Source organism: Phyllobates terribilis, unplaced genomic scaffold (genome assembly GCF_046119375.1).
Source record: "Phyllobates terribilis strain yellow unplaced genomic scaffold, ASM4611937v1 Scaffold_2__4_contigs__length_985480577, whole genome shotgun sequence".
NCBI classification, from domain to species: Eukaryota; Metazoa; Chordata; class Amphibia; order Anura; family Dendrobatidae; genus Phyllobates; species Phyllobates terribilis.
Window position 1 is genome coordinate 686,966,831 of NW_027362762.1, and position 144,179 is coordinate 687,111,009.

Below are 144,179 nucleotides of genomic sequence, written 5' to 3' on the forward strand. Positions count from 1 at the left end.
TGGCTAGTACACAACTCATGCTTCAGGGGGTGGGTTGCACACTTTGAGTATGGATATATCTTTATCCGTGATCTCTCCCCTTTTCTTTTCCCTAGTTAGGCTATTTTGGATCCAACACCTGATGGTATTTTGTTAACTCATTTTGTGATGGGCGGCCATTAAGGGATCTATCTCTTAAGAGGGACTGAGGACTGAAGATTTTATATGATGTATATTTAGTTCACCTCAGTCCTGCTTTTGTGCGGTCCCCAAGTTATGTGTGACTGCTTCTATCATAGCGCTGTTTCTTTGCGGTCCCCAAGTAGCATATGACCGCCTAGAACATAGAGCTACCTCTGAATGCACAAGTGCGTTCCACTGCTACAGTGGTGGCCAAAAGTATTGGCCCCCCTGAAATTCTGTCAGATAATACTCAGTTTCTTCCTGAAAATGATTGCAATCACAAATTCTTCGGTATTATTATCTTCATTTAATTTGCTTGCAAGGAAAAAACACAAAAGAGAATGAAGCAAAAATCAAATCATTGATCATTTCACACAAAACTCCAAAAATGGGCCAGACAAAAGTATTGGCACCCTCAGCCTAATACTTGGTTGCACAACCTTTAGCCAAAATAACTGCGAACAACCGCTTCCGGTAACCATCAATGAGTTTCTTACAATGCTCTGCTGGAATTGTAGACCATTCTTCTTTGGCAAACTGCTTCAGGTCCCTGATATTTGAAGGGTACCTTCTCCAAACTGCCATTTTGAGATCTCTCCACAGGTGTTCTATGGGATTCAGATCTGGACTCATTGCTGGCCACCTTAGAAGTCTCCAGTGCTTTCTCTCTAACCATTTTATAGTGCTTTTGGAAGTGTGTTTTGGGTCATTGTCCTGCTGGAAGACCCATGACCTCTGAGGGAGACCCAGCTTTCTCACACTGGGCCCTACATTATGCTGCAAAATTTGTTGGTAGTCTTCAGACTTCATAAAGCCATGCACACGGTCAAGCAGTCCAGTGCCAGAGGAAGCAAAGCAACCCCAAAACATCAGGGAACCTCCGCCATGTTTGACTGTAGGGACCGTGTTCTTTTCTTTGAATGCCTCTTTTTTTTTCCTGTACACTCTATGTTGATGCTTTTTCCCAAAAAGCTCTACTTTTGTCTCATCTGACCAGAGAACATTCTTCCAAAACGTTTTCGGCTTTCTCAGGTAAGTTTTGGCAAACTCCAGCCTGGCTTTTTTATGTCTCGGGGTAAGAAGTGGGGTCTTCCTGGGTATCCTACCATACAGTCCCTTTTCATTCAGACGCCGACGGATAGTACGGGTTGACACTGTTGTACCCTCGGACTGCAGGGCAGCTTGAACTTTTTTGGATGTTAGTCGAGGTTCTTTATCCACCATCCGCACAATCTTGCGTTGAAATCTCTCGTCAATTTTTCTTTTCCGTCCACATCTAGGGAGGTTAGCCAGAGTGCCATGGGCTTTAAACTTCTTTATGACACTGCTCACGGAAGACAGAGGAACATTCAGGTCTTTGGAGATGGACTTGTAGCTTTGAGATTGCTCATGCTTCCTCACAATTTGGTTTCTCAAGTCCTCAGACAGTTCTTTGGTCTTCTTTCTTTTCTCCATGCTCAATGTGGTACACACAAGGACACAGGACAGAGGTTGAGTCAACTTTAATCCATGTTAACTGGCTGCAAGTGTGATTTAGTTATTGCCAACACCTGTTAGGTGCCACAGGTAAGTTACAGGTGCTGTTAATTACATGAATTAGAGAAGCATCACATGATTTTTCAAACAGTGCCAATACTTTTGTCCACCCCCTTTTTTAGGTTTGGTGTAGAATTATATCCAATTTGGCTTTAGGACAATTCTTTTGTGTTTTTTCATTGAAGACAAATTAAATGAAGATCATAATACCAAAGAATTTGTGATTGCAATCATTTTCAGGAAGAAACTGAGTATTATCTGACAGAATTGCAGGGGTGCCAATACTTTTGGCCACCACTGTATATTATGCGTTCCGGTGACCAGCGGCAGCACTACGTCACCGGAAATGACGACCAGGCGGCTGTGGATGCGCTCCACGGTTCTGAAGTAGGTCAGACGCAACCGGAAATGACGCAGCCGTGAACTCTAAGGGCGGCTGGCATAAATAGCATCTCCATGGTGGGAGCTATTATGGCGCTCATAGTCAAATGTGACCACTTAGGAGGATAAGGACCGGATGGTCAGTAATGCTGGAGCATTCCCAGTCATGAAAGTCTCCCCTGATGAATCTGGATGAGAGGAAACACGTAGGGAGCACCACACCTCTATCTCTCTTTTAGGTGACCAGTTAGTGGGACTTATGAGATTGATGCCATACTGGCACTGAGCGAGCGATGCTGATTTGTAGGACTTGGTAAGACTGTTTCAGTTTTTTCTACAGTAGGAGTCCTTTGCATTCTTTGAGATGTTTCTTCTGACTTATGACAGACAGAGTTTGTCTTATTTGCCTTTTTGTACTATGTGTTTTCTGTGGTGATTTGTGTATTTAAGTGTTTGTCCTGTATGTTGTATCTAAAGGATAGGTGTGTAGCACAGTAGCACCTTTTTAATATACAGTACAGACCAAAAGTTTGTACACACCTTCTCATTTAAAGATTTTTCTGTATTTTCATGACTATGAAAATTGTACATTCACACTGAAGGCATCAAACCTAGGAATTAACACACGTGGAATTATATACTGAACAAAAAAGTGTGAAACAACTGAAAATATGTCTTATATTCTAGGTTCTTCAAAGTATCCACCTTTTGCTTTGATGACTGCTTTGCACACTCTTGGCATTCTCTTGATGAGCTTCAAGAGGTAGTCACCGGAAATGGTTTTCATTTCACAGGTGTGCCCTGTCAGGCTTAATAAGTGGGATTTCTTGCCTTATAAATGGGGTTGGGACCATCAGTTGTGTTGTGCAGAAGTCTGGTGAATACACAGCTGATAGTCTTACTGAACAGACTGTTAGAATTTGTATTATGGCAAGAAAAAAGCAGCTAAGTAAAGAAAAACGAGTGGCCATCATTACTTTAAGAAATGAAGGTCAGTCAGTGCGAAAAATTGGGAAAACTTTGAAAGTGTCTCCAAGTGCAGTTGCAAAAACCATCAAGCGCTACAAAGAAACTGGCTCACATGAGGACCACCCCAGGAAAGGAAGACCAAGAGTCACCTCTGCTTCTGAGGATAAGTTTATCCGAGTCACCAGCCTCAGAAATCGCTGGTTAACATCAGCTCTGATTAGAGACAAGGTCAATGCCACACAGAGTTCTAGCAGCAGACACATCTCTTCAACAACTGTTAAGAGGAAACTTTGTGCAGCAAGCCTTCATGGTAAAATAGCTGCTAGGAAACCACAGCTAAGGACAGGCAACAAGCAGAAGAGACTTGTTTGGGCTAAAGAACACAAGGAATGGACATTAGATCAGTGGAAATCTGTGCTTTGGTCTGATGAGTCCAAATTTGAGATCTTTGGTTCCAACCACCGTGTCTTTGTGCGACGCAGAAAAGGTAAACGGATGGACTCAGCATGCCTGGTTCCCACCGAGAAGCATAGAGGAGGAGGTGTGATGGTGTGGGGGTGCTTTGCTGGTGACACTGTTGGGGATTCATTCAAAATTGAAGGCATACTTGTAATGGGTCTGGGAGGTGGAACCTCTGTGCAACTATACAAGGGGGCAGTCCATGTAAGGAAGCGGGTGGCTCCCAGGGAAGACGGGCAGGTAGTCACGGCAAGTGACAGGGACAGTCTCTGGGTAGAGGGGCAGGTAGTCACGGCAAGTGACAGGGACAGTCTCTGGGTAAAAGGACAGCAGGCAGGTGACTGGTGAGCGCTCCCAGGTGAGCGGGCGAGAGTCTCTGGACGGGCAGGTGGTCACGGCAAGTGACGGCAGAGCCTCCAGGTAGGCTAGCAGACAGGTAGCAGGTGAGCGCTCCCAGGTGAGCAGGCAAGAGTCTCTGGACAGGCAGGTGGTCATGGCAAGTGACGGCAGAGCCTCCAGGTAGGCTAGCAGACAGGTAGCAGATGAGCGCTCCCAGGTGAGCAGGCGAGAGTCTCTGGACAGGCAGGTGGTCACGGCAAGTGACGGCGGAGCCTCCAGGTAGGCTAGCAGGCAGGTAGCAGATGAGCGCTCCCAGGTGAGCAAGCAGGCTGGTCCATAGACAGACTGACAGGTGTAGGAAAGCAGACCGTCGGACCGCAGGCTTGCAAGCAGGTAAACGGATATCAGGCAGGTATCAAGCAGGAATCAGGCAGGTAACTGGCAGGTAACAGGCAGGAATCCGGCAGGTGACTGGCAGGTAACAAGCAGGAATCTGGCAGGTGACTGGCTGGTAACTGGTAACGGGACCTGAGGGCTGAAGCAGAGTGAAGGCTTTGCAACAACATTGCTCGGGCACCTCCATTTTGGAGGAGGTGCCTTAAATATGGGAGGTCCTCCGGCAATTGGCCGGGGACTCCTTAGGACGGTGCGCGCGGTCCCTTTAAGAGAGGGGGAGCGCGCGCGCAAACGCCCTAAGCACACTGCCGGGGAAGGAGCGCGTGCCGGAAGCAGCGGGGAGAGAAGCGCTGGAGGACGCCGCGCCAGGAGCGGGGAGGTGAGAGGGACGGCGTCTCTGCCTAGTACGGGCCAGAGACGCCGATGCTACAGTACCCCCCCCTTTAGGCCCCCTCTTTTTTTGGCCAGAAAGAAATTTTTCAAGGAGAAGCGGGGCGTTGATGTTCTCCCTGGGTTCCCAAGTTCTCTCCTCAGGACCAAACCCCTTCCAATCTACCAGAAAAAAGGTATTTCCTCTTACCCTCTTGGAGGCCAGAATACTCTCTACCTCAAAGACGTCATCAGCGGAAACCGGAGCAGGAGGGGCACCTGGATTATTGGAAAAAGAGTTAAAGACAACGGGTTTGAGGAGAGATACGTGGAAGGAGTTGGGAATCCGTAGGGTGGCTGGAAGTTTTAATTTGTAGGCCACAGGGTTAATTTGCCTGAGGACTTCGAAGGGACCGATGAATCGAGGGCCCAACTTGAAGGAGGGTACTTTGAGCCGCACATGTTTGGACGAGAGCCAAACCTTGTCTCCCGGACGGAATTGAGGCGGATCCAGACGTCTCTTATCAGCATATCTCTTCATCCGCTCAGAGGACAGAAGAAGAGCGGACCTGTTACTCTCCCAAATAGTATAAAATTCGCTGACAAGAGACTCCGCAGCAGGGTTGTCCACAGAAACGGAGACAGGGAGCGGAATCCGGAGGTGCTGGCCATAGACAATAAAGAACGGGGACTTGGAAGAGGATTCGCTCTCGTGGTTATTATAAGAGAACTCGGCCCAAGGAAGGAGGTCCACCCAATCAGAATGGTGGGCATTAACAAAGTGCCGGAGATAGCTGGTAAGGATCTGATTGATCCGCTCCACTTGACCATTGGACTGAGGGTGGTAAGCGGAGAAGTCCAGGGTGACGTCCTGCAGTTTACATGTGGCTCTCCAGAAGCGTGAGGTAAACTGAACCCCTCGATCCGACACGATGTGGAGAGGTAGGCCATGGAGACGGAAGATATGGCGAATAAAGTCCTTAGCCAGCTCAGATGCAGACGGAAGACCAGGCAGGGGAATGAAGTGGGCCATTTTAGAGAAGCGGTCCGCGACCACCCAAATGACAGTACACCCGGCAGAGACAGGAAGATCGGTAATGAAGTCCATAGCGATGTGTTGCCACGGGGCAACAGGTATGGGAAGCGGCAGGAGATGACCAGCTGGTAAGTGTCTGGGAATTTTGTTGCGGCCACAAGATGAACAGGCAGAGACGAAGTCTACCACATCCTTACGCAGGGTAGACCACCAGTAATGCCGGGAAATGAGTAGGAAGGTCTTCTTTTGGCCGGCATGGCCAGCTAGTTTAGAAGAATGACCCCAGCGAAGAACCCTCTCATGGTCTGGAGGCGCCACGAACGTCTTGCCGGGTGGAAGACGAGTCAAATCCAAGGGGGCCACATTCATCACCTTGGAGGGGTCGATAATGTGCATAGGCTCCTCCTCTTGGTCGGAGGACAGGAAGGATCGGGACAAGGCATCAGCTTTGATATTTTTGTCCGCCGGGCGGAAATGAAGGATGAAATCGAAGCGGGCAAAGAACAAAGACCACCGGGCTTGACGTGGATTAAGTCTCTGGGCATTTTGGAGATATGCCAGGTTCTTGTGATCCGTATAGATGATCACCGGGTATAGAGCCCCTTCAAGCAGGTAACGCCACTCCTCCAGCGCCAATTTAACGGCAAGCAGTTCTCGGTCTCCTATGGAGTAATTGCGCTCAGAGGAGGAGAAGATTTTAGAGAAAAAGCCGCAGGTTACCATTCTCCCGGAGGAAGACTTCTGGGTGAGCACCGCTCCGGCTCCAGAGGAGGAGGCATCAACCTCCAGGTAGAACTGTTTGTTGCAGTCCGGACGGTGCAGCACAGGGGCAGAGGAGAAGGCTTGTTTCAGGGAAAGGAAGGCCTCCTCAGCTTCGGATGACCATACCTTGGGATTTGCTCCCTTACGGGTGAGCTCAGATATGGGCGCAGTCCGTGACGAGAAGTGAGGAATGAAGAGACGATAGTAATTAGCGAAGCCCAGGAATCGCTGTATCGCCTTCAAGCCCTCCGGACGGGGCCACTTTAGGACAGCAGAGAGCTTCTCGGGATCCATTCGCAAGCCTGTCTGGGAGATAACATAGCCCAAGAAAGGAAGAGAGGTCTGCTCAAAAAGGCACTTCTCGCATTTAGCATAGAGGTGGTTCTGCCTGAGCCTAAGCAGGATCTGACGAACATCCCTCCGGTGTGTGGGAAGATCCGGAGAGAAGACCAAGATGTCGTTCAGGTATACCACCACGCAGGAGTAAAGAAGGTCACGGAAGATGTCGTTGACCAGTTCTTGGAAGACGGCGGGAGCATTGCAGAGACCGAAGGGCATCACACGGTACTCATAGTGTCCATCCCGGGTATTAAATGCTGTTTTCCACTCGTCTCCCTGACGGATACGGACCAGGTTATAAGCTCCACGTAGATCCAGCTTGGAGAAGATCCTGGCGCCTTTAAGACGATCAAATAACTCAGAGATGAGCGGAAGGGGGTATTTATTTTTAACCGTGATCTGATTGAGTCCTCTATAGTCAATACAGGGGCGTAGCGAGCCGTCTTTCTTTTTGACAAAGAAGAATCCGGCTCCAGCCGGGGAGGTAGATTTCTGGATAAATCCCCTAGCCAGATTCTCTTCAATGTACTCAGACATGGCCCGGGTCTCGGCTGCAGACAACGGGTAGATACGCCCACGGGGAGGAGTGGTGCCAGGTACCAGGTCGATCGGGCAGTCATATGGCCTATGGGGTGGCAACGTCTCTGCTTCCTTCTTACCGAAGACATCCGCATAGGGCCAGTAAGGAGCCGGGAGACCTGGTAAATTAGCTGGAGTAGGCGGAGGGCGAACTGGGCGGACCGGAACCAGGCAGGTCCTATGGCAGTCTGGACCCCATCGGAGTACTTCACCGGATCGCCAGTTCAATACGGGTTCGTGTGTCTGGAGCCAAGGTAGACCTAGCAACAGGGAGTGAGAAAGTCCGGACAACACATGGAATGAGATTTCCTCAGAGTGCAGCATTCCCACCTGCAGGGTTATGGGTTCAGTGACGAGCAGGATGGTCTCCGAGAGAAGTCTTCCATCCACGGAGGCGACTGATAATGGTTCAGCCAGGGACTTGGTGGGAATACGGTATCTCTCTACCAGAGACTGGGAGATGAGGTTTCCAGCAGCTCCAGAATCCAGGTGGGCAAGTTCAAAGTGACGGTTTTCTCCCCAAGCAATAGAGACCGGTAAAGTCAGAGACGGAGAGGGCTTACTTTTGTCTAGGACGACCTCTCCGAGCGGTCCTAGACACTGGCGTTTCCCGGCTTCTCCGGGCAGGAACGGATGAAGTGCTCCATACTGCCACAATAGAAACAGCTTCCCTCGGCTCGGCGAGATTCTTGGCGAGATTTGACCATCTTGGTCTGGTCGATCTGCATAGGTTTAGGCGAGGGCGCCCGCGGAGTGACTGATTGAGAGGCAGGTCTCAGGGAAGTAGGAGCAGAGCAAGAAAAGTCTTTCTCCCAGGTAGTCTCTTTGGCACGTTCTTGGAACCGGAGTGGTAGGAATGTCCCGACCAGCTAACTCGTCCTTAATCCGACCGGAAAGACCCTCCCAGAAGACGGACACCAGAGCCTCATTTTCCCAGGCAAGCTCAGAAGCGAGGGTGCGGAACCGTATGGCATATTGGCCCACGGTGAGACTCCCTTGGCGGAGACGTAGCAGTGAGGAGGCAGAAGAGGTTTTCCGTCCAGGTTCATCGAAGACTTTCCGTAAAGCAGCGAGGAAAGACGGCAGGTCGGACACCAGGGGATCCCCTCTCTCCCACAGGGGATTTAGCCATGCCAGTGCCTCCCCAGTAAGATGGAACATGATGAAGGCCACCTTGGCTCGGTCGGAGATGAACTGGTATGCCAATAGCTCAAAGTGCAGGGTGCACTGGTTTATGAAACCCCGAGCTAAAGTAGGTTCGCCGGCAAAGCGTGGAGGTGCCAGAAGCCGAGGTCCATAGTCGGGTACCATGAAGGGACTGGATTGCGGTACCGCAGGAATGGGCACGGCTGGACCAGAGGTAGACATAGACAAGTCACACAATGCGCCTAGACGAGAGTTAACGGACCGTAGATAGGACAGTACTACCTCCTGCTGAGTTTTCTGATGTAAGACTTCCTGGTGCAGATCGGAGATCTGGGGGCCACCGGGTTCCATGGCCCGAGCAAACTGTAACGGGTCTGGGAGGTGGAACCTCTGTGCAACTATACAAGCGGGCAGTCCATGTAAGGAAGCGGGTGGCTCCCAGGGAAGACGGGCAGGTAGTCACGGCAAGTGACAGGGACAGTCTCTGGGTAAAAGGACAGCAGGCAGGTGACTGGTGAGCGCTCCCAGGTGAGCGGGCGAGAGTCTCTGGACGGGCAGGTGGTCACGGCAAGTGACGGCAGAGCCTCCAGGTAGGCTAGCAGACAGGTAGCAGGTGAGCGCTCCCAGGTGAGCAGGCAAGAGTCTCTGGACAGGCAGGTGGTCACGGCAAGTGACGGCGGAGCCTCCAGGTAGGCTAGCAGGCAGGTAGCAGATGAGCGCTCCCAGGTGAGCGAGCAGGCTGGTCCATAGACAGACTGACAGGTGTAGGAAAGCAGACCGTCGGACCGCAGGCTTGCAAGCAGGTAAACGGATATCAGGCAGGTATCAAGCAGGAATCAGGCAGGTAACTGGCAGGTAACAGGCAGGAATCTGGCAGGTGACTGGCAGGTAACAAGCAGGAATCTGGCAGGTGACTGGCTGGTAACTGGTAACGGGACCTGAGGGCTGAAGCAGAGTGAAGGCTTTGCAACAACATTGCTCGGGCACCTCCATTTTGGAGGAGGTGCCTTAAATATGGGAGGTCCTCTGGCAATTGCCCGGGGACTCCTTAGGACGGTGCGCACGGTCCCTTTAAGAGAGGGGGAGCGCGCGCGCGCCCTAAGCACACTGCCGGGGAAGGAGCGCGTGCCGGAAGCAGCGGGGAGAGAAGTGCTGAAGGACGCCGCGCCAGGAGCGGGGAGGTGAGAGGGACGGCGTCTCTGCCTAGTACGGGCCAGAGACGCCGATGCTACAATACTGAACCAGCATGGCTACCACAACATCTTGCAGCGGCTTGCTATTCCATCCGGTTTGCGTTTAGTTGGACCATCATTTATTTTTCAACAGGACAATGACCCCAAACACACCTCCAGGCTGTGTAAGGGCTATTTGACCAAGGAGAGTGATGGGGTGCTACACCAGATGACCTGGCCTCCACAGTCACCAGACCTGAACCCAATTGAGATGGTCTGGGGTGAGCTGGACCGCAGAGTGAAGGCAAAAGGGCCAACAAGTGCTAAGCATCTCTGGGAACTCTTTCAAGATCGTTGGAAGACCATTTCCAGTGTCTACCTCTTGAAGCTCATCAAGAGAATGTCAAGAGTGTGCAAAGCAGTCATCAAAGCAAAAGGTGGCTACTTTGAAGAACCTAGAATATAAGACATATTTTCAGTTGTTTCACACTTTTTTGTTAAGTATATAATTCCACATGTGTTAATTCATAGTTTTGATGCCTTCAGTGTGAATGTACAATTTTCATAGTCATGAAAATACAGAAAAATCTTTAAATGAGGTGTGTCCAAACTTTTGGTCTGTACTGTATATATTTCGGACTCTAAACAAATCAGTGTTCCTAAGTGCAAATTGCGTACACCTGGTCACCATTTGCTTAGGTTCTTAGGTAGGTGTATAACTCTATTTTCCTTACCGCAACATTATGGTTACTAATGGACTGATTTTCTGGGTATGCATTTAATCTGTATGGGTATATATTTTGGCTAAAGGTATACTCATATAAGTGGGTGTTATGTATACTTAGTAAAAATTTTCCGCTGTACAATTTTATATCTGTGTATGTACTTGTCTTTGTATTTAGGATCATGAGGACCTCGTGTATTTAATTTGTGATTTGAGTAGATACTCACTTTGGTCTATTTTTTATTGTATATCAATTAAAAGTTATATTTTAATATTACCACATATTGCTTCTACATCACTATTGATAGTGGGTATAATATTTCCCTATGGTGTACGTGCACTCTGTCAGTGACTTTGTCACAATATACAGTATACATACATACATAGATACTTATGGCAGAGGCGTATCTAGGGTGGGGCAGCCAGGGCGCCTAATGCAGTGGTCTGAAGTGTTTCCCTGGTGGCTGCTTTCTTCCACCCCCCGGACTGAGAGTAGGCCATTCTCTGAGCCTCATGTCAAGCTGACAGCCTGCTCACAGAACATGCAGCGCATCGGCTCCTAGTGATTGTACTTGCGTCTTTCAGACGCGAGTACAATTGAAGCTCTGACCGCAGGGTCAGAGTGACGCCAGCAACGTGATCACATCATGTGATCAAGCTGCTGACGTTATTCGTCGGCACTGCAGACAGGGGCGCGCATTGATGGTAAGTGCTCCACACTGGAGCTGAACACATCGGAAACTTAGTGTAACGTGGGGGGAATTTAATGTGTGTGGGGGGAAATTTGTAATGGGGGTATTTAGTGTGTGTGGGTGATTAATTTAGTGTAACGGAGAGGGGTTGGGGAGATTTGGTGTAACGGGGAGATTTGTTGACACTAGTTTGGGGAGCAAGCAAGGGAAAGGTGCAGATACAATATGGGGAGCGGGAGAAATTTGAAGACACAGTATGAGGAAGAAATGGGGAAATGGGGGGCATGTATGAGGAAACGGTATGGGGGGATGTGTGCAAACACAGTATGGTGTGTGGGGATGGTGCAGACACAGTATGAGGAGGGGGGATGTATAAGGGGAGGATGGGTGCAGACACAGTATGCTGAGTGGGTGGATTGGTGCAGACACAGAATGGGGAGGATGGGTGTGAACGCAGTATGGGGAGTGAAGGGGGAATGTATGTGGGCACAGTATAGAGAGCGAGTGCGGGCATGGGTGCATTCACAGTATGGGGAGCAAGGGTGATGGGATGTGTACGGACACAGTATGGGGATCGAGGGTGATGAGATGTGTACGGACACAGTATGGGGAGCGAGGGTGATGGGATGTGTACGGACACAGCATGGGGTGCGAGGGTGATGGGATGTGTGCGGACACAGTATCGGGAGTTGGAGGATGTGTGAGGAGGCAGTATGGAGAATGAGGGGGTAAATATGAGGAGATAGTATGGTTAGCAGGGGGAATGTGAGAGGAGACAGTATGAAGTGGGAGGGGGAATAGTGTGAGGAGACAGTATGGGGGGAAAAAAGTGTGAGTGGGCACAGAATAAAGACTGAGTAAAGTGGAGGGGGGGTAGCATGGGGGGGCAGTGTAAAGGCACAGCCAGGAGGGGTCAGTATGCCAAGGAGGGGGGGAGTGTGGTGAAGGGGCACAGTATAGAGACTGGGCCCTATATGGGGGACATAGTGTGAGAGGACAGTGTGAAGAGGGGGCCCAGTATGGAAAAGAGAGAGCAGTGTGGAGGGCATGTACTATAAGAGGGACTATGTGAGGTCATATTTTGTGGAGGGAATATAGTGAGGGGCAATAATTAATTCAGGGGCTCATCGTAGTGCAGTATTTTTTATTCAAGGGCATTATAATGTATTACGGATCCGGGTGGTGGAACCTCTGTGCTGCGGTGCAAGGAGGGGCCCAGTGGGGCGTAACTAAGTATCAACTCGGACCGACCCTGGTCGTACGACGGCTAACGACTCCGTGACCAGGGAGGGACCGAGCAGAGGGACCAGGTGCTACTCTGGGGACGACCTTGTAAGGGAGCAGGTGACTCCCACGGGTCAGGTGGCTAAGACTGACCGATACTGCAGATGGGCACAGCAGGCAGGCTGACGAGAGGTCCGGGTAGATGAACTGGCAGAGACAGCAGGCGACAGGCAGAAGTCTCTAGGTAGGCTGTCAGGTGGTCACGGCAAGTGACAGGCGGGAGCCTCTAGGTAGGCTGTCAGGTGGTCACGGCAAGTGACGGGCAGGAACCTCCGGGTAGGCAGACAGGTGGTCACGGCAAGTGACAGACGGAAGCCTCTAGGTAGGCTGTCAGGTGGTCACGGCAAGTGACGGGCAGGAGCCTCCGGGTAGGCAGACAGGTGGTCACGGCAAATGACGGGCAGGAGCCTCCGGGTAGGCAGACAGGTGGTCACGGCAAGTGACAGGCAGGAGCCTCCAGGTAGACTGACAGGAAACAGGCAGGTGCTTCCAGGTAAGCAGGTGGGTGAAGCCCATAGACAGACTGGCGGACTGAATGGAAGACAGACTGTCGGGCTGGAAAGTAGTCAGGCTGGGGGACTGGACTGATAGTCAGGCTGGCAGGCAGGACTAATAGTCAGGCTAGCAGCGGGACCTGAGGGCTGAATCAGAGGTTAGAACACTGTGCATCAACTGTTGCTCGGGCAACTCCATTTTGGAGGAGGTGCCATATATATGGGAGGACCTCCGGCAATTGGCCGGGGACTCCTTAGGGCGGTGCGCGCGACCCCTTTAAGAGGGAGGGAGCGCGCGCGCCCTAAGCACAGTGCCCGGGAAGCTGCGAGCGCCGGCAGCAGAAGCAGGGAGGAGCGCTGGAGGACGCCGGGCAGGGAGCGCGGCGGTGAGAGGGACGGCGTCTCTGCCTGGCAGGGGGCAGAGACACCGATGCTACAGTACCCCCCGCCCCTTTACGCCCCCTCTTCTTTAGGCCAGAAATACATTTTTCAAGAAGAAGCGGGGCATGAATGTTCTCCCTGGGTTCCCAAGTTCTCTCCTCTGGGCCAAACCCCTTCCAATCCACCAGAAAAAAGGTTTTTCCTCTTACCCTTTGGGTGGCCAGAATGTTCTCTACCTCAAAAACGTCCTCCACGGAAACTGGAGCAGGGGGAGTACCTGGATTGTTGGAAAAAGAATTAAACACAACAGACTTGAGGAGAGATATGTGGAAGGAGTTTGGAATCCGTAAAGTGGCCGGGAGTTTTAACTTGTAGGCCACTGGGTTGATTTGTTTTAGGACTTCAAATGGACCAATGAACCGAGGACCCAACTTGTAGGAGGGTATTTTGAGCCGAACATGTTTAGAGGAGAGCCAAACCTTGTCTCCCGGATGGAATTGAGGCAGATCCAGACGTCTCTTGTCAGCATATCTCTTCATCCGCTCGGAGGACTGAAGAAGTGCGGACCTAGTATTCTCCCAAATGGTGGAAAATTCGCTGACCAGAGACTCCGCGGCAGGGTTGTCCACAGAAGCGGAGACGGGAAACGGAATCCGGGGATGTTGGCCATAGACTACAAAGAACGGGGACTTGGAAGTCGATTCGCTCTCATGGTTGTTGTAGGAGAATTCGGCCCATGGTAGGAGGTCCACCCAATCAGTATGGTGAGCATTAACAAAGTGCCGGAGGTAGCTGGTAAGGATCTGGTTGATACGCTCCACTTGGCCATTGGACTGTGGATGGTAAGCGGAGGAGAAATCCAGGGTGACATCCAGCAGCTTACACGTAGCTCTCCAGAAGCGTGAGGTGAACTGAACTCCTCGATCCGACACAATGTGAAGGGGTAGGCCATGGAGACGGAAGATGTGAAGGATGAAGCCCTTAGCCAGCTCCGATGCAGACGGGAGACCAGGCAGGGGAATGAAGTGGGCCATTTTAGAAAAGCGGTCGGCGACCACCCAAATGACTGTACAACCGGCAGAAACAGGGAGATCTATAATAAAGTCCATAGCAACGTGCTGCCACGGGGCAGCAGGTATGGGAAGGGGCAAGAGGTGACCGGCTGGAAGATGTCTGGGAACTTTGTTGCGGCACGAGACGAACAGGCCGAGACGAAGTCTACCACATCCTTGCGCAGGGTAGGCCACCAGTAATGCCGGGAAATGAGCAGGACGGTCTTCTTCGGACCGGCGTGGCCGGCTAGTTTAGATGAATGACCCCAGTGAAGAATCTTCTCCCGATCTGGAACTGCTACAAATGTCTTACCGGGTGGGAGAAGAGTCAGATCTAAGGGGGCCATACTCATCACTTTGGAGGGGTCGATGATGTGCATAGGCTCCTCCTCTTGATCGGAGGACAGGAAGGATCGGGACAAGGCGTCAGCTTTAACTTTCTTGTCCGCCGGGCGGAAATGTAGGATAAAGTCGAAGCGAGCGAAGAACAAAGACCACCGAGCCTGACGTTGATTGAGTCTTTGGGCATTCTGGAGATATGCAAGGTTTTTGAGATCAGTATAGATAATCACTGGGTATAGAGCCCCCTAAAGCAGGTAACGCCACTCCTCCAGCGCCAATTTGATAGCTAGCAGTTCTCGGTCTCCTATGGAGTAATTGGGTTCAGACGAGGAGAAGAGTTTGGAGAAGCCGCAGGTTACCATTCTCCCGGATGAAGTTTTTTGGGTGAGCACTGCTCCGGCTCCGGAGGAGGAAGCATCAACCTCCAGGAAGAACTGTTTGTTGCAGTCCGGACGGTGCAGCACTGGGGCAGAGGAGAAGGCTTGCTTTAAGGAAAGGAAGGCCTCCTCAGCTTCGGGCGGCCATATCTTGGGATTTGGTCCCTTACGGGTGAGCGCAGAGATGGGAGCAGTCCGAGAAGAGAAGTGTGGGATGAAGAGACGGTAGTAATTGGCGAAGCCAAGGAATCGCTGAATCGCCTTCAACCCCTCCGGATGGGGCCATTTTAAGATGGCAGAGAGCTTCTCGGGGTTCATTCGTAGAGCTGTCTGGGAGATAATATAACCCAGGAATGGAAGGGAGGTCTGCTCGAAGAGGCACTTCTCAAATTTGGCATAGAGGTGATTCTGCCTGAGCCTAAACAGGACCTGACGAACATCCCTCCGGTGTGTGGGAAGGTCCGGAGAGAAGACCAAGATGTCGTCCAGATACACCACCACGCAGGAATATAGAAGATCACGGAAGATGTCATTGACTAATTCTTGGAAGACGGCGGGAGCATTGCAGAGACCGAAGGGCATTACACAGTATTCATAGTGACCGTCCCGGGTATTGAATGCAGTCTTCCACTCGTCTCCTTGACGGATCCGGACCAGGTTATATGCCCCACATAGATCCAGCTTGGAAAAGATCCTAGCGCCCTTGAGGCGGTCAAACAACTCGGAGATGAGTGGCACGGGGTATTTGTATTTGACCGTGATTTGGTTAAGTCCTCGATAGTCTATACAGGGATGTAGTGAACCATCCTTCTTCTTGACGAAGAAGAATCCGGCTCCTGTCGGGGAGGTAGATTTCCGGATGAATCCCCTAGCCAGATTCTCCTTAATGTATTCTGACATGGCCCGGGTTTCGGCCGACGACAACGGGTAAATACGCCCACGGGGTGGAATGGCCCCGGGTACCAGGTTGATCGGGCAATCATATGGCCTATGAGGTGGCAGTGTCTCTGCTTCCTTTTTGTTGAAGACATCAGCATAGGACCAGTAAGGTGCCGGTAAACCGGGTAGATTAGCCGGGGTGAGGGGCGGACGAACCGGGCCCAGGCAGGTCTCATGACAATCCTGCCCCCAACGGAGAACTTCACCGGATTGCCAGTTCAGCACGGGTTCATGCCTCTGAAGCCAGGGTAGACCTAGCAATAGGGAGTGAGAGAGACCGGAAAGCACATGGAAGGAGATTCTCTCAGAGTGCAGCATTCCCACCTGCAGGGTTATAGGTTCTGTGACGAGCAGGATGGTTACCGGAAGGAGTCTTCCATCCATGGAGGGAACTGCCAATGGTTCAGCCAGAGGTTTGGTGGGAATGTGATATTTCTCTACCAGGGACTGGGAAATGAGGTTCCCAGCAGCTCCGGAATCTAGGTGTGCAATTTCAAAGTAGCGGTTCTCTCCCCAGGAGATGGAGACAGACAAAGTCAAGGAAGGAGAGGGTTTACTTTTGCCTAGGATGACCTCTCCGAGCGGTCCTAGGTACTGGCGTTTCCCGGCTTCACCGGGCAGGAACAGATGAAGTGCTCCTTATTGCCACAATAGAAACAGCTCCCCTCAGCTCGGCATGACTCTTGGTGAGATTTGACCATCTTGGTCTGATCAACTTGCATAGGTTCGAGTGAGCGTGCCCGGGGAGTAGCTAATTGAGAGACAGGTCTCTGGAAAGTCGGAGCAAGGCAAGGAAATCTTCGCTCCCGGGTAGTCTCTTCAGCACGTTCCAGGAAACGGATGTCGATCTGGGTAGCTAGCGACACCAGGTCATCCAGGGTGCTAGGAATGTCCCGGCCGGCCAATTCATCCTTAAACCGGCCGGAAAGGCCCTCCCAGAAGATGGACACCAGGGCCTCGTTGTCCCAGGCAAGCTGAGAAGCGAGGGTACGGAACTGTATGGCATACTGGCCCACGGTGAGACTCCCTTGGCGGAGACGGAGCAAAGAGGAGGCAGTAGAGGATTTTCGTCCTGGTTCATTGAAGACTTTCTGGAAAGCAGCGAGTAAAGACGATAGATCGGACACCAGGGGATCCCCTCTCTCCCACAGGGGATTAAGCCATGCCAGTGCTTCCCCAGTGAGGTGAGACATGATGAACGCCACCTTGGCCCGGTCAGAGGGAAACTGATGTGCCAAAAGTTCAAAGTGCAGGGTGCACTGGTTTATGAAACCCCGAGCTAGAGCGGGGTCGCCTCCAAAACGAGGAGGTGCAGAAAGCCGGGGACCTTGGTTGGATGCCGTGGCATTGGTGGGCAGCGGCGCTGCCGGAGCGGGAGTCGCACGACTCGAGGCGGACACAGGTGGAACAGGCTGTGTGTCCAGGCAGGAGTTGACACTCCACAGGAAGTTCAGGATGGTTTCCTGTTGGGATCTCTGATGAGAAACCTCCTGGTACAGGTCAGAGAGCGAGGGGGCTTGGGGGCCACTGGGTTCCATGGCCCGAGCAAACTGTTACGGATCTGGGTGGTGGAACCTCTGTGCTGCGGTGCAAGGAGGGGCCCAGAGGGGCGTAACTAAGTATCAACTCGGACCGACCCTGGTCGTACGGCGGCTAACGACTCCGTGACCAGGGAGGGACCGAGCAGAGGAACCAGGTGCTACTCTGGGGACGACCTTGTAAGGGAGCAGGTGACTCCCACGGGTCAGGTGGCTGAGACTGACCGATACTGCAGATGGGCACAGCAGGCAGGCTGATGAGAGGTCCGGGTAGATGAACTGGCAGAGACAGCAGGCGACAGGCACAAGTCTCTAGGTAGGCTGTCAGGTGGTCACGGCAAGTGACAGACGGAAGCCTCTAGGTAGGCTGTCAGGTGGTCACGGCAAATGACGGGCAGGAGCCTCCGGGTAGGCAGACAGGTGGTCACGGCAAGTGACGGGCAGGAGCCTCCGGGTAGGCAGACAGGTGGTCACGGCAAGTGACAGGCAGGAGCCTCCAGGTAGGCTGACAGGTAACAGGCAGGTGCTTCCAGGTAAGCAGGCGGGTGAAGCCCATAGACAGACTGGCGGACTGAATGGAAGACAGACTGTCGAGCTGGAGAGTAGTCAGGCTGTCGGACTGGACTGATAGTCAGGCTGGCGGGCAGGACTAGTAGTCAGGCTAGCAGCGGGACCTGAGGGCTGAAGCAGAGGTTAGAACACTGTGCATCAACTGTTGCTCGGGCACCTCCATTTTGGAGGAGGTGCCTTAAATATGGGAGGACCTCTGGAAATTGGCAGGGGACTCCTTAGGGTGGTGCGCGCGGCCCCTTTAAGAGGGAGTGAGCGCGCGAGCCCTAAGCACAGTGCCCGGTGTAGCATCGGCGTCTCTGCCTCTTCCCAGGCAGAGACGCCGTCCCTCTCACCTCCTCTCTCCCCACTCTCCTTTTCATCCTGCTGTTGGTGCACGCGGTCCTGTAGCATCGGCGTCTCTGCCTCCAGCCAGGCAGAGACGCCGTCCCTCTCACCTCCCCTCTCCCCGCTCTCCTTCTCTTCCTGCTGTCGGCGCGCGCAGTTCCCCGGGCACTGTGCTTAGGGCGCACGTGCGCTCCCCCCCTCTTAAAGGGGCCACGCGCGTCGTCCTAAGGAGTCCCCGGCCAATAGCCGAGGTTCCTCCCATATATAGGGCACCTCCTCCAAAATGGAGGTGCCTGAGCAAAGTTGTTGCACAGTTACTTATCTCTGCTTCAGCCCTCAGGTTCTGCTGCTAGCCTGACTCCTCGTCCTGCCTGCCAGCCTGTTATCTGCCCGTTACCTGCCGAGTCTGCCAGCCCGCTCACCTGGAGCGCTCTCCTGTTACCTGCCTGTTACCTGCCTTGTCTGTCAGTCCGCTCACCTGGGAGAGCCCGCCTGTTACCTGCCGTGTCCGTCAGCCCGCTCACCTGGCAGCGCTCACCTGTTACCTGCCTGTTACCTGCCATATCTGTCTGCCCGCTCACCTGGGAGCACCCGCCTGTTACCTGCCGTGTCCGTCAGCCCGCTCACCTGGGAGCGCTCACCTGTTACCTGCCGTGTCTGTCAGCCTGCTCACCTGGGAGTACTCGCCTGTTACCTGCCTGTTACCGGACTGTCCATCTAGAGACTTCTGCCTGTCACTTGCCGTAACCACCTGACAGCCTACCCGGAGGCTCCCACCTGTCACCTGCCGTGTCTACCAGTCCATCCTCCAGTACCACTTGTCAGCCTGCCTGCTGTGTCATCTGCTATACCGGTCAGTCCCTGCCTTCTGACCCGTGGGAGTCACCTGCTCTCTTACAAGGTCGTCCCCAGAGTAGCACCTGGTCCCTCTGTTCGGTCCCTCCCTGGTCACGGAGTCGTTAGCCGCCGTACGACCAGGGTCGGTCCGGGTTGATACTTAGTCACGCCCCTCTGGGTCCCTCCTTGCACCACAGCACAGAGGTTCCACCACCCGGACCAGTAATAGTTTGCTCGGGCCATGGAACCCGGTGGCACCCAAGCTCCCTCGCTCTCTGACCTATTCCAGGAGGTTTCCCGTCAGAGATCCCAACAAGAAACCATCCTAAACTACCTGCGGAGTGTCAACTCCCGCCTTGACACACTGAGTGTTCCAAGTACGTATGCCGCGACTGGTACGACTCCCGCTCTGGCAGTGCCGCTGTCCACCATTGCCATGGCATCCAGCCCCAGTCCCTGGCTTTCTGCACCTCCTCGTTTCGGAGGCGACCCCGCGCTAGCTCGGGGTTTCATAAATCAGTGCACCCTGCACTTTGAACTTTTGGCACACCAGTTTCCCTCCGATCGTGCCAAGGTGGCCTTCATCATGTCCCACCTCTCTGGAGAAGCACTGGCATGGCTGAATTCCGTGGGAGAGATGGGATCCCCTGATGTCCGATCTGTCGTCTTTCCTCGCTGCTTTCCGGAGAGTCTTCGAGGAACCTGGACGAAAAACCTCTTCAGCCTTCTCTCTGCTTCGTATCCGCCAAGGGAGTCTCACCGTGGGCCAATATGCCATACGGTTCCGTACCCTCGCTTCTGAGCTCGCCTGGGACAACGAGGCCCTGGTGTCCATTTTCTGGGAGGGCTTTTCCGGTTGGATTAAGGACGAGTTAGCCGGACAGGACATACCTACCACCCTGGATGACCTGGTGTCGCTAGCTACCCGGATTGATATCCGTTTCTTGGAGCGTGCTAAAGAGACTACCCGGGAGCGAAGATTTCCTCGTCTGGCTCCTACCTTCCAGAGACCTGTCTCTCAATCAGCCACTTCCCGGGCACGCTCGCCCGAACCTATGCAGGTCGACCAGACCAAGATGGTCGAATCTCGCTAAGAGTCTCGCCGAGCCGTCCTAGGCAAAAGTAAACCCTCTCCTTCCTTGACTTTGTCTGTCTCCATCTCCTGGGGAGAGAACCGCTACTTTGAAATTGCACACCTAGATTCCGGAGCTGCTGGGAACCTCATTTCCCAGTCCCTGGTAGAGAGATATCACATCCCCACCAAACCTCTGGCTGAACCTTTGGCTGTCGCCGCCGTGGATGGAGGACTTCTTCCGTTATCCATCCTGCTCGTCACTGAGCCTATAACCCTGTAGGTGGGGATGCTGCTGCACTCTGAGAGGATCTCCTTCCATGTACTTTCCGGTCTCACTCCCTATTGCTGGGTCTACCCTGGCTGCAGAGACATGAACCCGTGCTGAACTGGAAATCCGGCGAGGTTCTCCATTGGGGGCAGGAGTGCCATGGGACCTGCCTGGTCCCTGTCCGTCCGGTTCGCCCTCCACTCACCCCGGCTAATCTCCCCAGTTTACCGGCACCTTACTGGTCCTATGCAGATGTCTTCAATAAAAAGGAAGCAGAGAAACTGCCACCTCATAGGCCATATGATTGCCCGATCGACCTGGTACCCGGAGCCACTCTGCCCCGTGGGCGTATTTACCTGTTGTCATCGGCCGAAACCCAGGCCATGTCGGAGTACATCGAGGAGAATCTGGCTAGGGGATTCATCCAGAAATCTACCTCCCCGGCCGGAGCAGGATTCTTCTTTGTCAAAAAGAAGGATGGCTCGCTACGTCCCTGTATAGACTATAGAGGACTCATTCAGATCACGGTCAAAAATAAATACCCCCTAACACTCATCTCCGAGTTGTTTGACCGCCTTAAGGGCGCTAGGATCTTTTTCAAGCTGGATCTACGTGGGGCGTATAACCTGGTCCGGATCCGTCAATGAGACGAGTGGAAGACGGCATTCAATACCCATGACGGTCACTACGAATACAGTGTGATGCCCTTCGGCCTCTGCAATGCTCCCACCGTCTTCCAAGAATTGGTCAACGACATCTTCCGTGATCTTCTTTACTCCTGCGTGGTGGTGTACCTTGACGATATCTTGGTCTTCTCTCCGGATCTTCCCACACACCGGAGGGATGTTCGTCAGGTCCTGCTTAGGCTCAGGCAGAACCACCTCTATGCAAAATACGAGAAGTGCCTCTTCGAGCAGACCTCTCTTCCATTCCTGGGCTATGTTATCTCCCAGGCAGGCTTGCAAATGGATCCCGAGAAACTCTCTGCTGTCTTAAAGTGGCCCCGTCCGGAGGGGTTGAAGGCGATTCAGCGATTCCTGGGCTTCGAAAAATTATTATCGTCTCTTCATCCCGCACTTCTCTTCCCGGACAGCTCCCATATCTGCGCTCACCCGTAAGGGAGCAAATCCCAAGGTATGGTCGCCCGAAGCTGAGGAGGCCTTCCTTTCCTTAAAGCAAGCCTTCTCCTCTGCCCCAGTACTGCGCCGTCCGGACTGCAACAAACAATTCTACCTGCAGGTTGATGCTTCCTCCTCCGGAGCCGGAGCGGCACTCACTCAAAAGTCTTCATCTGGGAGAATGGTAACCTGCGGTTTCTTCTCCAAACTCTTCTCCTCGTCTGAGCGCAACTACTCCATTGGAGATAGAGAACTGTTAGCAGTTAAATTGGCGCTGGAGGAGTGGCGCTATCTGCTTGAAGGGGCTCTATACCCGGTGATCATCTATACGGATCACAAAAATCTGGCATATCTCCAAAATGCCCAAAGACTCAATCCGCGTCAGGCCCGGTGGTCTTTGTTCCTCGCCCGCTTCGACTTCGTCCTACATTTCCGCCCGGCGGACAAGAATGTCAAAGCCGACGCCTTGTCCCGATACTTCCTGTCCTCCGATCAAGAGGAGGAGCCTATGCACATCATCGACCCCTCCAAAGTGATGCATGTGGCCCCCTTGGATCTTGCTCCTCTTCCGCCCGGTAAGACGTTTGTAGCAGTACCAGATCGTGAGAAGGTTCTTCACTGGGGTCATTCATCTAAACTAGCCGGTCATGCTGGCCAAAAGAAGACCTGCCTGCTCATTACCCGGCATTACTGGTGGCCTACCCTGCGCAAGGATGTGGTAGACTTCGTCTCGGCCTGTTCATCCTGTGCCCGCAACAAAGTTCCCATTCATCTTCCAGCCGGTCGCCTCCTGCCTCTTCCTGTACCTGCTGCCCCGTGGCAGCACATTGCCATGGACTTTATCACTGATCTCCCAGCTTTTGCCGGTTGTACAGTCATTTGGGTGTTCGCCGACCGCTTCTCTAAAATGGCCCACTTCATCCCTCTGCCTGGTCTCCTGTCTGCATCTCAGTTGGCCAAGGATTTCTTCTGTCATATCTTCTGTCTCCATGGTCTACCTCTCCACATTGTGTTGGATCGAGGGGTTCAGTTCACCTCACGTTTCTGGAGAGCCACCTGTAAGCTACTGGATGTCACCCTGGATTTCTCCTCCGCCTTCCATCCACAGTCCAATGGCCAAGTGGAGCGAATCAACCAAATCCTTACCAGCTACCTCCGGCACTTTGTTAACGCTCACCATACCGACTGGGTGGAGCTTCTACCTTGGGCCGAATTCTCCTACAACAACCATGAGAGCGAATCCACTTCAAAATCCCCGTTCTTCGTGGTCTACGGTCAACTTCCTCGGATTCCGTTTCCCATCTCCGCCTCGGTGGACAACCCTGCCGCGGAGGCTCTCGTCAGCGAATTCTCCACCATTTGGGAGAATACCGGGTCTGCACTTCTTCAGTCATCCGAGCGGATGAAGAAACATGCTGACAAGAGACGTCTGGAGCTGCCTCAATTCCAGAGATAAAGTCTGGCTCTCTTCCAAACATGTCCGACTCAAAATACCCTCCTATAAGTTGGGTCCTCGGTTTATCGGTCCATTCGAAATTCTCAAACAGATCAATCCAGTGGCCTACAAATTAAAACTCCCGGCCACCTTACAGATTCCCAACTCCTTCCATGTATCTCTCCTCAAACCAGTTGTGTTTAACTCTTTTTCCAACAATCCAGGTACTCCTCCTGCTCCGGTTTCTGCTGAGGACATTTTTGAGGTAGAGAACATTCTGGCCACTAAGAGGGTAAGAGGAAAGACCCTTTTTCTTGTGGATTGGAAGGGGTTTGGCCGAGAGGAGGGAACTTGGGAACTCAGGGAGAACATTCATGCCCCGCTTCTCCTTGAAAAATTCCTTTCTGGCCTAAAAAAGAGGGGGAATAAAGGGGGGGGGGGGTACTGTAGCATCGGCGTCTCTGCCTCTTCCCAGGCAGAGACGCCGTCCCTCTCACCTCCTCTCTCCCCGCACTCCCCACTCTCCTTTTCATCCTGCTGTCGGCGCGTGCGGTCCTGTAGCATCGGCGTCTCTGCCTCTTCCCAGGCAGAGACGCCGCCCCTTCACCTCCTCTCTCCCCGCTCTCCTTCTCTTCCTGCTGTCGGCGCGCGCAGTTCCCCGGGCACTGTGCTTAGGGCGCGCGCGCGCTCCCCCCCTTTTAAAGGGGCCGCGCGCGCCGTCCTAAGGAGTCCCCGGCCAATAGCCGAGGGTCCTCCCATATATAGGGCACCTCCTCCAAAATGGGGTTGCCCGAGCAAAGTTGTTGCACAGTTACTTATCTCTGCTTCAGCCCTCAGGTTCCGCTGCTAGCCTGACTCCTCGTCCTGCCTGCCAGCATGTTATCTGCCCGTTACCTGCCGAGTCTGCCAGCCCGCTCACCAAGAGCGCTCTCCTGTTACCTGCCTGTTACCTGCCTTGTCTGTCAGTCCGCTCACCTGGGAGCACCCACCTGTTACCTGCCGTGTCTGACAGCCAGCTCACCTGGGAGTGCTCGCCTGTTACCTGCCTGTTACAGGACTGTCCATCTAGAGACTTCTGCCTGTCACTTGTCGTAACCACCTGACAGCCTACCCGGAGGCTCCCACCTGTCACCTGCCGTGCCTACCAGTCCATCCTCCAGTACCACTTGTCAGCCTGCCTGCTGTGTCATCTGCTATACCGGTCAGTCCCTGCCTTCTGACCCGTGGGAGTCACCTGCTCTCTTACAAGGTCGTCCCCAGAGTAGCACCTGGTCCCTCAGCTCGGTCCCTCCCTGGTCACGGAGTCGTTAGCCGCCGTACGACCAGGGTCGGTCCGGGTTGATACTTAGTCACGCCCCTCTGGGTCCCTCCTTGCACCACAGCACAGAGGCTCCACCACCCGGACCCATAACACCAGGGAAGCTGCGCGCGCCGGCAGCAGAAGCAGGGAGGAGCGCTGGAGGACGCCGGGCAGGGAGCACGGCGGTGAGAGGGACGGCGTCTCTGCCTGGCAGGGGGCAGAGACGCCGATGCTACATAATGACACTGCTATCTTTAAGGGCATCATGTAGGGATGTACTGCAGAAGACCAGAGAAAATAGAAGTCTGCAGAAACTAGGTGTGGATGGGAAAAATCATCATTGTGTCTTGACAAGATGAAGAAGAAAAGAAAAAACGATTCCAGAGACAACGTCATCTATCAGGTACCTGGATGTAAATGTTATTTGTGACACTGACTACTTCACGTGTTTTTATTTGTTAGAAGCATTAAAGGGGTTGTCAAAGTTTGTGATGAGTCTTCAGTCATTCTATGTGACTGGACTGCAGGCTTCTGAATTCTCACAGTGCACACTGCACACTTGCAGGATTTTCTTGTGCCGGTGATTTACATACATGTGGTCACGCGCCGACTAGACATGCGTGGCCTTACTCAATGACAATGAATTGAGCAAGGCTGGACAGGTCTAGTCAGAATGGGGCCAGAAGTATACAAATCGCATACTTGTGCTCACATGACCGTCCACTCTTGCCACAGGTAAGGAAGAATCCTAAAAGTGTGCAGTGCATGCTCTGTGAGAATTCAGAAGCTTGCAGTCATCTAGAGTGACTGCAGACTTTCATCTCAAACTTGGACAAGCCCTTTAATTTGCATTGCCAAGCCCTTTAATTTGCATTGCACTGAATGGACTGGCCGAAGCCTCTCCTGACCTGAGCATGACAGCGTGATGTATTTATATGCAGCTGTCAAGCTCTGGTCAGGAGGGCAGAGAGCCAGTACGAGGTTTATGATGCAATCCTTGCACAAGTTATACAGACGTCTGTCTCTGCCCTTAGGACTCAGCTCTGCTTGCAGATTCCAGCAGTCATCACATGGCCCCTTCACTCATATGTAATTTTCATACTTATGGTCACGTGATAATGAGCTTTTCTTTTTGATTCTGTTAGTTTTTCACTGTACATTGAATTATGGAGAGCAGCTTGTCGGCATGTGACTAAGTGTGCAAATTGCATATGTGCTTGGGGGGCGGGGGGCATAAAATTTAATTCTTGCCCCAGGAGCCAGAAAACCTAGATACACCTCTGCATATGGAAAATGCATCCATACACATTGTGCAATAGTTTCACTCATTCCCACACCTGCACTTTTTTTCTGCACTCAAAAATTTTTCATTGTGCTCTATTTCAGCCATGCGCCAGTGTTCAAATCAATTCACTACTTATAGGGTAACGAGTGATGTGTGCTCCGTAAGGGGGACAGGTTCCGGTTCCCATGGTGTTGTTGCTCCGTGCCTTCTATCTGATGCATCAGGAGGGGGTAGTGACTGGTGACCTCGGACGCCGAACCCATACCAGCATGAGCGCCGCTTCATACCGCCCCATACACTCATTGGTGAGTGCTTATATAAATGGACCATCCACTAGTCATATGAATACACCTCCACGAAGAAGCTAACGAGAAACGCACATCGGGGTTTTGGTCCAACCCTTCCCAGGTTACCCTTTCTCGTTACTAACATGATTTGTTATTATACTTGATTTAATTTTCAGCCATGGTTCTGTTTATATGGTGATGTGACTCCACTGTGATGTGACTAGGTATTGTTTTATATATGTAAATAATGATTTATATATGTATTTATGCCACAATTTAGGGGCTATCATGCCTCTTAAGCACTGCTTATTTATGCTATATCCATGACAGCTATAAATAATTTATGAATTGCCTTTTGTCCTGGATATAAGTCCCCTATTCTCTTTCTATATTATTATATGCGTTTTATTTGATTATCAATACAATGTATAATATTTTACTTGGGCTTTAGCTTTCATTTTGCTATTGGATATATTGTTTATCAGGGAGTGCCCCTTCTACGTAGGTTTTGACAGCAGTGAAGTTGTACTGTAATGTGAACAGTCTCTAAAAAGCAGTACAGCAGATATTTTAAAATTGATGTTTTAAACCATCAGATATTTGGTAATTTTCATACTCCTATATCCCTCTTGTTATTTGTCAAAACCTGGAGTCTGAATGTTTTTATACATATCTTTCTTTTTAATTTCCTGTGACAGTTTCCTATTTTTCCCATATGCCCCTTGTGACGATACAGAGTAAAATCTTAATTATGCCAGATATACTTTCTGATGGCAAGAGCAGCATTCCTTTATTTTTATGTTGACTCTTTAATCTCTGTTCTTCTTTAGTTGATTAACACAGACTACTATTTGTATAACCCTGAATGTTATCTGCTCTTTGATTCTGAAACAATGATGTGTATTTACAAGAGCCCCTGTGATACCAAATATGTAAATAGATTTTCTAAAACAATGATAGGTGATCCATGTGAGGCTGCCCTCCAAAAACCCCTTGACCTGTGGATGTGTATTTAAAAAGATGTTCTTCTGTAGCAGTCAGTCTTGAGACAGAATCAGACTTGGGACAGAGATTCAGAAGGACTTTGGAAGGAGAATGAGAGACATCCTTCAGGAGAGTAGATGGATTGCATGGCATTATCCAAAGAGACACAGATTTGTATTCTACATTCTAGTCTAAGGGTACCGGCCCTGACTGGAAAGATTCGGATCTGCTCCATTAACCATCAGAGAGACCATGGATACATTTTGGGCCACGGAAGACCCCGGGTCTTCACATTTTGGTGGCAGCGGTGGGATACTTCTCAGCCCAGCAGAGGTGGGGGAGCTGCAGGGGACTGGTGTTAGCACACACCGTCAAAGGGCTCCACAACCAGGGAGGTATGTAGACAGACCCAGCAGACCATAGGTGAGGCATACACAGCGGGTTTCGGATGCTACCATGTCCAACCCCACCAGCCCGGCCCTGGAAAGACCGGAGAGGATAAACAGCAGCAAGAAACATCAACTTCAGGAGCTGTGCCAGCTTCAAGGGATTGAATACCAGGCCACCGACACTCATCGGATTTAATCCAGGTACCACAGGATGCTGAGGACGGCATGTGTGGACACAATGGTACCAGTCTGTTTTCTTCAATTACGCTTGGAGTTAATTTGCAAGAATGACATGGAATATGCTCTGTACAAACTAGATGATGCAAAGTTTTGTTCCCATGAAGGTGGAACATCTTACATTCATGTCTGTGCTTAAACAGATGCTGATGGACTGTCTCCAATAAGTGGAGAAGGATGATTGGGATCCTATCATGTCTGGCTAATTAAGATTGGGGGAGCAATGTGACGATACAGAGTAAAATCTTAATTATGCCCGACATACTTTCTGATGGCAAGAGTAGCATTCCTTTATTTTTATGTTGACTCTTTAATCTCTGTTCTTCTTTAGTTGATTAACACAGACTACTATTTGTATAACCCTGAATGTTATCTGCTCTTTGATTCAGAAACAATGATGTGTATTTGCAAGATCCCCTGTGATACCAAGTATGTAAATAGATTATCTCAAACAATGATAGGTGAGCCCTGCACCTTTACCTCTGACATGTGATACGCACACTTAGCTTTGGGGGAGGAGGCAGAGAGGAGTTTTGCCATTCTGGGGGCTAAGCCCAGAGAAGCAGAAGGAACATGTGTTTTTTTGTAAGAGTCAGACTTGAGCCCAGAGAAGCAGAAAGGAGATGTGTTTCTGAGACAGAGGGAGTCTTGGGACAGAGAGTCAGACTTGAGACAGAGTCAGAAGGACTTTGGAAGGAGAATGAGAGACATCCTTCAGGAAAGTAGATGGATTGCATGGCATCTAAAGAGACACAGATTTGTATTCTACATGATTCTAGCCTAAGGGTACAGGCCCTGACTGGAAAGATTCGGACCTGCTCCATTGACCATCAGAAAGACATAGATACATTTTGGGGAGTCCAGGAGAGGACGAAGAAGTCACCTGGCCCCATGGATATGTTGTTTTGGGGTTGCTAGGAGGGACCCACCGGTCGCCTAGAACCCATGGAAACTCTCAGAGAGGCCAGATTTGGATCCTTGGGTCTCCTGGTCTTGTACCTTGATGGACTGCTAGCTTCCTAAGCTTGCTGCTAACTCCTCTCTGTGGGGGCCCGCCAGAAGGGGGGGAGCCACTGGTTGAGGTAGTCGGCCCTGGAAGTCTCCAAAGTAACCGCTGTTTTATCCCAGGCGGACGAAACGGAAGGGTGAGACTGTGTAATGTTGTACCATCTTGGGCATTTGCTGGGACTGTTCTGTGTGTTTATTGGCAGCTTTGTGGTTCAATAAAGTATTGTCACGCTGTTTTACCCTCACGCTGTGTTGTCTGAGTAGCGTTACGCCCACAGAAGACCCCGGGTCTTCACACCCCTTTATATTCACAAATTTCTTTATGGAAAACAAAAAATATGCCAATTCCTTGGTATATCTGCAGTGCCAAGATTATACTCAAAATAACCTTCTATTTCCTTCTTCATCTTATCCCATGTGTCCAATAGCTCCAACTAAAAGAGATGAATTTTAAATATTTTGAGGCCGGGAAGAAAAACCATTCCATATACAACCAGGCTTGTCCTTTTGGAAGTCTGGTGAGGTCTGTTTCCTTACTGGGCTTTCCCGAAAATGGTCATATCTGTACTGTTCATGATTCAAATTAATCACTTAGGAATACATCCTATATAAATGGGTTGGATGTCACTTATTCTTACTCTCTGTGCACTGGCACCAAATGCCCTGCCACACAATAGGGACCAATAATACCAATGTCATATTTAATAATGGTATTTATAGAAGTACATGGTATCCACCATATTGATGGAAAGACATGTGGCATGCTGCATAATTTTTTCCACTGAATATGAGGGTACTACCAAAACAGGCTGGAAAAAGAGCCTCTAATGACAAATGTGTGCATAGACTTTTTTTTGGTTAACATTTATTTTTGTCTTTTGTTAACTAATTGGTGTATTAGGGATTCTAAGTTGGAGACAAATAGCACTCCCCTATCAGACACAATGTTAGGAGGAATTCCGTGCAATCTCACAACATGACAAATAAACAACCTGGAGAGTGTCTCTGCATTAGGTAAACTTGGCAAAATAATAAAATTAGCCTGTTTAATGAATCGGCGAACCACCACCCAAATAACAGTTTTCCCACCAGAGGCAAATCTGTGATGAAATTCATGAACAGGTGAGTCCACGGTCTTTCTGGAATTGGCAATGGAGCTAGTTCCCCGGACGGCCAGTTATGACAGACTTTAGCACGTGCGCAAACTTCACAAGTGGAAACAAAATCTTTAATATCATGATTCACAGACGGCCACCAAAAGAGCCAAGCAATAGCTTTCTACGTAGCTGTGACCGCAGGTTGACCACTCAAGATGGAATCATGAACCTCCTGCAACAGACGTAATCTTAGGTACACAGGTACAAATAATTTAGACCAAAACCAAACAGAGACTAGGAGTATAAATGGCTTATAAAAGAAGATTGTTTATTAATAGATAAATCTACAGTACAAAAATACATTTTAAATATCATAAATGTAGGAGAAGGGGAAAAAAGTACAAAGTGCCTAAACCAAGGTCCCCAAAAGTTCACTGCATCCCATCCCAAATGCTGAGGAAGTTGCAGCCATCAAAATTTCAAGCCACACTCACCACTGCAGTAGTGGCCCAAATGGATGTGGGAAAACCCCACTTGCCAGGAAGGAAACATATATACTTACCGCAAAGTGGATGGGAACGCAGGGAAGGGGGGAGCCTCAGGGTAGCAGGAGCACCTCGATGCACGTTTCGCTGCCACAGGACAGCTTTCTCAAGAGAAAGTGTGCATAATAGTTTGTAGGACCTTAATATATACACCCCAAATTGGTCACATGAGCAGTTTTCTTCTACATTTATGATATTTAAAATGTATTTTTGTACTGTATATTTATCTATTAATAAACAATCTTCTTTTATAAGCCATTTATACTCCTAGTCTCTGTTTGGTTTTATATATGCTGTGAGTAGGCTGTCTGGATAAGGTTCGTTTATCCGGGATTCTAACCCGTTTTTTTTGGTTATTTGACATGTTGGCTGCTGTTTATAAAGAAATAATTTAGACGCTGTAGTAGCAGAAGGGGCCAACGACTGGACTTTACGAATCTCTGCTTCTAGCTAATAGGATACCATAGACATCACATTGCCCTGTAAGAGAATGGAGGATGGGTGTTCTGGAGGGGAAACTGAATTAAGATTGCATGATAATGTGTCAGCCATCTCATTCTTGGACCCCAGCCTGAATGTGATAGAGAAATTGAATTTAGAGAAAAATAAGGACCATCTGCCCTGTCTAGGAGCTAGCCATTTAGCTGATGTAATGTAAGCTAAATTGTTATGGTCAGTGACTACAGTGACTTGATGAACTGCCCCCTCCAAAAAATGCCTCTATTCCTCAAGGGCTAATTTAACAGGGAGTAACTCAAGATTTTCAACATCATAATAAACTTTTCTTGAGAAAAATGAACACGGACGCAAATTGGTCAGAGTTTTGGAACCCTGAGATAAAACAGCTGCTACCCTAACCGCCGAAGCATCCACCTCCACAATGAATGGTTCCTGGAGATCGGGTTGGATTAAAACAGGAGCAGACATAAACCACTCTTTCAATTGTTCAAAATCCCTAATAGCCTCCTATGACCAAACCTTGAGATCTGCCCCCTTACGTGTGAGGTTAGTAAGAGTTTTAGCAATCTGAGAAAATCCCCTAATGAATTTCATATAATAGTTGGTGAATCCTAGAAATCGTTGCAACGTTTCAAGGTCCCTAGGTTTGAGCCCAATCTATTATGGCTTGCACCTTCCCAGGATTCATCTTAAACTCATCAGACAATAAGATGAACCTCAGAAATAAAATTTTCTATAAAAAATACATTTCTCAAATTTAGCAAACAAAGAATTTTCCCTCAACCTTTGGAACACCACACGGACATGTTCCTGGCGAGAATCCAAATTAGGCAAAAAAATGTAAATATCCGTTATTGGGCTTGTGGGTACAGTGAAAACACCCAGGTGTGAGGACCCCCTCGCAGAAGGGACATAATTATTCCCACCCTCTGGGGCTCATCCCCTGACGACCGAGGTCACTGGGTAAAATTAACTTACTGCTCTCCCGGAATACTCTAAACTGATTCTTCTCTCCTGAAAATTTATCAGGAAGCAGCACTTCAGGTTAGAAACAGGTCAACTGCATATCTGAAGGTACAGACATCACAGTCACTGTCGGCAGCCAAGAACTATAGGGGGCTTTCATAAAGCTAGACTGGCCCTGAAACTGGAACTGAGATGATTCAAGGTTCTGGTGCTCTTTAGCCAGATACTTTGGGTCAGATTCGCCACCTGATCACAAAGCATGTGAATATGATCCATTTTGGCAAAAAAAAAATAATATACGGCCGTATTGTGACGTTGAGTCACTTCTCATGGACAAGCCGTGAGACAAGGAATTCAAAGAGTTCGGGATCAGATAACAAGAGAGCACTCAAAGGCAAAACAGTAAGGCTAAATAATGCTCAAAAGGCAAAGTCTGAGGTCAGGCAACAACTAAAGTAGTAACATAGTTTTTAAGGTTGAAGGAAGACTAAGTCCATCTAGTTCAACCCATAGCCTAACATGTTGATCCAGAGGAAGGCAAAAAAAAAACATGTGGCAAACACTAAGCTCCACATTGGGGAAAAAAAATCCTTCCCGACTCCATACGACAATCAGACTAGTTCCCTGGATCAACGCCCTATCAAGGAATCTAATGTATATAACCTGTAATATTGTACTTTTCAAGAAAGGCATCCATGCCCTTCTTAAATTTTAATAGTGAATCACTCATTATTATTATTATTTATTATTATAGCGCCATTTATTCCATGGCGCTTTACATGTGAAAAAGGGGTATAATACAAGAACAATTACAATAATCTTGAGCACAATGTGACAGCGACTGGTACAGGAGGAGCGAGGACCCTGCCCGCGAGGGCTCACAATCTACTCATTTACAACATTATGTGGCAGAGAGTTCCATAGTCTCACTGCTCTTACAGTAAAGAATCCCCATCTGTGATTATGATTAAACCTTCTTTCCTCCAGACCTAGAAGATGCCCCCTTGTCCCCGTCTCTGGACTCAGAGTAAAAAGATCAGTAGAAAGGTCTTTGTACTGTCCCCTCATATACTTGTACATAGTAATAAGATCACCCCTAAGCCTTCTTTTTTCCACAGTAAATAACCCCAAGTGTAATAACCTGTCTTGGTATTGCCGACCCCCCAGTCCTCTAATAACCTTGGTTGCTCTTCTCTGCACCCTCTCTAGTTCAGCTATGTCTGTACACCGGAGACCAAAACTGTACACAGTATTCTAAGTGTGGTCGCACTAATGACTTGTATAGAGGTAAAATTATGTTCTCCTCATGAGCATCTCTGCCTCTTTTAATGCATCCCATTATTTTATTTGCCTTTGCAGCAGCTAACTGACACTGGCCACTAAACGTGAGCTTGTCGTCCACCAATACACCCAGGTCTTTTTCAGTTACAGTTTTGCCCAGTGTTTTACAATTAAGCATATAATTATACATTTTATTTCCTCTGCCCAAGTGCATTACCTTACATTTATCCCCATTAAAGCTCATTTGCCATTTATCAGCCCAAGCTTCTAGTTTACATAGATCCTCCTGTAATATAAAATTGTCCTCCTCTGTATTGATTACCCTGCAGAGTTTAGTGTCATCTGCAAATATTGAAATATTACTCTGTATGCCCCCTACAAGGTCATTAATAAATGTTAAAAAGAAGGGGGCCCAATACTGACCCCTGTGGTACCCCACTGTTAACTGAGACCCAGTCTGAGTGTTTTCCATTAATAACCACCCTTTGTTTCCTATCACTGAGCCAATTCTTAACCCACATACATATATTTTCCCCTATCCCCATTGTTCACATTTTATGTATCAATCTTTTGTGTGGAACCGTATCAAAAGCTTTTGAAAAGTCCATATACACAACATCCACTGCATTTCCTTGGTCCAGTCCAGAACTTGCCTCCTCATAAAAACTGATCAGATTAGTTTGACAGGAACGGTCCCTCGTAAACCCATGTTGATATTGGGTCATGAGGTTATTCTTCCTCAGATACTCTATTATAGCATCTCTTAGGAAACCCTCCAGGATTTTACCCACAGTAGAGGTTAAGCTTACTGGCCTATAATTTCCAAGTTCAGTTTTTGTCCCCTTTTTGAATATTGGCACCACATTTGCTATATGCCAGTCGTGTGGTACAGACCCTGTTATTATGGAATCTTTAAAGATTAAAAATAATGGTCTATCTATGACGTTACTTAATTCCTGCAGTACTCGCGGGTGTATCCCATCCGGGCCCGGGGATTTGTCAACTTTAGTGATTTTTAGACGCCGCCATACTTCCTGCTGGGTTAAGCAAGTGACATTTAATGGAGAATTTTTGTTATCACTGATCATGTTTTCTGTCATGCGATTTTCTTGTGTAAATAAAGTTGAAAAAAAAATCATTTAGTACATTGGCTTTTTCCTAGTAGAGACCAAAAATTTGGACACACCTCATTTAAAGATTTTTCTGTATTTTCATGACTATGAAAATTGTACATTCACACTGAAGGCATCAAAACTATGAATTAACACATGTGGAATTATATACTTAACAAAAAAGTGTGAAACAACTGAAAATATGTCTTATATTCTAGGTTCTTCAAAGTAGCCACCTTGTGCTTTGATGACTGCTTTGCACACTCTTGGCATTCTCTTTATGAGCTTCAAGAGGTAGTCACCGGAAATGGTTTTCACTTCACAGGTGTGCCCTGTCAGGTTTAATAAGTGGGATTTCTTGCCTTATAAATGGGGTTGGGACCATCAGTTGTGTTGTGCAGAAGTCTGGTGGATACACTGCTGATAGTCCTACTGAATAGACTGTTAGAATTTGTATTATGGCAAGAAAAAAGCAGCTAAGTAAAGAAAAACGAGTTACTTTAAGAAATGAAGGTCAGTCAGTGCGAAAAATTGGGAAAACTTTGAAAGTGTCCCCAAGTGCAGTTGCAAAAACCATCAAGCGCTACAAAGAAACTGGCTCACATGAGGACCGCCCCAGGAAAGGAAGACCAAGAGTCACCTCTGCTTCTGAGGATAAGTTTATCAGAGTCACCAGCCTCAGAAATCGCAGGTTAACAGCAGCTCAGATTAGAGACCAGGTCAATGCCACACAGAGTTCTAGCAGCAGACACATCTCTTCAACAACTGTTAAGAGGAGACATTCTGCAGCAGGCCTTCATGGTAAAATAGCTGCTAGGAAACCACTGCTAAGGACAGGCAACAAGCAGAAGAGACTTGTTTGGGCTAAAGAACACAAGGAATGGACATTAGACCAGTGGAAATCTGTGCTTTGGTCTGATGAGTCCAAATTTGAGATCTTTGGTTTCAACCACCGTGTCTTTGTGCGACGCAGAAAGGAGTGAACTGATGGACTCTACATGCCTGGTTCCCACCGTGAAGCATGGAGGAGGAGGTGTGATGGTGTGGGGGTGCTTTGCTGGTGACACTGTTGGGGATATATTCAAAATTGAAGGCATACTGAACCAGCATGGCTACCACAGCATCTTGCAGCGACATGCTATTCCATCCGGTTTGCGTTTAGTTGGACCAACATTTATTTTTCAACAGGACAATGACCCCAAACACACCTCCAGGTTGTGTAAGGGCTATGTGACCAAGAAGGAGAGTGATGGGGTGCTACGCCAGATGACCTGGCCTCCAAAGTCACCAGACCTGTACCCAATTGAGATGGTTTGCTGTGACATCATCCAGGGGGAAAATGGAGCTCACAGCATAGCTGTGGGCTTCAGAAAGATGGCGCCGATCTCCTCCCATAGGTGTGACCTGGACAGCCCAGTGGGCGTGCCCAGGTCACAGCTAAAGCTGTTTTAATGCAGCATATGCAGTCGGAGGCCGACTGCAGAGTCCTATGTACAGGGGCTGCCGTATTTGAGGTAACTGCTGTTACACACCAGAAAATGCAAAAGGCAGCCCCCAGCTGTTGACTAAAATAATAAGAATAAAAAAACGGTTCAAACAGTGAATTTAATTTTGTATTAAAAATAACTGATTATATAATCAATAATTATTAATACAAAAAAAAAAAACTGCGGCACCTTCCCTTTAACATAAAAACCACCTTCAGGGTAAAGGGGTTAATAACAGCTCACAGCTGCGTTCTTAGCCTTTACTGGTTAGTTTATGGGGGAACCCCAGAAAAAAAATTAAGTAGGGTCCCCCTATACTTTCTAACCGGCAAACTATAAACAGACAGCTGTTGGCAGATACTAATAGCTAGGGAAGGAGCCATAGATATTGGCCCCCCTCCCAAGCTAAGAACATCAGCCCTCAGCCGCCCCAGAAATGGCGCATCCATAAGATGCGCCAAATCTGGCGCTTCGCTTCGGCTCTTCCCACTTGCCCTGGTGCGGTGGCAAGTGGGGTAATAGTTGTGGGGTTGATGTTAGTTGTTTTATGGCCACTGACATCAAGCCCAGGGGTTAGTAATGTACAGGTGTCTATAAGACACCCCCATTACTAACCCCATAGTCAAATGTAATAAAGAATGAGTAAAGTCCTTTATTGGATATAAACACTCCCCACCCTCTGTTACCCATTTATTACTGTAAAGTAAAAACTAATAACACCATATCCCTCACCTGTTCGTCGATCATCCATTTGTCCCACGACGAGCCCAACTCAGTTACATCTGGATGCATAGCTGAGCGATGACATGATGCGACCGCTCAGCTGTGCATTCAGGAATCACTGAACTGAGCTTGGGACGCAGCTTGAGTAACGTCATTAAGGTTACCACTGGTCATAGCTAGCCGTGTTCTCAGGCTCAGCTCAGGATACACTGAGCTGAGCCTAAGAACGCAGCTTTGTGTGTCTGACCTTCATGATGTTACTGCTTGACACTGAAGCTGCGCCCGCCTCTCCATTATTAACCTCTTAACTATTACCCCACTTGCTACCGCACCAGGGCAAGTGGGAAGAGCGGAGGCTAAGTGCCATGTTACAGATGCACCATTTCTGGGGCGGCTGAGGGCTGATGCTGCTAGCCTGGCTGGGGGCCAATATCCATGGCCCCTTCCCTGGCTATTAATATGAGCTCACAGCTGTCTGTTTAGCCTTTGCTGGTCAGAAATTATAGGGGGACCCTACATCATTTTTTTTCTGAGGTACCCCCACAAACTAACCAGTAAAGGCTAAGCAAACAGCTGTGAGCTGTTATTAATAGCTAATAATTGTCTGTGGTAATAAGTCACAAGGGATGTACAGGCTCCATGTTCCAAATCACTGAGAAAAAATATGGGCGACTCTACAGGAAGCTGCATAATTTTTTTTCCACTGGGGTCACTACATTTTATCAGCATGCATAGAGACAAATGCATAAGAAAAATGCAGCAAAAAAAATGTGTTTTTGAAACTGCTTCTTTTCTGCCAAGAGAGCAGGTTTTGCCTGCGGAAAAAAAACAGCAAAAACGCACCTTGTGAACACAGCCTTAGGCTATGATCACTGTATTTTGGTCCAAATGCTGTCTGTAGAGAAAACTAACCACACTCGGACAAATGTTATTCAATAGGGCTGTTCAGATGGCCATTTTTCACACAAATCGAACATCCATGGGATAAAATCAGTATGCACTATTCTCTTTTGTACGTCAGATGAGACTTGCCCATACAAGTCTATGGGTGCACATTTTTTACAGACTCATTACCATTATTAAACCTAGGAAACTGAAATAGGTCTTGTAAATGTTATTCACTGTTGATGTGTAAAGCAGATGCTGTATAGAGGACAATGCTCATGGAAAAGCATCTTTTTCTGGATTAAAATTGGACATTTTTTTTAATAAGGTCCTTTGAATTTATCATAGAGATTACACAGAATTATCACTTCAGAGTTGTGGGACTTTGTTATGGCTTCTAATATTCCAATGTGCAGCAGAAGGGAGCTGCCTCCCCGCCATATCACAGACCGTACATTTATGATGTCCTCCATTTGCTGTGCACTGGGATTAAACACAACAGGGCAGTGTGATTCCTGACAGGAAGTTCAGAAACATGTCTTCCCCCACGAGTCCTGCGTTACCTCACATGTATGCAAACTCGCTTATTGACGAATCTGCATAAATCAATTCTTTGCATCTTAAGAAACTAAATAAACTTTACGCTTTATCCCGGCAGGGCACAATAGTAAGCCTATAGGCAGGCTAAACAGCATGGCCGCGTGTAACAGGCGACAGGACGCTGTCGCGAATCTGCCGTCTTTACAGTCTGAGGTAGAAACCATCTTCCATTTTCGTGTGAGGAGTGTCCTCTCAACCACACTCGCTTCCAGCTAGGCCGCCGCGCCACCTACTCAGACCTCCTCGTAGCAAATTATTTGCAAGAGTGATGTTTTGAATAATCCAATCAGATGTCTGTGTGTCGTAAACAAGCCAATAGCATTACGAGGCGTGCACCCAGCGCGTTAGGTTGCTTCCTTGGCTCAGGGGCTCGAGGCGGCGGTTGGGGAGGGGGGATTCACACACTGAGGCAGCGATAAATTTTGCATTTTAATTCGGATTAAGGATTGTGTAGCTGTATCTATAGGGGGTGGGCGTGACTGGGGAGCGTTACTCGGAGCATAGCGTGCGCATACTACGTCGCCTGGTGGTGGAGTAGCTGCTCAGCCCCGCCTCCACCGGTTTTCCCGCCTCTTTTCACTCCTTGCTTAGACGGCCATTAATGTAAGGTTTTCCCGGGGAAGAAGGGATAGCTGGGATTTTTCTCCCCCCTTCTTTAGTAGGAGAACACATAGGCTTAGGCCTCCTAGCTCCCAACCCTCCTCCTTTTAGCAACCCCCACCCTCCATAAAGCTGCCTCCCGGGGGTCTCATACAAAGGAAGCCGCTCGCCCCCCTCATCTCCCACCTCTTTCGACTGTTGTCGCTGGTTAGTGTCCGCAGGAGCCATGTCCAGGCCGGTGAGGTGAGTAGAAGGCCCGGGAACGCAGGCCGTGTGTGCACACGTGTGGGGGATATTCGGCTGTGACTACAAGTCTCATTGTGTCGTATGTATGGGGGGATCGTGTGAAGCTGAGGAGGCAGCCATGGCGCCTGCACAGCCCGCTCTGTGTGATACGTGCACAGGTGTGCTGCTCCTCCATTGTGAGCTCCGGGGGAGCACGCTAACGCTGCTGCCCTTCATTGTGATGCGAGCTGAGCAGCGGGGAGGGCTGGATGTGACTGCGCTGGTCTCCATGAGTCCTAACGGGGCGGCTGATACCGGGCGGTGTAGATGTACGTCCTGGCGGCTGATACCGGGCGGTGTAGATGTACGTCCTGGCGGCTGATACCGGGCGGTGTAGATGTACGTCCTGGCGGCTGTGCACTTTACTGCTAAGACTTTTGTGTTTATATGAGGAGCCGAGTAAATCTGCCATCATTTTGTATATTTCTACATTGTAATCTTTAGAAGTCCTTATACATGGAGGCTTGTAGAGTAGGTTGCAGAGGGTTGGGCTAGCAGCTGTTTTGGGGAGGGCAAAAAGTATACACATTGCTTTGCCTGAACAAAGGCTGTGGGGAATACAAGACCCTCTAGGCAGGATCCGACCACCAAGCACATTTCCCGGTACACCTGATGAGCTCCTCGCAGTTGCTTTATAAAGTCAAAATTGTTAGCAAAATATTTAGGTTTTTTTTTTTTTGTTGCTTTCTACACATTTGGGCAAAAAAAATACAATTCTTGAGAAGGCCAAGTTCACATGTGGATTCCACATTGCAAAATTTGCAGTACAGCACAAATAAATGGCGTTTTGAAAATGTCAGAGGCTGTGTGCCCACTATGCGTTTTTTAAGCGTTTCCGCAGCGGCAATTCCACCGCAGAAACGTTTGATAGTGGGTCTGCCATGTCCCCAATGATAACCCGCATGTGCTCTGCACATGCTGCGGAAATCTCCACTGTGGATTATCATTGTGGAAAAATCTGCAGCACTACCAATTATTTTGTGTAATTACCGCCATTGACTTGCATTTGAATCTCTTAATATTCGCATGACTACTTGTGCACATGTGAATATCACATGTTGTAGGGGGAAAAAAAATAGATTCTAATTTCCAGTGTGTAGCATGCTTGTCCTTGTGCAGCCTTTCCTTGTAGATTTCACCCTATTCAATGCTTTTGTAATGGAAGTGCGTAAAATCCACAAGTAACACATGCAGATTTGTTACAGAATCTTTCTATAATGTGTGAACAGAGTCTAAAGTTATTCCTGAGCTTATAGTGAGTGGTCTGCTTGCCATAGTTATCCGGTAAGTGACATTGATTCTACATGTCATGTTGGGGAAAGTAAGATGCAGACGTAATCAGGGATTCCTTTTTGAAACCACATGTCTAAGTCCTTTAGTTGTCCTTGTTAAGTCATTCTAGGATATCGTTTTTCTTTTATATCATGAAGACACCAGTTGCTATATGGGTTGTCATCTAACTTTTCCATACTCCTGCATGGGGGAAACATATATTGATCTATAAGTAGTTGTCTCAGACTTTTATGAAGGCTAGATGACAAATGTAACTTTGAAGTGAGGAAAAAATCCCCTTGAAATTTATTTTTTATATATGGTAATATAATTAATTTTAAACAAAGAAAATGGAGTGCAAAGCCTCCTACACAATTATTCAATTTTAAAATTGATAAAAAAGTAGGCATCACTTTAAAATTAGCAAAGAAAAAAAGGGACCTTTAACTCGTGTGCCTACGTTTTGGTTACACAGAACCTTGAGAGGTATGCCTGTATATGTATATATCTTTTCTCACTTTGTACACCTGTGCATGTGAACCTGCAAGTTATCTATAGTTCAATACTAAAGGACTGGGCATGTACAGTAGAGAAGAGATTTCGCATAAAATTTTAGTTCTGGGTAACTGTAGAACAGTGCTACAAGCAGGTTTAACTACTAGATCTGTAGGGGTCCAACCTCTTGAGACCCTAACCTAACAGGTGACTTGTTGAATAGACCAGGGGATATACATGTGTGCTACCACTCCGTTATCTCCTGTATTCCCAAATTTCTGCCCACATGCATAACCCTTCCTAATTCTAGTCCCTTGTTTGAGCTTTTGATGAGGGTCTCGGTGGTCAAACACTGATTGATCTAGTAGTTATCACCTGTACTGTGGTAACTTGTAACTAGAATACCCCTTGAAAGAGAAACTCATTAGGATCCACTGTTGTAAACCTGTCAAGTCAGTAAGCCAAAAGTCTGACTCCTCAATTTCCATGACAGACTCCGATTCCCTCATACATGTGTAAGTGATACATTTACTGTAGCACAGATTAATCTCAGCTAAAAGTCTAGACCCTTAGATCAGGAATAGGACAGACATTTATAGGACATTTCATAACTTTCCCAAATTCTTATGAAAAAAATATTCACACACTGCATTGAACCACTGTACCCAATTTATCATATATTTTAGAAGTTGAAGTCGGTCCATTTTATACAGACTCCACCAAAATGGACACCGACTTCAGTCCTGGTTCTTAGTATGGTCTTTGGAAGGAATAAGTCATGTGCTAGACCTTTGTACTGACCACATGTGTATTTATACATGTAAATGAGATCCCCTCTGAGGTGTCCTTTTTCTAAGCTAAACAAGCTCAACTTTTTCAATCTCTCATCATATGAGGCCTTCCATCGCTTGTAATAGTAACGCCTTTCATTTAAAATAGGCTCTGGAGGCAGATTTTCAGGGATATCCATGCCCGCCCTGTAGATCTTAACAGTTCACTTACATAAGGGAAAAAATGTGGATTTCTCTCCAATAAATATTTAATTGCACAAAACAAGATATAATTTTATTCACCTTTCTATGATCTGCTTGCCCATGAAGATGGCTTAGGAGGGTTGATTCTACTGATAGAATCCCTTTACAGGGGTTGTGCACTACTTTAGATTACCCCCCAATGTATCCCCCCCCCCCCCCCCCCCCCAGGCCTCTAAGACTTTTTGTATATACCTTCCGTTGCAGATAATGCCTGTGAGCGGCGCTATTGGTGACCGCTCACAGGCATCACGTAACCCTCTGCTGCAGCCGGCCCTGACATCCGCTGATGTCATGACAAGTGCTGGCAGCAGCCAGGGTTTTTTTTCTTCCTGGTTCCACGGTGAATGCCAGGCAGGAAATCCTGTCATAAAAAAACGCACTGTGTGCACATAGCCTAAGTGAAAAGTCAGATGGCCGTATAACTCGGATGAGGAGTGCAATGCTTTGATCGACTGTAAATTCGTTCAACCATTGTTAAAACTGATATAAATATTCATGTTAAGATTGTCGTAATCTAAAAAATGTTAATAAAGTTTGTTTGAAAATTTAAATATTTGCATGTTGTCCATGGAATATTGTAGTGTTCACATCTAATCTAACATAGTGGAAAGCCTTTCTATGGCCCCACTGAGGACTTAAAGCCAAATTGGATAGTACGGTGTTTATACAAACATCCACTGGGGATTATGCTGGGACCACTGAGAGCCAAAGTAAAATCTCCACCCACAATTTTTTTTTTTCTTACATAGACACTCAAGAATTGATGTAGGAAAGACACTCCCACTTCAAGTTTTAATTGTAAATGTTTTTATTTTTCAGGAACAGAAAAGTGGTTGATTATTCACAGTTTCAGGATTCTGATGGTATGTATATTGGCCTCATATTTTCAATGTGTATTTTTTTTTTTTTAGCATGTTAAATAATTTAACAATATTTATATTCATAATTAATTTGTGAGCTGCTTCGTGTATAATTTTTTTTTTTTTTTTTCCAGAACCTATGAGCACATGATGCCTGTTGGCTGATTGCAGTTTCACAAACTTTAAAGAGAACCTGTCGGCAGTATTTAGCCCTATAAACTAAAGGCATGGCTGTAATGGCACTGTGATGCTGATTAATCTGCTCCTGATGTGAAGGCATCTCGCCTTATGAAGTTTTCCAGAAATGACCGCTTGTGTATTTTGGGGTGGGATGTGGGGGCAAGGTGAATCATCTGTGACCTGCAGGAGAAACAGGAGGCTGGTGGGGGGAGGAGGAGGGGTGGGGGAGTTCAGAGAACCAGATGAACCTGCCCCAAAGCACACTGGAGCACAGAAGTTGCCATTTTCTGAAAACTTCATAAGGTGAGTATTCTGCAGATCACTTCACATCAGGTATCATATCAATCAGCGTCACAGTGCCATTATAGCCATGCCTTTTGTTTAATGGGCTAAATGCTGCTGAGGTTCTTTAACCCCTTAATAACTAAAGCATTTTGCGTTTTCGTGTTTTGCTCCCCTTCTTTCCAGAGCCATAACTTTTTTTTTTTTTGATCAATATGGCCATGTGAGGGCTTATTTTTTGCAGGACAAGTTGTACTTTTGAATGACATCACTGGTTTTACCATATTGTGTACTAGAAAACGGGAAAAATTATAAGCGCTGTGAAATTGCAAAACGTACAATTCTACAGTTTACTTTTTTTTCTTTTAACCACGTTCACTGAATGATAAAATTGACCTGCCATTATGATTCTCCAGGTCATTACGAGTCTGTAGATACCAAACATGTTTAGGTTCTTTTTTATTTAAGTAATGAAATTAAAATCTAAAGTTTGTTTAAAAAAAAGAAAAGAAGAAAAGTTGCCATTTTCCGACACCCGTAGCGCCTCCATTTTTTGGGGGGGGACTGGGGCCAGGAGATGGCTTGTGTTTTTTGTGTGCCCTGATGACGTTTTTATTGATATTATTTTGGGGTAGATGCTTTGATCGCCCGTTATTGCATTTTATTGCAATGTTGCAGCGACCAAAAAAAGTAATTCTGGTGTGTTTTTTTTTTTTTTTTTTTTCCAGTAGTCTCTATGGGAGACTAGAAGCAGCACTTGCCTGATCACCTCTGCTGAACACAGGCGATGATCAGATCACCTTGTGTAGCAGATTTGCTCACTTGCTATGAGTGCCAACCACTGGGTGGCTCTCATAGAAATCTGACAGTGACAACCGTAGGGGTCTCCTGCAGGTCCCGGGTTGTTATGCCAACCCCTCGGCGACCCGCGATCATGTGACGAGGTCGCTGATAGGCGGGGCCAATGACACGCTTCCCGGAAGCGTGAATTAAATGCTGCTGTCAGACTGGCAGCAGCATTTAACTGGTTAACAGCCACGGGTGGATCGTGATTCCACCTGCAACTGCGGGCACATGTCAGCTGACATGTGCCCGGAAAGGTGCGGGCTCAGCGCAGGAGCCCACACCAAACAGGGGGGATCTGACATGGGGGCTTACTATTACCCTCCATGTCAGAAAACGGTTGAAGTGTTTTTAATTTCATAAATCAATAGAACACCTGAAAATAAGCAACTTTGTAATATCTTATCAGAGAAATCTGCTTCTTTTTCCTCCTGGACTGATCGATCTTTCTCAAAGTTCTCAATTCCCAGGTAAAATCTGTCTTCAGAGAATACAGATTTTTATATTCCCGAGATGCTGGTTGCTTTTTATAAGAGTCTATGTAGAAAGGAGGAGAGAGAGAAAAGGTAGTTCTACTCTCGCTCCTCCCTGGCTCTCCCTTCTATGATAGCAGTTACTACTGACAAGATTCTATCTCTGTAATAACAATCTATAGTCACTGAAGACATGTTTTTATCTGGGTTTTGAGATTGAATGATCAATCCAGGAGGAGAAAGAAGCAGGTTTATCTGATAAAATATATTACAAAGTTTCTTATCTTCATGTGTACTATTTATGAATTAAAAAATTAAGTTACTCTTTAAAGAATAGCTTACATGGGCTAATTTAAGGAACATGGCCTAACAAATACTTGAACATAAAACAAATGTGCAACTTTAGTTTTGATTTTAGGGAATATTTTCAAAGGAACCTGTCGCCAGGTCTTCCCACATGTAAAGTACGGCCAGCACCTTTTTAAGCCTTCTGTTACAGCATACTAGAATGCTGTATATATGTCCCCAATCCATTTGCAAGGCAAAAAAATAGCTTTTATTCTACTTAGACGGTCCGGTTCGATAGTCATCTCTGGTCTTGGTCCGGCTCCTCTTACAATTGCAGTGCTCCTTCCCTGCTTTGTGTGGATGACTCGTCTTAGGTCATCCACGCAGTGTCCTGCATTGCTCCTGTGCCAGTGTACTTTGCCCTGCCAAGGGCAGAGCAAAGTACAGTAGTACGCATGCACAGGCTTTAAACTACCGGTAATCTGCACTCCTTGGTCTCTTTGGCGCTGTATCAAGACCTGAGATGCCCATCCAACCAGGCGTGCCATCTGTGTATAATAAAAGCCATTTTCTCCAAACCCCTCCATGACAGCACCACTTGGAGGTTGCCTCCCAGTCCTAATTGGGGACAGGAAGCACAAGAGGTTAAATAGCCCCTCCTCTATACTATCCCCAGTGTTTTCCTGTCCCTATAGGATGAAGAGGTTCCTAGGGTAGCTGTGGCCAGCAAGCAGTGCCCTAATAACATACCTGAGCCGGGCTGCAGGGATCGAGCGCCTCTGGCCTTCCTCCCCTGTTAGCTCCTGTTAACTCGAGCGGGACCTCCCCATTCTCCTGGGCCTTCGGGTAAAACTGAGTGGGTGGTGGGCTGGGAACCTCCTGTAGCCCCCCAGCCTGTGGATTGTCCATGGCATGCAGGACGCACCTGAAGTACGCGGTGTTCGGCCGGAGGCGTCACTTCCGTCTTGCGTTCTACAGTGGAACGCATGGGGCCACGCAGTTTTTTTCCTAAAATGGAGGAAAACTTCCACCTGATTGGTGAGTCGGCGCTGGATCTAATTTCCTTCTATAAGAGGCCCAGATGAGAAGACAGCGATAAGGTAGGACAGAAAATGTCTATCTATGGAAGGTGTTGTCTCAAAGCCTGCATCTGCAGAGCCCGGCGCGAACCAAGCCTCAGTAAGTACTCCTGGGATAGGTTATTCCCCACTCTTGAGCAGGATCTGAAAAGTTTAAATAAATCTTCCCTTCTAATTTTATGGAGACCAGGATCATGCACCAAAAGTGGGTGAAAGTACTACAATATGCAAATGTGCCATTTATAGAAAAAAGTCTACCTCAGGCCATAAGAAACCCTTGTGCCAGAGATGTATGGAGAATATTGTGAAAGAAGAACATCCGTGCCTTATGGAAAAAGTTGGGGGAATGGTCTGGCGGAAAATGCAGTCCTCACTAGCTTCCTTCTCACAGTCCCCTTCCAGCAAGTGAGGGCTGAGGGTCCTTCTGTGGCTAAAAAGAGGAAGTATCCAGTCAGGAATACTTCAAAATATTTCTATGGAAGAGCTTGAAAAGGGTGACCTGAGTTCAGATCAGGGAAGTGAGGAGGACAGAAAGTACTATTTTTCATCAGAAAATATGGAAGAGGAGTTATTGCAAGTGAGTGGATGAGCTTTTAGAAAAAGCTTCGGACAAGAAAAAAATCTTTACCAGAGCCAAAAGTTCCAAAAAACTTTAGGAAGAGGCCATTTCTTTCATCTCAGCAACAGCAATCTTTTCACTATAGAGGCAAAGGAAAATCCAGTCGCTGGTCTTACCCCCAAAGGTGGAAGAGGGAAGAATATTTTTCAAGACAAGACAGACAATGATGCCAGGAATGTAGGAGGCAGGATTGCAAGTTTCCTTCCACATTGGTGGCTAATATCAACAGACAGAAAGATACTGGAGATAGTGGAAACAGGAATCAAAATAGACTTTGCTGCTTACCCACCAAGAAGAGTAGAGATGGCAACCTGGTCTTCCTCAAGATTGCAGAAAGTCCTAATATCAGGTCTTCAGGATTTACTAAATGCAGCGGAAATATCAACAGTTCCTGGCAGAGAATGAGGAGAGGGTCATTATTCTCGAATATTCTTATTAAAGGCATCCGGTACCTACAGGATAATTCTCAATCTGAAACGTCTCAACCAATATGTAAAATACAGAAGGTTCAAGATGGAATCTTTATAAAGTCCACAATTCCACTGATTAGGGAAGATTTATTGATGGCTTCAATAGACCTGCAAGAGGTGTACTATCATGTGCCAATTCATCCTTCTTACAGGAAGTTCCTCAAATTTGCTGCCAGTCAAAATCAAAGAATACATAATTTTCAGTTCAACGTGCTTCCCTTCGGGATTTCGTCGGCTCCCCGCTTGTTCACGAAGCTCATGGCGGAAGTGATGGCCTTTATAAGAAGACGGGATATCAGAATCGTTCCATATTTGGATGATTTTTTATTAATTGCTCCCTCAGTCCCAGTATTGAAGGAGCACCTCCAGATGACTCTTCATACTCTGGAATCATTGGGATGGCTGATAAATCGCGACGAGTCGGATCTACTTCCCTCCATCAAGAAGATCTTTTTGGGGATCCTTCTTTCCCTGCAGCAGGCCTCATTTTTGCGAAGGCAAAAGCAAATTCAGCTGAGGTCAAAAGTCCATGCACTAATGAACCTGAACAAGGTCTCTGTAAGGTTCGGCATGTCCGTCCTGGGGACCATGAACTCCTCTATTCAAGCGGTACCTTGGGCTCAAGCACACACAAGGGGTCTCCAGAGCTTCATCCTTTCCCACTGGGACAGATCTCAAAGTTCCCTCACTTTCACCTGCTCTGGTAGATGAATCCTGCTGGTATCTTTAAGATGGTGGCTTTGTTCGAGAAATTTGGAAACGGGAACAGTATGGTTTCAGCATCCGTTTGTCAGTCAAGACAGACGCCAGCAAGAGGGGATGGGGAGCTGTAGTCTTCCAGGTGGCCTTTCAGGGATTTTGGTCACAAGAAATTGCGTATCAGTCCTCGAACTTAAGAGAATTGACAGCGGTGGAAGAGACCCTTCTGGCAGCTGAGTCCCTACTCCAGGGGTCGCATGTCAGGATATACTCGGATAATATGAAAACTGTAGCCCATCTGAGACATCAGGGAAGCACAAGGAACAGAAACCTGCAGTTAATCTCCGCAAGGATCTTTCGCTGGGCAGAGCTTCATCTCCTATCCCTGTCGGCTCTGCATCTGAAGGGCTCCGACAATTATGCTGATTTATTAAGCAGAAGGGACATTCATCCGGGGGGAATGGAGTCTGAACTGGAAGATATTCCACATGGTTGTACAGAAATGGGGAAATCTAGAAGTGGATCTGATCACAAACCTCGAACGCGAAAGTAAAAACCTTTTTCTCCCTGGACCCCAAGGATCCGGCAGCGGGGATAGACATTTTTGCTCATCCTTGGAATGTCAGACTCGCATGCGTTTCTCCCAATTCTGTTACCAAGGACTTAACAAAAAATCAGGGCCGAAAGTGTAAAAACAATCCTCGGAATATTGAACAGTTTGAAGGTGGCAGATCCGTTGATTCTTCCTTGGATACACCATCTTTTGCATCAGGGTCCGATCTACCATCTGACCCCTCAAAATCTCTCCTTAGCAGCCCGACTTCTGAAGCCACCATCCTGAAAGCCAGAGGCTTTTCAGAGGAGGTGATCTATACACTGCAGAGAAGCATGTCACAAACTCCATTTATGGAAAGATCTGGAAGGCCTTCAAGCTGTGGTATGACCCTCATACACTAGATCCCTTTCAGCCGAATATATCTAAGATCTGGATTTTTGGCAAAACGATCTGTCTAAAGGATTAAGACCAAGCACTCTTAAGGTCCAGATCTCGGCGCTAAGCTCCTATTTTGATACTGACTTGGCCCAAAACAGATGGATTAGGAGATTCATGACGGCTACATCACGAATGAACTTGAGAGCAAGAAATGTTCCGCTTTGGGATCTCAATACGGTTCTTTAAGGTCTTACCATGCAGCCTTTCGAGCCAATATCTGAATCTCAAATAAGACAAGCTTTCATGAAAAGCAGCATTGTTAGCCCTGACTACAGCTAGGAGAGTGGGGGAAATTCAAGCCTTACTTTCGTATTTTGGAAGACCAGAATCATCCTCCAGTTGGAGCCTTCATTTCTTCCCAAAGTCTCATCTGAATTCCATGTCTCAGCCCATAATCCTTCCATCCTTTTGTCAGAATCCATCAAATAGCAGGGAAGAGGCGTTCCACTCGCTTGATATTAGGAGTATCATCTTCTACTTAAGTCAGGCTCTGATCCTTTCTCCAGTACTCAGTCTATTTTACAATATGGAGGCCCCAACAAAGGGAAGAAAATCTCCAAAAACACACTGGCAATTTGTGAGGCATACAAAAATCAAGATTTGCTTCCTCCAGAATCCTTGAATGCTCATTCCACCAGAGAGATGTCTGTTTTCTGGGCTGAAAAGGCTAGCCATCTGGTGAGCAGATTTGCAGGGCGGCTACATGGTCATCCGTCTATACCTTTGCTAAACATTATAGATTGGATGTAATGTCAAATAGACCTAGCATTTGGAAGGAAAGTCCTTCAGGTGGTTGTCCCTCCTTAAAATTCATTCTTTGGTATTGCTCCAGGTGGTGCTGTCATGGAGTGGATTGGAGAAAATAGAATTATCTTACCGGTAATTCTGTATCTTAGACCCTCCACGACAACCTGGGTAAAACCTGCCTGCCCTTAATTTGAGAAGCTCCTTAGTGTTAATAAAATATTCTTGAAGCCTTCATCGTGTGTGGTCCTTTGAAAACACTGGGGATAGTATAGGGGAGGGGCTATTTAACCTTGTTCCCTGTCCTTAATTAGGATGGGGAGGCAACCTCCAGGTGGTGTCGTGGAGAGTCATAGAAACCAAATTACTGGTAAGACTAATTCTTTTTTTTTTTTTTTTGTGCCTTGCAGATCAAATTGGGGACATAGTTGGGTCCAGAAATATATGGAGTGACAAGTCTTGCCATTTTAGCTGTCAAGCAAAACCTATTCAAGATCGTTATCAATATGGGCTTAAAGTGCAGACTCTCAGCTTTAGGGTATGCTCACACTGGCGTATAAAACGGCCGAGTGCTTTGTTTTATCGGATAGCACTCTGCCCAAATTTATACTATGGAGCAGTGCAGATCTGCCGATTCGGCATGAGAAAATAATCGCAGCATGCTGAGTGCCTCTGATCAGATCATGCGCACCTATACAGGTTAGAGGGTGCTTGTGAAACATCGTACTGCACTCTTATGACAACAGATTTGTATCTCTGAGTGTGAGGGAGCCCTTAATTTGAGGGTATTCACATCCTAATTGGAGTAAGGATTTGGGAATTACTGCTCTTTAAAAAGAGACGCCTATTAAAGGGACAGAGTAATATTAATTGGGCAATGTCCAATTGATTGGACAACAGGATGAATTATCTCAAAAGCTCTTTAATGGGCTACTTGTTAATGCATCATCAATTAAAAGGTCTGGAGCAGATTGGAAGCTTTTGCTGTAAGCCCACAACATGCGGTTGAAGGAGATCTCAATGGAAGAGGAACAGACAGTTAGGCTGAAAAAAGAGAAAATCCATCAGCGAGATGGCAGAAATGTTAGACGTGACCAAATCAACAATTTAACACATTCTGCAAAAAAAAGCACCCTGGAGAACTTGGGGACTCAAAATGCCTAATGTTCACAGAAGGCAAGTGGTGTATGATGGCAAAATTCTTTCCATCTTCAGTCACATCTATAAACACTAGTGACCCAGCACCATTGAAAGCCATGCATGCCCGTGCCATCACACCTCCTCCACCATGTTTTACAGAGGATGTGGTGTGCTTTGGATCATGAGCCGTTCCGAGTCTATTCCATACTTCTTCCCATCATTCTGGTTGATCTTAGTTGCATCTGTCCAAAGAATGCTTTTCCAGAACTGGGCTGGTTACGCCAGATTTTTTTTTTTTTTCCCCGTCAGGGAATTCTGAAATGTACAATGCTATACATTCTGCTCGGATTCAACCAAATGCATAGTTTGATTCAGGGCTGTGGAGTCGGTAAGCCAAACCTCTGAAACCCCCCCCCCCCCCTCAATTTCCATGACGCTTGCTCCCTCACATGGCTCATGTTTAAGTGATAAATTTACTATAGCACAGATACATCTCAGCTAAAAATCTAGACCTTTAGATCAGGAATAGGACAGACATTTTATAACTTTACAAAATTCTTGTGGGAAATATTTCCCACAAACTGCATTGAACTACTGTACTCAATTTATTACATATTTTAGGAGTTGGAGTCGGTCCATTTTATACCGACTCCACCAAAATGGACACCGACTTCACAGCCCTGGTTTGATTGGATGGCGCTTCACAGTACAGATGGGCAATGACTAGTGATGAGTGAGCATGCTTGTTTAACTGCGCATGCTCGGGTGCGTACTGAGTATCTTCGGCGTGCTCATATATTATGTTGGAGTCCCTGCGTCTGCATGATTTACGGCTGTTTTACAGCCTCAACAAATGCAAGGATTGCCTGTTAAACAGCCTCAACAGGTGAGGATTCCCTAACAGTCATAAATCATGCAGACGAAGGGACTCCAAGATAATATGAGCACGCTGAAGATACTCTGTAAGCACCCGAGCATGCGCAGTTAAAGGAGCACGCTCGCTCATCACTAACAACGACCTAAAACATACTGCAAAAGTAATCCAGGAGTTTAAGGCAAAGTGGAATATTTTGCAATGCCTGAATCGGTCACCAGATCTCAACCCCATCAAGCGTGCATTTCACTTGCTTAACCCCTTTACAACCCAAGGTGGTTTGCACGTTAATCACCAGGCCAATTTTTACAATTCTGACCACTGTCACTTTCACTTTGAGGTAATTACTCTGGAACGCTTCAACCGATCCCCCTGATTCTGAGATTTTTTTCACAAATAAACGCAAGTGATTTTGAAGAAATTTTACCACAATCATGAAGTACAATATGTCACGAAAAACAAACAAAAAAAAAAAAACTGAAATTTGGGCGAAAATTTTGAAACTTTTGCAATTTTCACAATTTTAATTTTTAGGCCCTTAAATCAGATGTCACACAAAATAATTAATAAATAACATTTGCCACATGTCTACTTTACATCAGCACAATTTTGGAACCAATTTTTTTTTTTTATTGGGGAACTATAAGGGTTAAAAGTTGACCAACGATTTCTCATTTTTCCAACAAAATTTACAAAACCATTTTTTTTTTTAGGGACCACATCATATTTGAAGTCACTTTGAGGGGTCTTTATGACAGAAAATACCCAAAAGTGACACCATTCTAAAAACTGCACCCCTCAAGGTGCTCAAAACCACATTTGAGAACTTTAACCCTTCAGGTGCTTCACAGGAATTTTTGGAATGTGGAAGAAAAAAAAATGAATATTTAACTTTTTTCACAAAAATGTTACTTTAGACCCAATTTTTTTATTTTCGCAGGGTTAATAGGAAGAAATGGACCCCAAAATTTGTTGTGCAATTTCCCGTGGGCACGCAGATACCCCATATGTGGGGAAAAAACACTGTTTAGGTGCACGGCAGGGTTCGGAAGGGAAGGAGCGCCATTTGACTTTTTGAATGTAAAATTTGCTTGAATAATTAGTGGACGCCATGTTGCATTTGGGGAGCCCCTGATGTTCCTAAACAGTGGAAACCCCCCACAAGTGACACCATTTTGGGAACTTATCTAGATGTGTGGTGAGCTCCTTGAACCCCCAAGTCCTTTACAGAAGTTTATAACATGGAGCCGTGAAAATAAAAATCAACTTTTTCCACAAAAATGATTTTTCAAGCCCCAATTTTTTTTATTTTCACAAGGGTAAGAGTAGAAAATGGACCCCAAAAACTTCTGTGCAATGTCTCTTGAATACGCCAATACCCCATATGTGGGGAAAATACAGTGTTTGGGCGCACGGCAAAGTTCAGAAGGGAAGAAGCACTGTGTGACTTTTTGAACGCAAAATCGGCTGGAATCGAGAGCGGACGCCATGTCGCGTTTGGAGAGCCCCTGATGTGCCTAAATAGTTGAAACCCCCCCACAAGTGACCCCATTTTAGAAACTACACCCCTCATGGATTTTATCAAGAGGTATAGTGAACATTTTGAATCCAGAGGTACGACACAGAATTTGATGACATTAGGTCATCATATTGAATAAGTTGTCATTAGTCTTGAGCTCAAGTGCTCGCTACTTGAGTTTGTATCTGGTACTCAGGTATGCACCATGTATCGCGGGTGCTCAAGTGAAATGCTCGAGTCCCCGCCTGCATGTTTCACGGTTATTAGACCCCCCCCCCCCCCCAAAAAAAAAAAAAAAAAAAAAAACATGCGGGGATCTCTCGTGCATGGCAGGCAATCCCCGCAAGGTTTTTTTTGGCCGCGAAGCATATGGGGCGGAGACTCGAGCACCAGCGATGTTCAATGCATACCCGAGCGCCCATTGCAAACTCAAGTAGAGAGCACTTGCGTTCAACACTAGTTGCCATATCGTCATCTATATATTTTTTCTTTTACTTTTGAAAAAAAAAAAAACAACCCTAAACCTACTCTAGCCCAACCCCAACCCTAACATTAGCACAACCCTAACCCCAGCCCTAGCGTTTATTTTTTACGCTGTTCCGGTATAAGTGATTAGACTACCTTATTCTTCGGGGCGGTGCGACTACAGAGATACCAGAATCATCATGTTTTTATGATTGACAGCTGTCACACACTAAAAGACACATTTTGTAAAATCTAGTTTTTGCATCGCCATATTTTGAGCTATAATTTTTCCATATTTTGGCCGACAGTCGTGTGACAGCTTGTTTTTTTGAGGGGTGAGTTGACGTTTTTATTGGTGCCATTTTCAGGCACGTGACATTTTTTGATCGCTTTCTATTCCAGCTTTTGGGAGGCAGAATAAACAAAAACCAACAATTCAGGAATTGTTTTTTTTTTTTTTTTTTTTATTCTACTCCCCGTGTGGTAAAATTGATAAGGTAGCTTTATTCTTTGGGTCAGTACGTTTACAGCGGTACCACATTTATATCGTTTTTCTATGTTTTGGCGCTTTTACACAATAAAAGCTATTTTATAGAAAAAATTATTTTTTTGCATCGCTTTATTCTGAGAGCTATAACGTTTTGATTATTTCGGATGATGGAGCTGTATGGCGGCTTGTTTTTTGCGGGACAAGATGACGTTTTCAGCGGTACCATTTATATTCGTCTTTTTGGTCACGTGTTATTCCAATTTTTGTTTGGCGGTATGATAAAGCATTGTGTTTTTGCTTTGTTTTTTATTTTTTTAGTGTTCACTGAAGGGGTTAACTAGTGGGACAATTTTATAGGTCAGGTCGTTCCGGACTCTGCGATACCAAATGTGTACTTTTTATTTTTTTCCCAATAATATTTATTGTTGGGTACATTATATTTTTATTTTTGGTGGATTATTTTTTTTTTGTTTTATTTTTCACCTTAGTTTTTTTTTTTTTACTTTGTCCCTCTATGGGGCTTTCACTTTTTTTTATTCTGATCGCCTGCATAGCATAGGGATGGAGCACCATCCCTGTGCCATGCAGGCAGTCGGCCCTGCAGTGAGAAGATTGTATGGTCATGCACTGCGCATGACCAAAAAAATCTTCCTGCTGTCTGGTGACCCGGATGTTGTCATGACTACATCTGGTCGTCATGGCAACACCCAGGAAGCCGCGGCAGACAGCGCTAGAGGCCGGAAGAGGAGGTGAGTATTGCGATCACCTCCCCTTAGCCACTGCAATGCTGCGATCGACTTCGATCGCAGCATTGCGAGGGTTAATGTGCCAGGAGCGGTGCGGGACCGCTCCCTGCACATTGTCACAGCTGACACCCGGCGGCGATCGTGCCCGCACAGCCTGTGTGCGTGCGCGATAGCCATGACGTACTAATGCGGGTCAGGCTCCTAAGTCCCAGGGCACAGACGCGTATTAGTAATTCATGGGCTTTAAAGGGTTTAAAGAGTTTTCTCACGAACAAAGTTAATTCTAACCAATAGATCTTTGAATAATTTCCACAATTGGATGTGTTTTTAAAAAGAGAAAAGCAATGTTCCTGTGCTGAGATCTTATAATTGTGCCCCTGCTATATACTGTGTAATGGCTGTGTCTGACCGTGCAGGAACATGGTCTGAACATACCACATCTCTTGGGCAGGGTCATTCAGCCAAGATCTCAATCTGTGCATGCGCCGTCTCCAGCTGCCATTTTTCTGAAGCCCACTGCTGGGTAATCAATGGAAACCACTCCTGCCTCAGACATTTTGTTGAAGCCCAAGGCCTGCAGCTTCACATCGCCAGGACACCACCCCACCCTCTCGTCCCAGCCTGGGGGCCTGCTGCAGTGACCCTGCCTCCACCGCCGCCATACCATCCCTTAGGTACTGTAAATTTGGACTATAAGACAGACCCCCATTTTAGTAAACTTTTTTTTTGCTTTCTATTTGCATCCCCAAAACTTGGGATGCTTCTTATGGTCCACAAATATGGTATCTCAACACAGTGTATGTATATATATATATATATATATATATGTTATAGTTATAGTGCTGGCCAAAAGTATTGGCACCCCTGTAATTTTGTCAGATAATACTCAGTTTCTTCCTGAAAATGATTGCAATCACAAATTCTTTGGTCTTATTCTCCATTTAATTTGTCTTCAATGAAAAAAACACAAAAAGAATTGTCCTAAAGCCAAATTGGATATAATTCCACACCAAACCTAAAAAAGGGGGTGGACAAAAGTATTGGCACCCTTTGAAAAATCATGTGATGCTTCTCTAATTCATGTAATTAACAGCACCTGTAACTTACCTGTGTCACCTAACAGGTGTTGGCAATAACTAAATCACACTTGCAGCCAGTTAACATGGATTAAAGTTGACTCAACCTCTGTCCTGTGTCCTTGTGTGTACCACATTGAGCATGGAGAAAAGAAAGAAGACCAAAGAACTGTCTGAGGACTTGAGAAACCAAATTGTGAGGAAGCATGTGCAATCTCAAGGCTACAAGTCCATCTCCAAAGACCTGAATGTTCCTGTGTCTTCTCGGCATTGTGTCCTCAAGAAGTTTAAAGCCCATGGCACTGTGGCTAACCTCCCTCGATGTGGACGGAAAAGAAAAAATGACGTGAGATTTCAACGCAAGATGGTGGATAAAGAACCTCGACTAACATCCAAACAAGTTCAAGCTGCCCTGCAGTCCGAGGGTACAACAGTGTCAACCCGTACTATCCGTCGACGTCTGAATGAAAAGGTAGGATACCCAGGAAGACCCCACTTCTTACTCCGAGACCTAAAAAGCCAGGCTGGAGTTTGCCAGGGTTCCCTGATGTTTTGTGGTTGCTTTGCTGCCTCTGGCACTGGACTGCTTGACCGTGTGCATGGCTTTATGAAGTCTGAAGACTACCAACAAATTTTGCAGCATAATGTAGGGCCCAGTGTGAGAAAGCTGGGTCTCCCTCAGAGGTCATGGGTCTTCCAGCAGGACAATGACCCAAAACACACTTCCAAAAGCACTATAAAATGGTTAGAGAGAAAGCACTGGAGACTTCTAAGGTGGCCAGCAATGAGTCCAGACCTGAATCCCATAGAACACCTGTGGAGAGATCTCAAAATGGCAGTTTGGAGAAGGCACCCTTCAAATATCAGGGACCTGGAGCAGTTTGCCAAAGAAGAATGGTCTACAATTCCAGCAGAGCATTGTAAGAAACTCATTGATGGTTACCGGAAGTGGTTGTTCGCAGTTATTTTGGCTAAAGGTTGTGCAACCGAGTATTAGGCTGAGGGTGCCAATACTTTTGTCCGGCCCTTTTTTGGAGTTTTGTGTGAAATGATCAATGATTTGATTTTTGCTTGATTCTCTTTTGTGTTTTTTCCTTGCAAGCAAATTAAATGAAGAGCATAAGACCAAAGAATTTGATTGCAATCATTTTCTGGAAGAAACTGAGTTATCTGACAGAATTGCAGGGGTGCCAATACTTTTGCCCAGCAGCACTGTGTGTATGTATGTGTATATATGTAGCATCCAATTGTGGAACTTTATTCTAAGAGCTATTAAAATGTACTCAGTTTGTGGAAAAAAACCCAGAGCTTAAGGCAGAAACCCATGAATTGGCAGCAACTGAAGTCAGCTGCCGTAAAGGCCTGGTAAGGAATCCTAAAGTAGGAAACCCAGCTTTTGACGTCCATGGTTTGCAGACTTCAGTCATTATAGAGAATCCTTTGCAGGCAAAGTATTTAGGCTATGTGCCCACGATGCAGAAATGCTGCATATTTTTTCTGTTTCTTCCTGGCAGGAAAAACGCATGCGCATTTTATATGCGTTTTTTTTTTCGCCAGGTAGAAGCGTTTGTCAAGCGTTTTTGCATGCGGGTTATCAAGCGCTTTTCCAAGCGATTTTAGCATCACTTGGAAAAGCGCTTGACAACTCGGTCACACTATATAAATCCATGCAACTGGCATGGATTTATATAGTGTGACCAAGTAATAGTTAAAAAGAATAAGAATGGTGAAAAATAAAGATTATACTTGCCTTCTGATCGCCCCCGTTCTCCTTCTCCGCTCCGTCCAGTCTCCCTGATGTCTTGCGGTGGTGTGAAGGACCTGCGATGACGTAATTGAGTCATGTGACAGGTCACGCGACCACTGACGTCAGCGGTCGCGTGACCTGTCACAAGACTCAATGACGTCAGGTCCTCACACCACCGCGAGCCACCCAACACTGCACGCATCGCTGAGGAGGCCGGGGGCCATCGGAAGGCAAGTATAATCTTTATTTTTTATTTGAAATTTTTTTTTTTTTTTTTTTTTCTATGGTACCCGGGTCTGGATGAGTCTCCTCTTCTCCAGGCCTGCGTACCATCCGCACATTGAATCGCTTCATATCCGCATGTGCACATGTAGTGATGCGGATATGAAGCGTTTCAATGCAAGTCAATGGCGGCAATTACGCTCCGTGTCCGCAAAATTAATGGACATGCTGCGGATTTTTCCGCAATGATCCGCAGTGGGAATTTCCGCAGCATGTGCACAGCACATGTGGATTATCATTGGGGGTCATGGGGCACGTATTACCAAGCATTTTTTAAGCATTTTTGCTGCGGAAATTCCGTGGCAAAAACGCTTGAAAAACGCATAGTGGGCGCACAGCCTTAAACATGAACATTTAATTTATGGCAAAGTTAATTTGTCCAAATATTTTTGAACCTAATATAAGGAGGGCTGTAGAAAAAATGGTTGCAATTCCTAAACGTTTCACAGGATATTTTTGTTCAAACCTTAAACCTGAGGTCTACACTTCATTTGCATCTGTTTAATTTTAAATAAATAAAATAGTGGCATGAAGAGCTGAAATCAGAAGGTTGTCGCTGTCCAAATACTTCTAGACCTAACTATATACATCATTCTAGTATGCTGCAACAGATGGCTTACAGGTTCTGGCCATACTCTATATTTTTTGTCCCCCACCCCCCTCCCCCTCGCCAACTGAATTGGAAAACTGCTGCTTTTTTGAAAACTGCAGCATGTCCCTTTTCAGCATTTTGCAGTATCCATTTTTGATGCAGAAAACTTAGGAGCAACAGGCACTAAACTGTATCCGCATGCACAAGAGACAAATGTACCTGTAAAACTGCAGCAAAAATACAGGAAACCTGCAGTAGTTTTTTTTAAGTAGCTTTAGTGCCAAGCGAGCAGGTTTTGCCTGCAGGGCAAAACCGCAATGTGTGAACATAGCCTTAGGAAGTAAAGCATTGATCTGAAACTGAGCCAGTGGCAGCAGAATGGGGGATATGAGGTATGACTATGCTTATTAGAAATGTATAGTTAATACATTTAACTCTGGTGCAGAGTCTCTATCACTGTGGTACTGAACCTTTTCAATTATATATGTCTGATTACCAAGTAATTTTACAGTTTATCTCTGAAAACACTGCAGACATCTCAAATGCCGACATCAAACCAATATAGTCATGATGACATTTTTTTCAATTATCCCCCTCCCTCTGGTTTTGTTTGTATATGCTTCAGTTCTTTTCCAAACTTGCAAAACAAATTTGTTTTCTTTAATAGATGAAGATTATGGAAGAGAATCTGCTCCTCCTGCTAAGAAATCTCGGTCATCTCCTAGAGAGGTGAAGGAGAAAAAGCCTGCCAAAAACTCACAGGATGACAGGTAAATGTGTGCGTCTATTAGTAAGAATGTCTCTAAGTATCAAATCTAAAAAAGATGGTGTTTATACTTGTATCAGTGCTTGGAATATTTAGGCAACGTCATAAATTTTTTCGCTGCCATGCTTCTAATTCTACACATCCTAGTCCCAATAAACTGTATCAACTGCTTAAAGCACAACTCCAGCAGTTTTTTTTTTCCCTCTCCAGTGCTGGAGTAGTGCTACTGTTAGTTCTCTGACCCTAGTCTTATACTTACACTCGCCATCTTCAGCTCTTCCCTGCACCACTCTGGTCCTGTGCTGCCATCTTGTGACCACAACTTTTCTCTGACCAGAAGGCAGAGGTAACTGTTACAAGCTCTCAGTTCAAATGTGTGAGAGCCTTTTTCTGGCTCGTAGACTTACATGAAGTTGTGTCTTCCGCATCGCTCCAGCAAATATTGGTGCAATCTGGCAGGCAACAAACTGCTGGTGACTGACCAGAGCTAATAAACGATGAGACAGCAGCTGGTGAGTATAATACTGGGGGCAGGGAACTTACATTAGTAGCCCCACTCCAGCTCTGGTGGAGTGGTGCTTTAAGTTGATACTGTGGTATTGCATTATATAGAACAAGTGATTAGATGATCACAGGTTCAAGTCCTCTAAAGAAGCTAAATTAAAAATATTCAAATCCCCCCCCCCCCCCTAAAAATAACATTTTAATTGATAACCTGTTTTATTTATCGTGCAAAAAACACTTCTCATCAATGTAAACGTTACATGTAGCGCAAAGTGGTGACTTTTTTTTGTTTTTCTCCCCACAATTTTACCACACTTATTTTTTATTCCCCATTTTTATTATTTTTTCCTCAGTACATTAAAGGAGTTGTCATGTACTTTTTATCTCCCCATTGTATTCACCATATGCCCATAAGGGTTTTTGTAAATACCTTTGGTTGTTCTTGCCTGTGAGCGGTGCTATCGCTGGTCGCTCACAGGCATCTCGTGACCCCCAGCGCCAGCCGCCTCTAACATCCACTGATGTCGCGTCAAGTTCCGGCTGCAGCCAGGCGTGACTCAGTGCTGCGTTCCACAGTGGATCCACCGTGCGCTTTCTCTCTCATTCATTGGGAAAGCGCATGTTGGATGCTGGGTGTAACGTGTTGGGTAACCCTGCCCACAACCCAGCATCCACTGCAGGGGCCCGGGTCACTAATGTCACGTCTCACCTCAGCGGAAGAAAAAGCTGGTTTCAGCCAACAGTCTCGTGATGCTTGTGAGCGGCCAGCAATAGCGCCGCTCACAGGCAAGAAAGACAACCAAAGGTATTTACAAAAACACTTATGGGCACAGGGTGAATACATTGGGGAGAAGTACTGGACCACTTCTTTAAAGGATTGTCACCCCCTGGGACGCTTCTAAGCTATTACTATGAACATGCAGGTGACTGCATTAATAGTCCTACCTGTGTCCCTCAGCTTCTGTCTTGTTGAAATACTTATAATCCTTTAATTAGTTCTTCCAGGCTCCGAGACATGAGGTACCCGGAAGAAAACGCTGCCTCCTGTGTTAATTTGTGTACCCCCTCTGCACGTCACAGTGCCATGTGACCTGAAATCCCGCACCTGCACTCTTTTATGCGCACCTTTTCCGCCCTGCTGTGGGCAGTGTTTTCACCGTTCTGCGCAGGCAAGTCACTGCTACTTCAGTGACTCGGTGAAGATACTTCCCATAGCATGGTGGAAAAGATACGCATAATCACGTGAGATTCGGACGCCACAACTGCATTTCACATGGCACTGTGACAGGGAGGGGGGTGGTACTCAAATGAATACAAGGCAGTGTTTTCTTCCAGGCATCTGACGCCCCGGAGCATGGAAGAACTAATTTAACAAACCATAAAGTCTGAGTCATACAGGTAGGGCTATTTTAACAATGCTATCACCTGTATGCCCACAGTAAAGGCCCCGTCACACTAAGCGACGCTACAGCGATCCTGACAACGATACGACCTGTCAGGGATCGTTGGTGCGTCGCTATGTGGTCGCTGGTGAGATGTCAGTCAGATCTTCCCAGTAACGATCTGTATAACGATGCACGCCTATGTGTTTCTGTGTCTGATTCGTCAACAAGGTCGTTGGTAAGGTGTCTTACACACCGATGCATGCTACCCAGCGGGACCTCAACGATCAAAGAAATGTCCAGACCATTCCGACACGACCAGCGATCTCACAGCAGGGCCTGGTCGCTGCTAAGTATCAAACGTAGCGAGATCGCTACGGAGGTCGCTGTTGCGTCACAAAACTTGTGACTCAGCAGCGATCTCGCTAGCTATCTTAGTGTGACGATGCCTTAATAGCTTAAAAGCATTCCAGGGGGTGACAGATTCCCTTTAAATGGTAAATGAATGGTGTCATTCAAAACTACAACTCTTACCTCAAAGCCAGCTTTGATACAGAAATGTAGATGGAAAAATTAAAGTGGCTCTTAGAAGAAAGGGAGGAAAAAAAGTGAAGGCGCATAAGACACAAAATTGCATGGCCAAGAAGGGGTTAACGTTTGTTTTTTCCTTGTGTAAGTTAGAGGTTTTTTTTTTTTTTAAATGGTTCTCATTCTTAATAGTGAGGAATCCGATGAAAAAGAGGTGAAGGTTAAGAAAACCAAAAAAGATGAGGCTGACTCTGCAGGTAATTTCTTTAAATTATTGTAAAGGAAAATAAAAATGCTTCATATTTTATATCGCTGTAATTGTTTCCAATTGCGTTACTAAACTGCCCGCACTTAGCTGAATGCTGCGGGGAGAAAATATACTTTACTCCCCCCTCCGCAGTGCTCCAGGTTCAGTCACTGGCCCCAATGCTGAGCAAGTGTCAGTCAGGGCTGGGGGTGTGGTTACAGCTGCCGCTCTAGTCTCAGCAGTGACTGAATCGGTGCCGTCCCCATGACAGAAAGGAGAGCGCTGCAGGGGGGGGAGTAAAGTTAATTTTCCCCCTGCAACATTCAGCCCTGGACATGTTAGTAGTGCTGTTAACCTGCAGATTAACATAGCTTTTTAAACGGCGGAAAAAAAATTTGCAGATTCACGGGTAATCTGCAAGTAAGTGTTTAAGAGCAGGTTTCTGCACTTTCAGTCATGCGCAGTGCGCCTCTCTCCCAACATGTGTTTAGGTAACAAGATAGTGGGCTGGTTAGGCAGGGAATCTGGCAATACACAAATGTTGGAGGGCATGGGGAATCTGACAGGTTCCCTTTAAATCTACAGGTAAGTAGTGTTTACATGACTGGTTCCTTTTAACGTGCGTATACCAGCGTGAAGAGGAGGGCATTTGAATAAATCTTTTATTGGTGAAGTGTCTAAAAAGTGAGTTTTGCTAATCTTTCAAGAAGATAAGGTCTTATGATCTATGTGAATTATATAATTTTTTTTTATCCCCTTACTGATGTCTATCATACATGTACAGCACAGTGCGAAGAGCATAGTGCCATACATGTAAAGCACTGATTTTTGGCTCACAGGCAGTTGGCAAAAAAAATCTTCAAATTTTAATCGACACTTTGCTGTAATTGTCGTGATTCATCCGCTCATTGTTCAGATGTTTAACCCCTCAAATGCTACTGTCAATATTACAGCGGCGTCTAGGCTTATTTATGGGAAGGGGGCTCCCTCTTTATCCCCACATCCTCACAATAGCATGGTGCAGATTCTAGCCATATTGACACCAGGCAGAGTAATGCCTTTGTAGCTGGGTGACTGAGGCAAACAACTGAAACTTGATGGCCTATACTGCGAGTAAGTATAAAGGGCAACTTGTAAACAGGAAAAACAATGTTTTGCAACTAAAACTTTCTCTGTACATAAAATTCAGATGTGACTGTGCCAGCATGATTAAAGAAAAAAAGTGCTAAACGTCATATATGAAATGGTTTCACTGAAAAATTTCGTTCCACAAAAAACAAGTCCTTATATGGATCTGACAGTAAGGCGGTGTGCCCACGATGCGTTTTTCAAGCGTAAACGCTTGGTATACCTTCCCCCCATGGTCTCCAATGCAATTCCGCACTTTCAATGCCCATGCTGCATATTTTTCCGCAGCGTTTATGCTGCGCTCAAAAATCCGCAGCACGTCCATTAATTTTGCGGAAGCGCTGATTTTCGCGCCATTGACTTGCATTGGAATGCACCAATTCCGCAAGACTGCATCTGTACTTGCGTAATTGGCGCGTTCTAATGTGTGGATGGTACCCGGGTGTAGAGGACAGGAGACTCTCCTCCACACCCAGGTACCTTTAAAAGCTGTAAAAAAACAAACAATAAAATAAAAAATAAAGAGAGATTGCTGATAGATCGCACAGGACTGAAGGACCTGCGCTGACGTCAGTCATGTGACGGCAGGTCTTTCAGTATAGCTTACCGCGATCTGTCAGCACAGGAGCAAGACTGCAGGGGCCTTCAAAAGGTAAGTATAGGTTTATTTTTTTTTATTTTTAACCATTCTCTCGGGTCACACTATAAATCCATGCAACCAGCATGAATATTTTGTATGTATGTATCCGAGTTGCCAAGCCCTTTCCAAGTGATGCTAAAATCGCTTAGAAAGCGCTTGACGCCCGCATGCGGAAATGCCAGTGAATAACGCTTCACATCCGCATGTCCCTGGCATGAAAAACACATGTACAATCCGCATGAGTTTTTTTTTCTGCCAGGGAGATGCAGAAACGCTCAGGAAAAAATCCGGAGCTTTTCTGCATCGTGGGCACATAGCCTAACAGTTATAGATATCAGAATATGGTGATGCAAAAAATAGTAACTAACTTTGCTGACAGGCTAGCACACAGAGCCTGCCGCTATACCAGCACTCAGCGAGCCAGTGTTTGTTTTTTTTATTATGCAAAAAATCGTTTAAAGTGGGGGGAAAAAGTGCCATCACTGTGATCGCATTGGCCTGAAGTATACAGTTTTGTGATGTTTATGGATTGCTGGTTTTTATTCACTTTGCAACCCAAAAGATAATGATAAAATGATACTCATAAAAACCAATTCCATCCCAAAGAAAATAAGCCCAACCCTGTGCAATCAAGCACCACATGTAGATTCTGGCAGAGAATAAGTGATGGCTCTTAGAATATGGCTATGCAAAACTCTGCGTATATGTATTTTCTCTCTCAATCTCGCCCTGGTGTTGCTCTAACTGTGCAGTACTGACCTTTACAATAAAGGGAGTCTTTACACTTAAATTGACTTTTTTTTTTTAATAACCAAGCAATGCCCGCTTATCTGATTTATTATTCCCCTAAATCGCCGCCTATCAGCCTAGTTAGTCCCCCCCCCCCCCCTGCACAGGTCCCTGTGATGTGCGCTTTCCTTCCTCACCTCCCGGCGCATGCGCAAAGCGCGGCTCTTCTGGACCGTGCTTTGTTTCCTCCCGGCCGGTTTTGTATGAGCACAGTGCCGCAGAAAACCTTGTTATGCGCCGGGAGTCACTGGAGCGTAAATCAGTGACTCCCCAGAGCCTGCGCAATAGAGCACTGCGGCACTGTGCTCATACAAACCCATCAGGGAGGAAACAAAGCACTGTCTATAAGAGCCGCGCTTTGCTCATGTGCCGGGAGGTGAGGAAGGAAAGCGTTAGTCACAGCGCCCTGTGACGTGTGGGGGAGGAAGGGAAGATGGTAGCTAGGCTGATAGGCGGCGATTTAGGGGAATAATAGTCAGATAGGCGGGCATTGCTTGGCATCCCCCCAGACGCCAAGCCTGTTGAAAACCAAAAAGATAAAACTACTTTTCTCTGCAATCAGACCTCTACCATGGGCCATACAGGTATATATAGATTTACAGCGCCGGAGCCCTCACTGAACCGGGGGTGATGGCACAAGGTGTACTAATACGCCCTATGTCTTAAAGGGGTTAATGGTAGATGTGTGGGACTTGTGATTTGGTAAATTGGCAAAGTTTAGTATTAATCAGTGGAATCAGCCCACATACTTACCTGATATATTTTTGTTCCAGAGGAAGACTTTGGCAGTGATGATGACTTGGCAGCAGGAGATGGAAAAGCAGATAGTGATTATGAGAGTCCAAAAAAGAGTAAAAAAGGCAAAAAAGCAACACCTGAAAAAAAACGTGCTGCCAAAGGAAGGAAGCGATCAGGTCAAGGTAATAAAAAAAACTTTTTTTTTTTTTTCAATCTATTTACATGGCTGTACTTGTCTTTAAAAGCTGATTAGGGAACTTTACTGTGAGGAACTAATTTATAGTATACAGTGACCCTCATTTTATGGAGAGGAAAAAAAATGTTGCTGCATGTTCACACATTTAGGCTGAGTTCACACGATGCGTATTTAATGCGTTTCCGCTGCGTTTTTGCAGTTGCGTAAACGCCGCGGAAACGCATTAAAAACGCATGGTAGAAGGGCAGCAATGTTCCCCAATTGAAATCCGCATGTGCTGTGCCCATGATGCGGATTTTTCCGCAGCGTAAACGCTGCGCTCAAAAATCCGCAGCATGTCAATTAATTTTGCGTAAACGCGGCGTTTTTGCCGCCATTGACTTGCATTAGAACGCGCCAATTCCGCAAGACTGCATCTGTACTTGCGTAATTTGTGCGTTCTAATGTGCGGATGGTACCCGGGTGTGGAGGAGAGGAGAGTCTCATCCACACCCAGGTACCATTAAAAAAGCTCTAAAACAAGAATAAAATAAATATATATATACTTACCATCTGTTAGCCCGCGCAGCGCTCCTGCTTGGTTCCCGGCACTTGCAGTGAGTTGAAGGACCTGCGCTGACGTCAGTCATGTGACTGGTCACGTGACGCTGACGTCGGCAGGTCTTTCAATTCAAAGTTGCCGGGAGAACGGAGTGAGCAGGACAGCGCGGGCCATCAGAGGGTAAAGTATACATGTATTTTTTTATTTTTACCATTCTCTCGGGTCACACTATATAAATCCATGCTGGTTGCATGGATTTATATAGTGTGACCTAGTTGTCAAGCACTTTCCAGGTGATGCTAAAATCGCCTGGAAAGCGCTTTTCAATCCACATGCGGAAACGCATGTGAATCCGCATGTATTCCGCAGGAAAAACGCATGCACAATCTGCATGCGTTTTTTCTGCCAGGGAGATGCAGAAATTTTCTGCATCGTGTGCACATACCCTTAGACTGGTTAAAAAGGCGTTTACTAGACATGGTCCATTCTGCCGTCTCCTGATAGCACACCCACTGAGGCATGACTTGGCTCTCCTTTTGGAAGGCATAAACCCTTATGAGACTAATTTTCCACATCTACAGGGAAGAGAAATTCTTCCTGCTCACTGGTTTTTATACATAATCTAACTTTTGCTCCATTCTTACTCAACATTTTCAGGTGACAGTGATGATGAAAAGGAACAGCGTAAAAATGTCCGTCAACAAAGACAAGCTGCATCTAAGGCAGTTTCTAAGCAAAGGGAGATGATAATGGGAGATGCTGGGAGTGAGGAGGAGGAACCAGAAGATGAAGATGAAGCACAGTTTTTGGAAAGTGAGTTTTACAAAGCAAAACTAAAACTTTAGTGTGGACCAGTTCTTTTAAAACTAGAACTGTTCTTCACACCCAACAGCATCTGTTAGTTTTAAAATGGTTACGTACATAAAAAAAAAAAAAAAAAAAAATGATGCTGGGCCTTTAGGCAGGTAATAAATTAACATTGGATTTTAAAGGGCGACCATGTTTTTGATGCCCTCATCGGAGGGCTGCATAACGTAAGGGGACAAACCCTAATTCCAATGGAGCTGCTTGCTGCTGGTTTGATTAAAATCTCTTGATCTGCTGCATGTCAGTTGTCTGCAGAGCCCTGCATAACCCCTTCACACCTCTGACTGCTTTCTGTGTACACTGCGCATGGGTAGAAAGCTGCCACATGGAGGTATATATGACAGCAGGGTACTAGTCCTCTAGTGGTGATTTCCTGCTAAACATTACTTTTAGAAAATCTACAGCAGGGATGCACAGCATGCGGCTCGCGATGTCTGTGTGGCCCTTAACCATCAGCTTGCAGAAATGGTACTATCTGGTCACTTGTATTCTCCAAGACATGAAGACCAGTGGTGCTTATTACGATAAGGACAAGTAGTTATTAATGGTGTGTTGTGTGGTCATTTCTTGGACAGCCATATTTTTGCAGAATGGTTTTGACTTCCATCACTACATCTATTCATTTTGTGCAACATAAGTGGCCATGTAAACAGCTCCTTTATTCAATGTAGCCTATGGGAGAAGGAAACTTGACTGTTTCAGCATCTGCCATATACTACAATGGAGAGGGCTGAATGCACTGTCCTGTCAGGTGGGAGCCCTAAAAATGAACTTGCACCTATTACATATTCAGGGCACTTAATTTTAATATGCAGTAAATGGCTCAGACGTTAATACTGTGGTAATATTGCAGCCCTTCGGATCGTTCTGAAAATGTGGCCATCGGACTGAAAGGTTGTGCACCAATTAGCTACAACAAGCAGTCCAGTCAGCAACTCATTGCTGGAATGAAGGTCTTGGTGTAGAGACAATGTTCCTTTCAGATTAAGAGGCAAAAACCTGGTGACAAACTCCCATGTGTATCTATATAGATATATATTTTAGTGTACGATCAGCAAGATGGCAAGACTTTTTTTTTTTTTTTTTTTTTTTTTTTAATCATTCTTGGCTCAACGTCCAGCGGTTCCTCATTAACAATGAATGAAGTGGAAGTGTGCACTATCTACCACCTCTTCATTTACAGAACTCAGATTTAAGATCAGTAAAGTTCCCAGCGTTTGGAAAGAATTTTTTTGTTACACATTGGATAGGGAATAATGCCTAAACTTGGTAGAACACATTTTAAGAAAAGGTTGTCCAGTAGCGAACAACCTCTAATATGGAATACAATTTTACAATTACATAATTTCATCTTCAGAGGATTCTGGCAGTGATGAAGACTTCATGGTGGAAGATGATGATGACAGTGATTATGGACGATCAAAGAAGAAGAAGAAAATTGTGAAAAAATCTAAGCCTGAAAAGCGGGAGAAGAAGGTACCGAAGCCTAGGCTAAAGGCTACAGGTAAGAAATTACTGTTGGATGAATCTCAACCAGGATTAGGAAGGCACCATAAAAAGTTTTATGGTCCAAGCAGCTTGGATAAACCGCAGATGATTGTACATAAAAAAGCAAGCTGGTGCTTTCTTGTCTGACCTTGGATGTCATTGATGTTTTGCCCACACATTATTTGCTATAGTCAAAAAAAAAAAAAAAAAAAAATAATTCGCACAGCTGTACTTGCCTCTCCCCTGACGTAAAATTTGAGTTCTCCAGTAGGCACAGCAGACTTGGGCTGTGTGCCCACTATGCGTGTTTTAGCGTTTACGCAGCGGCAATTCCGCTGCAGAAACTCTTAAACGCTTGATAGAAGGTCTGCCATGTTCCCCAATGATCCGCATGTGCTGTGCACATGCTGTGGAAATTTCCGATGTCCTTATCCGATCTGTCCTGGCTTGCCGGCAGCTCTGTCTAAAAGGACCTGCCATGATGACGTCATTTAGTCATGTGACAGGTCACGCGACCGCCGATAGCAGTCGCGTGACCTGTCACATGACTAAATGACGTTATCATGGCAGGTCCTTTTCGACCATCGAGAGCTGCCGGCAAGCCAGGACGGATCAGATAAGGACATCGGGGGCCATCAGAAGGGGAGTATAATCATTTTTTACCATTCTTTCGGTCACACTATACAAAATCCATTCCGTTTGCATGGATTTATATAGTGTGACCCAAGTTGTCAAGCACTTTTCCAAGTGATGCTATAATCGCTTGGAAAGCACTTGACAACCTGCATGCGGAAATGCATGTGAAGAACGCTTCACATCCGCATGCGTTTTTTCTGCCAGGGAGATGCAGAAACGCTCAGGAAAAAATCCACAGCATTTCTGCATCGTGGGCACATAGGTTTACTGTATTTGTAACTTGTTAATCAATGAATACACAAGATGGGCTAGTTTTGTTTAAAGTAGATTCCTTTATATTGTAATCTGGTAGTAGGACTTTACACCCCAGCCTATTTATCTTTGCACGTATCTCTTCCAGAAACAAGTCCAGCAATAATGTTACTTGGACTTGCGAATTAGGTGACTGAATTGATATGCAAATTGCAGTAGTAGATCTGAAGACTAAGATACTCCAGCTCTTTTCATAGCCCAGTGCAGCCTCAATGCTATGTGACTTATGCAATGGAGCTAGCAATAGAAAGTGGTGCTGGGTGGGTGATGGCACTAGACTGAAAGGATTCAGATCTTCCATAGCCATTTGCATGTTCAAATACTGATTTCTCAGGTGCGAGCTGGTGACGTAAAGGTATTGCTGGACCAGGCAAATAGTTTAGTTTGTTAAATCCTGCTAACAGATTTCCTTTTTAAAACTATATCCAGTGAATTGTTACTGCTGGATATGGTGTGAAGCTTAAAGGGTAACCATTTTAAATCATAAATTACTAGTACACATGAAAATAAGCAAATTGTTATGTTATCAGATTTGCTTCCTTTGCTACCAAAATTGTTCATTATCAAAATTCTCCATTCTGAGGCACAGTCTGTAGTCTGAAGACTGTCACATTACTGAGGGCATCAGCAGTAGTAACTGCCATCTCCTATGTAGATTGAATTGAGAGGTGTGTTAATAGCGTTCTGAACCTAGTCTTAAATCCCCGCTTCCAGGAGGAAATCGCAGCCATTTTCCCCACTTTTGCAGAGCATTGATTTTTCACTAACATATATTTTTTAGTAACACCCAGTCCAGCAAAGGCCAAAGGAAAGAGCCGCCCTGCGGCAAAGGCATCAAAGGAAAAATCTCCTTCACCTAAAGCTGAGGAGGAAGAGGAAGATGATGAACCAGAGACCCCACCCCCAGAGAAGAAACCTGCCAGCCCTCAGCAGGAAAAGTCTGGTGAAGAGGCATCTGATGAAGAAGCGCAGAGTACAGAAGACTAAATTGTTGGGTTAGGGGGTAAGGGTGTGAGGGTGATTGTTTGGGGAGATTTTATTAAAAAAACCAAAACAAAAGTTATAAAAAAAACAACAATAAAGCAGACAGACTTGGTTTAGAACATAATTTAGGCTACTGCTTGACTTTTTCACCTCCAATTCTGTCTTTAATTTCTGTTTTAAGAGTTACATATGCGCTTTTCTATTTTATCCAGCAAAAGGTGATACTTTTTGCCATTTTTGGGGTTAATGGTTGGTTGGTTGCTCCCATCACCTGTTTGAAATAAAGCCATGCACATTTTTCATAAGTTTGCATTGCTGATATATATTTTCCCCTTGTCTGTCATTTTGTTTTTTACATTAGATTTTTAGTGATCTGAATGGTAATCTGGAAATTAAAATATTCTCTGCTGTTCAGTAGTTTCATTTGTATGTGAATATTTCCCCCTCCTGTTAACCAGTGGGAAGCTTCCCATCCTACCATTTTATATATATATATTTTTTTCTTAAACCTTGACACTTATGTGTTTAGATTTCTTTTTTATATATATACAATGGCATGGGTGTTCCCTCTTGCTTTTTTTTTTTTGTCAGACAATTTAAGCCTTCATGAAGAAACTGAACTCCAGCAAATGTTGTCAGTTTTAAGAGTTGTCCACTAGAGGACATTTCCAGATAAATCCATTCCAGACACCTTATAAAATGAACAGGGATACTCTCCTTCTGCAGCAGCACCATTCCAGCCATATTGGTGCCGTTGTTCCTAGAGTGATGTAACGTTGCTGTTTCGATTGCAGCCAATGAGTGCTGCATCTCATGAGCAGCTATATCAATATTCGGTCAGTGCAAACGTCCTCTCACACGTAACAAAGGCTACAGCTAGCATGTGACATCATTCCCTGGGAAAGGTGGTTTTGACATCGCTTAAATGTCAGCACTTACAGGAGTTGAGTATCCAGCTTTTATTTTTATATAGGATCCTGAATTGATTAAACTGGGGTTGTCCAGTAGTGGGAAAACCCCTTTAACAGAAATAAACTGTTTGCAGTGTTGCCCAAGTATACTGCTGAGGTTCTTGTGGTTTGACCTTCGTGATCATGCAGGTATCTTAATCATGATTTACCTTTTATGAATTGATTATTTTGAAGGTACTGACAAAAGATGTGTATTTAAAATTTGTCAGAATACATAATATAAGCAATTTGTATTTTTAATTGTTGGAAGCCATCTTATAAAAGTTGAAAGTGATCTGTTATGCGTCTCAATTTTCTCCTTATTGTAAAGAAGCTGGTTATAATATGAAAATAAATCATGAACATGCAGTTGGTATCACACCTCTTTTGGCTCTGTTTATTATTCAGAAAACTAGAAGGCTATACAGTGCCTACAAGTAGTATTCAACCCCCTGCAGATTTAGCTGGTTGACACATGTGGAATTAACTTGGCATTGTGACATTTGTACTGTAGATCAGCCTGGAAGTGGGAAATGCACTGCAGCAATTTTTTTTTTTTTTTTTTTTTAAAACGTAAAAAGTTAATTCAGAGTGTCATTTATTATTCAACCCCTCAAACCACAAGAATTCTGTTTGGTCCCCCTAAAGTATTAAGAAGTAGTTCAGGCACCAAGAATAATGAGCTTCACATGTGTGGATTAAAGATCTCTTTTGCCAGCCTTTTCTGACTATTTAAGACCCTCCCCAAACTTGTGAACAGCACTCAGACATGGTCAACATGGGAAAGACAAAGGAGCATTCCAAGGCCATCAGAGACCAGATCGTGGAGGGTCACAAGGCTGGCAAGGGGTACAAAACCCTTTCCAAGGAGTTGGGCCTACCTGTCTCCACTGTTGGGAGCATCATCCGTAAGTGGAAGGCTTATGGAACTACTGTTAGCCTTCCACAGCCAGGACAGCCTTTGAAAGTGTCCTCCCGTGCCGAGGCCAGGCTTGTCCGAAGAGTCAAGGCTAACCCAAGGACAACAAGGAAGGAGCTCCGGGAAGATCTCATGGCAGTGGGGACATTGGTTTCAGTCAATACCATAAGTAACGTACTCCACCGCAATGGTCTCCGTTCCAGACGAGCCCGTAAGGTACCTTTACTTTCAAAGCGTCATGTCAAGGCTCGTCTACAGTTTGCTCATGATCACTTGGAGGACTCTGAGACAGACTGGTTCAAGGTTCTATGGTCTGATGAGATCAAGATCTTTGGTGCCAACCACACACGTGACGTTTGGAGACTGGATGGCACTGCATACGACCCCAAGAATACCATCCCTACAGTCAAGCATGGTGGTGGCAGCATCATGCTGTGGGGCTGTTTCTCTGCCAAGGGGCCTGGCCATCTGGTCCGCATCCATGGGAAGATGGATAGCATGGCCTACCTGGAGATTTTGGCCAAGAACCTCCGCTCCTCCATCAAGGATCTTAAGATGGGTCGTAATTTCATCTTCCAACAAGACAACGACCCAAAGCACACAGCCAAGAAAACCAAGGCCTGGTTCAAGAGGGAAAAAGTCAAGGTGTTGGAGTGGCCTAGTCAGTCTCCTGACCTTAACCCAATTGAAAACTTGTGGAAGGAGCTCAAGAATAAAGTCCACATGAGACACCCAAAGAACCTAGATAACTTGGAGAAGATCTGCATGGAGGAGTGGGCCAAGATAACTCCACAGACCTGTGCCGGCCTGATGAGGTCTTATAAAAGACTATTATTAGCTGTAATTGCAAACAAGGGTTATTCCACAAAATATTAAACATAGGGGTTGTATAATAATTGACCCACACTTTTATGTTTAAAATTTAATAAAATTCAACTGAGCAACATAACTTTTTGGTTTGTAAGATTTATGCTTCTGTTCATAAAACCTACTCTCGTTTGCAGTTTGAAGGCTCTAACTTATTTGCATCTTATCCAACCAGCTAAATCTGCAGGGGGTTGAATACTACTTGTAGGCACTGTAAGTTGTAGTCTGACTTTCCAATTGTCATGACTGCACTAAGAGAGGGAGTCTTCCCGCTTGGACAGGTAACCTGTAGGTATTAAAATGCAGAGCCTCACATCTTTCCTCAATGTTTTTCCTATCCTATAACACAAAGACCTATATGGCCCAGGTATTGCCCTAGCATGCTGGTAGGATAGTTTTTCCCTCTGGATCTATTTTATGGCTGTGGTGCCTAATGATGGTAGAAAGCTCTTCAATGCAGCATCATTTGTCCCATCCTGTAGCATACCTGCTGAGAAGCCCGAAGGTCCAGGATACCTGCTGAATGTCACGTCAGGAATTTGAAGGGCAGGTTGTCAAACCAAAAGCATGTCACCATATATAGCAAGACCTGAAGGCAATGTCAAGGCTGTGCACATCTATGCTGGGCATTGCCATTTCAGTACAGACCTGCTGATTGTAGGAGAGACAAATCAATAACAGTTAAAATGGGTGGTTACTTGTATTTTTGTATTATAAAAAGGCAGATTCAGGGTTTAGGTGTGTTGGGTCACCTATGGCAACTTCCAGTGCTGAAAGCATGAAGTCCATGAGAAGCTAACTGGGACACCTCAGCCCTTTTTATCTTGTATTCAGTTATGGGTGAATGGCTATAGGCCAAAAACTTTATTCCATGTTTTTTTGATCTTAAGGTTTTTCTTTGTCAGATTGTACTATTGACCTAGGAAGGCCACCGCAAAAACTAAGAATAAGGAATTGACTGTGTAAAGCTAAACTAGCCTCATCCTATTCTAAATTGCTTTACAAAAATGTATTGACACTTGCCGTTCAATCTTATGAGCCAAAATATCAAATGGCTCATAGGAGAGGTTCGGTCAGCTTTTAAAAGATCGGCTCCTAGCTTATCGTCTGGTTGAGGATGTTTTTCTAATGTGTCAAGTCTGAAGAGGATTTGCATTTGGTATAAATCTCTGAAGTGGACTCTTGATTCTTCCATATCTTCCTCTTTTAGATGATTTTAAGGATGGGAAAACTTTTTTTTACCTTCCATCTGAAGACCTAGATCAAGTACTAAGGCTACTAGAGCAATGATGAATATTGAAGAGCCATGGGTATCTAGTTCGGTCCAGGATGTCATGTTCGGGAACCTGGAGGTTAGGAAAAGGCATTTCTCAAAACAATGTGGTATCAGGTTTCTTCCATTCTCTTAGGGATAACACTTTTAGGAATAAACCCTTTAAGTGTAAAAATCTGTTTGAATGTTAATTTCTATTGGGACAGGGCACCAAAAATTGTCTTGGTTTGTAAAATATCTAAGAAATCTTCCTTGCCATTTGACTACATTGGCTGTCTTGGTAATCTTATGGATATGTCTCTTTAGGGCCTTGGAAACTGGGATTTCGTGTTTTAAGCTTTGTATAGCCAGTACATGTACCCCCAGATTGTTAATCTTGTGGCTTGTGCAAAAACTCTTAAGAGGGAAAACGCTCAGGGACGAGATTTTGTCCTATTCCTGGGTGCCTAAAAATCTATTTCTTTCCATGTTTCAGCTAATGCAACTAGACTAGGAGCCAGATTCACCTTGCTCATTAATTCAGATCATGAAGCCTTGTGGCAAAAAAAAACTACACACAGTCAAAATTGTTGGTACCCCTCGTTTAATAAAAGAAAAACCCACAATTGTCACAAACTACTTTTGTCAGATTCAAGTTATAATTAAAAATCTATGAAAATGAACACTGCTTTTCAACCCTGCTTCCACAGAATTTTTTCAAAAATTAAACTCAAATAGGCCTGGACAGAAATGATGGTACCCCTGAACATGTTACAAAAGGGACATGTTAAATCAAGTTGTGTCCACTAATTGGCAACACGGTTGTCTACAGTCTTGTAATCAGTCAGTGGGCCTGTATATAGGGCTACAGATACTCAGTGCTGTTTGGTGACATGATGTGTACCACACTCAACATGGACCAGAGGAAGCAAAGGAAAGAGTTGTCTCAGCAGATTAACATGCTTGTCTATATTTTTTTTTTTAAAGGTTATAGGACCATCTCCAAGCAGCTTGATGATCCTGTGACTACAGTTGCACATATTCAGAAATTTAAGATCCATGGGATTGTAGCCAATTTCCCTGGACGTGGCTACAGGAGGAAAACTGATGACAAATCAAAGACTGATAATACGAATGGTAACAAAAGAGCCCAGGATAACTTATAAAGAGATTAAAGATGAACTTCAAGCTCAAGGAACATCAGTGTCAGATCGCACCATCCGTCGTTTGATCCAAAGTGGACTTCATGGAAGACGACCAAGGAGAACACCATTGTTGGAAAAAAAAAAAAAATCATAGAAAAGCCAGACTGGAATTTGCCAAATTACATGTTGACAACCACAAAGCTTCTGGGAGATTGTCCTATGGACAGATGAGACAAAAATGGAAGTTGTTGGCAAGGCACATCAGCTCTATGTTCACAGATGGAAAAATTAAGCATATCAAGAAAAGAACACTGTCCCTACTGTGAAACATGGAGGAGGCTCTGTTATGTTCTGAGGCTGATTTGCTGCATCTGGCACAGGGTGTCTTGAATCTGTGCAGGGCACAATGAAATCTCAAGACTATCAAGGGATTCTAGAGAAAAATGTGCTGCCCAGTGTCAAAGCTTGGTATCAGTTGCAGGTCATGGGTTTTGCAACAGGATAATGACCCAAAAACACACAGCTAAAAGCACCCAAGAATGGCTATGAGGAAAACATTGGAGTATTCTGAAGTGGCCTTCTATGAGCCCTGACCTAAATCCTATTGAGCATCTTTGGAAAGAGCTGAAACATGACGTCTGGAAAAGGCAACCTTCAAACATGAGACAACTGGTACAGTTTGCTCATGAGGAGTAGGCCAAAATACCTGTCCATGCAGAAGTCTCATTGACAGTTACAGGAATCGTGTGATTGCCTCAAAAGGTTGTTCCATAAAATATTAAGTTAAGGGTACCATCATTTCTGTCCAGGCCTGTTTCATGAGTTTATTTATTTTTTTTTAATTCTGTGGAAGTAGGGTTGAAATGCAATGTCTGACTTTCATTTGTACATTTTCATAGATTTTTAATTTTATTACTTTTGTCAGATTCAAGTTATTTCTGTGACCATTGTGAGTTTTTCTTTCATTAAATGAGGGGTACCAACAATTTTGACCACGTGTGTAATTGCCAAGGAGATAATGTGTCCAACTCTCAATTATGTGCAATATCTTGTGAAGGGACCCATTTATTCGCTTCCTCCCTAGATGACATTCTGGCTCCAGCTTTGGCTAGGAAGAAATTATTTCCTTTCACTTATTTTCAAAAACCAATGGGATCCTTTTTGAGTGAGAATTTTAATAATGATAAAATCCTTAAAGGCATTTTTCTAATGGTAGAAATAAAGGGTTCCTGCTTAGAAATCCTCCCTGGGACTCTCATAAAGGTGACCAGCAATGACCTCAAGTCAGGTTGGGAAGAGGTTAAATTTTGTATTTTTCTTTTCCACCTCCCAGTTGGGAGCTTATATCAGGAAATTCCTGGATTCTAGGTTCCTTGTTCAGATGGGGTAAATTAGAATTTATATTCCCTCCTTATGTCTGGGTTTTGGCCATAATCCCTAAAGGCCTCGTTGTAGAAAGCCTGACAGAGAATTATGCTGCAGATCAAGTGTTTTAGATGTTGCCTCTGTTTTTACCACAAGAACCTGCAGAAGACATTTTGGTAAAAATCAAACCTACCTTGCTACTGTAAGATGCTGCGAATTTCCTGTTTGAAAAATCCAGATTACCCTGAGCATACTCTTGAGTTCTGATTCAAAACTTGAATAGTTAGTTGCTCCAAACAGTTTGCGGTGTTTTTACCTCTTGACTCCTTATAAAAAATAAAAAAAAGTCGAAGCTTGGCAAAAGGAGGATGGCTTATCACAGGCTGGCAAGTTCATCCAACAAGTAAACTTAAAGCGGAAATGTGTTCCAGTCCATGACTTGGTTGGGAAGTTAATCTCCCCCTCTCCCATCAATTAAAGATTCTGGGGTTTTTCTTCCACCATTGCCAGAGACAGCATCACAATAGATGGTCAGAGTCTCCCACATTCCTCATTGGTTTACTACTTTAGGAAGCAGAGAGTTGAGTCTGTTATCAACTTGGGCAGGCATGGATAGTTATTCTGCCTTATGTATCTAGATCAGTATTTCCCAAACCCCATTCTCACAGCCCCCCAACAGATCAGGATTTCCCTATTGTTGCACAGGTGCAAGAACCTGTTGCAATGGCTGATGGAGGTTGGGAAACACCGATCTAGACTAATTGCTGTAGACCCTGTTAAGAGCTAGAGTACTTTCTTAATCTCCTCAGGGGCTTCTTTCTGGAAGTCTGAATTCTATGGGAAGCCGATGATGCTTTGCGTGTCGATGTCACAGGAAATGTGGTGGGGCATCCATCCCTGGAAACCAGAAGCATTTCACCGGAAGTGTGGCAGCAGCAACTTTCTTGAGGTTACAGTCATTGTAAATTGCTCACTCCTGCTACTTGGAGGGACAGAGATTGCTTCCAGCCCACCCGATGATTGATTGCCTAAAGTTAAAATGAAAGGGTTTTTAAGTGAATTCCAGTCATCTATGGAGGTGTGAGGGACTGAGAACATGAATAGTCCAGGAGATGCTGAAACGGGATCCCTCTATTATGGTATTTTGGGTGGTTTGGAGGAGTGGCTGTATGCCCCCCCCTCCCTCAATTTCTACCTTGCTTATTCTAACCTTATGTTCCTTTGATTACTTTACAGCATACACCTAGTAAAGCTGAAAAAGCTATTGATGACACTAGTGTCAATCTCCCTACTGTGTATGTTCAGAGACATTAAATGTATGTTTAGGTGTGAAATCTGCTATTTTATGAAGAGAAAACCAGCTGATGGCACATCCTAACATTTTTAGCTCAAAGTGATTTAAAATGGTCTGGAAGTGGAGAATTACAATCAGACGAGTCTTCTACCTCTTTGGATGAAGGGAGGTGGGGTGGCTGGTAAACCATTTTTTCCATCAGAATACATAGAGCAGTTAAGCGCTATTAAGGCCACAATGAACATTAACAAACATGAAGAATTACTGTCTAGGACACACATGCCCTGGCCCGTGGGCCAAATCTGGTCCACAGGGTGAGTTTATTTGGCCTGCAATGCCAGACGATTCTATTACTCTTTATGAAGAAGTATATGGGGCCATTATACTGTATGGAGCACTATGTGGGGCCATTCTGTATGGGCACTATGTGGGGCCATTATACTGTATGGAGCACCACGTGAAGCCATTATATGAAGATTGTTAAATTTAGAGGTTGTCCACTACTTCTACATTGATGACCTATCCTTGGAATATGTCATCAATGTCTGATCGGCCGGGGTCCAGCAACTGGCACCTCACCGATTAGCTGTTATCGGTGTCTGCAGCCGCAGGCTGGAAGAACTCGCTTGCCGAGTTGCTCCATCTTCTGGTAGTGACCAAGGCTTGGTATTAAACATCCACCTACTATTCAAATCAATAGGAGGCCGATGTGTAGTTAGATGCCGCCGACAACCATAACAGCTGATCAGACATTGATGACCTATCCTAAGGATAGATCATCAATGTAAAAGTAGTGGACAACCTCTTTAAATACTCCTTTGAGTCAGATTCTAGTTGTTGGCACAAATGTATATCTCTATTTAAAATACTTTCAGAAAGTCCTTTCACAGAGATCCTTTGGATAGGAAGGCTGGCAGTTGTTTTTTTTGTTTGTTTGTTTTTTCAGCATAGCTAGTCCCACAAGAGTGGGATACACAAGTGTGTACTTAGGTCTTGCAAGGCAGTTGGGACAAACCCTCTTAGCGTTCGTCAAATCTAAAAGAACTGTTGGAAGCTTTCAGGGTATGTTTCTCCTGAATTAGACAACAATATCATGGTGCAGAGTGGTTAGGAGGTAGACATTTAGCTGACAGGTAGACAAAACTGCTGTAGTTTTGTTTGAGAAATGGTGTGGTACGGACCTGAAACACATAAATGAAGACTACTAGTAGTACAACAATCACCGTAGAAGTCTACATAGCAGCGTGGTCAGCTAAATGTCTACCTCCTAGTCACTCTTTAATTCACGTGCAGAAGAATCTCTTTTATCCACAGACATGACTGCAGCAGCTTACTATACTCTGGACATTTATTGGTTTTGTGACATTGACAACCCAACCAGGTGAGAATTCCCCTTCACCCCACATTTCACACAATATGTGTGTTTGCCTCCAGACACGACGTCAAAACCTTTAACCCCTTCACGATCTTAGACGTAAGTTTAAGTTATGGTCGGTCAGGATTTCACGACCACCAGTGTGACATAAATGTGACATACAGTCATGGTGATCATGTGGGCACATAAGCTGTGCCCAAGCAATTGCCCCCAGGAGCTCGGTGTAAGTTATAGCTGAGCTCTCGCTGTCGAGGCAGTCCCAGGCCATTTAACCCCTTGACCCCCGAGGGTGGTTTGCCCGTTAATGACCGGGTCAATTTTTCCAATTCTGACCATTGTCACTTTGAGGTAATTACCCTGGAACGCTTCAACGGATCCCTTTGATTCTGAGATTGTTTTTTTGTGACATATTATACTGCATGATAGTGGTAAAATTTCTTCAATATCACTTGCTTTTATTTGTGGAAAAAAAGGGAAATTTGGCAAAAATTTAGCAATTTTCAAAATTTGAATTTTTATGCCCTTAAATCAGAGAGATATGTCACACAAAATAGTTAATAACATTTCCCACATGTCTACTTTATATCAACACAATTTTGGAACCAACATTTTTTTTATTAGGGTTAAAAGATGACCAGCGATTTCTCATTTCTCCAACAAAATTTACAAAACCATTTTTTTAGGGACCACATCACATTTAAAGTCACTTTGAGGGGTCTTTATGACAGAAAATACCCAAAAGTGACACCATTCTAAAAAGTGCACCCCTCAAGGTGCTCAAAACCACATTCAAGAACTTTATTAACCCTTCAGGTGCTTCACGGGAATTTTTGGAATGTGGAAGAAAAAAATTAACTAACTTACCTTTTTTCCCAAAAATGTTACTTTAGACCCAATTTTTTTTTATTTTCGCAAGGGTAACAGGAAAAAGTGTATCCAAAAATTTGTTGTGCAATTTCCCCTGAGCACGCAGATACCCCATCGTGGGGAAAAAACACTGTTTGGGCACACAGCAGAGCTCGGAAGAGAAGGAGCGCCATTTGACTTTTTGAATGTAAAATTTGCTTGAATAATTAACTTAGCCATGTTGCGTTTGGAGAGCCCCTGGGTGTGCCTAAACAGTGGAAACCCTCCATAAGTGACACCATTTTGGAAACTAGATCCCTCAGGGAACTTATCTAGATGTGTGGTGAGCACCCTGAACCCCCAAGTGCTTTGCAGAAGTTTATAACATGGAGCCGTGAAAATAAAAAAATCAAACTTTTTCCACAAAAATAATGTTTTAGCCCCAATTTTTTTATTTTCACAAGGGTAAGAGGAGAAAATGGACCCCAAAAACTTTTGTGCAATTTCTCCTGAGTACGCCAATATCCCATATGTAGGGAAAATACAGTGTTTGGGCGCACGGCAGAGTTCAGAAGGGAAGGAGCATTGTGTGACTCTTTGAACACAAAATTGGCTGGAATTGAAAGTGGACGCCATGTCGCGTTTGGAGAGCCTCTGATGTGCCTAAACAGTGGAAACCCCCCACAAGTGACCCCATTTTGGAAACTACACCCATCAAAGATTTTATCAAGGGGTATAGTGAACATTTTGAATCCAGAGGTACGACACAGAATTTGATAACATTAGGTCATCATATTGAATAAGTTGTCATTAGTCTTGAGCGCAAGTGCTCGCTACTTGAGTTACCATCAGATACACGGGTATGCATCATGTATCACGGGTGCTCGAGTGACATGCTCAAATCCCCGCTCGCATGTTTCATGGTTATTAGACACCCAAAAAAAAAACATACGGGGATCGCTCGTGCATGGCAGGCAATCCCCGCAAGTTTTTTTGGCCACGGAGCATATGGGGCAGAGACTCGAGCATGTCACTTGAGCACCTGCGATACTCAGTGCATTCCTGAGCACCCGATGCAAACTCAAGTAGCGAGCACTTGCGCTCAACACTAGTCGCCATATCGTCATCTTGTTGGGATTTTTTCAAAAGTAAAAAAAAAAAAAAAAAAAGATGACGATATGGCGACTAGTGTTGAGCGCAAGTGCTCGCTACTTGAGTTTGCATCGGGTGCTCAGGAATGCACTGAGTATCGCGGGTGCTCGAGTGACATGCTCAAATCCCCGCTCGCATGTTTCATGGTTATTAGACACCCAAAAAAAAAACATACGGGGATCGCTCGTGCATGGCAGGCAATCCCCGCAAGTTTTTTTGGCCACGGAGCATATGGGGCAGAGACTCGAGCATGTCACTTGAGCACCTGCGATACTCAGTGCATTCCTGAGCACCCGATGCAAACTCAAGTAGCGAGCACTTGCGCTCAACACTAGTCGCCATATCGTCATCTTTTTTTTTTTTTTTTTACTTTTGAAAAAATCCCAACCCCATCACAACCCTAACCCTAGAGTTTATTTTTTACGCCGTTCCTCGTGAGGTATAAGTGATTAGACAACTTTATTCTTCGGGTCGGTGCGATTACAGCGATACCAGAATCATATGGGGTTTTTATGATTGACAGCTGTCACACACTAAAAGACGCATTTTTTTTGCAAAATCTAGTTTTTGCATCGCCATATTTTGAGAGCTATAATTTTTCCATATTTTGGCCGACAGAGTCATGTGGCGGCTTGTTTTTTGCAGGATGACTTGACGTTTTTATTGGTGCCGTTTTCAGGCACTTGACATTTTTTGATCACTTTCTATTCCGATTTTTGGGAGGCAGAATAAACAAAAACCAGCAATTTCAGAATTTTTTTTTAATGCTGTTCCGCGTGTGGTAAAATTGATAAGGCAGCGTTATTCTTCAGGTCAGTACGTTTACAGCGGTACCACATTTATATTGTTTTTCTGTTTTGGAGCTTTTACACAATAAAAGCTATTTTATAGAAAAAAATATTTTTTTGCATCGCTTTATTCTGAGAGCTATAACTTTTTTATTTTTTGGCTGATAGAGCTGTATGGCAGCTTGTTTTTTGCGTGACAAGATGACGTTTTCAGAGGTACCATTTTTATTTATAGTGGTCTTTTTGATCGCGTGTTATTTCATTTTTTGTTTGGCGGTATGATGAAAAAGCATTGTTTTTGCTTCGGTTTTTTTTTTTACCGTGTTCACTAAAGGGGTTAACTAGTGGGACAGTTTTATAGGTCAGGTCGTTCCGGACGATGCGATACCAAATATGTGTACTTTTATTGTTTTTTTTTTCATAATATTTATTGATAGGTACATTATATTTTTATTTTTGGTGGATTATTTTTTTTATTTTCTTTTTTATATTTTTACAATTTTTCTTTTTATATTTTTCAATTTTTTTAACACTTTTTGGACTTTCATTCTGTGTCCCACTCTGGGACGTTCACTTTTTATATTCGGATCGCCTGTATAGCATAGGGATGCAGCACCATCCCTGTACTATACAGGCTGTCAGTGCTGCACAGGGAGAAGATAGTTTGGTCATGTACTGCGCATGACCAAAGAATCTTCCTGCTGTCTGGTGACCCGGATGTTGTGGAGGCCAGAAGAGGAGGTGAGTATTCCTACCACCTCCCCTTGTCACCGCAATGCTGCGATCGACTTCGATCGCAGCATTGCGGGGGTTAATGTGTCGGGAGTCGTGCTCCCTGCACATAGTCACAGCTGACACCCGGTACTATCAGCTGACATCTGGCGGCGATCACCCCGTACCGCTTTTGTGCGGGCGCGATTGCCATATGACCTAATAGTACGTCATTGGTCCAATCGGCCCAGGTCACCAAGACGTACTATTAGGTCATACGTCAGAAAGGTGTTAACCCCCTAAATGTTGCGATCAAAATCGATCGCAACATTTAGGAGACTAGGAGAGGGAGAGGGCTCGGCCATGAAAGTTAAAGTCCCATAAAGGGACTAAGGAAAAAAAAAAGTTGTAGGCAACACCCTTAAGATTTATGCATTTTTTTATCATTTTGCCAATACAAATCCAAAGTTCATGAATGTTTTTGATTTCACAGAAAAGTTTTTAAGTAGAAATCACAAAATCTCATATAGAAACACAATAATAGCAGGAAATTTGTTCATTTGTCAACAAATTGGACACTATTGTCACTCAGATGACTGGGAGAAAAGCCATTTAGTTGTCCTATATTCATATCTAACACTAAAATGTTAATACTTTGTTGGATAGCCCTTGGCCTTGATAACTGCCTGGAATCTACTTGGCATGATATCTACCAGTTTGTTTCAATCAGATGGTGTGATGATATGAAACCATGATTTGATGATGGCTGCAATGAGTTCCTGCTTGTGTGAAGCCCGCTGTTTTGACACCGCTCTTTTGAGCCGAATCCAGAGATTCTCAATAGGATTGAGACCTGGGCTGTTTCCTGGCCAATTCAATAGCTGGACATTTTTGTCCTTGAACCAAGAGAGACATGTTTTAGCTGTATGGCATGGGGCTCCATCTTGCTGAAAAATAAACGATGTCCCTTCACCAAATACATCACGTGCTGAAGGAATGAGTTTGGGCTGAAGGACTTCCGTCATGTACTTTTCAGCATTAACTGTTCCTACAATTACCTGCAGCCGACCAACTGCATCTCTGGACTTGCAGGCCCATACAATAACACTCAGAGGATTCTTTATGGTGGGTACTGTACACTCTGGCAAGCAATCCTCTCCAGGTCGTCATCGAATGTAGCGGACACCGTCGCTGCCAAAGATGGATATGCATGTCTCATCGCTCCATAAAACATTTCTCCATTGTTCAATGGTCCATTTAGAATGTTCTTTGGCCCACTGCAGACAAGTTTCTGACGCTGTGAGGCATTCAAAAATGGCATTTTACGTGGTATTCTGGCTCTTAACGTTTACCAATCATCGTCGAACCGTCCGATCGGACACTGTCACTCCAGTGTTGACAAGCTCCTTGTTGATGTCAACAGCAGTTGATTTCTGTTATTTAGGGCGATTCTAACAATTCTTCTATCAGTCTGAGGAGTTGTATCCTTCTTCCTTCCTCTACCTGGTTTATTCTTTATCGAACCAGTCTCTTGAAACCGCTTACATACTTTGAGAACGCTGGCCGGTGAGATCCCTTTTCCAATTCATGCTGCATTTTCCCAGTAACTGTACCCTTCTTCTCTTAAAGTAACAGCTTTGGCTCTCTTCTTAGGTGACCACTCCTGTCTAATACTGCTGGCACAATATCGGTCTTAAACCACACCCAGGTCACTATAAACAAACATAGAATACATATCGCAGAAGAGGCCGTGTGTTCAAGTAAGTATGTCGGTGAAAACTTTCATTAAATATTCGTGATGATGAAAAACTGCAGGTGTTTCCTCAATTTTGGCCTCTAGTGTATATTTATGTGAAAAAAACACACAAAAAAGTACACATAGTTGGTATCGCTGCATCCCTAACGACCTGAACTATAAAACTGTCACACTCGTTAACCCCTGCAGTGAACACCATAAAAAATGTGGTAAAAAAAACATGTTTTTTCATCATACCGCCAAACAAAAAGTGGAATAAAACGCGATCAAAAAGTTGAATGTGAATAAAAATGGTACCGCTGAAAACGTCATCTTGTCCCCCGCAAAAATCAATCCACCATACAACTCCATTAGCGGAAAAATAAAAAAGTTATAGCTCTCAGAATATAGCAATGTAAAAACTTATTTTTTCTAAAAAGTAGTTTTTACTGTGTAAAAGCAGCAACACATAAAAAAAAGATATAAATGTGGTATCGCTGTAATTGTACTGACCCGAAGAATAAACCTGCTTTATGACTTTCACCACACAGAGAATGTTTGGGATTTAGAGGAATTAATTTTGAATCGAGATATAAAACTGAATCTATCAAATACTGACATAATATTTAGCACGGCTCTTCTAGGATTAGTAACAATTCAGAGGATGAGGTCGTTGGTAAGGTGTCAAACACAGCAATGCATGCTACCCAGCGGGGCCTCAACGATCAAAGAAATGTCCAGACCATTCCGACACGACCAGCGATCTCACAGCAGCGGCATGGTCGCTGCTACGTGTCAAAAGTAGCGAGATCGCTGCTAAGGTCGCTGTTGTGTCACAAAACTTGTGACTCAGCAGCGATCTCGCTTAGTGTGACGGGGGCTTTAGATTGCAAAACATTAATCCTTAGGGTAGACAAAAGGGTAGAATAAATGGTCCGTAAAAATTTTAAAAAAGGATACAAAAAAGTTAGAATTGTAATGTTCTAATTAAATATGGTTAGGAAAAAAACATATCTTTGTACAGTGTTAGCTAGTACAGTGATTTTCAACCTTTTTTGAGCCGCGGCACACTTTTTATACTGAGAAAATCCTGGGGCACACCACCAACCAAAATAGCACAAAATGACACTAAAACAGTCATATTATACATATAGTTAATAATCTAGATTCTAAATTTATTTTACTCACTCTGTATGAAACCTGGGCCTGTTTCGATAAACACAAAAGGGATATCCTGGAAGGAATGGTGGAAAGACACACACGAAGCTCTTCCTCAACAGTTCTCCGTATCTCCCTGTTTTTAGTTTTTATCGCAGTCAAGCTTGAGAAGCCCAGCTCACATAGATATGTGGTTGAAAATGGGAGCAATGTCAAAATAGCTTTGTTGGCCAGAATGGGGAACTCCTTGGCAACAGATAACCAAAAACTGTCCAAAGGAAGATCAGCAAACTTTAGCTTTAAAGTCATGTCCTTTCCAGCAACGGATAATGAGCTGTATGGGTCCCTAACCCAGTCAAGGCATTCTGTGAAGGCTGAAGAGAAATAGAACGATAACTTCTCCTCAAGAGTTTTCAAATGTCTGCCAATCGCTTCGCACATTGCAGCAGTATTGTCATCATGCAGTTTCTCGGTGAGTGGGAACATCTGAAGGTTGCCACCCTGCACATGTTGTTGCCAGAGCTGCACCTTTAAAGGAATCCGTTCATTTTATCAGTGCTTGTAAGCAGGTTTTCATTTCGACCTTGCATCCGTGTGTTTAGTTCATTCAGATATTGAAATATATCAGCCAGGTATGCCAGCTTTGCACACCACTCATCACTTGCAAGCAGCTTTGAATAATCGGACCTCTCGTTTGTAAGAAATATTTTAAGTTCCTCTCGCAACTCATACACACGGGCCAGCACTTTGCCGCGTGACAGCCACCTGACCTCCGTGTGGAGCAATAAGATTTTATGTTCCGCTCCCATTTCTGTACACAAAGACGCAAATAAGCGACATCTCAAAGGTCGCGTCTTCACAAAGTTCACTATGCGCACAACATCATCCAACACAGGAGCTAGATCTGCTGGTAAGGTCTTTGCAACGAGGGCCTCACGGTGCAAGAAACAGTGGGTAGCAAGAACATCTGGGTTTCTTTCTTTAACCCTACTTACAAAGCCTTTGATGCGCCCGACCATGGCTGCGGCTCCATCAGTGCAGACACCTGTGCAGTTTTCCCATGTAAGTCCACTTTTATCAAGATATTCCGATGTGACTTGGAATATTGCCTCTCCTGTTGATTTTTCTGTCAGTGCCTTGCAAAATAGGAAGTTTTCTCTAATGGCTTCACCATCCACAAAACGCACATTGGCCAACAACTGACAATGTCCACTGATAATCCGTTTACTCATCAAGTTGCAAGGCAAATTTCTTACTGATGCGCACCTTTTCCAAAACAACTGTTTCAATGTCCGCAGACAAGTCATCGATCCGTCTGGCAATTGTGTTATCAGAGAGAGGCACTTTAGCTATCTCTTTAGCTGCTTCAGGGCCAAGCATCTCATTTAAAATAGCTTTACAAGCTTGGTGGTATTTTTGATGTTTCTGCCACAGTGTGGGACTTTTTTGATTTAGCTATGAGTTCAGCAACAAGGTAGCTAGCTTTGAGGGCTCTCTCATTTACCTTTGTGCTTTTTCTCAAAAAAGTTGCCCCTTTCTCATTGTTTGTACGTAAGCGTACAAAATACTCCATCGGTTTATTTTGAACGGAAGGGTGTTTCGTTTGGAGATGGCGTTTAAGTTTGCTTGGCACCATAGCGCTATTGGAAAGCTTCTCACCACACACCAAGCACAGTGGTGTTGGTGCTGTCGCATCCCCAGTGGAAGTAAATCCAAATAAAAGATAGCTTTCACTGTATTGCCTTGAGCTCACCGTCTTGTCTTTTTTCTTTTGTCGAACTCTCATACTAGGGCCTTCATTTGGGTTAGAATTGTGTCCAGGGTCCTGTTCGGTATTTGCCTTTTCCATTCTCAAATACTTCTCCATCACTGCTGAGATAGTGTGCGCAGCCACACACTAAAATAGAAGAGTATTACATTATCTGCCACACTTAAAGGACCTCTGCTAGGCATATTTCATTCCTGAGGGCTTAAAAAGCAGCTCTTGTGGTGACAAGAAGCTGATTTAAACCCCCCAAGAGTGAACTTCGCGAGAGCTGTATGTGTGTGATAATAACTTATATTACTACGGTCTGCATTTCCTGCTTGAATTGACACTAGTGACGTAGCACTCAGCTTTCTCTATAAGTAGAATAGAGCCGGCTGCCAAGTGCTACGCCACTAGAGTCAATTCAAGCAGGACATGACTGCTGAAGAACGGTACTAATATCATTTATTATTCCATACATACAACTCTCACGGAGTTCACTCTTGGGGGTTTTAAATCAGCTTCTTACCACCACAAGAGCTACTTTTTTAGCCCTCAAGAGTGAAATATGCCTGGCAGAGGTCCTTTCAATAAATTATTTATTTTAAAAAAGTGAAATAAAAAAGGATAACCCCCTCATATATTCAATCCCATGTAACCTCATAAATACAGTCCCACGTATATGAGCACATGATTATCAGCATCATATACTGTGGTGATGTGCACTGTACAGCGCCACAGTATATGGTGCTGATTATTATGTGGCTCATATACTGCAATATAAAGGGGTACAATGAGAAGTACTATGGCCATGAGGCCAGAGTACAAGTGCCAGCTCATATACTCAGCATATGAGCTGGTACTTGTAGTACTCCAGCCTCATGACTATAGTATTTCTCATTTTACATTTCTCATTGTTATATGCAGTATACTGCTGGAGTACTAAAAGTACCAGCTCATATGCTGAGTATTCTGCCAACAGTTCATATACTCAGGCAAAAGCTCATATAGTCAGCATTATTGGCGGGCATTACCTTGGCGGCGGGCAAATGCGAGAGTCTCTCCGCTCTCAGGATGACGCGCCGGCCTCGGTGACGTCATTAAGTTGCGCGAGGTTCAAAGCTTGCGCATGTGTTATTGTACACGTCTCCTACATTGTAAGAAGGCGTGACTGCGCATCGAGCGCATTGCCGGGAAACAAAACACAGGGGGCACCATAGTTTGGGGAACTTTCCCCGCGGCACACCCGACCATGTGTCGCGGCACACTAGTGTGCCGCGGAACACTGGTTGAAAATCACTGAGCTAGTAGATAGAAAAATGTTAACATTTAAGAGTTCTCAGTGGGTGATGCTTTTTAACCCTTTCATGCCATGGACATTTTTCCTCCCCTTCGTCCGAGAGCCGTAACTTTTATTTTTGCTTCAATACAGTTGTATGAGGGCTTGAGTTTTGTGGGACAAGTTATAATTCACCACGTTCACTATACAGTAAAAGTGACCTGGCAATATGATTTTCCAAGTCAGTACAAGGACAGAGATACCAAACATGCATAGTTTTTTTTTTAAGTGGCAATTTTTTTTACAGAAATTTGTAAAACACAAAAAAAGACAACACCTTTTCTTGTGTTTCCATTTTCCAAGACCCATAACAGTTTAAATTTTTGGAATATGGGACTGTGTGGAGGCTTATTTTTTGCACCCTGAGAAGATGTTTTTACTGATACCATTTTGGAGTAGATACGATGTTTTGATTGCCTTTTATTGCATTTTATTGCAAAAAACCTTAATTTTGGCATTTTGACTTTTTTTTTTCTCATAACACCTTTTACCGATCGGATTAATTTATTTTATAGATAGATCGGACTTTTACGAATGCAGCCATACCAAATATGTGTGCTTTTTATTTATTTTTTTATTGTTTTATTTTTAATGGGGAAAAATGGCGGTGGTTGGAACTTTTCTGTTTTATTTTTTATATATTTTTAAACACTTTTTTTTACTGTATTTAATAGTCCCCTAAGGGACAATATTCCACTGAAGTAAGGCCCCCTAAGGCCAAGATCTGGACCGTAAGAAACCCTTCTAGTGTGAATGATCATCTAATGGTTCAAAATATTTACCCAACTCTATGCTATCAAGTGTAGATTGAGCATCCCAGAATGCCAAACGGGTTCCAGAAGCCAGTAGAAATACTTAGTACTTTTACTACAATCCGACTTTAGCAATCTCTTTTATTTTGTGTGTGTCCCTTAGGATATAATGTTAAGTCCTCCTAAGAAATTTATTTAAGCCGAAACGGAAAATTGTAGTTCAAGATTTCCATCTTAGAGAATCTGATTGGCGCATCCTAGCCAAGTATTAAGAGCTGATTCAATTAAAACAGGCAAAATAAAAAGAAGTCTGAGGTATTCAATATAAAGGAAAGCCATTATCAAACATTCATTTAGAGATGATGGAATTTATCCTATTCTCTATAATGACATCAATTCCGTAATTAAAAGAACGATAATAATACAATCCAACCATGGAGATTGTTAGTCGATAACTGTTAAATTCAAAATAGTCTCTTTGCTCTAAAACTAATCTAAGAAAACCAAGTGGGAACCATCACCCCTGATGCACCATTTTTTTTTCCCCATGAGGAAGCGAGTCGGTCAGAAAGAGATATAGACCTCATATGGTATTGACCAATGTAAGGGTCAAATATATTTATTCAAAGCATCCCCAGTAATAACCTTTTTCAAAAAAGGAGGCTTTGCTTGCTAAAAATTACAAAACTTTATTAATTGATAATAGCAACACACAACATTAATTTAAATAATAAAGGAAAGAGGTAATGCACAGAAAATAACAGACCATGTGGCAAAGACATAAATATATGCAAAAATTGCATGACTGGGTAGTGTTTATAAAAACAATGCATAGGAAAAAAGTCATTACATACAAGTTTCCCTCAGGCTGTGTTCACACGATGCGTATTTCATGCGTTTCCGCGGCGTTTTTGCAGTTGCGTAAACGCCGCGGAAACGCATGAAAAACGCATGGTAGAAGGGAAGCAATGTTCCCCAATGGAAATCCGCATGTGCTGTGCCCATGATGCGGATTTTTCCGCAGCGTTAACGCTGCGGTCAAAAATCCGCAGCATGTCAATTAATTTTGCGGAAACGCGGCGATTTCGCCGCCATTGACTTGCATTAGAACGCGCCAATTCCGCAAGACTGCATTTGTACTTGCGTAATTGGTGCGGTCTAATGTGCGGATGGTACCCGGGTGTGGAGGAGAGGAGAGTCTCATCCACACCCAGGTACCATTAAAAAAGCTGTAAAAGAAGAATAAAATAAAAAATAAATGTATTCTTACCATCTGTCGGCCCGCGCAGCGCTCCCGCTTGGTTCCCGGCACTTGCAGTGAGTTGTAGGACCTGCGGTGACGTCAGAGTCATGTGACGGGTCACGTGACGCTGACGTCGGCAGGTCTTTCAATTCAAAGTTGCCGGCGAGGGAGAACAGATTGAGCAGGACAGCGCGGGCCATCGGAGGTAAGTATATACACTCTCTCGGTTCACACTGTATAAATCCATGCTGTTTGCATGGATTTATATAGTGTGACCTAGTTATCAAGCACTTTCCAAGTGATGCTAAAATCGCCTGGAAAGCGCTTGTCAATCTGCATGCGGAAACGCATGTGAATCTGCATGTGGATCCGCATGTATTCTGCAGGAAAAACACATGCACAATCTGCATGCGTTTTTTCTGCCAGGGAGATGCAGAAATGATGCAGAAATTTTCTGCTTCATTTCTGCATCGTGTGCACATACCCTCACAATGATCTATGGTAAATACAGTATGAACACCGCAGTAACAATAATATTGTTTATTAATCTGGGAGAGAAATGATAACGTGCTTAGTGCAAATGACAAATAATAGAACCATAAACACATATTCTATATGCCAGGGAATTCTCCCTCCAGATGACTGGTAGTTACATGCTGTCTAAATATCATAACGTTATTACACTTAACGTGGCTTTTGAAAGTATTCACCCCTCTTGGCTTTTTACCTATTTTGTTACTTTACAACCTGTGTTTAAATATTTTTGTAATCTGATTTGTGTCTGATGCATCAGCATTAAACAGTCCAAGTTGGTGAAGTGAAGTGAGGAAAATATAGACAAAAATTAAATTTATCAGATCAAATAACTAAAAATTGGCATGTGCATTTGTATTCACCGCTTTTGTGATGAAGCCCCTAAAATTTTCTGGTGCAAGCAATTACCTTCATAAATCACATTCTTAGTTAAAGGAAGTCCACCTGTGTGCAATCTAAGTGTCACATGGTCTGTCAGTATATACACACCTTTTCTGAAAGGCTACCAAGGCTGCAACACTATTAAGCAAGAGGCACCACTAACCAAACAACACCATGAAGACCAAAGAAATTTCTAAACAAGCCGGGGACAAAGTTGTTTAGAAGTACAAGTCAGGGTTGGTTTATAAAAAAATATACCAATCTCTGATGATCCCCCAGAGCACCATCAAATCCATTATCATGGAACATGGTGCTACAACAATCCTGTCAAGCGAGTGCCGTCCACCAAAGCTCTCAGCCCGGGCAAGGAAGGCATTAATCAAACAGACAGCACAGAGACCAAAGGTAGCCCCGAAGGAGCTGCAGAGTTTCCAGAGACTGGACGATCTGTCAGTACGACCACAATAAGCCTTACACTCCATAAAGGCGGTCTTTATGGAAGATTGGACAGAAAAAAAGCCTTTACTTAAACATAAAAATTGTAAGGCTTCTTTTGAGTTTGCCAAAAGACATGTGGGAGACTCTCCAAATGTATGGAGGAAAGTGCTGTGGTCAGATGATACCAAAATTTAACTATTTGTCCACCAAGTTAAACGCTATGTCTGTTGCCAAACCAACACAGCTCATCACCTCAAGAATACCATCCCCACAGTGAGACATGGTGGATATTTTTCAGCAGCAGGGACAGGGAAAATGGTCCTAGTGGAGGGGGAGATGGATGGTGCGAAATACAGGGATATTCTTGAGCAAAACCTGTTTCAGTCTGTCAGTGATTTGAGATTGGGACGGAGGTTCACCTTCCAACAAGACAATAACCCAAAGCATACTGCTAAAGCAACACTCGATTGGTTTAAGGGGAAACATGTAAATGTTTTGGAGTGGCCTAGTCAAAGCCTAGACATTAATCCAGTAGATAATCTGTGGTCAGACTTGAAGATTGCTGTTCACCAGAGGAAAATATCTAACTTGAAGGAGCTGTAGCAGTTTTGCTGCAAGGAATGGGCAAAAATCCCGGTGGCAAGATGTGGAAAACTCATAGAGACTTATCCAAAGCGGCTTGCAGCTGTAATTGCCACAAAAAGGAGGTTCTACAAAGTACTGACTTTAGGCGGGTGAATAGTTATGCACACTGAAGTTTTCAGTTATTTTGTCCAATTTGTTGTTTGCTTCAGAATAGCAAGAAAACCAAATGTTCACAGTTGTAGGCATGTTCATTACATGAACTGATGCAAACCCTCAAAAAAAACAGTGAAGTTCCAGGTTGTGAGGTAGCAAAACATGAAAAATGAAAAGGGGGATGAATACTTTTGCAAGCCACTGTATAGTGCCATTGCTTATTAATCAGTAGAATAAAAAAGTAGAATGCTTATTGCAAGTGCTGGATAAGTATTCAAACAGATAAGTATCATGTATTCAAGACAAAAACATTATTTACAATAGATACAGTAATAGATATAAAGAGCCTTATGGTAAATTAGGACTAAAAAGTGATGGATTAAGCAACAAATACCATATAGTGTCCTGCATAAAAAGTAAAGTACATGTGAGGTAGAATAGAGGTAGTTCACAGGCAATCCTGTAATAAGTGCAAACACCTTATATAATTATCACGGACAGTCAGTCGGCTAAGTACACACAGAATTCCCCTGAAGCGCGTTTTTGTGAGCTTCTACCATATGGTATTGGTCAAAGCTCAGATGGACTTTAGCGAAGGATTATACTGAGGGTTCAGACAATTACAGAAGCACTCCCATCAAATTTTTTATCCTCTTAATATATTGCAATCATCATATTATATAACACTGTGTACTTACAATAGGCTAATTTTCAACCCAGTTAATTGTTTTGTTTTCCATTAGGTCTAAGACATGACATGATGAAAAACTGAATCCTTCTAAAATCTGCGTAGAAACAGGAGATCAATTTTCTATGCACAAGTCATGAGTCACTACAAAAGTTTAAGACGGGGGAGGAGCGGAGGAGCTGGGTCAGGAGTTGAAGAGGAGGATGATAAATGCAGGGACAAAAAACTTCCTTTTTCTACAAATAGCAGAGAAAAGACAATAATTAAGTTCAAAATGAGCAATTGTAAGTGCACAGTGCTATATAATATGTTGACTATAATATATTAAGGATAAAACTTTATATGATGACTACAATGTATTAATGATAAAAACTGATGGAAGTGCTTCTTTAACCCCTTCAACCCACAGCCTGTTTTCACCTTCCTGACCAGGCCAAATTTTACAATTCTGACCAATGTTACTTTATGTGGTAATAACTCTGGAACGCCCAAACATATACCAGTGATCCTGAGAATGTTTTCTCATGACAAATTGTACTTTCTGTTAATGGTAAATTTAGGTTGATATTTTTTGCGTTTATTTGTGAAAATATAGGAATTTTGGCAAAAATGTTAAAAATTTCACAATCTTCAAACTTTTAATTTTAGGCGTTTTACCCCTTAACAACTGCCGTAATGCATTTTTACGGCGGTCATTAGGGGTACTTATTCCACAGCGCCGTAAAAATGCGTCACTGTGGGATAATAGTATAGCGCTGCCTGGCGGCGGCGATTCCTGCGGGTGTTTGCTGTATGTGAAAGCTGACACCCTGCAGTATCGGCCCCGGCCGGTCTCGATGCCGATTGGGGCCAAATAGTCCCTTAAATACCGCTGTCAATCGTGACAGCGGTATCTAAGTTGTTACAAGGGGGTCACAAGACCCCCTTAGTAACCATTGGACCACCGCGATGAGAATCGCGGGTCTCGATGGTTACCATGGTACACTGAGATTATGTGATGATCCCAGGGTAGGGTGGCCTGTGAGATCCAGCAATAAGCTGGATCTCACAGGCAGAGTCAGTGAGTCAGTGACTCACTGACAGGTCTCATACACTGCAGCACAGGATTACGGCAGTGTATGAGATCAGCAATCAAAGTGACAATCACACATGTCCCACAGTGGGACTTGGTGAAAAAGTATATAAAAAGTTAAATAAAATATGTAAAAGAAAACACAAAAGTGCACACAATTCACTAAAATCCGTTTCGCCGCTCAAAACACAGCGTTTGTGATAAAACAAAAATGAACAAAAAAAAGTACCCATAATTGGCATCGCCGCATCCGGAACGACCTGCTCTATAAAATTGTCACGTTATTTAGTCCATTTGGCGAATGCCATAAAAAAAAAAAAAAAAAAAAACCCTCAAAAATGAAGCTTTTTCATCATACTAACTCACAAAAAAGTGAATAAAAAGCGATCAAAAAGTCGTATGTAAAAATTTTTTATACAAATAAAAACGCCAAACCGTCCTGCAAAAAGCAAGCCATAATATGGCTCATTCGGCAAAAAAATAAAAAAAGTTACAGCTCTCAGAATGCGACGATACAAAATCAAATTCTTTTTTGTAAAATACTGTTTTCTGTCTGTAAAAATAGCAAAGCATAAAAAAAATATATAAATCTAGTATCACTGTAATCATACTGACCCGACAGACAAATCGGTCTTACCACTTTTAGCGAACGGCGCAAAATGTTTCCAAAATGGGGTAACTTGTCGGGGTTTTCCACTGTTTAGACACATTAGGGGCTCTCCAAACGTGGCATGACACCCGCAGACCATGCCATCAAAGTCTGCGTTCCAAACGTCACTCCTTCCTTTCCAAGTCCTGACGTGCGCCTAAACAATAGTTTTCCCCTACTTATAGGGTATGTCCGTACTCAGGTGCAATTGCACAACAAATTTTTGGGTCTATTTTCTCCTGTTACCCTTGTGAAAATAAAAAAATTGGGGCTAAAAGTACATTTTTGTGGAAAAAAATTTGATTTCTTAATTTCACGGCTCTACTTTATAAACTTCTGTGAAGTTCAAGGTCTCATCACACATCTAGATAAGTTCCCTGAGGGTTCTAGTCTCCAATATGGTGTCACTTTTGGGGGGGTTTCCACAAAATGGTGCTCCTTCCCTTCCGAACCCTGCCGTGCACCCAAACAGTGTTGTTTCCCCACATATGGGGCATCGGCTTACTCAGGAGGAATTGCACATCAAATGATATGAGGCAATTTCTCCTGTTACCCTTATGAAAATGCAAAATTGGGGGCTGAAAAACATTTTTGTGGGAAAAATGTGAAAATTGTATTTTTACCTCTCAGTGTTCTAAACTTCTGTGAAGCACCTGGGACCTGTGAAGCACATCTAGATAAGTTCCCTGAGGGGTTTAGTTTCCAAAATAGTGTCACTTGTGGGGGGTTTCCACTGTTTAGGCACATCAGGCTCTCCCCAAACGCGATATGGTGTTCGCTAATTATTCAAGCAAAAAAAGTTAAATGTTCATTTTTTCCTTCCATGTTGCTCCAGTTCCTGTGAAGCACGTGAAGGGTTAATAAACTTCTTGAATATGGTTTTGAGCACCTTGAGGGGTGTAGTTTTAGAATGGTTTCACTTTTGGGCATTTTCTGTCATATAGACCCCTCAAAGTCACCAAATGTGATGTGGTCCCTAAAAAAATGGTTTTATAAATTTTGTTGGAAAAATTAGAAATCGCTGGTCAACTTTTAACCCTTATAACGTCCGGGGAAAAAAAATTTGGTTCCAAAATTGTTCTGCTGTAAAGTAGACATGTGGAAAATGTTGTTATTAACTATTTTGTGTGACAAATCTCTCTGATTTAAGGACATGAAAATTCAAAGTTTGAAAGTTTAAAAATTTTCGCCAAATTTCCATTTCATTATCAAAGAAATTTTACCACTATTTTGAAGTACAATATTTCACGAAAAAACAGTCTCAAAATCAGTGGGATCCATTGAAGCTTTCCAGAGTTATTAAAAACTGCACCCCTTAACCACTTCACACCAGAGCCTGTTTTCGCCTTCGTGACCAGGCCAATTTTTTCAATTCTGACCACTGTCACTTTATGAAGTAATTGCTCTTGAACGCTTCAACGGATTCCCCATATTGTACTTCATGATAGTGGTAAAATTTCTTCGATATCACTTGCGTTTATTTGTGAAAAAATCTGAAATTTGGCGAAATTTTGAAAATTTTGCAATTTTCAAACTTTGAATTTTCATGCCCTTAAATCAGAGAGATTGAATTTTCATGCCCTTAAATCAGAGAGATATGTCACACAAAATAGTTAATAAATAACATTTCCAACATGTCTACTTTACATCAGCACAATTTTTCAAACCAACATTTTTTTTTGTTAGGAAGTTCTAAGGGTTAAAAGTTGACCAGCGATTTCTCATTTTTTCAACAAAATTTGCAAAAACATTTTTTTAGGGACCACATCTTATTTGAAGTGACTTTGAGGGGCCTTTATGACAGAAAATAATCAAAAGTGACACCATTCTAAAAACTGCACCCCTCAAGGTGCTCAAAACTACATTCAAGAAGTTTATTAACCCTTCAGGTGCTTCACGGGAATTTTTGGAATGTGGAAGAAAACAATGAACATTTAACTTTTTTTTTACAAAAATGTTACTTTAGACACAATTTTTTTATTTTCGCAAGGGTAACAGGAAAAAATGGACTACAAAATTTGTAGTGCAATTTCTCCTGAGCACTCTGATACCCCATATGTGAGGGAAAACCACTGTTTGGGCGCACTGCAGGGTTTGGAAGGGAAGGAGCGCCATTAGACTTTTTGAATGTAAAATTTTTTGAATAATTAGCGGACGCTATATTGCGTTTGGAGAGCTCCTGATGTGCCTAAACACTTGAAACCCCTCACAAGTGACCCCATTTTGCAAACTAGACCCCTTAGGGAACTTATCTAGATGTGTGGTGAGCACCTTGCACCCCCAGGTGCTTCACAGAAGTTTATAATATAGTGCCGTAAAAATAAAACTTTCACATTTTTCCCACAAAAAATGTTTTTCATCCCCTAATTTTAAATATATAAAACCAAAAATATATAAAACCACTGCGCTGATGTACTGAGAGGAGTAAGTGAGGATTACTGGGGGTAGTAGTGGAAGAATATACAAATGTTGATGAGTATTAATATTTTTATTTTTATTGTGAGCCAATATTAAAAATGTTATGGATACATATTAGTATTAAAACAAGGGTTAAAAATAGTGCATTGGGTAATTCCATAACATTTTTAATATTGGCTCACAATAAAAATAAAAATATTAATACTCATCAACATTTGTATATTCTTCCACTACTACCCCCAGTAATCCTCACTTACTCCTCTCAGTACATCAGCGCAGTGGTTTTATATATTTTTGGTTTGACTTTCTATAGTGGTCTATGGTGACACATACCATCTGCAGCAGATACACTAAGCCTACCTACCAGCACCCCTGATTTTATATTCGATTCCCCATCCCCTAATTTTGCATTATCATAAGGGTAACAGGAGAAATTGCACCATGAAATTTGTTGTGCAATTTCTCATTACAGGTAATCTTCCGTCATGGGTTCCGTCTGAATCATGAATTTGAGAGATTTACATGGAAACTCTGGTGTAAGTGCTCAGCGCAGAGCCATTACGATCTTTGGGAGACATAATAAACAAATCAGTAGCAGGTGAAGAATTGGTTTTATTTATTTTATTTATTTTTTACGCTGTTCCTTGTGTGGTATAACTGATAAGATTACATTATTCTTCAGATCGGTGCGATTACAGCGATACCAGATTTATTTTGGGTTTTTATGATTGACAGCTGTCACACTAAAAGACGCTGTTTTTTTTTTTGCAAAATCTAGTTCTTGCATCACCATGTTTTGAGAGCTATAATTTTTCCATATTTTGGCAGACAGAGTCATGCGAGGGCTTGTTTTTTGCGGGACGAGTTGACGTTTTTATTGGTACCATTTTTGGGTACGTGACATTTTTTGATCGCTTTCTATTCCGTTTTTTGGGAGGTAAAATGAACAAAAAACAACAATTCAGGAATTGTTTTTTCAGGCTTTTTTTATGCCGTTCTGCGTGTGGTAAAAGTGATAAGGCAGCGTTATTCTTCGGGTCAGTACGTTTACAGCGATACTACACTTACTGTATTTTTTTTATGTTTTGGCGCTTTTACACAATAGAACAATTTTATAGAAAAAATATTTTTTTTGCATCGCTTTATTCTGAGAGCTATAACTTTTTTATTTTTCAGCTGATGGAGCTGTATGGCGGCTTTTTTTTTGTGGAACAAGATGACGTTTTCAGCGGTACCATTGTTATTTCCATTTTGCTTTTTGATCGCATTTTATTCCACTTTTTGTTTGGCGATATGATGAAAAAGCATAGGTTTTTGCTTCATTTTTTATTTATTTTTTTTACGGTGTGCACAGAAGGAGTTAATTAGTGTGACAGTTTTATAGATCGGGTTGTTTCGGACGCGGCGATACCAAATATGTGTACTTTTTTTTGTTTTTGCATAAATATACGGATTTATTGGTTTAATATTTTATTTATTTTTATTTATTTTGTGATTTTTTTTTAACAGTTTGAAAACATTTTTTAGACTTTTTTTTCTACATTTTTACTTAGTCCTGTATGGGACATTCATTTTTATTTTTCTAATCACTGTTCTCAAGCAATGCAATAGACATGTATTGCATTGCATGAGAACTTTGCTGTCAGTTTCACACTGTCTGTGTCTCCTGCTAGACTTCAGCTGCAGGCTGAAGTCTAGCAGGACACCGTACATGTCAGACCCGGAGGCGGTCATGTGACCTCCGGCTGCCATGACAACGGCAGGTCCTGTCAGACATCAGGGGGCCGTCGGAGAGGTAAGTGGACAACCCCCTCTCCTCTCACTATCTTCTATATGCCGCGATCACTATAGATTGCAACATATAGAAGATAGCAAAGGGTTAACATCATTGGGACCTGATCCAATCAGGCCCCGATGATGTCCCCTGTCAGAGCTGTCGCTCTGCACCGCACCCACAGCGCTTGCAGGACCCTGGGGGTCCTGAGGGCTGCGGCACCATTGACCGTTTATAAACGTCGGCGCTGCACAGAGCCCAGCAAGCCCCGACGTTTATGTACAGTGGGCGGTCGGGAAGCGGTTAAAGTGCTCAAAATAACATGCAATAAGTTTATTAACCTTTCAGGTGCTTCACAGGAATTAAAGCAATTTGGAACACAAAAATGTTGCATTTTCACAAAGTTAACAGGGGAAAATGAACTGTACAATTTGTTGTGCAATATCTCCTGAGTACGTCGATACCCAGTATGTGGTGGGAAACTACTGTTAGGGTAATCGGCAGGGCTCGGAAGGGAAGGAGCACTATTTGACTTTAGGAACACAAAATTGGCTGGGATAGATAGCGGACACCATGTCGTGTTTGCAGAGCCCCTAATGTGCCTAAACTGTTAAAAAAACACAAGTGACCCCATTTTGTAAACTACACCCCTCGAGGAACTTTTCTAGAGGTGTGTTGAGCACCTTGAAACCACAGGTGCTTCACAGAAGTTTATAATATTGAGCTGTAAAAATAAAATTTTCACATTTTTACCACAAAAACGTTTTTCATCCCTTAATTTTGCATTATCATAAGGGTAACAGGAGAAATTGCACCATGAAATTTGTTGTGCAATTTCTCCTGAGTATGCCGATACCCCATATGTGGGGGAAAACCACTGTTTGGGCGCACTGCAGGGTTCGGAAGGGAAGGAGCGCCATTAGACTTTTTGAATGTAAAATTTGTTTGAATAATTAGCGGACGCCATGTTGCGTTTGGAGAGCTCCTGATGTGCCTAAACAGTTGAAACCCCTCACAAGTGACCCCATTTTGGAAACTAGAACCCTTAGGGAACTTATCTAGATGTGTGGTGAGCACCTTGCACCCCCAGGTGCTTCACAGAAGTTTATAATATAGTGCCGTAAAAATAAAATTTTCACATTTTTCCCACAAAAAATGTTTTTCATCCCCTAATTTTGCATTATCATAAGGGTAACAGGAGAAATTGCACCATGAAATTTGTTGTGCAATTTCTCATTACAGGGAATCTTCCGTCATGGGTTCCGTCTGAATCATGTATTTGAGAGATTTGCATGGAAACTCTGGTGTAAGTGCTCAGCGCAGAGCCATTACGATCTTTGGGAGACATAATAAACAAATCAGTAGCAGGTGAAGAATTGGTTTTATTTATTTTATTTATTTTTTACGCTGTTCCTTGTGTGGTATAACTGATAAGAGTACTTTATTCTTCGGATCGGTGCGATTACAGCGATACCAGATTTACAGTTAGGTCCATATATATTTGGACAGAGACAACATTTTTCTAATTTTGGTTCTAGACATTACCACAATGAATTTTAAACAAAACAATTCAGATGCAGTTAAAGTTCAGACTTTCAGATTTCATTTGAGGGTATCCACATTAAAATTGGATGAAGGGTTTAGGAGTTTCAGCTCCTTAACATGTGCCACCCTGTTTTTAAAGGGACCAAATGTAATTGGTCAGATTAAATAATTGTAAATAAAATGTTCATTTCTAGTACTTGGTTGAAAACCCTTTGTTGGCAATGACTGCCCGAGGTCTTGAACTCATGGACATCACCAGACGCTGTGTTTCCTCCTTTTTGATGTTCTGCCTGGCCTTCACTGCGGTGGTTTTCAGTTGCTGTTTGTTTGTGGGCCTTTATAGTCTGAAGTTTAGTCTTTAACAAGTGAAATGCATGCTCAATTGGGTTGAGATCAGGTGACTGACTTGAACATTCAAGAATATTCCACTTCTTTGCTTTAATAAACTCCTGGGTTGCTTTGGCTTTATGCTTTGGGTCATTGTCCAAATGTAGTATGAAACGACGACAAATCAGTTTGGCTGCATTTGGCTGGATCTGAGCACACAGTATGGCTCTGAATACATCAGAATTCATTCGGCTGCTTCTGTCCTGTGTCACATCATCAATAAACACTAGTGACCCAGTGCCACTAGCAGCCATGCATGTCCAAGCCATCACACTGCCTCCGCCGTGTTTTACAGATGATGTGGTATGCTTTGGATCATGAGCTGTACCACGCCTTCGCCATACTTTTCTCTTTCCATCATTCTTGTAGAGGTTGATCTTGGTTTCATCTGTCCAAAGAATGTTCTTCCAGAACTGTGCTGGCTTTTTTAGATGTTTTTTAGCAAAGTCCAGTCTAGCCTTTTTTTCTTGATGCTTATGAGTGGCTTGCACCGTGCAGTGAACCCTCTGTATTTACTTTCATGCAGTCTTCTCTTTATGGTAGATTTGGATATTGATACGCCTACCTCCTGGAGAGTGTTGTCCACTTGGTTGGCTGTTGTGAAGGGGTTTCTCTTCACCATGGAGATTATTCTGCGATCATCCACCACTGTTGTCTTGTGTGCCCAGGTCTTTTTGCATTGATGACTTCACCAGTGCTTGCTTTCTTTCTCAGGATGTACCAAACTGTAGATTTTGCCACTCCTAATATTGTAGCAATTTCTCGGATGGGTTTTTTCTGTTTTTGCAGCCTAAGGATGGCTTGTTTCACCTGCATGGAGAGCTCCTTTGACCGCATGTTTACTTCACAGAAAAACCTTCCAAATGCAAGCACCACACCTCAACTCAACTCCAGGCCTTTTATCTACTTAATTGAGAATGACATAACGAAGGGATTGCCCACACCTGTCCATGAAATAGCCTTGGAGTCAATTGTCCAATTACTTTTGGTCCCTTTAAAAACAAGGTGGCACATGTTAAGGAGCTGAAACTCCTAAACCCTTCATCCAATTTTAATGTGGATACCCACAAATGAAAGCTGAAAGTCTGAACTTCAACTGCATCTGAATTGTTTTGTTTAAAATTCATTGTGTTAATGTCTAGAACCAAAATTAGAAAAATGTTGCCTCTGTCCAAATATATATGGACCTAACTGTATATTGGGTTTTTATGATTGACAGCTGTCACACACTAAAAGACGCTTTTTTTTTTGCAAAATCTAGTTTTTGCATCGCCATGTTTTGAGAGCTATAATTTTTCCATATTTTGGCAGACAGAGTCGTGCGAGGGCTTGTTTTTTGCGGGACGAGTTGACGTTTTTATTGGTATAATTTTTGGGTACGTGACATTTTTTGATCGCTTTCTTTTCCGTTTTTTGGGAGGTAAAATGGACAAAAAACAGCAATTCAGGAATTGTTTTTTCAGGTTTTTTTATGCCGTTCTGCGTGTGGTAAAAGTGATAAGGCAGCATTATTCTTCGGGTCAGTACGTTTACAGCGATACTACACTTACTGTATATATTTTTTTTTTATGTTTTGGCGCTTTTACACAAAACAATTTTATAGAAAAAATATTTTTTTTACATCGCTTTATTCTGAGAGTTATAACTTTTTTATTTTTCGGCTGATGGAGCTGTATGGCGGCTTTTTTTGTGTGGAACAAGATGACATTTTCAGCGGTACCATTTTTATTTCCATTTTGCTTTTTGATCACATTTTATTCCACTTTTTGTTTGGCGATATGATGAAAAAGCATAGTTTTTTGCTCCATTTTTTTTTTATTTTTTTTTTTTTACGGTGTGCACAGAAGGAGTTAATTAGTGTGACAGTTTTATAGATCGGGTTGTTTCGGACGCGGCGATACCAAATATGTGTACTTTTTTTGTTTTTGCATAAATATACGGATTTATTGGTTTAATATTTTATTCATTTATTTTTATTTATTTTGTGATTTTTTTTTTAACAGTTTGAAAACATTTTTTAGACTTTTTTCTTTACATTTTTACTTAATCCTGTATGGGACATTAATTTTTATTTTTCTAATCACTGTTCTTATGCAATGCAATAGACATGTATTGCATTGCATGAGAGCTTTGCTGACAGTTTCACACTGTCTATGTCTCCTGCTAGACTTCAGCTGCAGGTTGAAGTCTAGCAGGACACTGTACATGTCAGACCCGGAGGCGGTGATGTGACCTCCGGCTGCCATGACAACGGCAGGTCCTGTCAGACATCATGGGGCCTTCGGAGAGGTAAGTGGACAACCCCCTCTCCTCTCACTATCTTCTATATGCCGCGATCACTATAGATCGCGGCATATAGAAGATAGCAAAGGGTTAACATCATTGGGACCTGATCCAATCAGGTCCCGATGATGTCCCCTGTCAGAGCTGTCGCTCTGCACCGCACCCACAGCGCTTGCAGGACCCTGGGGGTCCTGAGGGCTGCGGGAGCATTGACCGTTTATAAACGTCGGCGCTGCACAGAGCCTAGCAAGCGCTGACGTTTATGTACAGTGGGCGGTCGGGAAGCGGTTAAAGTGCTCAAAATAACATGCAATAAGTTTATTAACCTTTCAGGTGCTTCACAGGAATTAAAGCAATTTGGAACACAAAAATGTTGCATTTTCACAAAGTTAACAGGAGAAAATGAACTGTACAATTTGTTGTGCAATATCTCCCGAGTACGTCGATACCCAATATGTGGTGGGAAACTACTGTTAGGGTAACCGGCAGGGCTCGGAAGGGAAGGAGCACTATTTGACTTTAGGAACACAAAATTGGCTGGGATAGATAGCGGGCACCATGTCGTGTTTGCAGAGCCCCTAATGTGCCTAAACTGTTAAAAAAAACTACACCCCTCGAGGAACTTTTCTAAACCACAGGTGCTTCACAGAAGTTTATAATGTTGAGCCATGAAAATGAAACAATACATTTTTCCCACAAAAATGTTAGTTTTGCCCCAAATTTTTCATTTCTATAAGGGTAACAGGAGAAAATGGCCATCCACTTTGTTGTGCAATTTCTCCTAAGTATGCCGATACCCCATACAGGTGCATCTCACTAAATTAGAATATCATCAAAAAGTTAATTTCAGCTTTTCAATACAAAAAATGAAACTCATATATTATATAGAGTCATTACAAACAGAGTGATCTATTTCAAGTGTTTATTTCTGTTAACCCCTTCGCAACCCTGGGATTTTCCGTTTTTCCATTTTCTTTTTTTGCTCCCCTTGTTCCCAGAGCCATAGCGTTTTTATTTTTTGGTCAATATGGCCTTGTGAGGGCTTATTTTTTGCGGGAAGAGTTGTACTTTTCAAAGACATTACTACTTTTACCATATGTACGGGAAAACGGGAAAAAAATTCCAAGTGCTGTGAAATTGCAAAAAAAGTGCAATACCACAGATGTGTTTTTTTATTTTTTTTACCACGTTCACTGAGTGCTAAAACTGACCAGACATTATTATTCTCCAGGTCATTACGAGTTCGTAGACACCAAACATGTATAGGTTCTTTTTTATTTAAGTGGTGAAAAAAAATTCCAAAGTTTTCTAAAAAAAAATAAAAAATGGCTCCATTTTCCAAGACCTGTAGCGTCTCCATTTTTCGGGATCTGGGACCGGGTGAGGGCTTATTTTTTGCGCGCCGAGCTGAAGTTTTTATTGATACCATCTTGGGGTAGATCCGATGCTTTGATCATCCATTATTGCATTTTATTGCAATGTTGCAGCGTCCAAAAAACTTAATTCTGGCGCGTAGATTTTTTTTCTCGTTTCGCCGTTTACCGATCGGATTAATTCTTTTTTTATATTGATAGATCGGGCGATTCTGAACGCGGCGATACCAAATATGTGTATGTGTTTTTTTTTTAAATTATTCTATTTTGAATGGGGCGAAAGGGGGGCGATTTAAACTTTTATATTTTTTTAATTTTTTAAATATTTTTAAAAACATTTTTTTTCACTTTTTGCTTGCTTCTATAGTCTCCATAGGAGACTAGAAGCAGCACTTGTCTGATCGCCTCTGCAACATAGAGATGTTCAGCAGATCACCTCTTTGTAGCAGAAATGGTCCTGTGCTATGAGCGCCGACCACTAGGTGTCGCTCATAGCGATCAGCTCATGACAACCACTGGAGTCTGCTGCAGACCCAAGGTTGTCATGCCCATGCATCGGTGACACGCGATCATGTGACGGGGTCACCGATGAGCGGGGTAAGTGACGCGCTTCCGGCGCGGCGCTGTTAAATGGTGCTATCAGAGATTGACAGCGGCATTTAACATGTTAACAGCCGCGGGTGGATCGCGATTCCACCCGCTGCTGTTGCGGGCACAAGTCAGCTGTAATAATCAGCTGACGTGCCCGGTTCAGTGAGGGCTCAGCGCCGGAGCCAGGGCCGGCTCCAGGTTTTTCTGGGCCCCGGACGAAAGAGTCTCAGTGGGCCCCTTTAACACATACCACGATTCATGATGCAGAGATACGGCGGAGAAATATATGTATGTATATATATATATATATATATATATATATATATATAGTACAATGCAAAGATTTCACTTCTTACATCACATGAGCGATATCTATTGTAAATTCCACAATAGCTCAGAAACCGGTGAATCGCTCCACACAGAATACTGGCCCCCATATAAGGCTGCATACGGAATACTGGCCCCCATATAACGCTTCATACGGAATACTGGCCCCCATATAAGGCCCCATACGGAATACTGGCCCCCATATAAGGCCCCATAAGGAATACTGGCCCCCATATAAGGCCCCATACGGAATACTGGCCCCCATATAAGGCTTCATGCGGAATACTGCCCCCCATATAAGGCTCCATGCGGAATACTGGCCCCCATATAAGGCTCCATACAGAATACTGGCTACCATATAAGGCTCCATACGGAATACTGGCCCCCATATAAGGCTCCATACGGAATACTGGCCCCCATATAAGGCTCCATACGGAATACTGGCCCCCATATAAGGCTCCATATGGAATACTGGCCCCCATATAAGGCCCCATACGGAATACTGGCCCCCATATAAGGCTCCATACGGAATACTGGCCCCCATATAAGGCTCCATACGGAATACTAGCTCCCATATAAGGCCCCATACGGAATACTGGCCCCCATATAAGGCCCCATACGGAATACTGGCCCCCATATAAGGCTCCATACGGAATACTGGCCCCCATATAAGGCTCCATACGGAATACTGGTGTAATGCACACACCCGGGCTGAGTGGCGTGTGCGTGTGTATGTAGTGATTCCACTGTGCCATGAATCGGAGAGTGCCTGGAGGGGCGTAACTAAGTATCTGCCCGATCCGACCAAGGTCGCACGACGGCATACGACGCCAGTGCACCAGGGAGGAACCGAGCAGAGGGACCATGGTCTACTCCAGGTCAGACTCCGGACACAGCTGTTGACCCACACCGGGGAATACAGGAACAGGCAGACTAGAGCGCAGGCTGGGTAGGGTCCAGTACAGACTGGGAGACAAATTCGAAACCGCAGACACGGTGGACAGGGCAGAGCAAAGCGAAACCGCAGACGCGATGGACAAGGCTGAGCAAAGCGAAACCGCAGACGCGGTGGACAAGGCAAAGCAAAGCGAAACCGCAGACGCGGTGGACAAGGCTGAGCAAAGCGAAACCGCAGACGCGGTGGACAAGGCAAAGCAAAGCGAAACCGCAGACGGGGTGGACAGAACTGAGCAAAGCGAAACCGCAGACGTGGTGGACAGAACTGAGCAAAGGGAAACCGCAGACGCGGTGGACAGGGCTGAGCAAAGCGAAACCGCAGGCGCGGTGGACAGGGCTGAGCAAAGCGAAACCGCAGACGCGGTGGACAGGGCTGAGCAAAGCGAAACCGCAGACGCGGTGGACAGGGCTGAGCAAAGTGAAACCGCAGACGCGGTGGACAGAGCTGAGCAAAGCGAAACCGCAGACGCGGTGGACAGGGCTGAGCAAAGCGAAACCGCAGACGCGGTGGACAGGGCTGAGCAAAGCGAAACCGCAGACGCGTTGGACAGAGCTGAGCAAGGCGAAACCGCAGACGCGGTGGACAGAGCTGAGCAAAACGAAACCGCAGACGCGGTGGACAGGGCTGAGCAAAGCGAAACCGCAGACGCGGTGGACAGGGCTGAGCAAAGCGAAACCGCAGACGCGGAGGGGACAGGGCTCTGTTCACACGGAACAGACTGGAAGGGAAAGGCAGAACCAGATACACACAGGATACTTGCAATGAAGTAGAGAGTGGACTCCAAACTCACAAACGGGAGTTCAAAGGCAACGAGTAGGAGATAAGTACGGGATCAGATTCTGCAAGAAAAGGGAAGGTACGGACATAGAGAAAAACAGATAACAGGCTAGAAGAGTATACAAACAAGAGCAGGCAAGATACAGGAACGGGTCTAGGTATGCGGCCCCTAGAAGGCGGAAAGAACAGGCTAGGAGCGTGTTCACACTGGCCTGGAAATACAGCCTCCAGGTTAGGCAGAAGACAACAGGCTAGAGAGCGTGTACAGACTGCAGGTTAGAGTACACAGGTAGGACACAGTACAGACACGGGAACAATTACTGCAAGACAGGTAACATACACAGGACCTGGCATGTCAGAGACAAAAAGCCAACTGACAGGGCAAGATGCTCAGGCATGGGTTAATTGGAGCAGCTGGTTTAAATACCAGGTGACACAGCAATAGGCTGAGGACGCACAAGGGGTGTGCCTGCAGCAGGTACAAAAAGCAGGAAGTGATCGGCCGCCGCCCTTAAGCAGCAGAAACAGAGACAAACAAACAGCATGGAGGGAAGCCAGATAGACATTCTGAATTGAAGATCAAGTGCGCTCTCTTGCACAGTGGGAGATGGACCACTATGCAAGGACGCCGCCAGGTATGTTACAGTACCCCCCCCCCCCTTACGCCCCCTCTTCTTCAGGCCTGCCAGAATCTTCTGCAGGGAATTCGAGGGCCAATCCTTCCCTTCAAGAAGATCACTTCCAGTGTCCACAGGAAAAACTGGTCTCATATGGGTAGCTAGGATGCTACCTCCTATCCAGCCATCCTCAGCAACAGACGAAACGGGTGGAGTACCAGGAACAGCACACAAGGAAGTCTCTCTCCACATATTTTCAGGTGGCACCCCAGAGGGTACAGAAGACAACTGGAAGTCCTCCGCCGGGTTGGAGGGGGGCAGAGACTTGGGGGTAACCTCCGCTTCGGAGTACACTTGTTCAGACTCACTGGATGAAGCAGGCGAGGTATCAGGTACCGAGTATAGGAGAGTCTCAGTCCATTCGCTATCAAGTAGCACCCCGAAGGGTTCAGGAGACACCTGGAGGTCCTCTGCCGGGTCAGAGGAGTGCAGAGACTCGGGAGTAACCTCTGCTTCAGAGAACACTAGGTCGGACTCACTGGACGAAGCAGGCGAGGTATCGGGTGCCGAGTATAGAAAAGTCTCTGTCCATTCACCACCAGGTGGCACCCCGAAGGGTTCTGGAGTCAATTGGAGGTCCTCCGCTTGGTCGGAGGGGTGTAGAGACTCGGGAATAACCTCTGCTTCGGAGTACACTAGGTTAGACTCACTAGGCGAAGCGAGCGAGGTATCAGATCCAAGATATAGGAAAGTCTCTGTCCATTCACCACCAGGTGGCACCCCGAAGGGTTCTGGAGACAACTGGAGGTACTCCGCCTGGTCGGAGGGGTGTAGAGACTCGGGAGTAACCTCTGCTTCGGAGTAAACTAGGTTGGACTCACTGAACGAAGTGAGCGAGGTATCAGGTACAGAGTATAGGAGAGTCTCTGTCCTTTCGCTACCAGGTAGCACCCCGAAGGGCTCAGGAGACAACTGGAGATCCTCCGCCTGATCGGAGGGGTGTAGAGACTCGGGGATAACCTCTGCTTCGGAGAACACTAAGTCGGACTCACTGGACGAAGCGGGCGAGGTATCAGGTGCAGAGTATAGGGAAGGCTCTGTCCATTTGCTACCATGTAGCACCCCGAAGGGTTCTGGAGACAACTGGAGGTCCTCCGCCTGGTCGGAGGGGAGTAGAGACTCGGGGTTAACTACCGCTTTGAGGTACCCATTGTCAGGCTCACAGGACGGAGCAGACGAAGTATCGGATACCGGGTGTAGGGAAGTCTCTCTCCATTTGTCATCAGGTGGTATCCCGGAGGATTCAGGAGGCAACATGGGGTCCTCCGCCAGGTAGTAGAGATGCACAGACTCGGAGGTAATCACAGCTTCAGAGTACCCTTGGACAGGCTCACCGGTTAAAGTGGGTGAAGCATCAGATACCGGGTGCAGGAAGTCCTCCAGTGTGGTATCTGGGTAGGCAGTAGTCTCTTCGGGCAGGAGAACTGGTGCGCTACCCACGCACATTACCCGTCGAGGCTGCTCCGGGATACCGGGAAATGAAGCTTCAGCAGGAACCTCAAGGTTGGAATCAGGAGGTCTTTGGGAGAACAGACCTTGGCCTGACGGCTTGCCTCTACGCCTAGCACGTCTGGACTGCCTCTTGAGGTTGTGAGAAGTATTCCGGAGAGCGTAGTCATCCTGTGTGGATTCTGGGTGGGCAATAGTCTCTTCGGGCAGGAGGACTAGTGCGCTACCCACTCACATTACCGGTCGGGGCTGCTCCGGGATATTGGGAAGTGAAGCTTCAGCAGGGGCTTCAGGGTTAGGGTCCTCAAAGACCATGCGAAAGGCCACCAGGAAGGCCTGCAGGTCAAGGACGACAGGATCCCATGCTTCCCATAGGGAGGTGACCCATTTCAAGGCATCACCAGCTAGGTAGTCAATCATAAAGGCCACTTTAGCCCAATCGGAAGGAAAATAGAGGGGGTAGGCCTTAAAGTGTAGCATGCATTGCTCCACAAATGCACGACTCTGTCTTGGATCCCCATAGTACCGTGGCGGATCTGCAGCAACGAGTGCAGAAAGATCCATCTGGACGGGTGCGTAATTCGCCTGGAACTCAGCTAAAGAAAAAAAATAAATAAATAAATAAATATATATATATATATATATATATATTTTTTTTTTAATGCACGTATTTGCTGGAAAATGTCTCAGAGAGCGAAGGCCGTGGGGCTCTACGGGAACCATGGCCTGAGCATGCTGTAATGCACACGCCCGGGCTGAGTGGCGTGTGCGTGTGTATGTAGTGATTCCACTGTACCATGAACCGGAGAGTGCCTGGAGGGGCGTAACTAAGTATCTGAGCGATCCGACCAAGGTCGCACGACGGCATATGACGCCAGTGCACCAGGGAGGAACCGAGCAGAGGGACCGGGGTCTACTCCAGGTCAGACTCCGGACACAGCTGTTGACCCACACCGGGGAATACAGGAACAGGCAGACTAGAGCGCAGGCTGGGTAGGGTCCAGTACAGACTGGGAGACAAATTCGAAACCGCAGACGCGGTGGACAGGGCAGAGCAAAGCGAAACCGCAGACGCGGTGGACAAGGCTGAGCAAAGCGAAACCGCAGACGCGGTGGACAAGGCTGAGCAAAGCGAAACCGCAGACGCGGTGGACAAGGCTGAGCAAAGCGAAACCGCAGACGCGGTGGACAAGGCAAAGCAAAGCGAAACCGCAGACGCGGTGGACAGAGCTGAGCAAAGCGAAACCGCAGACGCGGTGGACAGAACTAAGCAAAGCGAAACCGCAGACGTGGTGGACAGAACTGAGCAAAGCGAAACCGCAGACGCGGTGGACAGGGCTGAGCAAAGCGAAACCGCAGACGCTGTGGACAGGGCTGAGCAAAGCGAAACCGCAGACGCGGTGAACAGGGCAGAGAAAAGCGAAACCGCAGACGCGGTGGACAGGGCAGAGCAAAGCGAAACCGCAGACGCGGTGGACAGGGCTGAGCAAAGCAAAACCGCAGACGCGGTGGACAGAGCTGAGCAAAGCGAAACCGCAGACGCGGTGAACAGAACTGAGCAAAGCGAAACCGCAGACGCGGTGGACAGGGCTGAGCAAAGCGAAACCGCAGACGCGGTGGACAGGGCTGAGCAAAGCGAAACCGCAGACGCGGTGGACAGGGCTGAACAAAGCGAAACCACAGACGCGGTGGTCAGGGCTGAGCAAAGCGAAACCGCAGACGCGGTGGACAGGGCTGAGCAAAGCGAAACCGCAGACGCGGTGGACAGGGCTGAGCAAAGCGAAACCGCAGACGCGGTGGACAGGGCTGAGCAAAGCGAAACCGCAGACGCGGTGAACAGGGCAGAGCAAAGCGAAACCGCAGACGCGGTGGACAGGGCAGAGCAAAGCAAAACCGCAGACGCGGTGTACAGGGCTAAGCAAAGCGAAACCGCAGACGCGGTGGACAGAGCTGAGCAAAGCGAAACCGCAGACGCGGTGAACAGAACTGAGCAAAGCGAAACCGCAGACGCGGTGGACAGGGCTGAGCAAAGCGAAACCGCAGACGCGGTGGACAGGGCTGAGCAAAACGAAACCGCAGACGCGGTGGACAGGGCTGAGCAAAGCGAAACCGCAGACGCGGTGGACAGGGCTGAACAAAGCGAAACCGCAGACGCGGTTGTCAGGGCTGAGCAAAGCGAAACCGCAGACGCGGTGGACAGGGCTGAGCAAAGCGAAACTGCAGACGCGGTGGACAGAGCTGAGCAAAGCGAAACCGCAGACGCGGTGGACAGGGCTGAGCAAAGCGAAACCGCAGACGCGGTGGAAAGGGCTGAGCAAAGCAAAACCGCAGACGCTGTGGACAGGGCTGAGCAAAGCGAAACCGCAGACGCGTTGGACAGAGCTGAGCAAAGTGAAACCGCAGACGCGGTGGACAGAGCTGAGCAAAGCGAAACCGCAGACGCGGTGGACAGGGCTGAGCAAAGCGAAACCGCAGACGCGGTGGACAGGGCTGAGCAAAGCGAAACCGCAGACGCGGAGGGGACAGGGCTTTCATCTATGTGAAAAGTGAGCAAATTTAAGGAGATTCACAGAATTGTGTTCAGTAAATGGAAAATTTACATTTTTTTCCACTAAAATGTTGCTTTGGCCCCAAGTTTTTAATAGTCAGAAGGGGTAATCGGAGAAAAAAAATGTTAAAATTTGTTATGCAATTGCTCCTGAGTACACCAATACCCCAATATGGTCGAAAACTACTTTTGAGGCACAGTGTAAAGCTCAGAAGGGAAAAAGCGTCATATTGAAGTGCAGATTTTGCTGGAATGGTTTAAGGGTGCCATGTCACATTGGCAGAGCCTCTGAGGTGCCACAACAGCAGAACCTCCCATAAATGACTCCATTTACAAACTACACCCCCCAATTAATTCATCTAGGGGTGGAAGTGAGCATATTGACACCACATGTGTCTCACAGAATTTTATACCATTGGGTTATGAAGAAAGAATAATTACATTTTTACCACCAAAATGTTGCTTTAGTCCCAAGTTTTTAATTTTTATAAGGGCTAATAGGAAAAATGGACCTCACAGTTTGTGTGCAATTTCTCCTGAGTGCGCCAATACCCTACATGTAATTGGGAAATACTATTCAGGCACAGTGAAAAACTCAGAAGGAAAGGCGCGCCATATTATAGTACAAATTATATTGTTATGGTTTGTGGGTGCCATGTCACATTAGCAAAGCCCGTGAGGTGCCAGAACAGCAAAGCCCCCAATAAGTGACCCGATTTTACAAACTACACCTATCAATGAATTCATCTAAGCGTGCAGCGATCATATTGATACAACAGGGGTGTCACAGAATTTTATACCATTGGGCGGTGAAGAAAAAGTTATTACATTTTTACCACAAAAATTTTGTTTTAGCCACAGATTTTACATTTTTACATAGTTAAACGGGTAAAAATGGCACCAAAATTTGTCACAATTTCTGCTGAATGTACAATACCCATGTGGCTTTACAGTGCTGCTTAGCCACACGGCGAGACATGGGTGGGAAGGAGCGCTATTTAACGCTTGGAGAACAAATTTTCGTATAATAGTTTGTGGACTCCATATACAGAGCCCCTAAGTGCTAGAAGAAATTTCACCACTCTGCGAATTTATCTACAGGTTTCTGACAATTTTGGCTACATGTGTGCTTTCCAGAAACAAGCAGCATTGGATGTTGCTGAGTGAAAATTGCAAATTTGCCATTGTACTGCCCATAAGTAGTAGTGTCCAATAAGTTGTAGTGCCCATAGATTGTGCCCAGCTCATGGTTCTGGAGATATGGACCCCATTGCTACAGAAATACCAAACGTGTATGCTAACTGCACACTGTGGGGCACATAAGGGAGGGGGGCATTTGAATTTGGAAGTGCAGAATTGGCTGGATTTCTTTTGGGGGTTAAGGAGCCATTTTGCTTTTTCACAGTCTTTGTGCTACCAGTAGCATGAAAGCCAGTAGCATGAAAGCATGAAAGATATTTCCATCGACAGATGACGGACCTCAGTGAGGAGTTAGTTTTTTTTTTGTGGATTGAGTTGAAGATTTTATTGGGAAAATTTTACATAAAATTTTGGATCACATTTATCCTTACATCGGGGTTGCCATCTAAATCTCTGCATGACATGATTCAGATGAAGCCCCGTATGGATCCCTTCACTATAATGAGGCAGAAGAGTTACTCTAGACTTCGTCTAGCCTCTGTTTAGCGGTGTTCTTCTTTTCAGATGTGCTCAAAACTGTGGTCAACCACACTTTTGTGCACGCCTAAAAAGACGGACACCGTCTGGAGTGCGCTTCAACGGGTTTGAACAGGAAATGACGTGGATACCTTATGTAACTGACCAGCAGAGACGTCATCACATGGAATGCAGTAACGAGGATAACAATCATCAACAGGTGCATCAATACCCACCATCAAACATGTACCAGAATACAACTTTACAAAAAAGCATTAAAAAAAAAAATTCCCCCAAAAAAACTCTTTTCTAAAAAACAGAGACATCATTTTTATCATTTAACCCTCACGGTCCTTGTGTGTTCGCATTAATAATCCACAGGGCTTCCATTTGTAATAGGAGCTTATGTTGATCTCCTCCCATGTGTAATGTTTTAACCTCTTCCAAACCTACGTACTTTTGTACTCCTGCATTTGCTGCATGTATTTCCCTCACATGTATTAATCATGGTGATCCTTTTCCTGTCTCAAGCAAATGTGCATGTTCCCTAAATCTAATGAATAAATTCTAATCGTTTTGCCTATATAAAAAAAAATCCACATAAAAAAAAATTGCATACACCATGTACTTGGTTTACAAGTGATGAAATGTTTTACCTGATATGTAATCTGGCCAATTCTCACCGGATTTTCTGTTAAATACTGATTACAGAAAGAGCAATAGTTGCACTTAAAATTTCCCTTTAATATGGATTTTTCTAACCAAGTTTTTTGTTTATTACTTAGGCCTTCTGAAATCACTTCACGTAGGTTTGCATCATTATTCGGAATATGCTATTTTTTTGTGATAGCAGCCTGAATAATGTTGTTCAACAGATTAAAAATGAAAAATTATTTTTTTCTTTTTTGTCGCTTTTTTATGATCTTTATTGTTTTTGCACAGAATATCCCCTTGATTAACATTAGTGATCTTTTCCAAAGCATTACCTTAGGCTGTGTGCCCACGATGTGTTTTTTAAGCGTTTCCGCAGCGGCAAAAACGCTGCAGAAACGCTTAAAAAACGCATGGTAGAAGGCCATTCCCCAATGATAATCCGCATGTGCTGTGCACATGCTACGGAAATTTCCGCTGCGGATTATCATTGCGGAAAAAAACGCAGCACTACCAATTATTTTGCGGAAGTGCTGCGTTTTCGCCGCCATTGACTTGCATTAGATCGCATGGATTACGCATCACTGTATATGTAGATGCGCATTCCATGCTTTCTAATGTGCGGATGGTACCCAGGTCTAGAGAAGAGGAGACTCTCCTCCGGACCTGGGTACCATAGAAAACTGTAAAAAAAGGAATAAAATAAAAAATAAATATATACTTACCTTCTGGCGGCCCCCGATCCGCTCCTCCTCGCATGCCGGCAATTCGCGATGTACTGAAGGACCTGCGCTGATGTCATAGTCATGTGACGGGTCACGCGACGCTGACGTCGGCAGGTCCTTCAGTGTACCGCTGCCGGCAGCCGGGACGGTGAAGCAAGACAGCGCAGGTCATCAGAGGGTAAGTATAGATTTATTTTTTGACATTCTCTCGGGTCACACTATATAAATCCATGCTGTTTGCATGGATTTATATAGTGTGACCAAGTTGACAAGCACTTTCCAAGTGATGCTAAAATCGCTTGGAAAGCGCTTGTCAACCCGCATGCGGAAATGCCAGTGAATAACGCTTCACATCTGCATGTCCTTGGCAGGAAAACGCATGTACAATCCACATGCTTTTTATTCTGCCAGGGAGATGCATAAACGCTCAGGAAAAAATCCTGAGCATTTCTGCATCGTGGGCACATAGTCTAAGAGTTGATTAGGGTACCCCCTTCTTTTAAATCTACTTTTAAGTTCTTGTGCTTGGATGTGAAACACAGTATTATCATTATTGATTTTTTTGAGACGAAAAAACTGGCTATTCGGAAGGAATCTTTTTATATGGTGCAGATGTACACTGTAAAAATGTAACACTGTATTGGGGGCTGTCTTCTTTCTGAATGTTTTCGTATGTACACCTCTCTTTTATCTCCACATGTACATCCAAAAAATCTAGTTGTACTCCTCCGAGTATGGGATGTGAATGACATGTTCATTTGATTTATTGCACTTAAATAAGAAACAAAAGCCTGAAATTCTTGTTTTGTACCCGACCAAACAATAAAGATGTCATCCACATACCGGAAAAACACCTAATAAATTTTAAGTATGGATTTTCCATGTCATATACGTATTGTTCTTCAAACTGTGCCAGGTACAGGTTTGTTAATGTGCATGCAACCGGGGTACCCATTGCGGTCCCCGTTCTTTGGATATACCAGTCGTCCAGAAACTTGAAGGCATTGTGTGTAAGAATATCGTTTAACACCCTACAAACAAAATCTATGTAAGCCTCCTCTTTTCCAATTCCTTCATAGATTTTTTTCACCACCTTAACGCTTTATTCCTGTGGGATCCTAGTGTATAAAACCCTCTTGCCACTCAAAATCTTTCAAGGCTGATAAAAATTCTCCAGGGTCTTTTTATAAAAAACTGTGTCTTTAAGGAGCAGTCTTAATAGCCAGTCAATATATTGAGATAATGGCTCTGTCACAGAACCGAATCCTGCCACTATTGGGCGGCCCAGGGAGGCTGACATAGACTTATGAATTTTTGGGATAAAGTACTAATGGGGTTTTTTTTGTAAGAGAGGGGAGAATTTTTTCTGCTGTTCTTTTAAAAATAATGCATTTAGATACGTGAGAGAATAAAAAGGATTCTAGCGATTTTTTTAAACTTAAATGTGGGATCAAAACTTAGTGGACTGTAGGTATTTTTATCTGACAATTGTCCTAAAGCTTCCATGCAGTAGTACTCCTTTTTTAACAGGATACGTTCCCGCCCTTATCCGCCTGGCGGATGACAATCTCATTATTGGATCTTAACAGGTGTAGGGCTTTTCTCTCACCTTCATTGAAATTATGTTTTTCCTGCAGCTAAATAATTGCCTGCACATCTTTAAGCACCTGTTAATAAAAAAACATTAATAGCATTTCCTGCTTAAGTGACCGGCATATAGCTGGATTTTAAACCGCCTAGAAAGAGTTCTAAGTCTGTCTTTACTACCAGAGTGTTTTCTGATTGTTCTTCATTCAGACTCAGCAGTAGCTGCTCATCTTCGCACATCAAGAATTGGGAATTTTTTGTTACTCCTAGCACACTAGATTCACTGGAAACTTCCCTTATTCTTTCATTGCTTATTTTTTTAATTCTTCTTTTCAGACGTACACAAAACTGTCTCCATATGCCTCATTATTGTTATGTTCTGCTACCAGAGCTAAGGAAAGAGAGGAGATCTGTCCCTACGATAGAACTCAGCTGAATCCCTACGATGTAACAGGGAACCTGATCCTGCGATCAGACCTGCTAAAGTCCTAAGCTAGTCTGTACGAAGACCTATAGATGTGGGGGAGGAATCCCTACAAGTACTAAGGACTGGGAGGAATATGGGACACCTCCTAACAGAAATAGTAGCAGACAGACGAACAAACAAAATATAAAGAACATAGAGGTCAGTAAACCAAGCAAACTAACAGAGCAAGACACAGAGCACAGGCTAGCTAGAAAGTAGATATACAATGAAGTCCAGCAAAGCCAGAAGGGCGGAGCAGGATTAAATAGGCCAACAAGGTCATGTGACCAGCAAAGGAAAAAAAACCTAACAGCAAGGTTCTAACAGTACCCCCCCTTCTAAGAGGATCCTCCGGATCCCCTAGGACCAGGCTTATCAGGAAATCTCCTGTGAAACGCTCTGATAAGTCTGGACGCGGAAACATCATCTGACCTCACCCAAGAGTTATCCTCGGGTCCGAAACCTTTCCAGGCCACAAGATACTGCAAACTACCTCTATACCGTCTAGAGTCAAGGATGCGAGAAATTTCATATTCCCCGTCCTCCACCACCGGAGGAACAGAGGCAGAGGCGTCACCATCCGACACAACAGCTTTTTTTAACAGAGAGACATGAAAGACCGGATTAATTCTCCAGGAGGTAGGAACCTCCAACCTAACAGCAGATTGGTTGACAACCTGAAGCACCTTAAAGGGCCCTACAAACTTGGGACCCAATTTCTTAGAAGGAATCCTCAACCGCAGATTCCTAGAGGACAACCAAACCATGTCACCAACAGCGAACAAAACCTCCTGTCGTTTCCTATCAAAGTAGTCTTTAGATTTTCTGTTGGCCTCCTGAAGATTACCACGCACATCCGTCCAAACTCTTTCCAAATCACCGGAAAAATTCTCCTCCTCAGGCACGGCAGATCCCAACTTGGAGAACGACCCAAACGACGGATGTCTCCCAGAACAACAAAAAAAAGGCGAACAACCAGCAGAAGAAGATGTATGATTGTTCAGAGCAAATTCGGCAAGTGGCAGAAACTCAGACCACCCCTCTTGATTGTCTGCCACAAAACAACGCAAGAACTGCTCAACATCCTGGTTTTTCCTTTCTGTCTGGCCATTAGATTCAGGATGATATCCGGACGAAAACGACAAATGAATTCCCAACCTGTCACAAAAGGCACGCCAAAAACGAGCCACGAACTGAGGACCCCTATCAGAAACAATGTCAGTAGGAACGCCATGAAGTCTGATAATTTCCTTGACAAAGGCCTTAGCGAGAGTTTTAGCGCAGGGCAGTTTGATGAAGGGAACCAAGTGACACATCTTACTAAAACGGTCCACGACCACCCAGATGACAGTAAAACCCTCAGAGGGGGGAAGGTCAGTTATAAAGTCCATAGCCAAATGTGTCCAAGGAGCACTGGGGACCTCCAAAGGACAAAGCAACCCCGCAGCAGGAGTATGTGAGGACTTAGATCTAGCACATACAGTACATTGGCGTACCCACTTAATGACTTCCTTCTGCCATCCAGGCCACCAAAAACTGCGACCCACCAGTCTCTTGGTCTCAGAGATTCCGGGATGACCTGCCAACCGAGATTCGTGACACTCAACAAACAAATCTCTCCTAAAGGTCCCAGGCACAAACAACCTCCCATGAGGAGTGTTAGATGGGGCATTCTCCTGAGCTTTAAGAATCTCATCTTCCAAAACGGAGTCTAAAGCAGCTATCACAACACCTTCTTGTAAAATGTTTTCCTCTTTCTCAGCACCGACTATGGGAGAAAAACTGCGAGACAAGGCATCCGCCTTAACATTCTTAGTACCAGGGATGTAAGTAACGGAGAAATTAAACCGCGAGAAAAACAGTGCCCACCTAGCCTGACGGGCATTCAGGCGCTTGGCAGCGTCAAGATATATCAGATTTTTATGATCCGTAAGAACCTGAACGGGAAATTCCGCACCTTCCAAGAAGTGGCGCCAGTGTTCAAATGCAAGTTTAATAGCCAATAATTCCCGATTACCAATATCGTAATTCAATTCAGTCTCCGAAAATTTTTTTGAAAAAAAGGCACAGGGATGTAATCCATCCCCGTTATCCTGAGACAATACTGCGCCAACCCCCACAGAGGAAGCATCAACCTCAACCAAAAACGGCCTAGTAACATCAGGCTGCATAAGGATGGGAGCAGAGGCGAACCTCTCCTTGAGATACACAAAAGCTTCAATGGCCTCAGAAGACCACTGAACCGCATCAGCACCTTTCCTGGTGAGATCAGTCAGAGGTTTGACAATACTAGAAAAATTTTTTATGAATTTTCTATAGTAATTGGCGAAACCCAAAAACCTCTGTATCGGTTTCAAACCAATAGGCCTAGGCCATTCCTGCACAGCCTGAACCTTAACCGGATCCATCTCAAAACCTTTGCTGGAGATAATGTAGCCCAAAAAACTAATTCTCTGTACAGCGAACTCACATTTCTCCAGCTTAGCAAAAAGCGAATTGTCCATTAATAACTGTAATACCTCACGCACGCTCCGCCAATGAGACTCCAGATCTGGCGAATAAATCAAAATGTCATCCAAATACACAACCACATTTTTACCGATCAAAGGTCTAAGGATGTCATTAATCAGATTCTGAAAAAATGCAGGAGCATTAGTAAGACCAAAAGGCATAACCAGATTCTCAAAATGACCCACAGGAGTGTTAAAAGCAGTCTTCCATTCATCACCCTCCTTCATGCGCAACAGATTGTATGCCCCCTTAAGGTCAATTTTAGAGAACCACTTGGCCCCCAATAACTGGTTAAACAGATCAGGAATCAATGGCAGTGGGTAAGGATTGCGTACCGTAATTTTGTTAATCTCACGAAAATCCAGACAAGGACGTAAACCGCCGTCCTTTTTTTTTACAAAAAAAAATCCAAGCGCCACAGGAGACTTAGAGGGCCTAATGTGACCGGCGGCCAAACTTGTCTGTATGTATTCCTCCAAAGCCTTCCTCTCAGGAATAGTAAGGTTAAATAAACGACTTTTAGGAAGAGTCGCTCCAGGGACAAATTCAATAGAACAATCATAGTCTCTATGGGGAGGCAAAACCTGCGATTCCTTCTCAGAAAAAACTCTCCAAAAATCCTGAATAGGAACAGGCAATTCTCCCCTATCCAAAGCTGCAATACGCCCGTTACAACACTTGTCATAACATTTATGGCTCCAGGATTTAATTTCACTGGTAGACCAATCCAGTACAGGATTGTGAAATTTTAACCAAGGCAATCCCAATATTACTGGAGAAGGCAAGTTATTCAACACTACCAAATCCAATTTCTCATGGTGAACACCATTAATAGTGAGAGGAAATTCACAGACCTTGAGAGTAATATTCTTCAAAGGGGAGCCATCCACAGAAACCACAGCAATGGGGGATGATAAAGGTTCAGGTTTTAAATTGAGTTTTTCCACGAATCCCCCATCAATTACATTCAGTGTAGACCCGCAATCAACAAACACCCGAAATTCCATTAATTTTTCCTGAGCAATCGTGGAAGCAGCTAAAAATATACCCTTGGAATTTAAACAGGCAATACGGGCGTGACTGACCATTTTTTTTTCTTTCTTCATACGAAGCTCACAGCCTTTAATCAAATGACCAGATTTTCCGCAATAGAAACACAAGCCTTTCGAAAAACGACGGTCTTTTTCTTGAGAGCGAGGTGCCACCGATCCAATCTCCATCGGTTCACCACTGTTAGTACACACATTATCATAACCAGAAACTGACATAGCAGAGGATTTGCTCTCATTAACCCTAGCACGCAGTCTTCTATCCACCCGTATAGCTAATTGCATAGCCTGTTGCAAATCCTCAGGTGTAGGATAAGCAATTAGCAGGTCTTTAACCCTTTCACTGAGCCCAGCAAGAAATAGACTTTTCAGAGCAGAATCGTTCCACCCTGTTTGAGTGGACCAACGACGAAAATGTGTACAATATTTTTCGACATTACCTGATCCTTGTTTTAAACGTCTCAACTCAGTCTCAGCTGATGCGACACGGTCAGGATCATCATATAATAGTCCTAAAGCAGAAAAAAAACTATCCACTGATCTGAAGCATGTATCACTAGGTTGCAAAGAAAAGGCCCACTCCTGAGGCTCTTTGCGCAAAAGTGACATTATGAACCCTACGCGCTGGGATTCATCCCCAGAGGACTTGGGTCTCAAACGAAAATACAATAAGCAAGCATTTTTAAATGAAAAAAATTCTCGATGTTCACCAAAAAATAAATCCGGCAAACATACCTTAGGCTCCAAGAAATGTGCTCCAGAACAGTTACTCACGTGCTGACGGAGCTCGGCCACTTCCAGAGAGAGTCCCTGCAGGCGATGAGCCAAATCCTGAACCGACACCATGATGGAACAGAAAAATCTTTCCTTAGAGAATTTGCTGGCTGGACTTACTGTTATGTTCTGCTACCAGAGCTAAGGAAAGAGAGGAGATCTGTCCCTACGATAGAACTCAGCTGAATCCCTACGATGTAACAGGGAACCTGATCCTGCGATCAGACCTGCTAAAGTCCTAAGCTAGTCTGTACGAAGACCTATAGATGTGGGGGAGGAATCCCTACAAGTACTAAGGACTGGGAGGAATATGGGACACCTCCTAACAGAAATAGTAGCAGACAGACGAACAAACAAAATATAAAGAACATAGAGGTCAGTAAACCAAGCAAACTAACAGAGCAAGACACAGAGCACAGGCTAGCTAGAAAGTAGATATACAATGAAGTCCAGCAAAGCCAGAAGGGCGGAGCAGGATTAAATAGGCCAACAAGGTCATGTGACCAGCAAAGGAAAAAAAACCTAACAGCAAGGTTCTAACAATTATAGGGAATCTTCCGCCACGGGTTCTGTCTGAATCACTGTGGGATTCAGAAGGGAGGGGGCATTTGGATTTGGGAGTGCAAAATTTGCTGGATTTCTTGTTGGGGAAGAGGAGCCATTTAGAGCCTTTGTACTATCAGTAACGAGGAAGCTCCCTATATTTCCATTAACAAATTACGGATGTGAGTAGGGACTTGATTTTTTTTGTGGATTGAATTGAAGCTTTTTTCACCGACTCCTGGTTTTGGCTTACAAATACTGACCAAATACTCAACGTGTCCTTAAAGTGATTTCCTTTCCAAAAATGTTATTTTTTCATACCCTATCATTCTTACTTTAAAAATCTGATGAGCAATACACTGAATTCTGACCAGCAGAACTTAACAATTCTTTTAGATCCTTTATTTAGAAAGGGAATGAAAGTAGCCCCGGAAGTATATTTTAAACTACTGCGATCTAGATCTTTAGCAGGCCTTAATTTACCTAATTTAAGAATTTGTAATATTGCATCTGTTATGAGAAATGCCTTTGGTTGGATAGGCAATAGGTCCATCAATACTAATATACTGGTCCTATTAACCTTCAAGAACTATTGAGTACTAAATTGAACAATATTCTGCCTGATATTAAAGACTACCGCCTTATTTTAACCTCTTTACCCCTGAAGGCTGTTTGCACGATTATGACCAGGCCAATTTTTAAATTTCTGACCAGTGTAATAACTCTTGAACGCTTCAACGGATCCCACTGATTCTGAAATTGTTTTTTTGTGACATATCGTACTTCGTAATAGTGGTAAAATTTATTTGATATGACTGGCGTTTATTTGTGAAAAAATTGGAAATTTGGCAAAAAATGAGAAAATTTCACAATTTCCAAACTTTCAATTTTCATGCCCTTAAATCAGAGAGATATGTCACACAAAATAGTTAATATATAACATTGCCCACATGTCTACGTTACATCAGCACAATTTTGGAACCAAATTTTTTTTTGTTAGGAAATTATAAGGGTTAAAAGTTGACCAGCGATTTCACATTTTTCTAACAAAATTTACAAAACCATTTTTTTAGGGACCACATCACATTTGAAGTGACTTTGAGGGGCCTTTATGACAGAAAATACCCAAAAGTGACACTATTCTAAAAACTGCACCCTTCAAGGTGCTCAAAACCACATTCAAAAAGTTTATTAACCCTTCAGGTGCTTCACAGGAATTTTTCGAATGTGGAAGAAAACAATGAATATTTAACTTTTTTTCACAAAGATTTTCCTTTAGACCCACATGTTTTTATTTTCGCACGGGTAACAGGAAAAAATGGACCCCAAAATTTGTTGTGCAATTTCTCCTGAGTAAGCAAATACCCCATATGTGGGGGAAAACCACTGTTTTGGTGCACGGCAGGGCCCGGATGGGAAGGAGCGCCATTTGACTTTTTGAATGTAAAATTTGCTTGAATAAATAGAGGACGCCATGTCGCGTTTGAAGAGCCCCTGATGTGCCTGAACAGTGGAACCCCCCCCGCAAGTGACACCATTTTGGAAACGAAACCCCTCAGGGAACTTATATAGATGTGTGGTGAGCACCTTGAACCCCCACGTGCTTCACAGAAGTTAATAACATTGAGCCTTAAAAATAAAATGTTCACATTTTACCTACAAAAATGTGTTTTAACCCCAAATTTAGCATTTATATACGGGTAACAGGAGAAATTGCACCATACCATTTGTTGTGCACTTTCTCCTGAGTAAGCTGATACCCCATATGTGGAAGAAAACCACTGTTTGGGTGCACGGAAGGGAAGGATCGCCATTTGACTTTTTGAACGAAAAATTAGCTTGAATAATTAGCGGATGCCATGTTGCATTTGGAGAACCCCTGATGTGCTTAAACAGTGGAAACCCCCCACAAGTAAAACTATTTTGGAAACTAGACCCCTCAGGGAACTTATCTAGATGTGTGGTGAGCACCTTGAGACCCCAAGTGCTTCACAGAAGTTTATAACATGGAGCCATGGAAATAAAAAAATTCTATTTTTCCCACAAAAAAATGTTTTTTAGCCCCAAATTTTTTATTTTCAAAGGGGTAACAGGAGAAAATGTACTCCAAAATTTGTTGTGCATTTTCTCCTGAGCACGCAGATACCCCATATGTGGGGGAAAACTATTGCTTGGGTGCACGGCAGGGCTCAGAAAGGAAAGAGTGACATTTTGGAAAGCAGACTTTGATGGAATGGTCTGCGGGTGTCATATCGCGTTTGGATAGCCCCTGATGTGCCTAAACAGTGGAAAATCCCCACAAGTGACCCCATTTTGGAAACTAGACCCCTCAAGGAATTTATTTAGATGTATGGTGAGCACCTTGTCTCACAGGTGCTTCACTGAATTTTACAATGTGGATCTGTAAAAATTAAAAATATATATTTTTCCCAGAAAAATGTTGTTTTAGCCCCAATTTTTTTTCATTTTCGCAAGGATAGCAGGAGAAAATTGACCCCAAAATTTGTTGTACAATTTTTCCTATGTACGCCGATACCCCATATGTGGTCGGGTCGAAAACTACTTTTGATGCATAATGCAAAGTTCAGAAGGGAAGAAGCACCATATTGGAGTTCAGATTTTGCTGGACTGGTTTGAGGGTGCCATGTCACGTTGGCAGAGCTCCTGCAAAAACTACACCTCTCAATTAATTAATATAAGAGTGTTGTGAGCTTATTGACACCACAGGTGGATCTCAGAGTTTTATACCATTGGCAATTAAGAAAAAAAAATTTACCACCAAAATTTGGTTTTAGCCCCAGATTTTACATTTTCACACTGGGAAATGGGTAATGGCATCAAAATTTGTCTCACAATTTCTGCTGAATGTAGAAATACCCCATATGTGGCTGTACAGTACTTCTTAGACATACGGCGAGACTCGGGAGGGACAGAGTACTATTTTCCTCCTGGAGCACAGATTTTTCTAGAATAGTATGCATACTCCATATACAGAGCCCCCAAGTGCTAGAAGAGCAGAACCCCCCCTCAAGTGACCCCATTTTGGAAATTATACCCCTTTGGGAATTTATGTACAGGTGTAGTGACGATTTTGACTCCATGAGTCTTTTCCAGAAGCAAATAGCAACAGATGTTGCTGAGTGAATATTGCAAACTGCCATTGTAGTGACCAGTACATTGTGCCCAGCTCATGCTTTTGGAGGCACAAACCTGTAAATTAGGCAAGCTCTCATCGCTACAGAAATGCCAAACATGTGGACGCTGACTGCAGTTTAGGCACACACTGGAGCTCAGAAGGGAGAGGGCGTTTGGTTTTGGGTGTGCAGAATTTGCTCAAATTCTTTTGGGGGGGCGATAAGCCATGGCCCTTTTCCAGAGCCTTTGTGCTACCAATAATGTGGAAACCCATATATTTCCGATAACAGATTACGGACCTGAGTGTGGAGTTGCTTTTTTTGTGGATTGAGTTGAAGCTTTTGTTGAGAACATTTTACGTAACATTTTGGATCACATGTATCCTGCACTTTACGCAGAGCACTTATATTGGGGTTTCCATCTAAATCTCCGAGTGACGTGATTCTGATGAAACCCCGAGGGATCCATTCACTATAATGAGGCAGCAGAGTGTAATGAGGCCTCTGTTCAGCGTTGTCCTTTTCAGAAGTGCACAAAACTGTGGGCAACGGTACTTTTATGCATGCCTAATAAGAAGACAGATGCCGACAGATCATAGGCCAGACGGCATCCACAGTGCCTCCATCTGCCTCATTGTAGGGAATCTTCCGCCAGGGGTTCTGAATCACGTATATCAAAGATTTACACAGAAACCCCGGAGTAAGTGTTCAGCGCAGAGGACAGGATAAAAGGATAAATGTGAGCCGAGGCTTATTGCGATCTTTGGGAGGCAGAATGAAAAAATCAACAGCAGGTGAAGAATTGGTTTGATTTATTTTTTACGCCATTCCTTGTGCGGTATACGTGATTAGACGAATGTATTCTTCGGGTCGGTACGATTACAGCGATACCAGATTTACAGTGAGTTTTTATGTTGTGTTTTACAGGCTGTACGGTGGCTCAGTGGTTAGCACTGCAGACTTGCAGCGCTGGGGTGGTCCTGGGTTAAAATCCCACCAAGGACAACATCTGCAAGGAGTTTGTATGTTCTCTCTGTGTTTGCGTGGGTTTCCTCCGGGTTCTCCGATTTCCTCCCACACTCAAAATACATACTGATAGGGAATGTAGATTGTGAGCACCAATGGGGACAGTGCCGATAATGTCTGTAGATTGTCTGGATTGTAAAGCGCTGCAGAATACGTTGGCACTATATACCGTATTTTTCGGCCTATAAGACGCACTGGACCATAAGACGCACCCAAAATTTTGGGGCGGAAAGTGGGAAAAAATATTTTTTTATAAGATGAGGGTCCGTCTTATAGTCTGAATAGGTCTCTTACCTGGGGGGCGGTGGAGCGGGGGTCACAGGAGGCAGGGTCCCTCAGGAAGCCGGCAGAAGTGTAGCATTGCAAAGGGCCCTGGGTGGGAGAAGGCGGACCCAAGCAGCAGGGGGTTGCGGTGATGGTGGAGCGGCATAGCAGGAAGCAGGGTCCCTCCCTCAGGAACCCGGTGGCAGGAGCCAGTGAGATGCTGTGGGCCCGGTGTGGGAGAGAAGCAGAGCGCAGTGCACTGCTTTTCCGGCAGCCATCTTTCAGAAGCCGTGGTCTACATGAAAATGGCCGCCCGAGCTGGCGCATGCGCAGTATGGGATCTCGACACCCATTTCCCTGAGGCAAACGGCTTCAGGAAGATTGCCACCGGAGGCACCGCTAGCGCAGTTGATATCTTGGCTGGGTTTAGATCCCAGTCTGCACATGCAGCCGCCAGGAAAGCTCTGCCTGACCGCCGATACTGGGCCCACAGCATCGCACAGCTTCTGCAGCAGCCGGCTTCCAGACGGAGGGACCCTGCTTCCTTGCGATCCCGCTCCACCACCACTGCAACTCCCTGGTAAGCCTGTATTTGGACCATAAGATGCTCCCCCCATTTTTCTCCTAAATATGGGTGAAAAAAAGTGTGTCTTATGGTCCAAAAAATAAGGTAAATAAAAATATTATTATTATTAGATTATGTTTGGCAGCTGTCCCACACTAAAAGACGCTTTTCATTGCACTAGTTTTTGCATCGCCATATTTTGGGAGCTATAATTTTTCCATATTTCGGTCAACAGAATCATGTGATGGCTTGTTTTTTGTGGGTCGAGTTAAAGTTTTTATTGGTAGTTTTTTTTTTTTTTTTAATGCCGTTCTGCATGTGGTAAAATTGATAAGGCAACTTTATTCTTTGTGTCAGTACGTTTACAGCGGTACCACATTTATAGCGTCTTTTTATGTTTTGGTGCTTTCACACAATAAAAACAATTTTATAGAAAAAATAATTAATTTTGCATCGCTTTAATCTGAGAGCTGTAGCTTTTTTACTTTTACGTTAATTGAGCTGTGTAGTGGCTTGTTTTTTGTGGAACAAGATGATGTTTTCAGAGGTACCATTTTTATTTACATTCGTCTTTTTGATCGCGTTTTATTCCACTTTTTGTTTGCTGGTATCATGATAAAGCATTGTTTTTTGCTTTTTTTTTATTTTTACGATGTTCACTGAAGGGGTTAACTAGTGGGACAGTTTTGTAGACTCGGTCGTTCCAGACATGGCAATACCAAATATGTGTACTTATCAAGCGGCCATCCATTAGATAACATTTCCGAAAAAACACAAACAACATCATTTTCTGTAAGCTCCATATACAAGGTCATCAAGCCAGAGATTAGTTGGTCAGATACATCATCAGGACCTCTTAGCTACCAGCTCTATCAGTACAAAACATTTTAGATGCTGCAACTAAAATTAATACTATACTTCTGTATGATATAAACGGAACCCATATTGTGCTAATTGACCTTCAGCACCAAGGTTAGACACTGAGGTCCATTTGAAAAAATCACTCCACTGAACATGAAATACCGGAGAAAAAAAGAAGTATACGATATGGAAAAAACATATGCATTTTTATTTAGAAAACTGACGTAACATACAGATATAGAAAAAAATCACTTAAAAACAGGACAACTGTAAGGGAAATGGATACCCTGCACACTTCATAAACTGCCAAAAGTGCTTAAAGATAAAAAATACCACATAAGCCCCTGTAAAAAGTATAGGAGAAAATTAACACTTAGGCAGGTGTAATGTGAAGAATAGCCTAAGGTAAGGAGAATCAAACCGCCAAAAATAGTACGTCTATCAATTACTAACACCAAATGGCCAGTTATAATAATGACATCTTGAGCCACTCTTACCAGAACATGTGCAGGGAAGATTTGAAGAAGAACCAGGTGGGGAACAATCCCTACAAGACCCCCCATGTGCATTTCGCATGCTTTATGCGTTGCTTTTTCAAGTGGAGGGTTTGGTGCATAATTTGAGAGGAGAGAACCACTAGTATATTAAAAGAAAAATTATAAAAATCAATTAAGAATAAAGAATTAAAAAGGCTAAATTAAAAACCCACACCTGGTATGCAGGATAATAATAAATCCACGGTCACATAGAAGAGGAGATGGATGTGATTATTAAACCTAATCTCTTACAGAAATTACAAAAAGGAGGAGAAGCTAAGGGATTTGTTTAGTCCATCCGGTGCCATCATGCCCAGCGTGACAAAGCACTTGGTCTCACGCAGGGCAAGTAATCTCCTAACGTTCCCACCCCTAATGCCCATGTGGATGACATCAATGCTCCTCACTGAGAATGACTCAGGGTCGCAATCATGATGGTCCCGGAAATGTCTGGTAACTGTCTTTAGCATTGTGGGGTCCACCACCTTCTTTGCTGCGGAGATTGCTCACACATGTTCCAAGTGACAATCACATAAATAAATGTTTTTCCAGACAGAAAACTGGCAGAATTGGAGACAAATGATGATAGGCCAGAAGGGATATAAATATATAGATCAGAAGTATAATTGAAATAAGATATTTATGTATATCTCTATCTGTACAGCGATTGTCACTGTGATTGTCACTTGGAATTGTGTCTGCTTTTTCTATCTGGTTGTTTTTCCCACCTTTTGATTTTATTATTCTTGATAAATAAAGTTGCATTTTAGTATTCACACTTACCATGGACTCTATTGTCAGTTCTTCTTCTTTTTTTCAACTTCTATATGATAATTACAAATCCATGGCCCTGATGATTTTCCATAGAGCATTTATAACGCCATGAAGACAGAATAAGATTAACTCCACGCATGTTCATCTGTATTCCAAGTGTCAGATGCCACAGGTGGATATCTTATATACAGGTGTGTCTCACTAAATTAGAATATCATCAAAAAGTTAATTTATTTCAATTCTTCAATACAAAAAGTGAAACTCATATATTATATAGTCATTACAACAGAGTAATCTATTTCAAGTGTATATTTCTGGTAATGTTGATAATTATGGCTTACAGCCAATAAATACACAAAAGTCATTATCTCAGTAAATTAAAATAATTAACAAAAAAACACCTGCAAAGGCTTCCTAAGCATTTAAAAAGGTCCCTTAGTCTGTTTCAGTAGGCGCCACAATCATGGGGAAGACTGCTGACTTGACAGATGTCCAGAAGGCAGTCATTGACACACTCCACAAGGTCCCAGAGTTCCAATTTCATTTGGAAATCAAGGTCCCAGAGTCTGGAGGAAGAGTGGAGAGACACACAATCCAAGCTGCTTGAGGTCTAGTGTGAAGTTTCCACAATCGGTGATGGTTTGGGGAGCCATGTCATCTGCTGGTGTAGGTCCACTGTGTTTTATCAAGACCAAAGTCAGCGCAGTCGTCTAACAGGAAATTTTAGAGCACTTCATGCTTCCCTCTGCCGACAAGCTTTTTGGAGATGGAAATTACATTCTCCAGCAGGACTTGGCACCTGTCCACACTGCCAAAAGTTCCAATACCTGGTTTAAAAACAACAGTATAAAAGGGAAGAACGGCACTCCGATATAATAGGTGCACGGATAGGGTCCCACTCCTCAAACTTCGAATAAAAATGGAATCCGGCACTCTTTGCATGATTTTATTCAGATTCTAGTAGTGTGTACAGCTAAAAATAACGTTTCGGTCAAGTTGACCTTCAGATTGTACACTAGTGATCTATATACACGTATGTGGAATAGCATTTCCTGCTGTTTCAGAATTCAAAAAGCAGTCCACTGGTTCCAGGATACAGGGGCATAGCTTCAGGTGCTGCTGCGCAGCTATTATGAGGAATACGGTACGTACTTGTCCCCTGTGTGGAACCAGACGTCTGTGCTGTGGGGCGACCTCAGTTGCTATGAATATCCACTTGGACATTCATAGTATTCTAGTAGTGTGTACTAACCTGCCTGTTCTGGACTACTTCTGGGTGAGATGTAATGAATGACAGCTTGCTCTGATTTCATTGCAGGATGAGCACAACAGACATAAGTGTTCTTAATGTGTAATGAAGCAAATACGGCACTCCTAGAACATTTAGGTGCACGGATCAATCAAGAAATTTGGCACTCTGGGTGAAAATTTATGCAATTTATTTAACCAACAATCAGTGTACAGATGTGTGACGTTTTGGTCTCATCAACCTTCATCAGCCATACACTAACATAGAAACCACACAAACATATGATGTGAAAAACTAACTAAAAAATAAAATTAACAAAAATTACATCATAGTAGAGAGTATATATGCTGCATAGAACAGATGCAAGAGATGGGCCATAGTCAAAGGACAAGGCATTACTTATTGTGGTTAAAGTTTCTACAGATTGATGTTTAAAGATCGATATAATATAATGGTTTATACATCGTAGTCAAAAAAACGAATGCATATAGCAAATCATGCTATTTGCAGGGGAGAAATAGCCCATAATTGGAGACAATTAAAACTGAGGAACACTAAGCCAGTGAACATTGTATACCACATTGTGCACCAATATTGAAAAAAGCGCTGAGCTGATAAATCCTGTGTATTATTGTAATGTAAGACTCATGATTCTGTTAAAGGAAAGACAATGACACAGTTAAAAAAATGGACTCACAATGTAGTCAAAAGGACCTAGGTATGCATAGTAAATAGTGAGGCAGCAAAGGATTATATGCAATTACATGAAAAATGTAAATTTTCCCATCTCAATTGCTTATTTTCTTGTGTTAAATTGAGAATAATAACCAAACAAGTCAAAATGCAAAAATGTGTTCCTGACATTAAAAAAAAAATACCAGTGACTGATATAACCACCCATCTTTTCAATAGAAGTTATTAACCTTCCATCCATCCATTCAGTTTCTTAATCTGTTGATGATCAATATTTTGGGCATCACCAACCAAAGCCTCCCAGACAGTGTTAAGACCGGTGTATTGTATTCCTTTGCCGTAAATCTTCCATTTAAGAAGAGCCCACAAGTTCTTAATTGGGTTTAGGTCAGGTGAGGAAAGGGACCATGACATTATTCTTTCATCTTTAAGGTCTTCACTAGCTAGACAAGCAGTGAAGTACTTTGATGCATGCGATGGGTCATTGCCCTGCATAAAAAATTATGGTTTTCTTGAAAGATCCAGACTTTCAGACTTTCTCCTGTACCACTTCTTGAAGAAAGTGTCTTGGCAGTAGGTTTGGGAGGTGATTTTGAGTCTATATTCAACTGACAAAGGTCCAACTAGTTACATTTTAATAATATCAGCCCATAGCATTACTCCATCTCCACTTTGCTGGCAATAGAGTCAAAGTGGAGGTCTGTGCCCATTATTGATCCATCCAGGAGCCCATCAATCTGGTCCATCATAGAGTCACTCTCATCTCATCAGTCTAGAAAACCTTTGAAAAAATCTGTCTTCAGATATTTTTGGCCCAGTCTTGACATTTCACCCTCTGTATCTTGTTCAGTAGTGGTTGGGTTTCAGTCTTCATTATCTTGGCCATGTCTCTGAGCACTGAACATATTGTACTTCTGGGCCCTCCAGGGAGGTTGCATTTCTAGAATATGACAACACTGAAGGATAATGGGTCCCTGATCGCTTCACATTTGGCTCTTCTCAAATCTTTGGCAGTTAATGTGTGTCTTTTTTTCTTAAGACATTTTTTGTGCCTCTGTTCACTGTTTGCAACAAAACTTTTGATGGTTCTGTGATCACGACCCACCCAATAGCTTAGCAATTTAAACAGTGCTGCTTCCCTCTATAAGACTTGTACCAATTTTTGACTTTTCAGAGTCAGTTAAGTCTCATTTTTTGCCCAGTTTGCCTGAGGAAAACAAGACGTCTAATAATTCTGCACACCTTGATATCAATGTGAAAATTATGCGAAAATAAAGTAGAAAAACACATATACATCAAGATAAACAAGAGATTATATATAGGAAATATTCCTTAGACTATTTATTTTTTATTTATTTTACTCACTTATATAGTGCCATTAATTCCACATCTCTTTACAGACATTATTGGCACTGTCCCCATTGGGACTCACAATCTAGAATCCCTATCAGTATATTTTTGGAATGTGAGATTTAACCAGAGAACACTAACGCAAACACGGGGAGAACATACAAACTCCTTGCAAGATGTTGGATTTGAACCCAGGACTCCAGTGATGCAGGGCTGCAGTGCTAACGACTGAGCCACCATGATGCCCCACTATATAAGCATCTTAGATATCATAATACCTATATGATAGTATAGCAAGAAATACAATAAAATCCTTTACATCAAAATGAAAAAAAAAAACATGTGTTTCAAATATACTCATCAATCCACATGATGTGCCTCAACGTGTTTCCCCATCTGATTCTAGGTTCATCAGGAGACCATTTCGTTAGAATGCATAAGGAAAAAAAGAAGATACCCTGGTGGTAGTATGCTAACTCATGTACTGTTCCCCACCATATTTAAACCCCAGGCTGATGATGTCACATTCACCCGCAACACTAGGGAGATAATTACCATGCTATCTCCTTGCTTATGTGTCTCCATATAGTGTAAGGTGCATACTCCCAGGTTAAAGACATGCACGTCAGACGGATCAAATGATAGAGGGATGGAGTATGTATTGTGCATGCGCTGATAACTTGTGCATGCGCAAATGACTACTGTTATTCCGTAGGGAAAGAAAACAACATCCCGAACCTCGCATATGCGCAGATCATTCGTAATATACAGCAGGTGATCTCTTCTTTTAAGGGGGCATTACGCAGGAGTAGAAACATTGCGCATGCGTAGATGGCAACAGCTCAAGTCTATCTCGGGGAATCCAGGCACTGCCCGGAATCATCACAGGCATCTAGGGTGTTTTTCTACATTCAAGCTATCCATCAGCATATACAAAGGTCCATATACTCAGTATGTCTAAAATCCTTACAAATAATCAATAGTTCATCAAGGAGACACATTTAAGATTGATCGAACATTAACTATGTTAGTCAAAGATGTGTAAACAAGGTTAAGTATAGATAATATCAAAACACCATAGGTGTACTATAAAAGAAAACGGAAAAAATAATAAGAATAATTCAGCTCACCCCTTCTCTGTTGTCCTCCTACGGTCTGGATTCTCCACTGCACACGGATTAGCCTTTGGCTCCAGGCAGATTGAAGATAATACTGAAAGTGTTGTGATTAATCCAGCGACTGTAGGCAGTAGAATTTTTTAAAACGTCCAGTTTATTTTGTACACATTAAAATACAGTGCAGCATTTTGCAGCCACAGGGCTAGACTTTAGGAACAACAGTCCTACACGTTTCAGCTATAGGAAGCCTTAGTCATGGACGTTTTAAAAAATTCTACTGCCCACCGTCACTGGATTAATCACAACGCTTTCTGTATAAAAGAAAACGCAACTCCCTTAAATTTAATCACAATGTGGCAAGAATTAGCGGGTTTTCCTAGAAATATCAGACAAAACAGCCATGTACCATTTACTCATTGAGACCTTTTGGAGAAAGTGAATCAAGATGTAATTTCTACTGACAGTTTCCTTAGGGGACTTGAACCTGTAATCGTCTCATTGCTTGTAATATATACAGCAATAGTACAGTATTGCTGTATGTAGTAAACCTCAAAGTCTCCTTTGAAGCTCATCCACTGAACAAGTGAATACACCCCACATCAAAAAATACCACATCTAGTATTTTGTATGACCATCATGATTTTTAAGGATAGTACCAAGTCTTCTAGGCAAGGAATGAACAAGTTGGCAACATATCCCAATATCTATCTTCTTACATTCTTCAAGAACGACCTCTTTTAGAGCCTAGATGCTCCATGGAGAGTGATGCTCAACTTGCCTCTTCAGAACTCCCCATAGATGTTTCGATTGGGTTCAGATCAGGAGACATACTTGGCCTCTGAATCACTTTCATCCTGTTCTTCTTCAAAAAAGCAACAGATGTATGTTTTGGATCATTGTCATGTTGTAAAAATGCCCATCTATCTAGAACAGGAAGTGATGGTAGCATCTTCTCTTTGAATATAGAGCAGTACATCTGTGAATTCATTATACCATCAATGAAATGTAGTCCCGCATAGGAACACTGCCACCACCATGTTTCACTGTAGGTACAATGCATTTAGAAAAAAGAATTTCGAAAAATACATGGTGCCTAAAGTGAAACATCGTGGAGTGTAGTTTCAAAAATGGGAAATTTCTGCTGTTTAGGCACTGCATGGGGTTTTGAAAATCGACATGCATTTGCAGCCAAAATTCCGTATTTTCCTGTGAAAATTGCTTGCCAAAAATTAAATTGTACACCTTCCCTTCTGTACCCTGCTACTGTGTGCACCCAAACAGTAGCTCATAACCATATATGAGGTATCAGTGTACTGAGGAGAAACTGTGCAACAAATTGAGGGGTCCGTTTTCGCCTGTTATTTTTTTGAAAATGCAAGATTTTGTTTTAGCTTTAGTTTAATTCTTGACGGAAAAAAACTATTTTTTATTTTATACCCAATGTTATAAAATTCTGTAACGCACCTGTTTTTCCAATATGCTAACCACATGCCTATATTAGTGCCTTGAGTGGTGCAGCTTTCCAAATGTGGTCACTTATGGGTTTTGTTTTTTGTGCAAATGAAAAATTTGGGGCTAATGTAACATTAATGTGGGAAAAAAATATTTTTTCATTCTATTTTAGGTTAAATCCTGTGAAGCACTCAAGGGTTATAAAACTTCCTGAAAGCGGTTTTGAATAATTTGAGGGGTGCAGTTTTTAAAATGGGGACTGGTTTGGAGATTTTCTGACATATGACCCTTAATATCACTTCAAATGTAAAGCGGTCCCTAAAAAACTATTTTGCTAATTTAATTGAAAAAATTAAAAATTGCTTCTAAAAGCTTAACTCTTCTAATATCCCAATAAAAAACAAGACATTTCCAAAATTATGCTGGCAAAAACTATTTTAAAGGCATGAATCTATTTTAAAGGCTCGAAAATTGCAAACTTTTTAACATTTTTGTCAATTTTCCATAAACAAATGCAAATCTTATTGACTTAAATTTACCATGAACGAAAAGTGCAATGTGTTACAAATAACAGTCTCAGAATTACTGGGATATGTCAAAGCATTCCAGAGTTATTACCACATAAAGTGACATGTCAGATTTGAAAAATTTGGCCTAGTCAGGAAGGTGAAAACTGGCCTCGGTGGGAAAGGGTTAAATTAGAGCTAACATAGTACTCACTTTTTTACAAATTTAGTTGTAACCAATTTTGTTTATTTTTTTTATATATCAAAATCAAAGAAAAAAACATTGGCATCATTTTTTAAAGTATATGTTACACAAAAATCTGATTAAAAATCAATAGGTAATTTTCTGATTATACATTCCCTTTAAGGAGGACCTGTCGCCAGGTTAAAAGTGGTCAGTTTTTGCTATTATTTTATCCCTGCTGCTTCCCGGATTAATCCATTTGTTTTGTTTATTTTTTGACCACCATACAGTTCCAAAGTTATTCACCTTTTTATTTAATTTTGAAGTAATTTTGTATGCTTTTTACTAAGGAGGAGTTGTTCAAAGAATTTTCTGAGGGAGTATCTTTAGGCTGCTCTACAATATTACCCTGTGAGCAACATCCTTTTAGTAAAGACCATAGACAGTAGCACTATATAAAAGGCTCATATTTCCTAAACTGGTGGATTTAAAACAAATAAAAAGATGGCCACTTTTTACCTAGTGGCAGAAAGCTCTCTATATTTAAATGGATAGGGAAAATTGCACATAGAAGGTTTCTTATAAAAATGTTGTTAAAATGTATCAATCCTTCATTATTTAACAGAATGTTTGAAAAAAAAAAAAAAAATATATATATATATATATTTTAGAGAAGATCTTACAATCACCAGTAGGAGGCAGTGTTTAACTAGCTTTTCAAATCGAAACTCCATTGTTTTACTGCCTTCTAATTAGAGTTATCACTTTCTGTTTGCATAGATTCGTAGCACAGTGTTTTTGCAGTATTTTACATAGATATTTTTATGCCATGTCTTTACAGCAGTATTTTTACACTAGATTAGCCTCCATAATTAATATATATACATAACAGGTCACTATTATGATGAATTGAAAAAAAATCTATATTTTAGTTTTGCAGGTTAATAAAAATGCTACTCTCTACATAACAATAATGTTATACAAAGGCTCACTCAAGTTGTAATATATTTATTCCACTACGGAAAACATGTAAATGGTTCTGAAGCCCCCAAAATAGCACACATTGTAAGCTGAAAATATTGCAACCTGAGGCCATTTTAACTTTTTAGATCACTATATTAAATGTAATGAACGGGTCTGCATGTTTGCACCTCTGCCTTCCGATGCATGTGTGGCGCCCCTGCGGGCCCAGTTGCCACAGAGGTACTGCATCTCAGCCAGAGGTGTGGTACCCCACACTCAGGTAAGGAGAGAGCACTACCCGGGACCCAAACACTCACATCCAACACTACACCACTTCATAAGGGTAGGTCCAGATAGCTCCTAAGGGAGAGCACAGGCCTGGTCCCTGTTAGGAAGGTGGAACTAAGTAGAGGAGGTGGGTGGAAGAAGTAGCTTAGGGAAGCACTGAAAAGAAGAATATAAAAGAAGGGTAGAAACATCTGGAAGGAGTTGAGAGGGGTTCAGTAGGAGAGTGAGGAGAGAAGACCGGAGCAGTGAGGAGGGCTCCAGAGATAGAAGGGATCCTAGGGGCACGGCGAGTGTAGGATGCCACCCGTGCGCCCGATTTCACTCTGATCGTGGAGGGATCAGGCCACAGAAGGGGATCGGCCCTATACTAGTGGAGGACTACAAGACTCAGCTAGCAAACCGGAGGTTGCGGTATCTTCAAGTGCCGTAACCAACAACCACACACATTCGCTGAAAAGGTGGCCATATAGGACAAAGGGGACAGACTGGACGTCGCCCAACAAGGCCCAGGGCCACTGGCTCGGGACACTGTGTGTGAGGTGCAGGGCAGGAGAGAGAGAGAGAGACGACCTGGAGAGGTACACAGAAAGGGGTCCTGTTCAAGTGCACCCAAGTTATCTGAAAGTTGGCTGGATCACTTCCCCGGAGGACACAGGAAGACGTGGGCGGTTATAATCTGGCCATTGTAACCTGGAGCATCTTGATAACTGTGAGTAAATACTTGAAGACTGCACCCCACTGTGTCCTTCACTTAATTGCTGCGTCACTTGCCTCGCACTACACCAACAACATCTACCTCATCAATTCCTATATACTGCCCTGGAGCTTAGCTCTGCCTGTGGAGAGCTGAACCATCTTTGCTGCGTCACCAACAGCCCCAGTGGATCAGAACAGCACCGGCGGCCACATATAGCCGCATACCACGGGTGGCATCACGAACATCATCCCCAAAACTTTATTACCCCTTTTTCTTTAATTATTGACCGCCCTGGGCCACGGACCGGGTCACTGCCACCATGACTACCCCAATAGAACCGACCGGTCCGGCTACCGAGTACCCCACGGCCCCAGGGGGAGCGTCACATGTTCAACTTTAAATCTGATTGAGTAGATAGAGGAAAGGCAGTGGAGGCAACCAAAGAGAAATGTGCTCTTATGTCTACAAATGTTTCGGTGGATAAAACATATTAAATGTCAGGCTCACCTCTTTTGTTTTTGCGATGAATAGGAACAACTCTACTCGATCGTATATATAATTCAGAATGGTGCTGCCATGTCCTTGACTTCCACTGTGAGTTGACAAAACTCAAATGCAATATTTTTCAGTCTTGACAGTTCACAACTAAGGTCTAATTCCCAGTGTGTCACAGTTCAGTCTTGCTGTGTTTGAGAGAGGAGCCTTAAGCACTCTGAAACGAGTTGCCATTGGGGACACATCTTCTGACAATAAATTGGATCAAAGAGTCTACACCTTGGCTGCACAACATTTTTTTGGACCAAGAGTTTCATTATCATACTGAACCAATCACAAGGGCCACAAAAAAATTAAAGGGGTATTTATTTACATGAATATATCACAATAATCAAATTTTGAGAAGTTTTGTGGTCTTCATGAGGTTTGGTGAGTTTCTGTTCAAATTCTGCTGCAAAAACTCACCCTCACATCTTAAGCTCCCTTCACATGTCAGTGTCTCCTGTACGTGTGGTGACAGTTTTCACTGAAGACACTTACACATGAAGACCCATTCAAATCTATGGGTCTGCGCACATGTCAGTGTGTTTTCACGAACTGTGTGTCAGTGCAAAACACGTAGACATGTCCATTTTTTGCCGGCAGCACAGTCCATAATACGTCCTGCTCACTGATGACACACGGTGCCATCCGTGTGTATCATCAGTGTGACACGTATCGGCGTCTGGGAAGACACAGTAAAGTTAGTGTTGTTCCTAGGTGCTGACTATAACTCTTAACATTGTCGCCTGGTTTCCCTGTGATTAGCGTGACCAGGCGACACTGATGACAATTGTAGTCAGTACCCGCCGCCTGTGTATCGCGCATATTAAATAAATAAAAAACCCGGCGTGGTTATTTTTCCTAACCAGCTGAGGGAAAGCAGACAGCTGGGAGCTGTTGTTAATATTCTGAAAAGGGGCCAATAGCCATAAAGGTTCCCAGCCTATTAATAACAACTTACAGCTGTTTGTGGGGTCCCCCCTATTTTTACTAACCAGCAAAGGCTAAACAGACAGCTGCAGGCTGATATTAATAGTCTAGGAAGGGGCTATGGATTTTGGCCCCCTCCCAGACTAAGAATACCAGCCCTCAGTCGCCCCAGAAATGGTGTATCCATTAGATTAGATGCGTCAATACTGGAGCTTAGTCTCGGCTCTTCCCACTTGCCCTGGTGCGTTGGAAAGTAGGGTAATAGTTTTGGGGTTGATGTCAGCTGTTTTATGTCTGCTGACTTCAAGTCCAGGGGTTACTAATGGAGAGGTGTCTATCAGAAACCCCTATTACTAACCCCTTAGTGAAAATTAATAATGACACACACAAAGAAAAGTCCTTTAATTGTGCAAATTACTCCCTGACAATTACCTTCTTTTATCCATTTATTAACCTAAAAATAAAAAAATCAAAGTAATCCTCACCTGTTTGCCATGAATCCATGATGATGAGGTCCCACAATGATCCCCAACTCTGCTACATCCGTATGGTGTGGTGAGCGTTGACATTAGTAATGTGACCGCTCACCATGCCAGCGAAAACACACTGAGCTTGGGGTGAGAACGAGACTGCTGTGATGACCGGCGACTTAATTAAGGTTACCGCAAATCACAGGCAGCGGTTCTCACGGTAAGCTCTGTGTGAGCCCGCCTGTGAACTGCTTTAATCTTACTAAGTAAACAGCTGTGAGCTGTTATTAATAGGCTGGGAACCTTTATGGCCATTGGGCCCTTCCCCGAATATTGACACCAGCCCCCAACTGTCTGCTTTACCTCAGCTGGTTAGGAAAAATAAGGAGGACCTCATGTCGATTTTTTTAAATGTATTTATTTAATATGCGCGATACATAGATGGTAGGTGCTGACTACGGCTGTCATCAGTGTCGCCTGGTCGCGCTAATTGCAGGGAAACCAGGCGATAATGACAAGAGTTGGATTCAGCACCTGGCGCCTGGGAACAGCACTAACTGTACTGCTTTTTCCCTGATGCCAGTACATGTCACACTGATGGAGCACATGGATGCCACAAGAATGTTACACATGGACACGAATGGCACCGGTACTGATTTTCTAGTATTGGTAATATCAGGGCATGCGAAGGATGCCTTACACTGAGCTTTTAGAGAAAAAACTGAGCAGAAACTCTCTAAATGCTCCTCAAAATCTCAATAATCCAAGTTGTGAGGAGTTTTGAAATATATTACAGCCATGTAGCACATCATCAAACCAGCTATATATTGCTACATGTGTACAATATCAGAACCATTATTAGTAGATGAATCTAGCACTAGAACCCCTGTCAGTAGATGATTCCATCACTGAAACCACTGTCGATACATGAATCCAGCACCAGAGCCACGGTTGGTAGATGAATAAAGCACCAGAACCACTATCAGTACATGACTCCAGTATGACAAACAACATCAGTACATGATTCCATCACCTAAACAACTGTTAGTAGTCAAATCCATCACTAGAATCACTATCAGTACATGAATCCAGCACAAGAACCACCATCAGTACATGAATCCAAAACCATTGCCAGTACATGGATCCAGATACAATACCACCATCAGAAGATGAATACAACACCAGAACTATTGTTGGCAAATTAATTCAACACTAGAATCAACGTTAGTACAAGAATGTAGCACCAGAACCATTGTCAGTACATAAATGCCACGCCACAACCATTGTCAGTATATGAAAACAGAACTAGAACCATCATCAGTACATACATGCAGCACCAATCTTAGTACAGTAGTCAATTGCAATGTAATGTCAGTCCCCACAATACACACCTGTATTGCATGATCCTGCAACTACCAGTATGTCCTTAACAATGGTAAGGAGATGTTGGGAGTTGTTGCCAGCCATCATCAGACTGTGGATCATATAGGGACCACAGTTCTAATTTGGTGCAGTCAGTATCACAAATAAATATTTACATCTACAGTGGGGAAAATAAGTAGTTGATACACTGCTGATTTTGCAAGTTTTGTCACCTACAAAGAATGGAGAGGTCTGTTATCTTTATCGTAGGTACACTTCAACTGTGAGAGACAGAATCTAAAAAAAAAAACAGAAAATCACATTGTATGTTTTTTAAATAATTAAATTGCATTTTATTGCATGAAATAAGTATTTGATCACCTAACTGCCAGCAATTATTAGAAAATGGAAGAAACTCAAGATGACTGTCAATCTTCCTCGGTCTGAGGCTCCATGCAAGATCTTGCTTCATGAGGTAAGGATGATTCTGAGAAAGGTCAGGAATCAAGGTCCACCAGCTCATGCCAGCACATGTCCAGGTCCATTTTAAGATCGCCACTGACCATCTGGATGATCCAGAGGAGGCATGGGAGAAAGTCATGGGGTCAGATAAGACCAAAATAGAACTTTTTGGTATCAACTTTACTCGCCGTGTTTGGAGGAAGAAGAATGATGAGTACAACCTCATGAGTAGAACACCATCCCAACTGTGAAGCATGGTGGGGGAAACACCATACTTTGGTGGTGCTTTTCTGTAAAGGGGACAGGACGACTGCACCATTTTTAAGGGAGGATGGTTGGGGTCAGGTATCGCAGGATTTTGACCAACAACCTCCTTCCCTCAGTAAGAGCATTGATGAAGCATTTCAAGATCCTGGAGTGGCCTAGCCAGTCTCCAGACCTGAACCCAATAGAAAATCTTTGGAGGCAGCAGAAACTCAATGTTGCCCAGCGACAGCCCCAAAATCTGAAAGATCTCAAGAAGATTTGTATGGAGGAATGGACCAAAATCCCTGCTGCAGTGTGTGCAAACTTATTCAAGAACTACAGGAAACGTATGTAATTGCAAACAAAGAATTCTGTACCAAATATTAAGTTCTGTTTTTCTATTGTACCAATTACTTATTTCATGCAATAAAATGCAAATTAATTATGTTAAAATAATACAATGTGATTTTTTGAATTTTTTTTTAGATTCTGTCTCTCACAGTTGAAGTGTACCTTAGATAAAATGACAGACCTCTCCATTCTTTGTAGGTGGGAAAACTTGCAAAATCAGCAGTGTATCAAATACTTATTTTCCCCACTGTAGGTACCTTACAGACAACATCTTCTCTGACTGAAGTCATTCCCATCTCTTTTGTCTTCATATAGTACAGTTGCCATGATGAGATTTCATGCCACAGCTTGTTTCTGCATAATTCCTTCTTCTCGGGCCTTCTCAGCACAACCACAACAAATAAATTTGCTTTGTTGTTCTTCTTTAATCACCAGTTGCAGTTTTCTGCTAATTAGATTTTGGTGCATAGGCGCTGAACTGTGCACTAGGTCGTTTTCTCCTTGTCTGGGATTTCCCAGCCCCTCTGCCTGCCTTCGGTCCTTGAATGACAGGTCACTGTTTTTTGTTAAAACAGAGGAGGCAGGTCACTGAAAAAGTAGTGAGCTGTCAAAGTGGATTTCTTCACCAAAGGCATCAATTTAGTCTGTACTACAACACCATTAAAGCCATGTTTTTACTTTACAAAATTGAGCTGGTAGGGTCTCATTAGGTATCCTTGTAGTCAGGGGCCATTTTTTCCATTCATGCTGCCCTAGGCTCTTCATTTGGTCATGCCACCTACTGGTAAGTCAGAATAAAAGTGCCAATATTCTTAATATAGTAGTTAAGGCCCCCATACACATTATACTAATGTCAGCCAAACATGCAGATATTAACTGATGATGTTATAAGAGATAAGGATCAATCATGTTCAATTTCAGACTGCAGATCCTTTTGTTCTCTAAGTGATAAGCCACTGCCAGAGATGTCATAAAGCATACAGGAGCACTTAGAGTGAGCGCTCCTGTGTATGAGACCGTTGGGCAAGATAGCTGGTGGCCGAATGACAAGCTAAACCACTGTTTGGCCAATAGCTATCTAAAGTGTATAGGGGAAATTATTGGCGCTACGTCTCTCCTTGTGGAGAGTGACTTGCCAAGCCTGACATGCCAATGTTAGGAAGTTTTTAAGCTTTGCAATGTTCCTATGGGAAATTGAATGGGGGACTTATTCAAACACTTGTTCAGCTTATATATATGTGGCCTGGTCCAGATGGCAGCATTTTCAGTCTTTGTGTTGTTCATGTGTGAAAAGGACAGCACACTGATCCTTTAATGATATATTGCCAAGGCTAACATATTAAGGATTACTAAATCTACATTACTACAGAATCATAACCACCAGCGGTACATGAATACAGCACCAGAACCACCATCAATACATGAATTCTGCACCAAAACCATAATCAATACATGAATGCAATATCAGGGCCACCATCAGTACATAAATTATCACCAGCACCACCATCAGTACATGAATAATGACCCCAAACCACCATCAGTACATGAATATATCACCAGAACCGTCATCAGTACATATATACTGAACACTATACTATATATACGTATATATATATACATATATATATCTATATATCTATATATATATATACAGTACAGACCAAAATTTTGGACACACCTCATTTAAAGATTTTTCTGTATTTTCTTGACTATGAAAATTGTACATTCACACTGAAGACATCAAAACTATGAATTAACACATGTGGAATTATATACTTAACAAAAAAGTGTGAAACAACTGAAAATATGTCTTATATTCTAGGTTCTTCAAACTAGCCACCTTTTGCTTTGATGACTGCTTTGCACATTCTTGGCATTCTCTTGATGAGCTTCAAGAGGTAGTCACCGGAAATGGTCTTCCAACAATCTTGAAGGAGTTCCCAGAGATGCTTAGCACTTGTTGGCCCTTTTGCCTTCACTGTGCGGTCCAGTTCACCCCAAACCATCTCTATTGGGTTCAGGTCTGGTGACTGTGGAGGCCAGGTCATCTGGAATAGCACCCCATCACTCTCCTTCTTGGTCAAAAAGCCTTTACACAGCCTGGAGGTGTGTTTAGGGTCATTGTCCTGTTGAAAATTAAATGATGGTCCAACTAAAAGCAAACTGGATGGAAAAGCATGCCGCTGCAAGATGCTGTGGTAGCCATGCTGGTTCAGTATGCCTTCAATTTTGAATAAATCCCCAATAGTGTCACCAGCAAAGCACCCCCACACCATCACACCTCCTCCTCCATGCTTCACGGTGGGAACCAGGCATG

At 44.0% G+C, this 144,179-nt stretch overlaps 1 protein-coding gene across 1 annotated transcript; it reads left to right on the plus strand.

The window, feature by feature from the left end:
• The first annotated feature begins 38,092 nt into the window (after positions 1-38,092).
• Positions 38,093-70,968, plus strand: NUCKS1 (nuclear casein kinase and cyclin dependent kinase substrate 1). The gene is made up of 8 exons (XM_073666952.1): positions 38,093-38,586; positions 42,249-42,292; positions 58,559-58,661; positions 61,264-61,328; positions 64,649-64,795; positions 66,008-66,163; positions 67,575-67,721; positions 69,435-70,968. The coding sequence occupies exons 1-8, from the start codon at positions 38,570-38,572 to the stop codon at positions 69,638-69,640; spliced, it is 885 nt and encodes a 294-aa protein (XP_073523053.1). The 5' UTR covers positions 38,093-38,569; the 3' UTR covers positions 69,641-70,968.
• Positions 70,969-144,179: the final 73,211 nt, after the last annotated feature.

Excerpts from the sequence above, each read along its gene's own strand:
- NUCKS1 (XM_073666952.1), top strand. Across the intron at positions 58,662-61,263 it reads AAAAACTCACAGGATGACAG|TGAGGAATCCGATGAAAAAG; the intron begins GTAAATGTGTGC and ends CATTCTTAATAG. Across the intron at positions 61,329-64,648 it reads AGATGAGGCTGACTCTGCAG|AGGAAGACTTTGGCAGTGAT; the intron begins GTAATTTCTTTA and ends TTTTTGTTCCAG.